General features: G+C 38.7%; 2 protein-coding genes across 6 annotated transcripts; both read right to left on the reverse strand.

The window, feature by feature from the left end:
* Nucleotides 1-4,526: 4,526 nt before the first annotated feature.
* Nucleotides 4,527-50,748, reverse strand: Pggt1b (protein geranylgeranyltransferase type I subunit beta). Of its 4 annotated transcripts, none has more exons than XM_074056983.1 (9): nt 46,342-46,385; nt 36,672-36,739; nt 35,745-35,861; nt 34,363-34,514; nt 32,927-33,059; nt 27,799-27,844; nt 20,567-20,751; nt 17,601-17,709; nt 4,527-14,421 (listed from the first exon to the last, which is right to left on the reverse strand). In XM_074056983.1, exons 4-9 carry the CDS (start codon nt 34,470-34,472, stop codon nt 14,240-14,242), a joined length of 765 nt encoding a protein of 254 aa, XP_073913084.1. In that variant the 5' UTR covers nt 34,473-34,514; nt 35,745-35,861; nt 36,672-36,739; nt 46,342-46,385; the 3' UTR covers nt 4,527-14,239. The 4 variants fall into 4 exon arrangements, with proteins under 4 accessions (XP_073913084.1, XP_073913082.1, XP_073913083.1 ...); XM_074056980.1 differs by lacking the exon at nt 35,745-35,861 and adding an exon at nt 50,585-50,747 and having other exon boundaries at nt 4,529-14,421; nt 46,342-46,460; XM_074056981.1 differs by lacking the exons at nt 35,745-35,861; nt 46,342-46,385 and adding an exon at nt 50,585-50,748.
* Nucleotides 50,749-53,230: 2,482 nt separating this feature from the next.
* On the reverse strand, nt 53,231-79,178 carry Ccdc112 (coiled-coil domain containing 112). Of its 2 annotated transcripts, XM_020180842.2 has the most exons (10): nt 78,840-79,178; nt 69,563-69,681; nt 65,636-65,757; nt 62,936-63,025; nt 61,743-61,818; nt 60,910-61,300; nt 57,271-57,684; nt 55,315-55,410; nt 54,171-54,289; nt 53,231-53,948 (listed from the first exon to the last, which is right to left on the reverse strand). In XM_020180842.2, exons 1-10 carry the CDS (start codon nt 78,954-78,956, stop codon nt 53,918-53,920), a joined length of 1,575 nt encoding a protein of 524 aa, XP_020036431.2. In that variant the 5' UTR covers nt 78,957-79,178; the 3' UTR covers nt 53,231-53,917. The 2 variants fall into 2 exon arrangements, with proteins under 2 accessions (XP_020036431.2, XP_073913080.1); XM_074056979.1 differs by lacking the exon at nt 55,315-55,410.
* Between the last annotated feature and the right edge of the window lie 65,001 nt (nt 79,179-144,179).

Consider the following 144,179-nt stretch of genomic DNA (forward strand, 5'->3'; position numbering starts at 1 on the left):
TCTGGCGCCAGATGTGGCCTAGTGTGGCACTGGGCTTTATTTTTAAAAAATCTTCAGTCTTCCTACTACTGATGAACCTCCCAGGAAAAGATTATTTTACAAGAAACGTAACTGCCTCCTAAAGACACAGTAAATTAATTAATCTGAGGACACCTTAAGACCACATACTCTCTCTCCACTTTGGGAGTTATTTAACATAGTGGTTTCTAAACCCGGTTTCCCATCACAGCGACCCATGAAGTTAGGGGGAGAAAAGCCTTTTCCACCATGGTCTTCTGAATAAAAATAAATATAAATAAATAAAAATAAAAATAAATCTTCTGAGGGGAGACCATGGCATATACATGTTTTATAGGTTTACTATGTGACTGTAATGGAACACACCTTCTAGTGTGTGGATACGTTTAGAAATAACTCGAGCAGAACTGCATTAACTATTATGCAAACTTAAACACCTCCAGGGGTCAGCCAGGAAGCAGTCCCTATAAAAAAATCAAAGAAGTGGTACGACTGGGAGTTGATGGGAGCTCACAGTCTGAAACATCCAAATTGGCATTTTAAAAGACTTTGTAATAACATTTTCAATCAAAGATAATACTGTAACAACAGGTCACTAACCTAGACTTTAGCATGAGCAATGCTGGCCACTCTTGCTTCACCTGTTCTTTCTCCTTTCAATCCTATGGTCTTTTTAAAAGATACCTTCACTAGGTATAAAATTCTCTGTTGACAGCCTATTTCTGCCAGCTCTATAAAGATCCTGCATCACTGTTCACATTGCAGTTTCTGATGAGAACTCTGTGGTCATACTCACCACCTGTGTTCTGTACTTAAGGTTGTTTTTCTTTGGCTGTTGGTCTTCAGCAATGTTTTTTTTTTTTTTTTTTCCTTTTTCTGGAAGCACTGGAGTTTGAACTCAGGACCTTGAGCTTGCTAGGTAAGCATTCCACCTCTTGAGTCACAATCCCAGCTCAGCAGTTTGTTTCTTGTACTTAGAGTTTGTTGAAATTCTTGGATCTGTGGACTTAAACTTTTTTTTAAAAAAATCAAATCTGGAAATATTTGGACATTTCAAATATTCTTACCTGCATTCCCTTCTGCCCATTTTTTGGGGGCAGGGGGTGGGCGCAGCACTGAGATTTGAATGTAGGGCCTCATGCTTCCTAGGTAGAAACTCTTACTCCTTGAACCACTTCTCCAGCCGCCCCCCACCCCTTTATTGTGATGAGTATTTTGAGATAGGTTCTCTTAAACTATTTCCCTGGGGCTGGCTTCGAACCATAATCCTGCTGATCTGCCTCCTGAGTAGCTAGGATTATAGGCATAAGCCACCAGTGCCTGGCTCCTTCTACCCACTTTTGAGACTCCTACTATTATGTACATTAAGCTACTTGAAGTTGTCCCATAGCCCATTGGACCTTTTCATTTTCAAAAATAATTTTTTTTCTGCATTTCATTTTGCAGTTTCTATTGTGTCTTCAATCCCACTAATCTTTTTACTGTAATGTTAATTTGCTGCTAATATCATCCAGTGTATTCTCATCTCAGATACCATAGTTTTCATATCTAAAAACTGATTTCAATCTTTTTTGTATTTTCCTTGTCTCTATTTTACATGTTTAATCTTCTGGTTTTGAATTTATGGAATATAAGGAAATTAATGCTAAAACCCATGTCTTTTTTTTTTCCTGCCCATTTCTATTGATTGACTTCTTTATAGTTGGGGTTATGTTTTGTTTGTCTAATAATTTTTTATTAAATGTCAGACACTGCTTTACCTTGTTGGGTCCTGGATACTTTTTGTGTTTCTACAACTATTCTTGAGCTTTGTTCTGGGGAGTTACGTTACTTGGAATCAGCTTGATCCTGTGGAGTCTTACTTTTAAGATTAGTTAGGTGGATCCAGTCCAGCACCTAGTAAAAGGCTAACTACTGTGGCCACTGAGGCTAACTACTGTAAGCACTGAGGTCTACTCAGTGCTCTGTGACATAGGCTGGTTGAAAGAGAAGCTATTTCTGGACCTTGATGAACTTCAGGTAATGTTCCAGCTCATTCTTCAGTGTGTTTTCCCTTTTGGCCTTCAGTAGCTTCCTTCACACATGCACTGAATACGCAAGGATCTCCTACAGAAATCCAGACACACTCTGCAGCTCACTCCTGACACTTTGCCTTATGAATTCTAGCCTACTTGATCTCCCACAAACTGCCTTCACTTTCTCCCCTGGGTCCCTCCTCCCTGGATCGTGGCCTAGAATTCCCAAGGGAGTAATCCAGGTCAGTTGCTTGCCTCATTTGTCCCTTGTCTCAGAGAGATCACTTTCCATTGTCTGATGGCCAATGTCTTGATAACCATTGGCCCATGCATTTCATCAAGTTTTAGTTTCTTCAGGAGGAACATAAGTCTAGTCCCTGCTGATCTATCTTGGTGGGAAGTGGAAGTTCTCTTTAAAGCAAAGCTTTGACATTGTGTTATTCCAAATTCTGAATGAATCTTTAATACATGAGGACATTTTCTTATCTAATACAAACCATTATCATGGAATAACAAAAATAATTCTTTAATATTATCTAATAGCAAATATATATCCCAATTTTCCTAATTATCTCAAAAGGTCATCAAAGTTTAGAGCCCACATTGCATTTGATTGCCAGAGTCCACCTCATTCTTCTCCATCTTCTTTATGACTGACTTGTCATACTCGCTGAGTACTGGTGGCTCACGCCTGTAATCCTAGCTACTCAGGAGGCAGAGGAGGATTGGGGTTTGAAGCCAGCCCAGGCAAATAGTTCACGAGACTCTATCTCGAAAATCCCTTAACAAAAATAGGGTTGTTGGAGTGGCTCAAGGTGAAGGCTCTGAGTTCAAGCCCCAGTACAACAAAAACAGCAGCAGATATCTCTGAATATGGCTGATGGCTTCCTGTGGTGTCATTTGACTTGTTCCCTGTTTACTTCCAAGATCTATAAATTAAGTCTAGCAGACTGATTAGTTTCAGTCTCAACTGTTTTTGGGAGGGATACTTCATAGCTGCTATTTTGTACCTCACTGCATTGTATCAGGAGGCATGCAATGTCTGACTGCTCCTAGCATCTTTTAGAGACTAGAATTGACCAGTGGACTCAGAAAATGGCAGCTTGAGTCTTCCACTTTTAAGTTCTCCAACAACCTTTCTCCTTGCAGTTTCTTATTTATAATTATTATATAGAATATATTAGCATCTGCAAAAGTTTTTTTTAATTGCTGCACTGGGTGGGAGTGCATTGTGGCATTTATAAAAGTTCTTACAATGTACCAAATTATCATACCTCTAACTCATACATAACCCATAAATCATACGCCATCATTGCTTCTACATAATATGAACTCAGACTTTCTGAAAAAGAGAAGTCTCCACTGTCAACTAGAAAATGTTTGCTCTGAAGATGTAGTTTATTTGGAATGGGCGATAGAAATTAATTAATTCTTTAAATGGCTCCTGAGGTGGGTCCAGCTCCAGCCTGCAGCCTTGTGATCTTTTTTGCTCCTTGGGTGGAGGTTCAACCACAGAGCAGCAGAGAATTCACTAAGACTACCCACTCCAGCCTCAGGGAGCTCCAGTATTACAAAGATCTTTAGAGTTCTCAAATATTCTTGGACTTATTAATTCATTTAGTCAACAAAGAACTATTTGCTGTGCATGCTAAAAGTTTTAAGAAGTCCAGTTATGGGTGGAGCCAAAGCATGGCTAAGCAAGGATGTGCAATTAAGATTAGCCTGTAATCTTCACCTGTTTCTGGAGAGCTACCTCATGTAAATGCACCAGAGTGCAGTGGTATACAGGTCACATTCACATCAAGTCCTCTAGGTCTTACCTTCTTGCTGATGACCTCTGAGCCATGCCTAACCAGAAATGCTAGAGTTGCTCCTGAGCCAAATCTTCAACAGAACAGCCCTTTATATGCCAGAATATGAAATAATGGTTCATTTCTCCTGACTTCCGGACAGCCTGATTCTCCTACCTCTGACCTTCTTAACATGTGGCACTCTGAGCCTATGATGGTGTCCTTACAGTACAGATGACAATGGTGTTGTATTCTCATTTTAGATAACCTAATTTTTTAGTATTTAATTGTACAGGATTTCATCATGACATTTCCATACACGTATAGAATGTACTTTGATCATAATACCCTCCTACCACTCTTTATCTCTCCTCCCCCTTTCCCTTCCACATCCTTAGTTGTTATATTTTCATGTACTTTTCTCCCCTTGATTCCATGAGAGAAAACATGTGATACTTGTCTTTGTGGAACTTATTTCACTTAACATGATGATCTCCAGTTCCATCTACTTTTCTGTAAATGACCTAATTTCATTCTTCTTTATGCAGAGTAAAAATCCTTTGTGTATATATACAACGCATTTTCTTTATTCAATCATCCATGTGGCTCAAGCAGTAAGAACACCTGCCTAGCAAGAGTCAGGCCCTGAGTTCAAACCCCAATGCCACAAAAAAAAAAAAAAAAAAAAAAAACCAAAACAATCATCCGTGACGGGCACCTAGGCTATTCTATAATTTGACTACTATGGATAGTGCTGTGGTAAACATGGCTACTCTACTTCCATTAATTTGTCAGGGATACTAAATTTGAAATTCTTAAATGTGTTTTTTGCTTTTGCCTTTCCTATTATGCAAGAGGTGTTTATTTCCTTTGATGGGCTTGGACTATTACAGCAAGGATGAAGGGAAGAAATATGTAACTTTTGAATTTGCAGCAAAATAAGAGTCATAGAGAGAGGATGTTTAATTTTGTTAAGCACCAATTAACTGAAACTCACTAGTAAGACTGGAGGTATGGCTCAAGTAATAGAGCACCTGTTTTGTGAGCACAAAGCCAAGTTCAAACCCCAGTCCCACCAAACCAACTCCAAAAAGTCAGTAGTAGAGAAAACTCAGAAAATGAAATCACTACGACAAATGAAGTAGGGCAACCCATTACTTCCAGCCCTGGGAAAGTGGAGAAAGGATGGGGTGGAGGAGAGGTGTGTGGTAGTGATGTTCAGGTATCAGAGGCTGGTGGCCTGCTGGTGATCTGGACAAGGGGGCCTCAACACATTAGAGGACCCTATTCTGCTTCTCCCACAAGGTACCAATGAGGCCACTTTGTAGGCCATAGCCCAGGTACCAGAGATTCTGGAATTCCCTGCCCCAGCCACTCACAGGGCCTGTTCAGTCTTCTTCCTTGGTCCTTTTTGGACTGTGTTCCCAGGGTGCACAACTATAGTTCAAGGTGTGATGGAAGAGCAGCTGTCTGGTGGCATTAGGGTTCGTATGGGGCTTGAAGAAAGGAGCTGGGACTCCATGGGGTAAGACGCTCCTCAAGGTGTGGGAAGAGAAAGGCTGGCTGTGGGCTGGGAACCCTAAGGCTGAGATTCTAAATCTGAACCTGGCCTTCCAGCTTCAGGTTCCTTTGGGGCAAATCAAAGGGTGATATTGGTGAGGAGACTCGGCACATGTTGTGAACAAAGATTGCCTAATTTAGGCTGGGTGGAGTAAAAAGAAACTCTGTGCTTGAGTGGAAGGGGTACATGCAGTGGGCAGAGAGCAGCTGAGGCAGAGGTAAGAGAAAACCCCTCCCCCCAAAACAGAGCGGCTGTTTTTCTGAGGATATCCCTAGTGGTTTCAGGGAGTCAGGGCTGACTAGCAAGCGAGTCAGGGAGAAGTCTTTTCCCTTCATTCTGCTCTAGCCCAGCAGCAAACACTGCCAACTCATGATCTGTAGTAGAAAATGCAATTAACTTTGGATTTCTGCTATCCAGTTATTTGATAGGACTTTTTTTTTTAGTTCTGTTATTATGAAGATGTAGTTGTCAACCTAAGAAAACAGAACATAATCATTTGCTAATTTGATTGGTAACTTAAATGTTTAGACATGAGGTGTATGCATGGTAGCCTGGTAACCTGCTTCTCCAGGTAGAGCCTACAGAGGCTATAGGTCTAAAAGAAACATACTTGAGGCTTACCTCCTGACCATGGTTCAGTGGTACTGAAGAGGAGGTAGCCAGATATATGAAAAAGAACATCTAAGAGTAGCCAATGTGTGTGAGGGGCAGTGAGAGTACAGAGCTAGGATCACTTAACAGCAGTTGGACTGGGATTGGAACAGAGAGGCCACAGTGTTGGGGCTGTGAAACCAGAAATAAACAGCTAGCAGCCCACCTCAAAAAGCCACATTAGACCAGCAGCAGATACTGTAGAAGGCACCAGTACAGGGCCAAGACCAGAGCAGCAATCTGTATCAGAGCACATATACTAGACAGCAAGGAACAAGGCAAAAAAAAACCTGGAAACCAGAAGAGACTGAGATTGTTAGTTGACAATTCAAAACGCCCTAGCCTCCTGCATCCCTTGCTATCCAAAGGGATGAGTAAATCAAGATGATATACTACCTGAGAAAATGTTACATTTTCTTTGCCTGTCTGAGCACTCATGAAACCTTCTACTCTACCATCATAGACTAAGATCACATTAGTTTTTGGGGGGATGGAAGTAAAGATCACATTCTTGAATTATACTGCACTTACTAATGAGTAAAGGCCCCTACCCTTTAAGAGGTAAATTTGCAAATTATTATAGGACTCTCACTGCTTTCCCTTACTCATGTTTCCCCCTCCTCCCCTCAGTACTGAGGATTGAATCCGGGGCCTCACATGTGCTAGGCAAGTGCTTTACCACTTGAGCTACACTTCCAGTCCTTTTGGTTTTAGAGAGACAGGCTGCTACCTTTTGCCCAGGATGGCCTTGAAGTGCGATCCTCTTGCCTGCCTCCTGAGCAGCTGGGTTACTGCAGTCTCTGATTCAATAGGTCTTAGGTGGAATTGGGGAATGTGCACACCCTAAGTTCCCGGGTATGCTGATGCTCTCGTTTGCAGACCACACTGTGAAAATTAGTGTTAAAGTCCTAGTTTGTGGAGAGAATGTATTCTGATTTTACTCCCACAAGCATACAACATTAGTGTTCCCTCCTCTAACATACAAAAAATGAGTATCCTCCCTGATTTAGAACTTGATTTCTAGGGTTTGTCAATAAAAGAATACCATTTTCCCCTACTCAGAACAAAGACTTTTAAGACTGATGAAATCCAGTGCTGCAGAGGCTATGAAGAAACAGGCACTACCCTCTCATGCCCTGCTGGTGAGCTAACAAATGGCTGTCCTTTTTCTGGAGAGCAACCTAAGACCTCGTTCATCCAGACCTCTTTCAGAAACCCCACAGAAGTGAGTATGAATCATGTTCACAGCAACACCTTTGAGTTAGAAATAACCTGTGTCCTGTGATAAAAGAAATAACAAAATGAGCACCAAATCATGACAGGTACTTGCTTGAGCAAGCGCATGGGTATTTCTACGATTTAACCACTGAACAGCCTTCTACAGTATGCGCCGTAACAACAAAAAGATATTCTGCAATGAAATTTGAGTGTTACTCAATTGCTGAAATTTAAATGACAACATGAAAATCCACTAACATTCTAGGAAACTACTTATGCACTTACCAAACTGTCATTATTTTTCTTCACTCCTTAGAGACTTCATAAAGCTCTACCCAATTCCCCTCACTTGCTCATGTAGGATTAAATGAGAGGAAATTGGCTTTGAGCCTATGCTTCCACTGAATCTCGTTTACTTTCACTTGAGTTTCTCCAGTGTTTTGCATGCCTTTCATGTCCCCACATACCGTTTGCTTTTTTTGTTTTGTTGGTGCTAGGGATCAAACCCAGAGCCTTGTGCTTAAGTACATGTTGTACTACTGAGATGCACCCCTAGCCTCCCCTGACCCATGCAGTTTAAAAACTTTAATTTGAAACAGTAGTTACAGACTCACAAGCAGTTGCAAATGTACCTCTCACCAGCTTCTCCAATGAAGACATCTTACATAACTGTAGTCCATTATCAATCAGTTAAGAAAATCCTACATGTGCTTCTAACAGCAACCCATAATTTAGATGCAGTTTTAATACAAAGTTAGTACTAAACATGAGGAAAAATGTGAAAAAAGAGGCACGAGGATGGAGTATAACCCTGTCTTGGAGATAGAAAACGCATCCTCTAGTTGTAACACTGCTGTAACAATGCAAGTAGGACTAGTGAGTCACTTCATGTTTGGGGTTCAGATTTATAAGCTGAAAGATGAGGGGAGGAGCTAAGCCACTAGTCTTTCCCAAAGTCTAAATTCTGAGTGACATTTTATGATAGGAGGCTGTTTTACCATATTTAAAATCTTAGTATCAAGACAGACTGTGCATTAACAGAACTATCTTAGAAAGCAGTTTAGCAAAAGCTGCCACAATTCAAAATGTTCACACTTTTGCCCTAGCAATTCCATATTTATAAATCTAGCTTAAAGAAACATGCCAACAAGGCAATGATACATTTTCAAAGATCTTACAGCAAGGTGGAGAGGCTCAAGGTGTAGGCCCTGGGTTCATACCCCAGTACTGTAAGCAAATAAATAAATAAATCAAAAAGATCCAGAAAAAAAAAAGATCTTATAGCAAGTTGTAATTGTGAAAAACAAGGCACTGATAATGATACATTTAGACAATACTACACAAATGTACAAAGTATGGATATTGAAGGCATTCATAATATACTGTGAATGGAAAAAGTTACATTAGTTACATGCAGTATCTAGTGTATACATAATGTAAAAAGATCTGTATACATCTGAATAATTAAGCACTGATCACCCAACACACATTTAAAAGTTCAGTTTCTCAGATTTCAGATGTACCTGTATTGGATTCTGGTATGCCATGGAGAGTATTTCTGACTTTTCTGTCTCACTGGACTACTTGTCAATACAAACCTTTTAGTTCATGCAGCAACATGTCATGCATGCCTTTGTGTCCTACTTTATACAGTTAGTATAGACAAATCGGTGCCTTATTTTTCAAAATTTACAAAACTATAGATGTAAGAACTATGGAAGTGTCTCATTGCTTATTCACTCAGTTAAGCTAAATCAATAGATATGGAATTGATAAAATAAGAAATGCACATGTTAAAATTCTGACAGCTTTTCCCAAGGACAATTTAGAGTATGTTTTAATTTCTGGTAGGTCTGCCTCCCCTCAGCCCCACTTTTTGTTAAACAATATGGTGTGCCTTCCATTTCTTCGTCAATTTTGTCTTTCAAGAGTTTCCTTTTTTTAAAAACAGAAATTTCTCATAGGTTTTAGGCATGACTTATTAACTTTATACCTAAGTTTTATTTTGTAATAAAAAATGGGTCTTTCCTTGAACTGTATCTTCTAGTTAATTTAGGGTTGTATGTTTATATCTGTATCTATATATATATATATATATATATGAACACTTTTATTTTTACTAAACATTTTTATTGAACTATAACTATACATACAGAACAGTGCACAAATCCTGAATGTACAGCTTGATAAATATTCATAAAATGAATGCACCTATGTAACCAGCACCTGGATCAGGATCAGAACATTACTAGCACCACAGAACCCCTTGTATTCTCTCCCAGAGCCAAAGAAGCCAGGTAAAAAATGATGCACACTATGGTTCCACTCACACAAAGCTCAAAAACAAACATACCTAAGCGATGATGAATCAAGTCATTATAGCAGAAACTTGTGGGAAGGAAGTGACTGAAAGGGAGTGATCTGAGACAACATGCATGAACTCTGCCTGTTTCAAACTTCATCTAAATGAAATCAGAGTATGCATTTATTTGTGTCTAGTGAAGGCTGCCAATAGCTAGATGTTAACTGTATTTGATTGCTACTTTACTAAGTTCTTTTATAGTTTTTCAATAAATTCATTCGGGTTTTCCAGATATACAATGCCTACAAATAGTTTTACCTCTTCCTAATTCACATTTGTTTTTCTAACTAACTCCTGAAACAGTCCAATGTTAAGCAGCAGAGGAAACAGTAGGCATGTGTCTTACTACTGACTTGAGTTAGAAAAACTGTCTCAATGTTAAGATGCTGGCTTTTGGGAAGAGGTAAATGTTAGTGAATTATTCATGTACTAAATGAGTTTAACAGGAGCACCTAATTCTAGCAAATGTCTTTTAACTTGTAACATGATGAATTGAACATTATGATTGTCTAATATATGTTGAATTATCTTACATTCCTATAATAAACTCAACTTAGCCATAATTTACTACCTTTAGAAAGTGCTATTATATGATAACTTTTGCATTGGTATTTGGCCTACAACTTTCATTTTGGTACAACCTTTATCAGGTTTTTTAATCAATACAAATTTGGAAGTTTTTTATTTTGGCAATTTAAGGTTTGTTTTTCTAGTCTCTGAAATTATTTAATCTTAAATGTCTGATAAAGGGTCCTTTATTACTCCAGTTTTGAAGACAACTGGCATCATAGTAAATACACATATGCTATTATAATTGCTTTTTTAGGTTCTCCAGTATTTGGTTTTTGTCTTAGTCATGTCTCACTGGTATGTTTTTGTTGTCTGTGGGGACACTTACCTGTTTATTTTCTTACTTCTTATACTAACTGCAATCTGCTCAATTTCATTTTTTTAAAAAAATGTGAAATGAGTTTTCTTGTGCTTTTAGAAGGAATGTTCTAAAGTGACTTTTCCAGATTCATGGACCTAGAGATCCCATTTATTGTCACAGTGATTTAAATGATCATGTATGTTGTATTTGTGTCTACTGACCTTCCTCATTTATCCTGCCTCTTTCATCTTGTCCAATTTGCATTTTAATTCTAGCTGTTTTTCCCCAGTGCTGGGTTTTGTCTCATCAATTTCAAGAAGTACACAGTATAAGGTGCAGTCTGCTCCAGTACAACCATCAGGCAGACCTTATCATGCTGCTTTAACTCTTGCCTGCAGAGGGACTGTTGTTTTTTGTTTTCCAGAAGGGACTCTGTAAACTCTTCCCAGTTTCAGCTCTGTTCTCATATTGGCTCACTGCATTTTGCAGTGACAAACTGTTCTCCAATTTGCATGAGTCCGGAAACCAGCTGCCTGCCTTTTTCTTCCTCCCACACCAAAAAACTGCTGAAGCTAAGTGGTCAGTGTTGGTTCTCATTTACCTGTTTTCTGAGGTTCACAAGTTTTGTAGACATTGTCTGTGTCTATCGTAGTTACTCTGCATCCTTGTGGAGATTCAAAGCCCACTCTTGCTGCCATCATCTTCCCTGAGTTTAAACTGTTAAGACCTCAATTATAAAGAGGCTTTAAAAATAATTTTTGATTATGAAAGATTCCTATAATTAGGAATTTTCTATACCCAGGCACTGTGCTGCATGCTTTATATGTCTTAGGTCATTCAATCCTTCATCAGCCCTGTGAGTTAAGTTTTACTATTTTCCTCATTTTTCCAATGGGGAAACAGGTTCAAGATCGCGCTGCTGAACCGCAGACTACAATTTAAACCTAAATTATCTGACTCCAGAGCATCTTTTTAACAGCTGTCAACTGAGTATCATCAGGTCCAGTGGTTTTCAAATTATATACCACTGTCAGCAAAATTTCCATATGAATTTCATTACTTATAAATAACTACATAAGAATCTAATAAAAACAAACACATTTGATAGCTCAAATCTAAAATCACCGTAGATGATAAATAGGTTAGTAACAGCTTTTCCTACTAACTTCTAAAAAAATATTGCAAGGGGAAGAAGATAACGGAATAGTTATCTGAGACTTCAATCTTTGTACTTCTTGTTACACTACAGCTGAAGAATAGAGTATGTATGTGAAATACTGCTTAAATTTACTTTATTAATATATACTTTTCTTCAAAGTAAGTATTTAGAAAAGTTAGGAATCATTTTCTGCAATTTGATGACCCAATCTTTTTTGGTCAATATGTTTCCATGAATAGTGAACATTCACTGGTCCATAAAGTTTCTTGGAAACTTTGCCTCTCAAAGTGTTATCAGTTAGAATTAGTCTATCATTAACATTCTTTTGCTATTAAATTATTGAAGGAGTTACAAAATATTTATGAATTATTTTATGTTAGAATTTTGCTCTTTCACTTATGAATATAGATAGATCCTACCATTCTTACCTTCTAACCACTGGTTCAGAAAAACAATGGGCTTTTTACATACATAATATTTTAACTCTCAAAGTCTAAGAGATAACGTAGTTCGAGATAGGGATGTCTTAATTTGCCAGGATTTAAACAGAAGCAACTGGAGTAAACCACAGAATAATATCTGTGATTTTCCATCATTGGAAGATTTATTCCTAATCAGGTCTCCCCCCACCCCCATCTCAGTGCTGGGGATCAAACCTTGGATTTACAACACATACTAGGCAAGTGTTCTACTACTGTGCCACACCCTTAACACTGTTTTCTTTTTAATTAAAAAAAAATTTGTAAGCTCAGGTTTAAAATTAAGTATGTTAATCATAAATGAACCATTCTTCTGAGTATACACCAGGTTTCCCTTGGGAAGGATTATTATTTTAGGATATTTTCCTTCTAATTTAGGAAAGAAATTGAGATAAATTTGAGTGATGTCAACAATTTACTTTTTATACTGTCTACAGAGCTAATAATTCAATTTTCATTATTACCGAGACTAACCTGAAGCTAGCTCTTTACTGAGGAAAGCTCCTTTCCATTTCAGCGCTAGACTCGTATCTCCGAATGTCACTAAGTGATGGATGTGATTTAGGATAAGCTGATCCTAATGAGGAATTTTTATGCCATGTCCTTTATGATTAGCTAGCTCACAAAAGACAATGAACACCACCAACAACAAATAATCTGGTTTTCCCTCTAAATGATTATATTTCCCTCCCACTTACCTGTAAATATAAAGTAGAAGTGATTTGTTTGGAGCTGCACCACAGGGTTTACTTGAAGTGGGTCTATGGTTGTACTTAAATTTTACTTCATTAAAAAAATTTAGAAAATTACAGGCTGAGTATCCCTATCCAAAATGCATGAGACCAGAAGAAGCATTTCAGATTCTGAATTCTGTCTAGACTTTGGAATATTTGCATATGTATAAGATATTATGAATATCTTATGGATGGCATCCAAGTCTAAACACAAAATGAAGTTATGTTTCATATACACTTCATACAAATTGCTAATAGTTTTATACAATTTTTTTGTGCCTACATTTTGTGTGTCATCCGTCATGTGAGGCCAGATGTGGAATTTTCCACTTGGGTGTCATGTTGGCACTCAAAAAGTTTGGATTTCAGAACATTTCAGGTTTCGGATTTGGGAATTAAGGAACCTCAGCCTGGTAGTGTGAAATTGGAGCAGATAACACACTGGCAGCTACAAACTGGAAAAAAAAAAATCTCCAAATACTAAAATAACTCAATTATAAAAGCACAATTTATAGTATCGCAAATCTCAGAAAATTAAACAAAAACATCAAATGTCTTTCCTTCTAGATGAGGAAGATTTTCTCCTCCCCTGCTCCTCCAAAAAGCAACTAATGATTTGAAATAAAAAAATAAACCAGTATTCACCCCAACAATGTTTAAGTAATCATGTAGCACAATGCTTTCACGCTTATAATCACACAGTTAAAAAGACTTTCCCGTAGTCACACGTGCTCTTAACACAATTGCTTTTTAGAAAACTACTGTATTAGTTAAGCTTGTTTACTCTTGCTAAGCAGTTATCAGTTTCATTTATATAGGCCACACAAATCTCATTGGCACACTTAAGAATAAGACAAAATAAGGTATTCTTTGTCTAAAAAAAATTATGGGATCATCTGTTTTCAAATAATCCCAGATACCTAATTCTTTAAAGCAATTTTTTTTTTTTTTTTTTACTATCAGCAGTCAAAATTTTTAAATGATCACTAAGGGCTCACCTGAAGATTATCAATGCTATATAAGTGTAAATCTGTTTTAAAAGATTTGTGTCCATTTTATAAGATTCAGCTGGTACTGAAGTGCTTTAAGGAAAATAAAGATAGCCTATATACATACAGTTAATTTGCCTCAAAGAACTTCTTAGAAATACAGTATAAACATTTAAGGACCAAACCGGTCCACTGTTGTGGCTCAAACCTTAGCAAAGATTTTCTCGAAACCTAGTACAGAGATTACTGGCTCAAGACCATATCCCAGCGATTCCAGTACAAGCTCTAATCCTAAGACTCTACCACTTAAAAAAGAGCACACCTGGTTATTCATGGCTTTTAACCTCGAGCTACAATTTTGCTACAAGTCCCCCAGCTCAATCTAAGGTCAGTCATGTGGAGATGTGCACATTCTCTGAGCACTGTTTAGAGTCCTTGGCTTTCCAGCTTTGATGGAGATCTCGAAGGCGCTCAGAAGTCCGTGTGCTCACGTTCAGAGCAGGGTGAACTTTACAAATTCCACTCTCCTCCATTAGTGACAGGCCACAGATCCCGAAGTATGCATGCAACGCATCTGCAAAGAAGGCACTTTTAACATCATGATGGCACTCCTCCTCATACATGCTACAGAATATTTCAGCTATTTATTTAGCAGCCCATCATACATTAAAAATAGAAAAATATCAAATAATAGTTTCTGAAATATTTAAGTCTTAAGATATTTTTTTCAAAAAACCGGATGATCAAAATCAAGTATTTATTTAATCATTAACAAAGGAAAACTGCTCCCAACCGAGACGATTCTGCCCACATTCTCCAAGGATAAAGACAAGCAGCAGTAATGAAAAAGACTTCTCAGCTAAGTGGCTTTCCTTTTTGCTTAATGAAAAAAAAAAATGTGGGAACAAGTGGCTTTAACTCTAGATCGTAAGATTTTTTCTTAAAATTTTTTTATTTTTGGTTCAGAAAACTGAACCCAGGTCCTTTCTCATGCTATGCAAATGCTCTACCACTGAGCTACATCCCCAGCCCTAGAGAACTTTTTTCTAAAAAATGAAAACAAGCCTACTTTTGAATCTATGGAGCAATATACTGTGCCCTCTAACTCCCAAATTCTATTTGTGACAGTACCTAACTCATATACTACCACTGCACTAAATGAAAGGGGTAAAAATAGTTCATCCTGGAATGCTGTCCCTTATTTAGTCCCTCTTTAGGAAATGTCAGCCATTCTAAAAAGAGCTGACCTGACAGAAACACAAACTCGCACTCCACTTGGTTATAATGACAATTCTTCTGCCTTGGCCTCATTGCACTTTCCATCTTTCAGGGTGCAGCAACCCTCTTCTGTTAAAGTGGGCACTGACATCACTTGGCCCCAGCCTGCCCAAGAACCTTATATAGACTTCTGAAGAGCCCAGAGCTCTGCAGTTATGGGAACACTGCAAAAAACTGTTCTGTAGCAGTCAAGAATTTTTTTCTATTTTTGAACTGGCCAGCATTTATGACCTCAAAAGCTGTTAAGCTTCAAAACATCTTACCAAGTCTAACTTTGTCAAAAGAGTTAATTGGTTCATTTTCCTCTAATTTTCAGACTACATGAAATAAATTTAATTTCTCCTACACAATTACCTAGTTCCTTATGGTTATTCTAAAATTATAAACCGTGCAAAGCAACACTAAGCTTTATTTTTACAAACTAGAAAACTTTCCCAGGAAAAAATGGCAACAGAAAGGAGTACATTACACATCCAGAATAATACTTTTATAGGACCTTGTATAAAACTTACATCAATCTGGACTTTTGTAAAAGCCAAAGAGACCAAAACTTATTTCAAAACCCCAAATAGTTAAAAAACAACACTCATTATGTGTAAGTGGTTATATACTAAGGCTAGATAGTGAAATGTATTTATAAAAAATCATTTTTTAAAGTTTCTTCCATAAATGTATATAAGAATCTTTGCATCAAATCTGCTACTAAACTTACTAGAACCAAGAATAAGGTAATTTTAAAGAATTTTGTTAAAATGTTGTTTTCTAAAGGCTCCACGTAAGTTCAATTTATCATACAAAGACTTTCTATGGTCTCTAGTGTATAGGCTCCAAAGACATAATAATGTAGCTGCAAAAAGTCAGTATTACATCCAAGTATTTACACAAACATTAAAATGAGCAACTGACCTGGATAGCACAGAAAGTCTCAGGATTTTTTTCTTTTTTAAATGTTAATGGAGGGCTGGAGGTGGGCAGCAGAGCACCTGCCTGACAAGCTCAGAGCACTGAGTTCATACCCCAGTGCAGCTAAAAACCAAGAAAAGTTACTGGAAATACCTGATGTATTTGAAGTAGGTTTACATAAGAAATGCCTTCCAGGAGATTGTAACTACCATTTTCTTTATTCATTAAAATAGTACATTATTTGTTAAAATAGGACCACATGCTTGATTGAAAAAATGGTGAGAAGACCAAAATAACTATTAGATTTCTTGAGTACATTGAAAACATACTTAGTTATGTGTTATATGTATCAAAATATTTTTTTCTAAAAAATAATTTGTAAAGCATATTTTGGCTTACAACTTTAAAAGTATTGTGTACTTCTTTTAAGGAAGAGTGGTCTACACGAAAATGCAGTGAGGAAGGACAGGTGTGAGTAAATATTCCTGCTCATCGCATGATTCAAGTGTACATCCAGCCACAGTTCTATGAGATGAACTGAAGAGGTATCTTCCAAACCAATGATAATAAAAACCTTGATACTATTGCAACACTATAACATCAGTTATTTCTTAAGTCTAGTTTCATATATTTATCTGTAATTCCTTGACAGCTTGCTTATCAAAAATGTTAGTGTTCTGAGCTGGGCATGGTAGCACATGTCTGTAATTGCAGCTACTTGAGAGGCCAGTCCAGGATACCAGCTAGGCAAAGTTAATGAGACCTACCTCAAAAACAAAATGCAAAACAAAAGGAGTGGGGCGTGGCTCAAGTAGTAGACCTATAGTACCTGTCTACCATGTTTGAGGCCCTGGGTTCAATCCCCAGTACTACACACACACACACAATTAGCATTCTGAGTTGTTTTAGCAAGCTTTTACAAGCTACAAATAGACTCATTTCGTAAACTAAGAGGGAGGATATGGGCTGCAGAATGATGCTAAAGGTGGGAGAAGAGCAAAATAACAGGTGTCTTCCGTACTGTCTGAGACTGCTTGACTCTTGAATCTTAGTGAATGGTTGAAATATTAGGGTTTTGTCTGAAAAAGTTATCTGACGCCATGAGAACAAGAACATGGACAGCAAGAGACACCCGTAGTTAGCACTGGAGAATTTTTTTAAATTTAAGGCCTTCTGAAAAGAGTAAGAACTTGTTCCATTAAGGACTTAAATTAATTTATTCTACTTAGCTCAAGTCACAGTCAATAATCCTAATGACTGTGGGTGGGCCAAACAATTCTCTATTTTGGAAAAGAACCCATTCAGATCATCTGCCTTACTGTCACAAATAAAACAAAACATTGCTAAATATTTGGGGAAAACGCATGCCATGCAGGCACATCTTGGTAATCTCCCCTCCTTCCCATATACTGCCCACTACCCAAAATCCTTCTCAAACATAAATAATGAACTTTTAAAAACATATTAGTTAACTTCACAACTGTAGCAACATTATTGATATTACACCCTTTCTGATAAGCTCTACTTAAGAAATAACAATTATTATTTTGGACTCATATAGAAAATAATTACCTGGATGACTGTCTGGCCATTTCGCAAATCCCCCCACTAGGCGATCTTGAGTTGATAAGATGTAATTTCTATTTTTCTCAAAGTTAGTGTATTGGAAAATTTTCAGAAGCTGAAATGACAAAAATTAATTGACACAGAACTTTTATTTCAGATGTGCATTGTTCAGGTATGCTTCTCTCCAGCTAAGGCTGTCAGAGCATATCTCTGGGGCCTTAAGATCAGTCAAGTACCTTATCTGTTTTATTTTCTTACCAGCTCAGTTCTCCTTTTCTTGACTATTTTCTTTTTCTGAACCAGGCCAAACTCTGGTCTTTGTATTACGGTAAGCTAGATTCAGAACAGAACTCCAATAGATTCAACATAATCAGGCATTTTAAAAAGTGCCACACTAACATAACTATAATCCTAGCTACTCAATAGGCAGAGATCAGGAGGACTGCAGTTTGAGGCCAGTCTTGGCAAAAAGTTTGTGAGACCCTATCTCAACCAAAATGTCTGGTTATGGCAATGTGCACATGCCATCCCAGCTACATGGGGAAGCACAAATAGGATTTCAGTCCAGGCTGGCCTGGGCATAAATCAAGACCCTTTCTAAAAAATAACCAACACAAAAAGGGCTGGTGGAGTGGCTCAAGTGGGCCTGCCTAGCAAGTGCACCACCCTGAGTTCCACTCCTAGTACTGCTAAAAATAAAACTGCCATTTTATCTACTCATATTTTAACTTTTATGATAGTTTCTTCATCTATTTGGTACAAAATGGTAGTGAGTAGATCCGAAAATATTTTAAAAAACAGAAAGAAAAAACTATTAACCAGATACAAAAGACAATTTTTAATGGGAATGGTAAAAAAAAAAATTATAGCTCTTTAAGTTGAGACAAACATGATTAAACATAAAAAACTATAAAACTTATTGTTTTAGGACATGTATTTATATTTTCTCTCAAGATACTATAAAGAAAAAAACCAAAAACATGAATGGAACAGGGATAGGATGAACAAGAGAAGAAAGTTCAAGAAATTTCTGAAGGCACAAAGTGATTTAAAGTGTGTTAACGAATCAGACACAGCAGGGAATATATTAGTGATTAATGAACAAATGTTAATTTTTGGGAAAAAAAAGTTAAAACTGTTAGACAATTATGATACAACTAAAAAATAAATTTATTAGTTTATTAATTAACAAAACATAAGAAAAGAAACTTTTTGGAATCCTGATGTTAAGAACATTTCCATCAAGTGCCACATGCCATTACAGAAAAAGAAGGAATTGTAATCGTAATACTGTCCTTGGCTCAACAGAGAACAGTATTACACCATCACAGTAAATACTGATTACTGATTTTCAAATTTAAATCAACTTACAGGCAAAGCATAAAAGATTTGATTATTATTATTGAATAATGGCATTTACTGTGACATAAAAACATAAGTAAGCTTACAGCTTGGGAAGGTAGAAAAAAACGGGGGGGGCAAAATTTTAATTTTCCAAAGTTGAGAATAGAAGATAATGTCTAAAGCTGTTTAGTCAAGGAACCAACACTGAGTATGGTGGTGGATGCCTGTAATACCAGCACTCAGGAGGCTGAGGTGGGAGAATTACAAGTTTGAGGCAAGTCTGAAATACATGAGGACCCTGTCTTAAAAAAAAGGAAGAAAAAATAACTCAGCATATTATTTAAATGTTTAAAAGTAGTTGCCTTCAGAAAGTTGTCAAATGTAACTGATTTTTTTTTCCAAAAAAAATCAAGAACCAACATAAAAGGGCTCAGCTGGTACAATCTGAGCACTGCACAGTATAATGGACTAAACATGAAATGTTAAAAACCTAAGTTCACAATGACACTCCAAACTAAAACCTCTAACATTTTCCAGAAAACTTGAAAGGATGCTAAAGGAATCTGCTTGTTGTGCTGAACGCCGTTATAATTAAGGGAGAAATGAGCACCTGCCCACCCCACACAATCTGCACCTCAGGGTAAGGCCACACGCCTTTTAAAGTAATGCTGGAAGAGGTATACTCTGCAGCCTTTGATGACACAAGGGATCTCAGCAACACTATTCAATGGCTGCCAAGCTTCATTCCATAAAAGCTGATGGGTCTCTAAACATTAGCAATTTAAATGGAAATTAAGAAATTATACACATTTTCATCATTCCCTGTGCAAACTCTGTCCCATTACACAGTAACTTCCTATTTGCCTCTCCCCCAACCTCTGGTAACCTCTGCTCTACTCTGTCTCTTATGAATTTGTCTATTCCAGATATCTTATGCAAGTGGAATCATACAATGTTTATACTTGTATATTGCCTTATTTTACTAAGTGGGGTATCCCTAACTTTTTGTCCAGGTTGACCTCGAATCATAATCCTCCCAGTCTCTGCCTCCCCAGAAGCTGGGATTGCAGGCATGTGCAACCATGCCCAACTAGGTGATAGTTCTTAAAAGTGAAAAGATATTTTTAAGGCAGAGAAAACTTGTGTTTACTGGTTCAATAACTTTATGGAATTAGTGTATTAAAGGTAGTAAACATGGGGGAAATGTCAGTCAATGAGTTTTAGAAGGTTTAGACAAAAACAAGTAATGGAAGAATGTTAAATTATTTTTCAAGTGACCTATGGTTTACCTTTTAAGATTAATAACTTTGCACAGAATCTTCATTGGCATCACTTCCAGACAGACCCCTACTCTACATGGACTACTCGTTAGTTTCAGTAGTAAGTATTTTACGACCTTACAGCTATAAAAAAGGAGGTATGTAACATGTTCTAGGTAAGGTGTAAGTAGGCATAAAACTCAAGTTCTGGATCCTGAGTTTTATAAGGATGGAAACTTTCAAGTAACACAACAGAAGAAACTCAAAAGCCAACACCTAACACCTTTCACCACATAATACAAAAAGCCAAGCTTTCAGCAGTTTGTATTAACATGGAGGACAGGCTTCTCATTTCATTATTTTTCTTACCTTTAGAGTTGCTCCTACCCAAAAAGAGTAGCAGGTGTCTACAGGCTTGTTAGGTCTTCCGTGATAACCATTTTGCTGCCTCATTATACACCACCTCTTTATCCTATTCAATTCTTTTTCTGAAAAAACTTCTTCTAGTTTACCCATCAGACACAGTGATGCAATGCCACAAAAAGTAGATCCTCCTGTTAATCAACAATACACAATGCTATAGATTTCAAATTAGATGCCCATGAAAACAGAACAAAATAGCTGGGGGAAAAGTGGCTAAGTAATCCTAGAAAACAGTGAAATAAGATTTAAGTGTCAATGTCAAAATACCCACTGAACACTGAAGACTTCCATGTTAAATTGACCAAATATAATAGAACTTAAAATGCTTTGAAGCTATAAGAAACATTACACTTAAAAAAAAAAAGTAAGACTTGGAACAAGATTAAGGAAATTGTACAAAATTGCAGAACTAATGGCAGATTTGGAACCAGAGTCTAGGACTACAAGGCCTGGCCAGGACTTGATCACCCAGGTCTTAAATCTGCTGAAGACAGTACAGTTGGCCTCTGTATGGTAGGCTCTGCATCCATGCATTGAACCAAAAGTCAAAGCATTTGAAAGCTGAAGTATTCTGAACAGACCTTTTTATGTCATTATTCCCTACATAATACTGTAAAACAATGATTTACACATTTACATTGTATTAGGTACTATTACAACGTAGGGTGATTCAAAGTATATTTGAGGACACACAAGTTATATACAAGTACCACACTGTGTCATGGAAGAGATGTGAGTGTTTGCATTTGTGGGGTTCTGGAATCAGCCAATCCCCGCAGGTAGGGTGGGGAAAACGAGTCAGTATTTCTATAAATAAAATCTCATTTGTATTTATAAAAATAAGAATTTTATGAGTAAAAGGAATCAACTGTATTTCCTTGTCGATGACTCACTAGTTTTGATTCTCGTTCATGATAACGTGACCATGACTTCAGGTGTTGTTCTATCACTAAAGCCTCTAGTATGTAAATTTTAAAACAAATTACTGAAATGTAAAAGAGAAACATGCAAATATTAATCTCTAAACTACTTGCCAGAATTCTCTAAAGCAAACTGACACAACTGAAAAGTAAAAACACTCTACTTTGCTCAAATCATCTGATTTTGAAAATATAACTCCAGAAGTAAGTTTGGGCTCTGAGTGCCAGAGATAATTATTACAAAGCCTATGCGTTAAGCTGAAACTCATTTACCAACAGGTAAGTCCCCTGGCCCCTATGGAATCCTTTGCCTTACACAGAATTCTAAAGAACTTGTTCTAAAGACCTGTACTATGTTATAAGGGTGTTAGAAACTAACACAAAAACAGCAAGGAAAAACAAGCAACAACTTGACATTAAGTAAACTAAAAATGCTATTAAAAAAAAAAGCATAAAAACTCAAATAGATCAAGGAACTCTGAATACTTCAAAATACTTTAAGATTATATCATTAAAGTATCATACTAGAATTGCTTGCCATAAAAATAATCTGAATTCATAAAGGAAAAGTTAAACTGTGGTCATTTATGCCTTAGTTGAAGAATGTATATTTAAAAAAAAGCACCCTCTTTCTCTAAAGCATATAACAGTAAGTTTTGGTTTTTTTTTTTTAAGTTTATATTTATTTATTTATTTATTTATTTATTAATTACAGTACTGCAATCCTCCTGATCCTCTGCCTCCTGAGTAGCTACGATTACAGGTATGAGCCATCGGCAGCCAGCAAGAATATTAAGATGAATAACAAAATAACAAGAAAAAGAGACTTCCACCTGAAATGATTGAAAGCTTGTCACCTAAAGTAACAAGCTGCAGTTATATGGGAAATCAAGGTTTGCAGAACATGTCAGTAGTAAAACATCACAGCTGGAAGGGAGCATAGAAGTTCTCTCTTAACAACCCTTCCCAGCTCTTCCAGCTGTAGGGTAAAAGGGAGTATTCCTGACGTGGGTTCTGTACACTATGGTCTACTTATATTTTAGTAGTTTAAGTTACAAGTTAAAAGTATTGTGCATATAAGGCTTTACAGCTCGGTTTTACACATTCTCTTAGCATTTGTATGCATCAAATTATCTAAAAGAAAGCATGTCTTCTGAAATGTGTAACTTCAGATAGTCAACAATCATACAGTTAGAGATAAAAGTAGAAAGCTAAGCAAAAAGGTAATAAGTAAGTACATCACTTTGTACTTAAACACCACATGAGAAAGACGGTCTAGAAAGTTACAATATGGCTGTTTAGTTTTTCTGACAAACTACAGGTGAACCAACAGTTGGAGAACAGTATCTGAGTTCGAAAGAAGAGAAAACAACCCAAGCCAAAAACCAGACAATATATTAAATATTTCGATTGGGGAATTAGGAAGGAAGGAATACGATAGACTGTAGCAGACATGTTTCAAATTCAATTTTCCAGAAAAGGGAAGCAAAGTGGAATACAGGATAGCCAATCCATCAAATACTAATGAAGGAGTAGAATGTAGGGGGCATGTGGAGTAAGATGTGAACAGAGAACACAAGGTAAACAGAGATAATACCATAAAATTAGTATGATATTTTGTAGCCAGTGCTACAAAACAGAGAAACTGCACAGGGCTAACTGTGACAAATAACAAAAGTTTTAACAAAGAAGGTGACAATGGATCAAGGCACAGAGATAGGTAGAACTATGAAAGAGAAACAAGGAGAAGGAGATGGAGAAGCAGCACTTCAGGTACAGGAAAAAGAGTATGAGCAAAGTTCAGAGGGGAAAAGGCAGTACAAATGCTTAGACTATGTTTTCTCTACAGCCCAGAGCAGGTGGAAGGGATCACTCATACGTGGGAGCAGAAAGTCCAGCTGGAACTGGCTTATGGAGATGAACTAAGATAAAACTTGAACCCAGGCAGGATGATGGTATTGCGCAAACACAGGATTTAGGTGGGTCATGATTTAGGTGGGTAGTTAAGGCAAGCTACTTAACTTCTCTAACTAAAATGACAGCAATTATCATGGTGGTTTTATACTGTGTCAATGTGGTGATGACAGAATTCTGTTCCCCAGAATCCCCTTCCCCATATGACCTGAAGAGAAATCTGCACAGTCTTCCACAGTGGAAGTAAAGTAGAAGTCATCACCTGGTTGTGGTCAGAGGGGACAAGTGACAAAGGCAGTGCTGCTGGCTTTTCTTTCTCATACACTGGGCACCCACATTCTTCTTACTCTTGCCCTAGTGATGCCAGGCCCACAATGGCAGGAGGAACCACCCTCCACAGAGCTCCCCACTATAGTCTGACACTGGCAGCTGGATGTGCCTGGCCTGCAATTTCCCTGCAAGATCTGGCTAGTCCACCACCGCTAGTGCTTCAGGATGCTTTATCAGTCACTTCTCTCTGATCCTTTAACTCTTCCTTTTGGACTCTTCCCCATCTTCTACCATAATTGTATAAAATCATCTTCCTGTAACAAATCCTTTATTCTTTAATACTCATAGTGGTTTTGCCTCTCTGATTGAACCCAACTAATACAAAGATGACTACTCTCAGAGCTGGTATGAAGATTAAATGAAACCATATGCAAACTATCAAACAGTAGCTGGCACACAATTCCTGTTTAATAAATAACTACATTATTTTCCCCTTAATCTACAAACCCGGGACTATAAATTGATGACCTATAGGGAACAACTGGTCTAACTGGAAAATTAAAAACAAAACCAAAAACAGAACAAGAGAATAAATCCACAAAACTCTGGGTTTCTGGCATCTCTGAAAAATCAGTAGATCTGACAGTAAGTTACTCCACATTCCCACACAGCACTGACAGGTGGGAAAGGTGAGAACCGTGGTGGGTGATCCTAAGAGGGCATCACCCACAGGAGATGTGCTCAGCAAGTAGATGGAGGCAACAATGTACATTTGGAGGCATGGTTGTAGGTGCCACAGACACAGAGATGGTCAAGAATATTAGTTCCTTCAACTACATGCCACGTATGTTTTAGGTATGGCAGACAGACCAGTGGATAAACCAGGCAAAACAACCCCCTTTCTCATAAGGCTTAATTAAATTAAGTGGAAGAGATGATAAACAAATAGATGAAATACAGACCACTTACAAAATATAAATGAAATGGAGAAAAATAAAGCTGGGAAAGGGATTAGAGAATGGTTTGCAATTCTAAATAGAGGGCATATATGCACATGTGAGTGTTTTGAAATTTTAAATAAGGGGTTTATAAAGAATTATCATTTAAGCTGGGTGTGGTGGTACATACCTGTAATCTCAGTACTAGGGAGGCAGAGGCAAGAGGAACATGAGTTCAAGGTTAGCCTGAGATACATAACAGGTTTGAGGCCAGCCTGAGCTATATAGGAAGACCATATCTCCAAAAATTTTTTAAAAAAATCAACTGAACAATGTGAAAGACGTGTAAGAAAACCAGGTGTATGCTGGGTGAGGATGAGGGTATGGGATGGTATATGGCAGACAGAAAGTACAAAGGCACTGCAACAAGAAAGAGAGCAGAAGTAAATCTCATGAAGGAGCTGAAACAATCAGAGAGCTGCATAAGAGGAACTCAACATTTCAATGAAAAAGCAGGAAGCTTCAATAAATACAAGATGAGGAGCGAAAAAAGGACAGTGAACTCAAAATGTAAATTACTCACAACTTTAAAAGAGAACTGTAAGTTGCTGAAGGCTTACATGGAAAATTAAGCCATTTTTGAAGAAGGACAAATGGTACATGGGACCACTTTTCCCACAAGATTAATACTTGGGATGGTCAAATTACAGGACTTCACTGTGGTATAGATAGTGCTGAGGCTCAGGTACACTATAACTGAGACCTCTAGGGTAATACTGCTCAGCCTACCCTCCTCATAGCACATAAGCAAAGTTAAACTACCTGGTATTTGCAGGGAATACTGTGTGAGGACAGAACTCCTGGCCAGAAGCAAACTTACCTGGTGCCCCAAACTCCAGGTTACCTCCAAGGCTGAGGGAGCTATATTCTGGCATAGCTATAAGCCATTTGAGGCACCTGAGTATTCTGTGGTGCACTGGGCTTTGGAACCCAAGGCTACCAAGCCAAATTTACAGATAAAAAGAGACACTTTTTGGTGTGAACTGCAGTCCATCACTGAGAATACTTGAAATATGACTAGTGTGACTCAGGAAGATTTTCCTCCTGACAGGACCCTTTATGAAGTTTTGAGCAGCCCTATATATCTCAAGAATATAATTCTAACTTTTTGGGAACAACAGTGCCTGTTCCACAGGTGTCTTGTGCTACAACACTGAGCACCAGACCCTATCTTTTCAGAAATTCTTAAGAGTGATTACATTTCCTCTTTGTGCAACTACAACCACTCCTCTGACCATGTGGATAGCCAGTAACATAATTGCTACTGGAATCAGTTAAAGCCTCAACACAGCTGTACATAAATTCCTTAAATAAAAAGTACTTGAGCTGTTTTTCAGGAAGTGCCTCCAGAATCCACCCAAGGACATTTTGAAACCAGCTTTCAAGAATGGACATGAGCAGAAGCCAGGTGCTAATCCATGACCTTTCAGTGTTACAAACTCAAAATTCCCCAAGCACAACACAACTCTCCCCTCACTCTGGAAAAGAAACATGTGACCTGTGAAGAAGAGGCATGATGACCATGTATGCCTGTGCAAAAGAACTCTAAAATGTTTTTTTGTCCTCTAATCAGTAAGCAGCTTCTCCCCATTTTTGGTCCTGTAAATTTCCAATACTAACCTATCAGTGAGGCAGACCTGAGTTTACAGCTGCTGACTTCCTTGCTGGTTGATCATGAAATAAAGCTCTTCTTGAAACAATCAGTGGCATACATACTGTTGGTTTCTATGCATGGTGACGTGAGCCCTTGCTCGATGCCTCTATTGCCTGTTCTTCCTACATCCCATCTCATATAACTCACACACTAGAATCATGGTGCCATGGTATGGTTTCAGAGGAGAATTTTAGACAGTGTTTTATATACTCCTTAGTGGCACATAATCTACAAATATCTAAATTAAAGGAGGGAATGAAGAGTATCTAATAGACAAGGACACAGGGATATTCAAGGATATGAGGTTAAAGAATAATTGCTAAAAATAATTTTATACAATTTTTAGTGTGCAAATCTCATACCCATTATCTCTTACAGGCAATTTCTTAAAGACAATTTCTACTCTTTTGATGAAGAAACCCTTGGAAAGCTTAAGTGAGGAGCCAAGGTGACATAGCTGGTATATCAGGGCCAAAGCCCAAACACTGATCTCCTTCGGATTACTCTATCATGCTTGCAGGAGACAGAGATGACAAATGAGCACATAAAAAACTGCCATCAGAACTGGATGCCAGGGGCTCATGGCTGTAATCCTAGCTACCTGGGAAGCTGAAAATGAGGTTCCAAGCCAGCCTGGGAAAATAGTTTGTGAGATCCCATCTCCAAAAAATAACCAGAGAAAAAATGGAATAGAGGTGTGGCTCAAGCTGCAGAACACAAGCATGAAGCTCTCAGTTCAAACACCAGTAGTGCCAAACAAAAGAACACACACACAAAACCCCATGCTGTGATAAAAAGGAAACTGAAGTTCACTCTGAAGTCCCCCAGGGTCTGGCTCTTTCTTTTTAGAAAAGGAGAATGGAAACTTATTTATATCTGAATGGAAATTTCAATTTGAGGGAAGTCAGGCTATTGTGCTGACAAACTTAATAACTGTCATCTCACTATTCTGGTTCTGCCAAAAGTAAGGAAAAAAATGAGAGAGAAGAGACTGTGTTAATGTTTATACAGATCATAAGCTAAGCAGCAAAAATGTTTATGACCATTACTAAGGATGTATTATATTAAGGAAGGCAAAAGTTTTCATCTCTTCACACATTTATTGATTCAAGTTTAATACAGTATATCTCTTGGGTCTAGTCTTTTAGTGTTAAACCAAAGAAAATAAGCTGCTGCTGAATTGTACCCAGGGCTCATGAGCTACACCCCTAGTCCTAAGTAAAAAAGTCCTAACGGTTACTGATCTAAGTCCTAATGGTTACTGATCTAAGAGGCTTCAAATGGTACAAAAGTGTGAAAGAGAGAAGTAGGAAAGTGACAAGATAATCAGGCTACCCCAAGGGTTGAGACAAGCTTGAGAGGTCTTCCATACTGAAGATATTGTGATGTTAAAGAAACTACACATCCATTAAGAAGTCTTACCATGAGATTCAAGTCCAGCTCCCTGGGCCAGCCCATTGTCATAAGACTGAAAAAAAAAACAAAAAAAAAAAACACTGCTTAGTTTAACAGAGAAAAAGTAACAAATGAAAAAGTTGCCATAGCATTAAATAATTCTCTTACTCTATCTACTAAAACATATACTTTTCTTTACGGAGAGGTAGAATAAGGCATTTTCAAGTACCCCATTTTGTCTTACTCACCAAGCCAAATCACAAGAGGCACATTCTGAGAATCAATTATTCAGGTAATACATACATGTTCAATTTCTACGCAGTAAAAAATCTGAGCCCTTACTTCTCTTGCATTTCCAAGGATGTAAGAGTTGAGTGAAAATGTAAGAGCTTTACACTCAAACAAGTCTATAAACACAAAACTTATTGTGAGAGTTTTGGCTTGCTAAGGATAATAGAGCCTGCCTAAATTTCAATCTCCCCACATTTCCTCCAAAATCAAGAATAAGAACAATAAAACTTACAAAACTCAAACCTTTACAAAGACAACATGCTCAAGCGTCATACTGCCTGTCTATGGAAAAAGAAACATCAAATCCCCATAAGTCATCTCTGACACATGTTTACGGAGAGCAGTGGGGCTTTGTGAAAAACTATGAGGGAAAAGGAGGAGGGGATGAATGGTAGAGCTGATCGTAATCTAAAATCACTTTCTAAAAGACAAAGCCCACTTTAAGAGTGGACTTGCTTGGCACAGGTCCAATTATAGTTACCATGATTTTAAGTAATAAAAATGGCTCAAATTTCAGTAACCTTAGTGTATTAACTGGAAGCAACAATCTTAAAAGTATAAAGGTATAAAACTTTTAAAGGTATAATACTTTTAAAAAGCATAAAGTATAAGTTCTTCAGTCCATAAATCATTACATTAAATGGGCACAATGATCAGAGACCAATTACTTCATCCTTTTCCAAGTCTCTTAATAATTTGCTTCTGCATGTTATTCAGTTGAACAAAGGATGTGGCTATGCAGTCTGTCTCTCAGTGAGGCTTCATGAATTAGCCACCGAAGATGAAAAGTACAGTAAAGAAATCAAAAACATTGACCATGGAAGTGAGAACTAGCTAGCACGGGAATGTAGCAGTATCTCTGCGCAAGAGACACGATGACATATCCAGTCAGAAAAAGTAAGCAAAGAGAGACAGCTATGTGAGCGAGGGCAAAGACGATGTTCCAGACATGGGCTGCCAGACAAAAGCTTCACACAAAAGAAGTTCTCAAAGACATCCCACAACTCTGAAAATGTGAAGGAAAGCAGGCACGGTGGCACACGTTTGTATTCCTACTACCTGGAAGACAGAGGGAGGTAGGAGGATTGTGAGTTAAGAGGCCAGACTGGGCTACATAGTGAGACCCTGTATCAAAAAGCTGAAACCAAAAGTAACAAAGGAAAAAAACACAAAGGAGAATATGCTGCGATGGATATAAACTTAAGAGTATGACCACAGGAACTTACATCCTAAGTTACATCAAAAGACTTTAAAGAACCATTTAAAGATAGCACTTTAGTTCTCAGTATTTTTAATGTTTAAAGTGTATTAAATATTTTTACTATTAAAAAATCCCTGTACTTTTGTAATGTACAGTAAAAGAGTTTTTAATGTAGTGAAAAATGTTGAGGATATGTAACGATCAGCATTCTCCCACTACTGATTAAAATCACTATGCATCACTTCAGCTTGCCTGGCTATCACTGTGGCCTGGCACTACCATGCAAAGCAAGGGAAGCCTTTACTGAAAGAGGTCTTGAAAACAAGAGCGTGTAAGTATGGTAGTGCTCAAATAACATGGCTTCTGGAGAAGAAAGTTAAGAAGAGAAGAGAGACAGGCCCTCTGAAGATCAAGTCATCAAGGAAAACGCAAGAGTAAAATTTAGAGACCTGAGAAACAAATGAGAACTTTTCTACTAGACAATTATAGAACATACAAGCCTTTCCCCACCTCTAAAAAGAATCATTCTTTAAAGAAGTCACACTTTATTGCACTGAAAAGAGGGCAACCTTATGCTATAAATTCTTGTAAGAAAAAAGAATCCATGGAATCACTAAACAGAAAGCGAAAAAGTTATCTACACATTAACTCTTAGATGAAAATATGCCCTTATCAAGAAACAGCCATGGAGCAGAAACTTAATTTAGCACTCCAAACTCAACTGTACATTCTCAAACAAGTATTTGGGAATATGAAAGGGGTATTAAAAATTAAAAATGGAAACAGAGCCAGGTGCGAGTGGCTCACTCCTGTAATCCTAGTTATTCAGGAGGATCGCGGTTTGCAGCCAGCAAAGGCAAATAGTTTGTGAGACCCTACCTCAAAAATACTCAACACAAAAAAGGGCTGGAGGAGGGGCTCAAGAGATAGAGCACCTTGCCTACTAGCTCTGAGTTCAAAACCCCAAGAGCACCAAAAAAAACCAAACAAACCAGAAGTGGACAAACAATAGTAAGAAATAATGAGTTAAATGATTTCAGAGCAAAAAAAAAAAAGAAGAAGAAAAAATAAGATATAAGAACTAAACTATGAGATGCCTAAGGAATAATTGTTTAGAATGAAAACACAGTAAAGGAAAAGGCAGAAAACAGTCAAAAATATAAAAGTGAGATAAAGAAATAAAAATGTAAGATAAAGTGGTTGAAATAAAGACATGCAAAAAAGAAAGTACATAAAATCAAAATACCTAAAAGTGACAAAATAAAATATGGCTGGGGATGAGGCTCTGTGGCAGAGTACTTACCTGAGTTCAGTGTCCCCAGCCCCCACCATTCTCCCAATGGACAAGAACAAATGGCCCAAAGGCTGAATCTGGCCAGCTGCCTGGTGTTGTACAGATCTTGAGTTAAGAAAATGGTCAATCTCATTCATAATAAAAGAAATGTAAATTTAAAACATACTGAAATATCATTTTTCAGCCACCAGGGGAAAAGATGAAAATAAATTCTACCTGTGAGGCTCTGTGGCACCCTCCTATGGGTGGTGGGAATATAAACTGGTCCATCTTTTCTGAAGAGAAAATGGGATTCAGCTAATAAAATTACATATACATTTAGATTTTCTTTTTCTTTTTTTTTTGTAGGACTGGGGTTTGCACTCATTGCCTTGCACTTGCAAAGCAGGTGCTCTACTATCTGAGCCACACCTTCATTACATGCTCTGGTTATTCTGTAGACAGGGGTCCCAGGAACTATTTGCCAGGGCTGGCCTCAAACTTGAATCCTCGCGATCTCACCTCCCAAGTATCTAGGATTATAGGTGTGAACCACCAGTGCCTGGCTTGCATTCAGATTTTGATCAACCAAATGTAAGAAAAATAATGAGAAAAATCTCCATGGACTTATAAGTGACTTTCAAGGTATATTGCTCAGTGGGGGAAAAAAAAAGGCAAACTAAAAAAACTACCCGTGATATGGTATCTTTTGCATAAGAAGTAAGATTCACGTATCTTCCCATCAAACAGAAAAATAGGAAAGATCATCCCAAAACTAGAGAATGCTACCTACAAAATGAATATGAACAAAATGGTGTATCTGAGGGTTGAGAAGGGGGTGAAAGACAGAAAGGGGACACTCCTCTTTGAACATATCTTTTTGCACAGTTCTTACATTCAGAACCAGGTTAATCGTTCATCTATTAAGTAAATAAAAATCAACAAAGTTGAGGACATATCTAAATGGAGCAAAATGGGAATCAAAATGATCCTCCAAACAAATAAACAAATCCAAATAAATAAACCTAGTTGTACTTCAAATAAATAACACAGAATAAATAGCATTCTCCATAAGGAAAACAAGTCTCGTGTAAAGACTGAAATGTGAGGCATTTGTATAGACTGAAGATTTTCAATACCTAAACTGATCTATGCATACATACATATAGACATTTTCTAGTTCTGCATGTTGAGATAGGGCCTGAAAGCAAAGGTATTCCAGGACCGATGAGCACACTTAGACCCAGATTTTAGATTCTAAATATCATCCTCCAGTAAGAACAGACTCCCTGAAAAAATAGCTGCTCTCAGTCCTGAGGCTGGGAAAGAAAACATGAACCTTGTGCCAAAAAGCAAGGAGGGTCTAAAAATGAAGGGAACATGTCAAAAGGGCAGTGAGCCTGCCTAAAAGGTCCTCCATGCCCAAATCTGGGACAACCTAAGGGTCAAAATAAATAATGATGGTAAAAGTTTATAATCCACTAAATAAAAACAAGTAAGTAAAGAAATGAAGGCAGAGAAAGCTTTTCCTAACAGCAGAATTTCAACTGATATTTATAGGATGGATGTAGAGCTGGGAAACCATCAGTGAATGGGTAAGAGTTTGATGACAGACATTTATAGTTTCTAGATAATGTACCATGAGATTCTAAATAATCACAAAAAGAAAAATGCTAGCTTTACAGAGAAAACTGGCATACATCACACTGGCCGAATGGGCAAGTCAATGAACCGGGCAGATCAATGTGCATCACCCACTCTCCTACATAAACCATTCTTCTGCTCATGACTCCTTTACAGCCTCTTCTTTCTGCATCCACAGCTTTTTAAAATTTGTGCTACAGTACATTCTACAAAATCTCACCTAGAGTTACATATTCAGTTAAATCCTATTTCATTCCTCTGAGAACTCACAGACATTTTCACTCTGAAACATTCTATTGGTGAAAGACTGGATTAACAGCCTTAAATAGTCTAATCTACAGAACTAAAAACCATGTAACAAACCTGAAAGGCAGCACTTTTATTTCTCAGTTTTATATATATGAGATGAAACAGAGTAAAGGATAATTCTGGCTGAGACTAAGCTTTCCTTACTATTGCCAATAAAAAAAGTAAGCTGTACTGTGTGAAAGAATGACATTTCTACTTGTTGTCCTTAAAATAAATGTTAGAATAAAAAAAAAATTCATGTAAGTACTACATTTCAATGGTTTTTTAGTTTTACATGGGGTTCTTATACACCCCATATAAAGCAACACCAAGAAAGCAACCTTAGTGTCCTTACTTCCAAATTCTTGATGGTAGAACTGAGGTATGCACTGTATTACTGCAGTTCTCACGTACCAGCAATCATAACTAAACCTGTTAATTTTATTGACATAACTCACCATACTTCTTCTAATGTAGCTGATGGCTTTCTTCATATCCATGCCTGACCAGTTGTTGAGCATATAGCAAATACAGGAAGCACAGTAAACAAATCGCATGTCGTTTTCACTGCCTTCAGGTACTGCACAAAAGCTGAAAATCACGATATGGTTTTCTATTAACACTGGACTATAATCTTTTTACAAGGTGGTCTGAAACACCTACTTTGTGTCTTTACTCACAGAAAAACATCTATCACTGATTTTAAAACCATATTCTATTTGTATTGCACTCTGGGATTATAAGCTTGAATAATACAAAACAATTCTCTACATCACCACTCAACTTCACAGTTCTGATTCTAGGGAGTACTGCAAATGAATGTGCTACTCCTTTGTACTCATGGCTTAAGAATCAATGGCAGAAAAGTAACAGGTAGAAGCTCGGACCTACTGCCAAGCCCATGTTTTGCTTTGGTAAAATTCTTGTGTGTGTGTGTGTGTATGTGTGTGTGTGTAAAGACAGACAGAGAGAGAGAGGGGAGAGATAACTATTAATTGATCAATCACATTGTTTTGCCGCATACTCAGTTTTCATGTAAAAGTCTGAGTCACAAATGTACTTATTTATAAACAAAGATAAGGTGACAGTAACCAAGGACAACATAAATTTTTTCCTCAAGAGCAGTATTTTGCAAACACTGACAGGATATAAATATATTAACAGATGAAACACAAAGATATACTGTGTGGTTACACAATAGGATTTGTATGCAAAGTCTTTCCCTTAAGACAGCATCACTACTGTTTATCACTTACCAGGTTTACAGCTGTTTTGAACTTAAAACCTTTGAAAACTCTTTAGACACAACAAGCAAATAATCAACTATTAGTGAGCATACTAATTCTTTTTTGCTATTAGAAAATGTCACAGAGGACTGAAGGTGTGACTCAAGTAGTAGAGTGCCTGCTTTATTAAGCATGAAGCCTGGAGTTCCAACCCCAGACCCACCAAAAAGAAAATAATAAAAATAAAAGATTAAAAGAAAAAAGAAAATGTCACAGAAATTGCCAATACTCATTCCTTTCTCCCCCAATGGGACTTTTAAAGAACAAAAGTTAGAACTAAACATACATTTCCTTCAAAAAACCCATTTTTTTTACCTAGAAGGTAGATGAAAAATGGAAACAGGAGTTCTGCTATTGTAAAATAATTTTTATTTTCATTTACACAAAAAGTGTCAAGATTACTTTTTCGATTAAATGCTTAACTATGTATACAACAACTTTACATGGCTCTTTTTGTTTTTTGCACTGCTGGGTTGAACCCAGGGCCTTGTGCATGCGAGGCAATCACAACCCTGAAAGTTATGTCCTCAGCTTTGAATGGTTCTAATAAGAGCCTTTAACAATCTCCTACAGTGGTGTGTCAGCTTCTTAGTTCCAATGATTCATACCTCCCATCTTCCAGCTGAAGGGCTCTCAAGCCAGCTAGGCAAGCTTCTTTATTTACTCGGCTCAAGTCGTCTCCAAGGATAACTAAACATGAAAGTCCAGTGTAGGTCATTGCTATGTGTCCACTATCATAAGGATGAGCTGTTCCAAGACTCTAAATTCAAAATTAATTGTATGTCAATTAATGAACTGAAAACATTTATTATTAGTTTAACATCAGATTTCAGTAAATAATACAGTTAAATGTTGCTTATCCCAAGGTGCATACACATCCAAGTGAGAAAAACAAACCTCCATTTTTCTCAATGTAAATATGATCACATACATTGCAGGCTACATAATTTTTATACTTATCTTAGATACCTCAAGCTTTATAGAATTATGATATTATAATAAACCAAATTATTTGAACTTCATAACTAATCAACGCTATCATTTATAGTTCAAGTCTTACAAAGTTAGAAAAGAACTTAAGCCTTTTAAACAAAAAAGACTTAAAAAAAATTCTTTTATATAGGAGCGCTCTAAATTAATCACTACATTAAAAAAAAAGAATACTGAAGAATCTATCATTCTCTCGGAGAGGCGCTAATAAATACTAGCACTATGAATAGCAAAAACCAAATAAGGAATACAAATAAAAGCTTGAAATATTAAGTAAGCACCACCATCCTTCCTATTAGCATAGAGAATTCAGATAAAGGCAATACAGCCTGGAGCATGAAACCCTCTTCCCCAAAAGACTACAGGATTCAGGTGACTCAGGCCCAAAGTGGGTTTCATGAGAACGTATGAACCAAAGGGAAAACTGGCTGCTTCCTCAATTTTCGTTCTTGTTATTTTTGCAGTGTCTTGGGAGTCAGGTGCTATGGTTTACCTCTTAGTCTCAGACGGCTGAGGCAGGAGCCTGGGCAACATGAGACCCCATCACACAAATAAATAAATGAAAAGTAAAAATGTCTCCGGAGTAGAGAAAATCAGCTTTTAAAGAGAACACTGTTAAAGCACTGCTGTATCCCAGCAAGTGTGGGTGTGCATCTGCATGTGGACTTAAAATATGTAACAGTCGTCACTGCAATGTCAGGACACCCAGATGTTGTTTATATGACTAACTGGAGAGACCACCTTTATTCAGGACTAGCTTAAGTTGGGAAATATCACATATGTGAAAAAAAGAAATACATCTTATTAATCCTGTTTTTACATTCCCAGCTAAGAGCACATGGCACCCATGACTGAGACATCTTGGTGAATTCATATGACCTTGATGCATGGAAACCAGCATAGAGGAAGAAAGTTAAAGCAAATAATCCCTCCAAAATATGGGCTATTTATTCCAAAGTTTTGAAGCAGACTACGGAAGAACTGGCAGCACTTCATTTACCTTCAGCTTGCAACTGGATACAAATATTGATATATTCAATGCAATCAGATACTGGCTTGTTCCCTCTATGTAAACAGATCGACCCCATCAAGGAAAGTTTCCATTCTGTGAGGCCTCCTTTTAAAAAAAGTTAAAAGAGCTGGAGATGTGCTTCAGTGGTAGAGCACTTGCCTGACATGCATGAAACCATGAATTCAATCCCCAGTATTGAGAAAAGGAGAGGAAAGCAGTAAGAGAGGGAAGGAGGAAGGGAACTGAAGGTAGGAGAGGGAAAGCAGGGAGAGAGGAGAGGAGGATTCTGAGCACAAATGGAAAATCTACAAAGTTTGTTCTGGGTCTGCTTCTTTATAAAAGCAAAGAGCTCTTCACTTTGTTAGGGCTCACTGCTTGTTATACTGGCAAAGGCTGATTCCAAAGCATCTGGTTACAATGCAGAGGCAGTTGTGCCTATTGCCATAAAAAGTTATCAAATTAATCACTACCCAAGTCATCAAATTAATACTTAACTACCTTGAGAACTTTTTTTTCCTCACTTCTAAGAAATTAGAGCTGAATGCAGTGCTTCTACAACACAGGAAGTTTACTGGCTTCTTAGAAAGCAAGTATCAAAGTACTTGAGTGCTTTCTATTTGTTTTCTTCAGAAAAATCCCTAATAATTTTTATACACATACACATGCAGGCAATAGAGACAAAAATTTTAAAATAATTAGTAGAAATTTCTGCATGTATATGTACTATAAATCATCCAGGAAAGGGGGACAGGGCGACAGGTTTCCCTTAAGAATTTTCATTTTATAATACACACTACTCAATAGACCTTAGTATACTGAAACCTGGAAGCCTTGTTTTACTGAATAATTTTTCTTGGTCTCCTTTTTCACTAAAATCTGATTACCCTTCTATCCTCTGACCCACAGAGAACTAACCTTTGATGGATTGAATGGAATACCCAGGTATGAAGAGCCTCTGAAACCACAGCGACTTAGATTTGATCCTAGAAAACAAAACACGTGCTTATTTAAAGTACACATTACTTTTGTACAGATTCTAAAGCATTTTAGTTGTACTATCTTCCAGAAATTTTAGTAGAAAAGCTTTCTCACTGTTTCCATTTTCATGCTAGCTAATGTTGAATGCTTGCCTTGTATCACATCCATTCTTGTGCTTTACAGGAATCCCTTCATTGAATCTCTGTGGTAGTCATACAAAAGAGGGATTTCTTACTATACCTTTTATTGATAGCTTACCCCTCTGCATACAAAATACCTGCACAATTCTCCTAGATGATCATTTTTTATGTGACCTACATGGTCTCTGTATTTACATAACAGAAAACAGAAGCCCAGGGATTAAGTGACATCTTAGCATTACAAGGTCTAGAATCCTAATTTCTCATCCAAAGTCTTTTACTTTAACTCACTGCTTCTTTATTCACAAGCTAAAGATATAAACTGCTCTATAGCCACAGACTTCATGTCTCAGTATTAGACAGACTTTTATTCAAAGTTCTTAAAATGAAATACATAGAATACTGTAAGTTAGCACTTATTTCTACTCAAGGTATATTTAATCACACATCTTTTCCTAGCTAATGCTTTTCATGTTTCAAATATCAATGAAATGTAAGCTAAAGACAATAAAACAATTACAGGCACAGTAATTATGGTTTTGATAGCTATTAAAGTCAGCATTTTAGATGCAGAAGGTAAGAACGTAAAGACACTGCTTAAAAAAAGGCTCTGATGTAAGGAGTCATTTTCTTATATCTCTTATGACAGGTGCATGATTAAAGTATAACAACTTTTTCACTCTTTTTCAAATCACAAGCTGTACTTTATTCACCTTTTAATAAGTATTTCCTTGAAATACTTAGATTAGCAGTATATACATTAATTCTTTGAACAAACTAAGAACCACTAAATTTAAAACCCATCAATCATCATCTCTTTGTTGGCAAAAAAATTTACTAAACAAGGTACTAATGGCAAGAATGATCTCAATGAACATGGTTCTCCATCTTTACTACGAACTTTTAAATTGGTAAGTCATTTAAGACTTGTCAATGTATATAACAAAGTCATAAATACACTCACGACCTTCAAGTAATGATACATCTGAAAGTCTATTCCAATAACTTCAAATATGCCATATGCACAGACATACTCAATTTAGTGTAATAATGGAACATTATACTGCTTTATTAAAGGTACTTGTTAATAAAGCCATGCAGCAATATGGAGAAATGCATATGGCCATGTTAAGAGGAAAAAGCAGGATACAAAGATACATATGTATCATGCTTATAATTAAGCAAACAGCACATCATGATAAAGCCTGGAAGGGAATAAAAACAATCATTCCATAGAATGATATGAACAAGGGTTCATATCATATTTTGTCCTGTGTCACTCGCTGCTGCACAATAAATTGCACAAACTTAGGACTGAAGACATTTATGTATTATCTCACATCTGTGGAAGGCAGAAGTCCAACAGGTCTTACCAGCCCAAATCAAGCACTGGGAGGGTGACATTAGTCCAGTGCTGACTGGAGGCTCTGCAGGAGCAATCAGCCTCCAAGCTTATTTAGGGTGTTGCACAATGAAGTTCCTTGCAGCTGTGGGCCTGAGGTCTCGGTTTCTTTGCTGGCTACTGGCTAGGGGCTCCCCCTTGCTCCTAGATCTTCCCTTTCATTTCTGGCACAAGGGACTCTTGCATGAGAGCAGTAATGGCATTCGAATCCTTTCCATGGTTAGCCTCCCTCTGGCATTCTCTTTCATTACATTTCCTACATGTGGCCCTTCTGCTGCTCATATGACTATACTGAGGCCACCTGTATATGTACCACCTATGGAGAATCTTCCACATTTCAAGATCAGCTGTTCAGTTTAACTCTAACTCTCACTTGCAAAGTCCCTTCACCGCCGTCCCCAGTGTCTGACTGAATAACCAGGGAATGGGTGCATCTTTAGAATTCTATCTCCCCATTAGGAATTTTTGTTACAACTTTTATCACCACTGTGTTTTAGTCACTGTCAAGTTGGCTAAGAGGCACTGCCAAAAGTTGTCTTTTCCTAGAGGATTTAAAAGCTTTTTTCCCTCCTTAGGCTTGCCTTTTTAAGGTTATCCTTTCAAGATACCTACTTGCTGATAGCCCTCCATAAAAGTCCTTCTCCACAGATGGAAGAAGGCTCCATTCCATCTCTGGGGGTCTGAGTTTACACTCTCATTTGGAGGCTTTTATCAGGTCCCCTGCTAACTTACACAATTCTGTTAGGTGTTTTACACCATAGAGTAAGGATTTAATAAATTATCTGTTTCTGAATAAAATACTATTTCCTTACAGGCAAGTGAATAATGGTATATCCTTTGCTTATTTCTGAGTTTTGGCTTGGTTAAATTAATCTGAGCACTGGTACTCAAAAAATACCATTAGGGTTAGGAGACTGAACTAGAGACAGTAGCACATTGTTAAGGAGTATCTCCCAGGGTTCTTGTACAGGTGTTAAACCTGCATGCACTTGCCAGGCTGTCAGCCTCTCCACGATTACTAAACATCGCCATCTAGTGCCACTGTTCAGCAGAACCAATCGCAGGACTGGAAAAAACACAGAGGCAGCAGCTTCCGTCCTCTACCAGGCCTGCATGAAACCCATGAGTTTGGGGTCTGGATGATTATATTTAAAAAAGAAAAACAATCAAGAATCACTGCTTGGTGAATGCATCCTCTGCTTTTGTAGACATAAAGACAAACTACTTCATTAAAAGGAAGCAGTTTAGATGTCAACAGCTCATGAAAAAGTCCAAGTTACCTAGGAGAAAAGAAAATGGGTAACGAGAGAGGGGCAAAAACGAGAATGTGCACATGGATGTAATGTGTGTGGGTGTGTTTACGTGTAAGTATGAAGATGGGCGAGTAATTAAGACAATGCGTTTAGCTATGTCTGTACATGAAAGATAATTTTTAAACAGACTCTTACCTGATCATTAGGTCATATCTCACTTTAAAACTTAGGGTTTTAGCTGGGCACAGTGGCTCGTACCTATAATCCCAGCTATGCAAGAGACACAGATAGGAGGAGTGCAGTTTAAGGTTATTGAAAAAGGTGGTGAGATTCTATCTCAAAAAACAAGTCAGGCATGGTGGTATACACCTGTAATCTCAACCACAAGGGAGGCAGAGGTAGGAGGATCATGGTCTGAGGCTGGTCCCCAGGCAAAAGCATGAGACCCTATGTGAAAAATAACTAAAACAAAAAGGGCTGAGATGTGGCTCAAATGGTAGAGCACTTGCCTAGCAAGTGTGTGGTCCTGAGTTCAAACCCTATTACCACCAAACAAACAACAAAGACAAAATTAGGATTTTCCTACTAAGCTCAATAAATACCAACTACATGTCAAACATTAAGAAATAATACTTTTGGGCTGGGATGTAGCTCGGTGGTACAGTGCTTTCCTTGCATGTGTGAGGCCCTGGGTTCGATACCAGCACCAAAAAAAAAAAAAAAAAAAAAAGAAACAATACTTTTAAAAAAGGGTTATAAACTTACAGAATATACAAGTTTAGTGTAGTTAAGAAAGACTTATTTGGGTTGGGATTTAGGTCAGTGGTAAAGCATTTGCTTGGTAAGTTGGAGGCCCTGGGTTGGATCCCTAGCACCTCCCCCCTGAGGAAAAAAAAATTACCCAAAGTTACACTTTGGTGCTTCTGATAAAGGCAACTCCTAGACTAGAGCATCACCACACAATTACAGTGGACACAAGTACTATCACTCAAAACAAGATTAGATCATGTCCTTAACTTCTAATTTCCATTATAAAAGTCAGGTGTTTGCAGTAAGCAACTAGAACTCAAGAGAGGAAGGTGGCAATTTTATTTAAAAATGAACATTTATATTTTATGAATACAGAAATAATTCTTTACAGGTCTCAAGAAGAACAAGGTTTCCTAGTAAGAGGATTTATGGCCAAATTCCTGTCAAGACAGACCCAGTGCAGTAAAAAATTCAACAGCTAAAAAATGCTTTTCCACATCTATTTTCTAAATAAATATTAGTTTTAGAATCAGACGTAGGACAATTAAAGAAAAGGCAGGTGGAAGACTTTGTTTCATAGAGATTAGAAATTTAAAAGTATTTCTTTCAACACACTGGCAAGTCAAGAATGTAGACTGTACCTGGTCTGAGACAGGTCTGTGGGATGTCCTACCAGACATGTGGGTGGGGACATAGATGAACACTGTGGGAATATCTTTGCAAAACTTTCTTGATCTTTTATGTTTCTAAAACCGATGTACTATACAATTTTAAAATTGCAACATGTCTGATTTAGCCACATGAAAGCATTCTATTAAAAAAAAGCAGCAATGTGAAAAAAATTACTAAAAAAAATAAATCACTGAAGATTTTACCTTTTAATATTCAACTTTATCTTCATTAATTCTAATACTTAATAAGATCTACTAAGGAAAAGATAGATTTTCCTTTAAAATCATAAGACAGCTTCAGTTCCCATGATAAAATTTGTACCTTACAGAAAAACACATATGATAAACAGAAGCTATTGCACTTAATCAACATTATGTAATAAAAATACCAAAGGACTAGAAAGTCTTGCCTCTTGCATAAACTAGCTGTATTACTGTGACAAATTATTAGTCCCTCTGGTCCTTTTGACTCTATGTATAAAATGCAGATGCTAATGTTCCTCACTGGTGATCAGAAGAGGGAAGGCACAGTCTTCAGCCTGATTCCTCCTGGATGCGAGAAGAGGGCCCAGTGCTCCAATGCTCTAACCACACTCCCATACTAGGATGCCACTAGGCCCTTCTGATTCTGGAGCTCACTGGAGGCCGGGGTTAATCTTGATGAAATAGTCATAATGTCCTAAATGCCTGCATGAAAAGTCTCCATTGGGACCCACACACTTAATTAGTAAAGCAGCACTGAGGCTTGAGTCTAACTCCATCTCTAACCTCTGTGTGAAGTCTCAGGCATGCACCTTAGTCACTGCCCTCAATGTCCTCTTTTGGGTCAGGAGAACAACAAATCTGATAATGTATTTGGCAATGTTTTGAAAATGATAAAATATTAAATATACTCAGTATTATTCCTGCATTAGCAAAATAAGTTGCATTTGTACATAACCATATAGCTTTTAGTTTTCAATTGTTTATTTTTTGTTTTGAAGAGCTGTTAAAGCATTATCTAATTCATAAATTTAAATCAGAAACATTTTTATTGTACACACTAAAATAATGAAGATATACAGAAAACAAATTAAAGTATCTTATTGTGCCATCTGCATCTGCCTCCATCTACTCCCCCACCACAAGTATTTTCTATGTATCCTTTCAGTTACCCCTATACAATTACATGTACAGATTGCTAAAACATCTCTGTGTTTTTGAGATGGGTTTTATTATACTGCCTAGACTGGCCTTGAACTCCTGAGCTCAAGAGATCCTCCTACCTAGGCCTCTCAAGTAAGTGAGACTACAGCCATGTACCACCATGCCTAGCTCTCACTATATCCTTTAACCATATACAATAGATAGAGTTTCAGGTCAGCACATGTAAAGGACGACCTCAATGGCTTTACTCCTGCATAGTATTCTTTACTTGTCATAGTTTATTTAACTGTTTCATTTCTGATGAACATTTATTTTGCTTTTAACTTGCTACTGTAACAAAACAGAACACTCTTCTAGTTAGTTTCCTGATAGATGTAAATCACCACAAACTTGGTGATTTACAACAATTTTCTGAAGCTCAGAAGTCTAAGATCCAGGTGTTACAAGTACTGCTTCCAAGTAGAGGCTCTGGGGAAGCATTTGTTCCATGACTTCTCCAGTTCCCAGTATGCACCAATCCCTGGCATTCCAAGGATTCCCATCCTTACCTGTCTTAACACAGCCTCCTTCTCAGTCTCATCACCTTAATTATATCTACAAAGTCTTTTATTCCAAATAAGGTCACACTGTGAGTTTCTGGGTAAACATATCCTTATGGAGCCACTATTTAACCCACTACAGTATACAGGAAAATATATCAGATAGGGTAAAAAAAAAATTACACTGCTAAATTATAGTTCAAAGGTTTTAAATGAGTTGTGTATTGTGATGCACACCTGTAATCCCAGCACTTGGGAGGCCGGAAAATCTGGAGTTTGAGGACAACCTGGCAAACATCAACCAAAGGTTTTAATCATTTTACTTCGATCAACAGAACACTGAAGAGTGCACTCTGTATTCTTGCCAATTTTTAACTACCTGTGTATAAGATGTAATTTTTTTGGTGGTACTGGGATTTGAACTGAAGGCTTTGTACTTGGTAGGCAGGCACTTTACAGCTAAATCCACACCTCCAACCCCTAAATTCTGTCATTTAAAAATAACAATGTGTCTTTTCTTTCTCAATTTTAAAGAATTCCTCATAGTCTAGATATTAATATTTTATTATATGTGTAACCACAATTTTCTCCAAATATGTCACTTATCTATCTTTGTTATCATTCACGATGCAACAATTTTTAATATTTGTTTATGGTCCCCAGATTTTGTTTAACATTTAGATTTTTAATTCTCTTTATTTTGTGACAAGACAAAGTGGGACAAATATAGACCTATGAGATGCACAGGCATATTATACTCAGTCTGCAAATGTTTTATAAATGAGAAACAACTGAAGAGCCAGAGAGGCTAACTATGGAAATACAACAAAGAGGAAAAACTGGAGAAGGCTCAGAGGATCCAACAACTACTGATGTATAACCATGTCTTAGGCACCCAGAGGGAAAAGGAAAGTAGGACACATTTTCTACCCATCAGAAATTTACATTTAGGTAGAAGTAAAAAATATTTTAAGAGACCATGACTGAAGGGAAAACAAACAAACCAAAAAAACCCAAAAAACCCAAAAATTTAGCAAAAGGCTTCAAACCACTGAAGTGCATGGAATTGACAGCCCAACAGGAGAGAATTCTGATAAACCTCAAAGACATGGTGAGCTGCAACTTAAACCCCCAAAAGTTTTCAAGCTTTCATCAAAGTATAAGAAACAAAAGAAAAGCACTCTTCAAAATTAAACAGCTCCATAAGCTTTTGCAAAGTTCATTCCTATAAGCAGCACTCGGCTCAAGAAGTCCTCCCTCCTCTTCTAACCATACTCCAAAACCTTGTTCAATTTAAACTATGTTTGTATTCTGTATAAATAGAATACACGGTGTATTTCTTTCTCCCAAAATATGTTACGACATTCATCCAAATTGCACCCAGCTGCAGACAGTCCATTCTCACTGCTGCAGAGAATGCAAATATGCCCATTTATCATTCCTTGATTCCACTAAGGATGGGCTCTTATGAAAAATACTGCCATGAACATTCTAGTGCACACCCTTTTGGTAAACACACGCTTTCATTTCTGTTGGGAATATCCTAAGAGTGGAAGTGCTAGATTATGGAATACACATATATTCAGCCTTAGTAAATACTGTCAAACAGTTTTACAAAGTAGTTGTGTAACTCCTAGGCAATGTAAGAGCTCTAGTTTGCTATGTTCTTGTCAACAATTATTTTTCATTTTTAGCCATTCTGGTGGTACAGAGCAAACAAAATTATTATGAATAACGTGAAATTTCAGAAACAGGTAGCAACTCTTACAAAAAAAGATTAAATAATGAGAAAGTATGCAGAGTTGGGTATTAAAGTGTTACAAAGAACTAATTTCGCTAATGAAATGAGAAGGGGCAGTAAATACACACTAAAGAGCAGAATGAAAGCCAGTTCAACCATGGAGTCACCAAAGAGTCTATACAAGCAGGGGACAATATTACACAGGAAGTAGAAGCGCAGTGAGGAAGTGACTCTGCCCTGGAAACTGTATGCTGTAACAGGAGCTCTCTGGATAAATGTCCATACTTCTACAGAGACAAGGACTATTTTCATCCAGAAAAATGATTATCAACTAAATTTTAAATGTTATTTTATGTTAAAATATATTTCATCACAAAGTTACAAAAGAGCTTTTCGGTGTGCTACCATGTGTATAAATGCCTGTCTAAACTATGGAAGATACATTTCTTTAACAAGCTGCAGCATATAATTTGATGAGGGCACATATTTTCAGTAACAAAGAAAAAGAAAAAACCCAAATGGAATCTAATCATAGTACCTTACACCTGCCTAAAAGTTAACTTTGAACAAAAGTCCAGACTTTTGCTTAAAACCATTTTAAAATAAAACTGACAAAAAGGGAAAATGTTCCTTCTATTTTTCAAGTTAGTAAGAATATAACCTGGCCTCACTACAAGCTCCTAAGAATGAGGACTTTATCTTGTAACTTATCACAGCACTTCTCCACAGGTTTAGATGGTACTCTCAGCAGGAAATACAGCAAATCCTACTTACTGACATATTAGAATCTGTAATTACTGACCAAATTATCACACACTCCTCTTTGTATGGCTGGAAGGTGGTTTACATAATAAATTCTTACAGATCTAGTTCAAAATGCTCAATCATTTTTAAACACAAATTTGTGAAAATGTACAGACTAAAAAAAATGCATAAAAACAAAAAACACAAACTTTAAGAATAAACTAGAAGACCACAAACTATGTCCAAGATCATCTGTTAACAGATAAAATTTCTTTCTAAATAAACTTTTAGCTAATTATTTCTCCAAAGTTCTCTCGCTGAGATTTAGATAATTACTCCAACCAATGAACCATATTGCTAATCTATTTTTATTTATTTTTTTGGTGATACTAGGATGTGAACTCAGGGCCTCATGCTTGCTAGGCAGGTACTCTACCACTTGAGCCACTCTGCCAGCCCGTATTGCTAATTTATAAATGCTGATTCTTTTAAGACAATTAGTGGCAGTCTCTGATAAAAACTGCATGATTTCCTAACATTTTATTTACCTGACAACTTCCTCACCCATACCCCACCCCCCATGGTGGAAATCAAATCCAGATCTTTTTGCGTTTTTCCACTTAGTCACATCCCCAGCTTGCGAGATCTTTTCAAGGTTAGAGTCACTGACATCTATGCTAGCTATTTACATGTAAGAGAGTACCCAACAGAGTTTAAAATGTGTATATAATCCATGAATCACATTATCCATGAATTTTGGAAATTTAATTAATCAAAGTTTTAGGGAATATAAAAATGACTGGAGTGAAAGCTCTAAGAAAGCATTAAAATGTGAATTAAATATGACCAGGAGAAAATGACCAACAGATTGAAATGAAACTTCCTGAGGGCAAAGAGTTTTTCAACTGAAGAGACAAAAACAACAGCTGGGAATGAAAGACAGTGACTGTTGCAGGGTTGATTGTGCATAAGCATCAATACAATCAATCAATAAGCAGTCATAATGTGAGGGTGCTCCACTCAGCGTGGTGCACTGTCAATCTCTAATCCCTATGACTCTATATTGTTCTCGAGATTAATGATGACTTGTGAAATGTTGAATCACAACAGAATGGGAGTACTCAGATACAGCTGAGTAAATACTAAGATTTGCTAGTCCAACTCTTGCCATGCGGGGTATAGCTGGTTGTACTAAAAATAAAATGCTAAAAACTCACTCACTGTCTTCTGTGGGAAGCACCTGCAGGGAGTAAATCCACTCTATTATGTCATCTTTGTTCACCACATCTAAGGAGTCCAACATATCCAGTCCAGAGAGTGCAAAAAATGCAATTGTCAACCTACAAGAAACAAACGTAAAATACCACCTTATGTATCAAACTACTGAAATTCTGCATAGAAAAGTAGCAAGCTCACTCTACATTTCGAACAATTTAAATAATATTCCCACCTTGTCAAAGTCCACCCCCCTCCAAAAAAAAAAACCACTCCCACAAATTATTCTTTAATAGATCAGGCAAACCTTTGTTTTAATTTTTTAAAAAGGAACATTTAGGGGCTAGGAAACCAATCCTAAGCAACTTAAGCATACATGCATGTAATGAAAACAGTATATAAGCATCTCAAAGGCTAACAGTAGATTTAAAAGAGAGAATTCCCTGCACCTAATCAGTGCAAATAAGGCAAAAAGGCTGGGAAATACATGAAAGTCAATTCTCCCTAACTTACCAAAAGCAATTATGCTTATTTAGAGCTTATGCTTACTTCTTGAAGAATGTTAGAACCAACTTATCTTTTTTGTTTAAAAAAAATCAATTAATAATACATTTTGGGATATAAGGAATACTTTTAAAAAAATAAATTATTATGCATTTCAACTCCATTTTCCCAGAAGGGAACATTCTTTGATGGAAAAAAGAAAATATTAAGGCATATCCTCTCTATCCAAGAATGCACTAAATCAGAATTCTACATCTTAATGTTTTCATATAAAAATCAACATCTCAGTGGTTGATTTTAACACAGTTTAAGTATAATTCTTTTTATGTTGAAAAACATTTTTTAATGTTCCTTGATTGAGTACTGACCTCATTTCTGTAGTCTTGTAATTACCATGAGTACCAATTATAAGTACAAATTACCTGGTCTAAAATCTTGGAATAGAGCCTGACGCATGCTGCAAACTTTTCAAGGTTTCAAGAAAAAATTAAGCCTTAATGTCCTGAAGCATCCCTTGTGTGTAATAAATTAATGATGCACCTAGAACAGCATGACCTAGCATGGTATTACCAACTTTAGGAGAAATGAGAAAATAGTTTTGTTTCATTTTTTTCAGGGAGTAATTTTCAATCTGATCCCTGATGAAAAAAGGCAGCCCCAACCCATTAGGTAACAAGCAAAAATATCAGAGCATAATTTAATTCTGGCCAAACCTTAAAGGCAAAAACTAGAAGATATTTTTTGATATATGTAAGAATAATAAATATTTGGGAAACTTATATTATTGAGAGACTATCACCATGTATTAACACTGAGCTAGGAAACTGCTCATGTATTATCCCAATTTAATTCTAACAACCCACTGACACTAAGACTTGTCTAATTAGGGAGATTTATAACATCAGGATTAAAAACCCCTTTATGTGGGAAATAGTATTGTGCAGCAATCCAGAATTCAAACTCTTGCAGTCAGATGAGCTACCTTCAAATTCTTCTTTGGCCAATTTCTTGCCCCATGACTGGCAGGACACTTAAAACTTTTTTAAGTCTTAGTTTCCAATGATGTAAAGTATCACTATACATCACATAGTGACTGCGATTACCTGCCCACGACAAGTACACAATAAATGGAAACCATTATTACTGGTGTTTGCTCTCATTTGTAAACCACATGAGTAATAGTGACCTGAGAATCTTCTAGTCATACCCTAACACTACAGGCCTTCTCTTTGTTTGTCAACATTTCCCCAAAATAAGATGATCCTTTAAGACACTGGAAAAGACCTCTATTTGATAGCAGCCAAATCTGAAAGTCACTGCTCTTGGTGATAATTGTTTCTCATGAGAAAAGAACTACTTTGTTCATGGTACATGCTCAAATATTTGTTAAATTAGCTAACAAATAAATCTTTCGTAATACTACATCTAACCTTCTTGGAGTGCTTTAATGAGGTTTTCAGTTTGGTATAATCTATAAAGTGAGTATTTATGGTTAGATTAAATTAAGCACCTAATAATTTAGTTTATTAAAGCATTATTATAGTGACCATTTCCTATTATGTAACTTTTAAAGATCTGGCTGTTCTAGAAGTTTAGGCAATTAGTTTTTATTTTATAAGGCATTTACAGTCTCCCTAGTCTTTCTGTTCTCATGTTCATTTTCCCCTATGTATCCTGTGTTAAAGTCTATCTTGGCCTACCATTCTACACTTTCTCTGCTCTTTTAATGCCTCCTTTATCTCTACTGCATCACAATCTAGCAGTGAATAATTAGTAGCATGGGGTGCTTATAAAGATGCACATTCCTGGAGCCCTCCTCCTGGGGTGGGCCTGGGAGTATGCATCATAAGAAGCACCGTAGGTGGTTCTGGTGCAAGCTGAAGTCCATGACTTTTGCCTGAGAGGAGAACCAAATATGCAAAGAGATTATTACAACAGTGCTTCTCAACGCTAAGGTACACAACTAGCCTGGGATCTTGTTGAAACACAGACTCTGATTTCGAAGGTCGGTGGACTCTGAGATGCCATGTTGCTAATAAGCTCTAGGTGATGCTGATGCTGTTCATGCCCTGACCACACTCTGTTGGTACTTACAATGATGATATTCAAGGGCATTAAGGAAATAGCTAACTAGCTCAGGAAGGCTTCTCGAAAGAAGTAACATGCTCTAAGTACTGTTAGAGCATGTTCTCAGTGTTTTGTAAAGCAGGTGAGTGTTAAGCAGAGAACTTTATTTAATCAGTTCTCTAATACTGGTTCAAAATGTCAAGGAGGTGTGGTACAAAGAAGTAAACATGAAGAGGTAAACATAGGCCAGATCGTGGAAGGCTTTGTGTGCCCTGTCAAGAAACTTTAATATGGTATCAGGTTAAGTGATGAAAAGTCACCAGTGGATCTTTAAGGTGTGATACAGATTTCAAAGTGATCACTGAATTTGTAAGTGAGTAACTGTATTGGTTTAGACAGGATCAGAAGCAGAAAGACTCATTAGGAAGCTGTTGCAGTAGTTCAGAAAAGAGGGGCTGGAGTAGTGGAAGTAGGGACAGAAAAGGCACATGCCTGAAATTCCAGCACTTGGGAGGCTGAGGCAGGAGGGTTCTAGGCCAGCCTGGTGTACAAAGTGAGACCCTGTTTCAAAAAAAGATGCAGTAGTCATCTCACGATTCCAGGACTGGAGCTACTCATGTGCTCTGGCGAACAAGAGGCAAAAGAGCAGGTTTAGAAAAGACAATGATGGTTTCTACAACAGCACTTACATAACCTAACCATCTAGCTCTTCACTAGATGTTCAGTAAATGTTTCTTAAGTACTTATGATAGTAGAAAAACTATTTTCCATGTTAAAGAAGTCTAAAAAAACGCATGACTATGCTTAAAAATATTTACAGATAAGCCGGCCATTGAAAAAGTATGAATAAATAATGCTTAAAATTCCAGCATACACGCGCTACTTCAGCCATTCATTAAAAGTATTTATTTGTGCATCTGTATGCCAGGATCCAGATTATACGCAAGGTCCTAGTGCAAAACTGCCCAGTAGAACTTTGTGAGATCATGCAAACGCCGGGAAAGAAGCAATAAGTACTGACCAACATGGTGAGTGAGCACTTGGAATGTGGTGGCTGTTCAACAGAGGAACTGAATTTTAAATGCGATTTACTTAATTCAAACCAAAATAGCCAGATGTGTCTAGTGGCTACACTGGTGAGGGCAGCCCAGTGTGACAGAGGTAAAGAAGATCGCACTCCTGGCCCACCCGGCCGCACGGACGTCCTTGGCGACGGCTAGCGAACCCGGCTTCCAGCGCAACCCCACGTCCGCCCCTCCGCCGGGTGGTCTGCCATTCCCGGAAAGTAAGTGTCTGCTAGGACCCCACACACCCAACACCGCACTGACTCGCAAATTACCAGCGACTACGGAAAAGGGGGAGCCCGGGGACTGCTATTTACCTAAAATACGACTTTCTTTTTATACTAACAGACCAAAGTGACTCCCAGACGGGGGGCGGGGAGGTGAAAAGGAAGCTCAGAGCGAACAGGAAAAATAGTTGGCAAGTAGAAGAAGGCGGAAACTGGACATTCCTAAATCCCCCAGCTTACAGCGTTCCCCGCCCTTCTGCGGAGGCGGAGGGGAACGCGGGGACCGCGGCCGGAGCCGGGAGGGCGCCCCGTTAGCAGTCTCGTCCCGCCGCGCCCGCCCAAGGGTGCCGGGTCCCCGGCTGCTCGCGGACAGTGGCCTCGACTCACCTGCTGGTCTCCAGCGAAGAGTAGCGCTCGGGCAAGACCTGGAGGCAGCGCTGGAAAAACCGTACGTGCCGGTCCCGCAGGAAATCCAGGCGCTCTCCCTCCCCACTCGCCGCCAGCAGCTCGTCCTCCATGGCCGCCATACTGCTGCGGAAGTCACTTCTGGTGCGACCCGGAAGCAGTTAGCGTCGGGCATGCCGGAGCCTCGCCGACGACCCGGAGGTGCGAAGGAAGCGACGGAAGGGTCAACTGGAGATCCCCGGCCTGTACCTTTTCTCTCTTATTTCTCCCTAAGAACTGCGCGATCCAGCCGTGCCTATTCTAAAGCCCCAACGATCAGGAAGCACTCTGCAGGTTTTGAAACCCAGCTCATAAATGCCTCCTTCGGAACGTTTGTCTTTGCTGGGTACTGGGGAAGAAACTCCAGTACAGGGGCCATAATTCCGTTTTGAGAAACTCCTGGCCCAAAAGAACCTAAGAGTGTCGATCCGAAATCGGGCAAGGGCCAAGGCTCATTTTTGGAGGGCCACAGTTTGAAGCTGAATGGAGAGGGAAACTAAACCTACAAATTAAATAGCTAATAACACTACGAAAACTCAGGGGTTTTCCTGATCCTCTCTAGAGTACCAGGAATCGCAGAAAAGCGTATGTACAGACAGCCCTCTACTACTTACGATGGCTGGCCCTAAAGATCTTAGTAGAATCCACGCCTTGATTTTGGATCTTCCGCAGGCTTGACCAGCCTGTCCTCCGGGGTATCAAGTGCCTGGTATGCCACGAGGAGTCGCCTCGTGGTGCAGGCTAGGTGCAGGCTAGGTGTACTAAATGCGTTTTAACGTACAATGTTTTTAACTTCGTAAGGGTTTATTGGGTTGTAACCCCATCATAGGCGAAATATCGTCTGTTTTCATGTGGTACGCATACCTGAGGCAATGCAATGTGTGGTGTTGCTTGCATCATTTTCTTCTACAAATCCTACAGATTCCCTTGAATCCAAGTGTCACCATACAACAGCAAAATAACATTTTTCCAATTACCTGTGCACTTAAAAAGAAAAATGAAATAATAGGCTTACAGTTGTTATTTTTAAAGTCGGATTTAAGTTGCCTCGGGAGGTTCATGAAGCATTCTTAGGGAAGAGGGGTCCGTTAAGGATCAAATCAACTGAGTTACTGTATACTCGTTAGCTTTCTCTAAAAATGTACCCTATGGGTTGGTGTTATACTTAACTATCCAAAGCTGCTTGAATGATTTATGGTACTAGTTACTACTTTTTCACATTTTGCATTTAATAAATACTACATTAATAAACATCCTACCGGTCAGAGCTGTCTTTGGTGCCTAGTCTAGAGGAGTTTTCATCCTTACTACAATTAAGATCCATCTCTCACCCCTCCCTCCAGTGCCCACAGATGATCAAAATGGAGTCATACCACAATTTACTAGGATCAAGTATGCATTCGCTATACATGCCTGGGCAATTCTCATCAACCTCAGCTCAAGACCAGCAATATGATCCAAAGCTTGAGAAAAACCTGCTCTGTTGGACTCATTGATTGAGAGATAGATGATAGCCCCCTAGGCAAGGAATAGGGTTGCATGAAGGACTGTGCCCATAAGATGTCTGACTTGTGCCTGACAGAATCACATCTAACTCCCATGAAAGGTCATGCCACGTTACTAGTTAAGCAATGTAAAAGCAGGATGACACAGCATACATATAAATGAATACTATTCAGCCATTAATTAGGTAGAAACACATGAAAATATGTGTAATGCAACATTAAGTGAATATTATTCTGTGTAATGTAATCTTAAATGAGTATGTATTCTATGACTGATGCTATTATAAAATATGTAGATTTGGGGATTATAGGTGCTTTAGAAGATTTATTCTTTAGTACTTTAAAAAAAATTTTCTTATTAATGAACCATTAAAACCAGTACAAGAAATATTTATTTGGAATCTCTTCTGTGTACCTTAACTGTGCAACAAAAAGCAGCATGTAAAAAAAGCAACACAAGATACACTTCGTATCTCCTAGCTACTCAGTTCTGTTGGAAATTCCCTTGTCTTAAGTATTTTATTTCTAAACAGCTTGAGATCACTTAAAAAGAGTTTTAGAGAATAACAAAATCAAAAGAATTCTTAGGATCTTTTTGATCAGTTTTCTCATTCTGCACCAATAATTGTACTATTAGAATTCAAATCCCAAAGTTTGGAATCTACACACTTGGAATATTAACTGTTACATAAGGAGAAGTTTTTGACTACTACTCAGAAAATTTCCGAGTCATTTAGCTTACATGTATTCAGTTATAAAGGTACTCTAAGATAAAATATATAAGAAATTCCTATACTTTTCTGAATATGGTACCTTTCATACAAAGATGAGAACTAATTAAAGTTAGGGCCTAAGATTTTTATTATATGAAGAGTTGAATTGTGTTTTCATGTATAAAAGTTCAGAAATTTAAAATGAACCCTTCTGACCAAGTGTTTGTCTAGAAATTTAAGAAATTTAAAATGTCACCAAGAAAAATCAGTATTCTGAAGTAGTCTAAGTCAGATGATATTTCAGAACAAAGAACTTCCCTATTTTGAGGTAAACAGAAGGACAAAGGAAAACTGCATTAGTCAGTAAGAAGTAAAAGCCACAAAAATTTTATAAATTTGTCCACAAAGTCCAGAAAGGCAGAGAGGGAACTTGGAATAGCTGAAGGAAACCAAAAGGATGGTATCAATCATACAATTAATAGGATATATGAGATGAGAGGCATATTGTTTAAATAAATTTATATTCCCTATATAAAACAAAGCATGCATCAAACAAATACAAAGTATTGATTACACAAAAATGTAAAAACTGACAAACTACCAATTTGTTAAACTTAGAAAAAATATTAAGTTGATTTCATAACTCTTAAAAAAAGACACTTTACATGTTACTCAAGCTAACTTACTCCAAGTTACAAAAGTTACAAAATTTGGTTTAAAAAAAGTCTATGATTGTCCCAAGTTATTTTGTTGTGCCATGACAAAAACAAAGTATCTTTGAAATGTTTTTGAGTATTTAATGGAGGAAAGTTTTTAACATAAACTTATTTAAGTAACTTACATTAGTAAGAGGGCAATGTACACCTTAAATACTTAGTAGAAACAAATATTGACAATGGTACACAAAACTTAATACCTCTTAATTCACCTATAACACAATAACCAATCTGACTAGGCTAGTGATATTTAAAGAACAAAGTTAACACTCTTTCCTTCTTTAACAAACATGCTAGCATTCTCATCAACTGAGTAACAATTCCATTATCTCATATTGTTCCTTATATTCCTTGTCTCCAGGTTGGAATAGCCCTAAGGAGAAAAAGAGAAAAGCAATCATAAAATAATAGGAAAATTAAAACAACAACAAAAACCTATTTGATTAAATGGTAACTTAAAAATACAGAGATACTTGCTTTATAAACCTGTTGAACTAATAATGGTCGATGCATATAGAAAATTACATGAAATATTAAACATGCAGTTATTGAATTTCCATAAAGTGAATGAACACCCCTTCTAAATCCTTTTTACCGATGTGGGATATGTAGAAGTGGCCCAGAGCCTGTTGGTCCTATCTTTTTGGTTCGTTCTTCCCAACCTTTTGTAGGCTTGTAAAGCCTAGAGGGATCTCGACTAACATTATTTTCAACCTGTAATCAGAAGTAAAATAGTATTAGTTAACTAATGTAAATGAGTAAGATCCTTAGTAAGAGAAACAGTTTTTAAAAAAACATACTTGATACCAGCTAAACAGTAACAAAACTGTTAACTTATTCACAATAAAGTTCTAATTGTGCTCATATAGGTAAAATAAAATTTGGACTACATCTATGTATTAATAAACTATTAGTTTATTTTCTAGCTATTATTCTGTTTCTATTTTAATTCTAAGGGAAATGAAATGCACCTAGGTCTAACAGTTATATAGCTAGACAAATCTAGGATGAGTAACCATCAGTGAGTCCTGTTATTCCATGAAGACTTCAACTGATCTTTAGTTCTGAGTACTGCCAGTGAGATTACACAATACCCGCACCTGCCTTTGGGATAGAGCACAAGTTCATAGAGAAAGAATGAAAAGAATGACAAGTAGACTAGAGAAAGAAGTCAGGGTGCTTATAAAATGCTAGAAATCAAACGAGAGTTGCTTAACATGTACTGTTATGCTTTCTGATATGTAAATAAATACGACATTTAAAGTCAATACAGAAATGGGATATAAAGAAAGTAGGTTTGATGAATCAGGATAATTGGTAGAAAGATGGTGAAAGATTGATAAATGGGCACTAAGTTATTGCTAGATAGGAACAAGTTCTGGTGTGCTATTGTACAACAGGGTGACTACAGAGAGCAATTATGTACTTTTTATTTCAAAAAGCTAAAAGGAAGGATTTTAAACTTTTTAGTCAAAAAGAAATGTTTGAGATCAGTTTAATCTCATTTAAACATGACTCAATGTACACATCTATTATAATACTACATCACCGTATTAATATGTATGATTTTTACGAATTGGTTAACAAAATTAAAAGCAATATAATTGGGTATGGTGGTACATGCCTGTAATCCAGGCAACTAGGAGATCAAGACAGAAGGATCAGGAGTTCAAGGCCCAACTGGACTACAAAGCAAGACCCCTGTCTCAAAAATGACCAAAAATCTCAGCACAGATTACCTTTTCTTTTAATTTTACAAGTTTTCTTTGTTTTTCTGCCTTTTCATCTTCCTTTGCCTGTCTATCTAGTATTTTCAATTCAAGTTTATGCAAATCCTAAAAGATACCAATAAAAAAGGTTACATTAATAAAACAAAATTAACTAGAATTTTCTTCAAAGTTGAGTTGTTTGCAAATAAAATTACCTTTCAATATTGACTTTTTCCAACAAATATTTAACACATGCACATCCTTCTGGGTCACTTTCTTTTAGTGTCACTTGCTTTACTTAAAGGCTCAATGAAAAACTTTTAATAGGTAAGGTAAGCCCATTTTCACTTATCAATACAAATACAGCTAGTTTTAGATCTCTCATTTTGCATTTTCTGTCTCACTGATTTTTTTTAAGTCTTTTATTATATAGCCTGCTTACCTTTTGGGGAGAGGAGGCATGGGATCTTTTGTTATTCAGTAACACTTTTATATAGGAACTGAAATAAATGATCTAAAATTTCCCCTCTTAATGTATTTTTGCCTACTAGTTTTCTTCATAGCTCCTTTGTTTTATGAATTTTGCTGCTGTGTAATTTGGTGTACATAACAATTCATAACACATATCCATAGCAGTCTTCTTATGTGACTCATTTTGCATTTTCAAGTACCCTTTGTTCTCTCATATGTGTGGAAGCTAGACCTATAAGTTAGATGTATATATAGAAATATATGATCACATTTATACACACACACACATATATATATAGTGAGAGAGAGAGAACAAAATTGTATTAGTGAATCTGTCTTAGGGGCCAATGGAAGGTGAGAGAGAGAAAGAAAATGTTACAGAATGAAAAATATTGAAAAAACCTGTTTATATATGAATATAATATAATGTATTGTATAGTAAGCTCTCAAATGAGGAGCATGGTGATAGAGAATGAATAAGTAATGGGGGGGTTTAATTTGATTAAAGCACAATACACACAGACCTGAAGTACTAAGGTGATACCCACTTGATTATCAATATGCATTTAATCCAAAAACAATGAAGGGCAGTAGGGAAAAATAAATCTTTTCTGGGGGTGTATGCCAGTAGAAGGGAGTGGGCACAAGGAAAGGGTGAAGGAGGGTATATATGGTGGATATATTTTATATCTCTCTATGAAAATAGAAGAATGAAACCCATTACAACTGTTCTAAAAAGGGGAGGAGGGGGGAAGAGGGAGAACAATGGAAGTTACATAAGTTCAACTAAGATGCATTGTGAGCACATATGTAATTATCACAATGTATCCCGCATATGAGTATTATATGCTAATAAAATCATTTAAAAACAAAGTCAATACATCAGTAATAAAAAAAAAGTAGCTTTTGTCTTTTTAGACCTTTCCAGCCTCATCTCCTGCCCATTCCCATTTCATCTCCCCCTAGATTCCCTAAGAATATTGAAGTGTTTATAGTTTTTCCCACAAACCATGCTGTTATACTCCTCCACACCACTATTCATGCTGTTCCTTCTACCAGGAAAGAACTCTCCTTTCCCTCCCCTTTCTCCCATCAAGACTCAACTCAAGCATCACCTTCCCTCCAACACTCAAGGATGTCGCAACATCTGCTCTTTATCTCTACCTCCTAAAATCCATTGCATCCACACTTGAGTCACTACAGTACTCACCACTTCATACTGAAATCTCCTACTTGCACACATCCTTGCCACTGGATTATAACCTACTAGAAATAAGGGAGCGAGGCTTACTCATTTTGATATTAATACTATGCACAGGTCTGATATATAAGATACTCTCAGTTAACTTTTGCTGAACCGAATCTGGAAGTAATACCTCCACGTACAGCATTTAGAAATTATTCAGGGGGTTGGGTGTGTGACTCATGTGGTAGAGCACCTGCCCAACAAGCACAAGGCCCTGAGTTCAAACCATAGTACCACAAAAAAATTCTTCAGGAAGTACATTTACTCACTCTTTCTTGAAACCTGGAAATTTCGTCAGCAGCAGTTTTCCTTTTTTCTGCCTTTTCTGCTTTTTCTCTCATCTCCTTTTCAAGCCTCAAATATTCTTCCTGTTCTTTCTTCTGCTGGGTGTAACTTTCTAGTAGTAATTTTAGTTTAAACTGGCGCTGGCGTTCCTTTTGCTGCTTTTTCTCTTTTTCTTCGTCGTCTTTTAACTGGGAAGCATATTTCATTGATATTTCTATACTTTTCTGTTTTTTCCAAGCTTCAACTGCCAATTTCTGCTTTCTTCTTTGTTCCTCTTTTTGCTTCTGCTTATCTTCTGGCTTATTATGAGAAATGGTAGGTATACTGTCTGCCTTTTCTTTTGACTTGAAAATTTCCTCTTTTTTTTGGAGTTTCTTTGTTTTCCAATTCTGGATAGACTAAATGATTATGAAAAAAGATAGCAAGACAAAAGTGTTTTTAAATAACCTGAATATTTTAAAATCCAACCTCAACTCTATCTTTCTGGAAAGAATAGTATTGCAAGATGCTTGATGCTTAGGTTTTTGTTTTGTTTTGAACCAATGTAATTTTTAAAAATTACTGTATCTTTTAAAACTCTGAATAATGTGTTATTCTTTTGGCCTTCTTCTTCCTCTCTCATTCCTCAAGCTCACAAGGACTGCACCATATGAAGTATCCTCCTCCTGTTACCTGCTTTGTTTTCACAGGCAATGTCCCTTTCCTCTAATCATCTCACTTTTGCTTCCAAATTCTAAGTCTAGAATCTAGGTTTCTGAATAACCTTTCTCTGGTCAAGTATTAGAAGAGGACTTAAAAGTGGAGTGGTTAAGAGCATGAGTCCTGAAACCAGACTATTTGGGACAAAACCCTGGCTTTGCCATTTGTTAGGTGTGACCTTGGATGAGTCACTAAATTTTTCTCTCTTCATTTGCTCATCTCTGAAGTGGTAGATAGTCTTTCATCCACAGGGCTGTCATGAAGACTAGATGAGTCAGTGTGTGGCACACAGTACTTCGTAAGTGTAAAAACAAACATAAAGAATGACGGCTCAATAACTGTAGTGTGGGCGTGTAAAGATTATTTAAAATCCTAGCAGCCTTCTCTGTACCACTGTGGATGTATCTACTGCTTTACTTTCCCCCAAGTCAGGAAACTGTTTCCTCATCTTTCCTTATGGTCTATTATTCATTCCTTCAATAAATCTACATGGAACATATATTACATGGAAGGTAGTATGATGGGTTCCCTAAGAGAATAAGCAATACCAAATGCCATCTAGTACAGTGCTACTCAAAGTGCCAGTCCTCAAAAGCCTCAGAAACTCATGCTTCCTTTAATGAGAACGTTTTCTATGGAAAAAGTCAACAGAGGTGAACTGCACTTTCTGGGTTGTTGATGCTCAAGCAGTCACCTTATCTTACTGCAGATCAATAGCAGACTGCAAACCAATATTCAGTCTACAGACCAGTGTAAGCAACACTGTTCTAGGTGAGATGTGACATAGGCAAGTCATAGCACATGGTAAAAAGGAAATAAACAGTGTTAGTGGAAGCCTGAGAGTGGCTACTTATATTTGGGTGGCAAGAAAAGGGAGCATCTGATCTGATCAGACTTTTATAACTGTGAAGTAGAAGGGGAAAGAAAGAAAGAGGCACATAAACTAAGAGCAAGATGCTCACGGGTACTTAGAAAGTTCACGGCATATCTGAGGTTAATATGAAATATACCTTTGTTTATATGAAATGCAGGATATATTAAAGGAAGTGGGGGGATAAAAACTTCTTAATCTCCATAGATTTAAACTGCATTCCTGACACTTGCCCAGGACTTCCCTCTCCCCCTCCAACATGTCCTACTTCAAATAAATTGTACCTCTGCTTCACACTCTTGTCTGCCTCAGTGCTACATTCAATCAACTGTCAAATACCAGGAAACAGAGTGGTTGGCACAAGAGAAATAGGGAATGGGGTGGTTTTATTATAAGAACACTCTTTTCTTAGAGAGGAAGTCTCAAATGTTAGCTTGTAACAAAAACCCAAGAAGGTTTGGTAAAGCAAGGATTATGGGTCCCACCCCAGAGTTCTGTTAGGTCTGAGGTTGGGGCCTGGTGAATTATCACCAGTTCCCAGGTGATGCTGACTTTGTTGCTTTTCAGACCACTCTGAGAATGACTCCATGTTTTCAGTATCCTACAATAAAAGCCCAAATAATTCTTAATAATTTATTCTTTAAAAATGACTTATATTTCAACAAGGCAGAGCAGCTCATGCTTGCAATCCTGGTTATTTAGAAGGCAGAGATCAGGAGGCTTAAGGTGTAAGGCCTGCCTGGCAAAAAGTTAGCAAGACCCTCCCCCCATCTCAATTAATAAAAAGTTGGGTGCAGTGGCATATGCCTATGATCCCAGACACAAGGGAGGTGTAACTAGGAGGATCGTGCTCCAGGCAAGCTGGGCATAAATGCAAGACCCTATTTAAAAAATAGTTAAAGCACAAAGGGCTGGAGGGGCATGGCTCAAGTGGTAAAGCACCTGCCTAGCACTTGCAAGGCCCTAAGTTCAACACCTAGTACCAGAAACAAAACAAAACAAAAACATGCATGCTTCAAAAATATTTTTAGAACTCCCCAAATCTCTGTACATTCAACTTATTTGGGGAGGGCCCACGAGAACAACAAAACCCTGCTACTTCTCTAGAACTTTAAAAATGGAATCTTTAAAGGTTTCTTTAATGCCCCCTAGGCACGTTGCCTATTGAACAGACATGTATTTCTTGTTAAACCATGCAAATTAAAGTTCATCACAGCTTAAATATAAAAAAAAAAAAAAAAAAAACAAAAAACCTCAAGACTTTTGGGTAATCTGTTATCCCATGATTCTCAAGCTGGGTAGATTAGGTAATGTCACAGATATTTTTTAATGGGTCAGGGGAGACACTGGAGAGTGAACCCAGAGCCTTGTGCATGGTAGGTAAGCACTCACCTGCTAAGCTACATTCCCAGACACTGGAGACATTTTTAATGATCACAGTTAAGAGAGTGCTACAAGCTGGATGACAGAGATGCTTCTAACTGTTCCACAATGCAGAGGACTACCCACATAAACAAAGAACCACTCAGCCCCAAAACATCATGGTGCCACGGTTGAGAAACCAAAGCCAGATTAATATTTTGGGAAAACAGAACTTTGGGATATTTGCTATAATCAAGGATTACTTTTTTCTTCTGGGGCAGGCAAATTTTTCAGTCTTTAAAATAAGCAATGAGGTTAAAGTTGAAAAATCTCAAAGACACTTTTAATAATTGAAGTGATTTCTTCTATTGCCTCTTGATCTTTACATCCAAAATAATGTGGTCTTTGCTGTAAGGTGATGTCTGTTAAGTCTGAGTGGATCTGAATTCCCCACGGTTCTGGGAGGTAGACACAGAGGGTCTGCTCACACAGTCAAAAGCTCTATGGCCCATTGTGTAGAAACAATTGACCTGGAGGGCATCAACTACAGATCCATTACTTGGGTAAAATTACTTAACTTCCCAACCCTCAGTTCCATATTCTCTGAGATGGGGTTGCTGCAAAGGCCATCAACTGTTAGGAGTGTAGCACAGTGCCTACGACACAAAAACATATAATGAATAATTATTACCTCTTTTTTTCTTTCTTCTAGAGCCAGAAATTTCTGATACCATTTCTCATGTTGTTGAACTTCATCCTGTGTCCTTCCTGGAAGGTGTTCTAGAAGTTCTCCAACAAATGCTGGCTTCCCTTTGTGTTTGTTTCGCACTTTTACGAAGTTCTGGTGATCGTAATCATCCCAGCCCCCTTGCCGCCCTCCTGTTTGCTGAAGGAATTTTTCAAATTCTACCACTTCCTCAGGAAGAGAACTCGGGGTGACTGTGCCTACAAGAACTTTGCTTGAGACTGCTCTGAAAGCTTTCTCTGTTTCTGAGTTACCCAAAGCCCAAGTGTCGATTTTTCTTGAGATGGCATTCAACTCATTATTAGTTGTTTTCTCTTCTTTAATAAGCTCTTCATATCTAAAATTAAGAAAAATAAAATCTGAATAAGAACAGACCAACCAACCCATATTTTCTCAAATTTTATTATTCTTGACTCTTCACATTGTCTCCCCTGCTGACATTACTAACATTTATAAATCCAAGCCTGAAAGAGGTTTACTTCCTCAGAGATAAAAAACAATCTTTCGGATTCTTATTTAGGATTTTTCTAGTATCCAAATATGAATGAAAATTCACAGGGGGAGAAATGACCCAAGCATTGTATGCACATATGAATAATAAAACAATAAAAATTAAAAAAAAAAAAAAAAAAAGAAAATTCACTTTAAAGCCATCCAACCCTAAGACAAAAGACAGGTGTTATATTGCTTTTGTGTAAGATTCATAATAAGGTTGAACGCAATAGCCTGTTAGTGAGTTGTTAAAAAATAAGGGTCAATGATCTTATTTTAAAACATACATCAGTCTCTGCTCTTCTTTAAAAGTATTGATTGCATTTTCAATTTCTTCCATCGTTTCTCTGAGCTTTTCAACAACTGTAAGAAAAAAAGGCCAAGAAAAAATTATTTTTCTGTCATATTTTAGTATGGCTAAATTAAAATTAAGAAAAAAACCACAGAATGTTCCCCTAACTTAAAAACATTTCTTAGCCTAAGGAATCAGAAAAACTCTGCCTAAATTTTTATGATGGCATTTTTTTCTGATTACAGATTTTTTTCTATGTACCCATATCATTAAATATCATAACTAGTATTACTTTTAACAGCAACAAAAACATGATTTCATCCTTAACATACTTCTGTTTGACTGACAATTCTTATCTATAAAAAAACTATCACTACCACTCTTTTCCAATGGTTCCATATGGTATTCCATGGTTTAAAACAATCCTAATTCATTTAATCAATTCTGCAACTGATAAACCTTTAAATATGCAGATTACTATAATAAAAATCTTTGCATATATATTGTAGCATGCTAACTTAAGTTTTTTTAGAGAATAACTGACAAAACTTGAAATGTCTACATTAAAAAAGTATGTCCATTTACAGTATGCTGGATACATCATATTGTTCTTCAAGGAGGTGCTACCAACTCACAGCTCCTGAGCGCTCCTGCCCATATACTTTTAACCATTTCCAAAAGGAAAAGAGAAAATTTACCATAGGTCTAATTGACATTTGTGTGATCATTAGTAAGCTCGAGCATTTTTCATACATTTTGTATTTCTTTTGCTACACTGTGCACCTTATAATGTTTGCCCATTTTTTATTAGGTTGTTTATCTTGATTGCTCTAATTTGTAGGCATTCTACATATTTTATGGACATTAGCTTTTTAAATTTTTTGGTGGTACTGGGGTTTGAACTCACAGCCTCATGCTTGCTAGGCAGGTGCTCTATTGATTGTAGTTTCTAAAGATTTGGTAGCAGTTTAAAGGTTGAAGAAAAAAAAAAAAAAACCCTACATCAATATTAGGTTCTACAGTTCTCCAATATTTTCTTATTAATCCCTGATCAATAAAGTAGGGTTTAGCTCTATTAACACCAAGTTAAAAAACAGACATATTTCTTCTTAGAAAAGTGTAAATTTTTTTAACAGACCATAGAAAACAGTAACAGTGAGAAAGCATCTAGTACTTCACTTTACTCACAACCAGGTGTAGGCTTCACATCTTTTAACTGATGCTGAAGTTTCTTTACATTGTTATGTATTTTGGCCAATTGTTGCTGGATTTTTGCTCCTGTGAGGAGGAAGTATATACTTTAACACTATAACAAATTTGGTTATAGTTAGCATTTACACATAAGACAGATCACAATGTCTTAGTAAAAGAAACCAAGAATAGTTTAAGCACAAAAAATAGTCATTTATGTCAAGACAATAGAAAACTTTTGGTTTAAATAAAGCAGCTCTCAATTTCCTCCACTATTTAAAAGAACAGTGGGTTAAATCTTATTATAAACCTGTATCCAGGAAATGTATGGAGATTTTGAGTTACTTGACATTGTTTTAAGTGTATGATTAGTAACTTAAGCTTACCATGTTTTATACCTTAAAAGCATTTTATTTTTAATTTCTTATAGTTTAAGCAAATAGAATTTGATCTGAACTCTACTGTGGGAATATTAAGTCTATCTAACCAGTAACTCCAGGTTGGGAGTTACTTTGATTTAAACACATCCTCTAAGTGGGTGGATTACCAGGTGGTGGTACCTGCTGAGGTCACTGTCATGGCCCTGAGGAGGTACCTCCAGGACCCTTCAGTGGCATCTATGTCACAGCTTAACGAAAGGACCAGCCTGGAGTCAAATGTCAGGCCCAGAATAACAGCATCGAAACAAGCAAGGTTCTCGGTCATTTTTAGACGGTCTTTATCAGCAGCAGAAAGACTGGATTTGTCTTCCATATTTTTTTCAGAAGTAATAATCCTAGTTTTTTTATTTATTTAAATTAGTATGCTTATATCATGAATATTTGACTCATACATCTATGTTCACATAATAGTAACACTGTTATTTCATCATTATGCACTTTATATGCACCCTCCTTTTCTGTTTTTGAAAGTTTTCACAAATGAGCATGAAATACCAAAGGCTCTGTCCAAAAGTCCTCTATTTTTTTGCAGTGCTGGGGATCAACCTAGGTCTTTCTATATGCAAGGAAAGTGCCACATCACTGAGCTGTGTCCCCAGCCAGCCCTGGCAAATTTTTTTAACATTTACCTACAGGTTTAGAGCCAAGGCTAGTATCCAAATATAAGCCTCAAAATATGCATATATGATTTTGGCTGGTTCTACTTTTTAAATTAAAATGCAGGAGTTCCATAAAATCAGAAATTTTATCCAATTTACATTAGAGTCTTGCTTACTGTTGGAACTGTAAGTCAGAAACTTCTCTAAAGCCAGGTGTGGTAGGACATACCTGTAATCCCAGCACTTGGAAGGCTGAGGCAGGAGAACCTCAATTTCAAGTCTAGCCTGTGCGAAAACAACCAACTGCTCCAGTAAAGTTGTAGTTTTCTTGATCAGCTATGGCAATATCACTACAGGACAAACAATCTTATTCCATTTATTAACTGGAACTGACATTCTGTACAGCCAAACCACATAAGGGCAACAGATACAAATGAAGGCGAAACTTAAGGCCCAATATTTGAGGTTAGGAATTTACTACTTGAGTGCTGTAATAAATGAGGCAGAAGCTTCTATATTGTTATAATAAGACAATGCTTTCCTTCCCCTCTCAGATAAGCAAAAAGTGTAACTAATGAAAACAACCGGAAAACAACGGGAGATAACAAGGTAAAAGTGCACAACTGGGATGCTCTGCTTAAAGGTATAAACAGGAGATGAAAGATCAGCCTACCAGTTGTCTGCAAAAGAACCAAGGGAAATTAGCAAATATTAAATCATCAATGTGCAGATTTATGTCTGAATTAAAGAGTAAAAAAAAAAAAAAAAAAAGAGAAGCGTGAACTGGAAACACAGTATTTATGTTAGGCCGTATTGTCACTCTACCAGAAGAGAAAGAATGGCTGCTGCCACTACCTGACAAAAGATGACTTTAAAACAGTGAATTCTTATATTCTGAAAGAAAAAACTTATTAGGAACTTCTTTCAACTGGTGATAAGAGTACCATAAAGAGTGTAATGTCTGCATAATAAGTCAGTATGTTATAAAGCTTAGTTGATAACTATTACTTTTCCTGAAAACAGTACCAAGTAGTTTTTTTATTATAACATACAGAATATAATTCTACAAGGTGTTGTCATAGATTTCCTTAAGGCTAGCATTTATATACTATTGATAGTGGTGAACTCTCATAACAAACATTCTGATCTGTACGGTACTTTCTTGTCTGTTCTCTCATGTCAGATGCCCAGAACAGCTCCCCTGAGGTAGGAAGAGTAGAATTCAGAGTGCAGACGAGGAAACCAAGTTGAAGCAATTATATGACTTACTCACTTCAGACAACTAAGTATAGTTTCTAAACCTGCTGAAGTTTACTGAGGCCAGGGAGATGAGCTAAGATCAGATAGCCCAGGAACTGAGCCACTCGTATTTTAAGAAGTTTTAATAGTATTTGCTGGTTTCTCAATTAAAAAAAAACCAAAAAACTCCAAAACCCCAAATTTTCTTTCCTGTTAAATTGGAATATACTTAGAAAACAATCCAGTTAGAATGACTAAACAGTGACCTGAAAGAATAAATACATGTCCATAAAAGACAAACTTATTACCAATTAAAATGTCTTGACAAAAAATGTAACACAGCCGATGCACAAAGACAAAGGCAGGGCAAGACTACTTCATGTCATGACAGTCTTTAGTTCATTATGAACTCAACTTACTTTCTGTTTTCCTGCTGTTAATCAGTTTATTTTCCAATTCTTCCAGCATACTATGCTCAGTTCTGAAGTCACTTTTTTGGTTGTAGAAATGACTGTGTTTATCCTTTTCTATGGTAATAACTCTTTAGAAAAAGAAACAAATGATATAAATATGATTTAATATATTTAACTGTTTTGAGTATGAAGACATACAAAATAATCAGGACCTCATATTCAGATCAATTCACTTCACAAGTAAGACTATAATCATTTTGATTAATAAAAATATTAGTCAAAATAAATAGAGTTAAGTTCAATTAAAATCAAATGTAACATGAATTGTTACTTAAATTATAAAATGTTAACAAAATGTGGATGTAGGCTTTCTTTGAAGAGTCACAAGTTTTTGCTATGGATTACACTCAGTCTTCTGGAGCTTTCAGTGGTAAATACTATGAATTCTGTAACCTTAGCTGAGATTGTAACCTCTCCTGGTGTGACCCTCGTCCCTAACAGGTGAATAGCTCTCTGCTACCTAACAGGACTGTGATTAAAAGCAAATGAGATGCTGGATGGGAGGGGACTTTGTACACACACGTACACGTAAGAGGGAAATACAACTTACTGATATTGTTAACACTAAAACTTCAAGGGGCAACCTGTCTACAAAACAGGAGCTTTGGTACATGAAGGAGATTAGAAATACTAGTCTTGGAAGACATTCTGAATGTGCTAATGGAAACAAACTTCCAAACATGAAAAGATGTTCAATCTCACTTGTAACAGGAGAAATGCACATTAAAACTATACCACAGAAACTGTATCTGTCAGATTAGCAAAAAAAAAAATCAGGGCTGAGGATGTAGCTCAGTGGTAGAGTGCTTGTTTAGCATACACAGGGCTCTGGGTTTGATCCACAGCACTATAAAAAAATAAGTATGTTTTTAATCAATAGCTTAAATAATGTATCCTGTTGATAAACTGTGGAGAAACACATCCTCTCATACATTGTTGATGGGACTGTGAATTGCCTGTGGAGGTCAACTCAACAATATTGACAAATTCCCATGCCTTTGACTCAGTGTTTTCCTCTGGAAATTTTTCCTGAATATTCATTGTGCAAAATAACATAAACCTATGTGCATACTGCAATTAACAGCAACATTATTTATTAAAATTAAAGACTGAATACAACCTAAATGTCTATCAGTATGGGACAGGGTAAATGAACCACGTTGCAGTCACTTACTAGAATACAGTGCAGTGGTGACTGCTTCATGTTCTGATAGGGAATGACCTCCAAGATGACACTTTTTTTTTTCTTTTTTGGTGGTACTGGGGTTTGAACTCAGGGCTCACAATTACTAGACAGGTGTTCTACCATTTAAGCCATGCCCCTAGCACTGGTAACACTCTTTTAAACAAAGTTTTTGTATGAAAATGTCAGACAAGCCTAAAAATAGAGAATGGCCTCTCACATCACTCTGACTTGCTCATTTTCTCTCTCCTTTCACCCATGCTTTCCTTTCTTTGCTTAAGTACTTTACCTGCGTAACTTCACTCCGACACACTTTGTACCATGTACTTGCATACTTTTAGAGATAACAGACATTTGACTCATGTCACTACAATGCCATTACAGTACCTGATAAAATCAGTTCTTTGGTCTCTAAGATATACTCTTTAAGTTAAAAAAACAAACAAAAAAAGCAAGATGTAGAGCAGTGTGTACAGTATGTTCCAATTTACATAAAAGGAAAACTCTAAATATACACATTTGTATTTCCTTACAAACATAAAACACCTGTGCACAGACACACAAGAAACCATTACCATTTCTAGTGGCTGTCTGAGGGAAAGGAGCTAGGTGGCTGGGACAGGGTGAAATGAGACCTCCCACCAGGTTCCCTTTGATACATTTACATTTTGAGCACTGTGAATGTTGTTCTCCAAAAGTGAAACAGAATGAAATTGCTCCTTGTGTTTTTCCTCACAATTCAATGAGAATCGAAACATTCTCCTACTGAGTTTTTCTCCTACTGAGTTGCTGATTTTGTGGGGTTTTTTGTTGTTTGTTTGTTTTGCAGTACTGGGGCTTGAACTTGCTTGCTAGGCAATTTTTCTAGCACTTGAGCCATATCCCCAGCCCAATTTGCTTTTAGTTATTTTTCACATAGGGTCTCACATGTTTTTCCCAGGAACTGTCTCAGACCATGATCCTCTGACCTATGGCCTTCAACACAGCTAGGGATACAGGAGCCCACCAACATGCCTCGCTTATGGATTGAGAAGGGTGGGGGGGTCTCGCTAACCTTTTGCCTGGGCTATCTTGGTCTCCACCTCCCAAGTAGCTAGGATTATAGACACAAGCCATCACACCCAGCCCTGAATTGACACATCTGTGGATCTTAACCATTTAGTGGGCGTTGTGCCATCTAGACTGAAATGTAAGCCAAACCCCTAACCTAGTCCAATTCTATCTAGGGTGTTGCATTTTGGAAATAAAAAATAATACTTTCTCAAATTCTAGATATTGAAGAGGTAAGTACTGGCAAATTTCAAGTACACAATACATTGTTATTACCTGTAGTTGCCATCCTGTCCATTAGTGTCCAGAATTTATAGCCTTTATCAACATTCCCATTATGCAGCCCCTTACCCTCACCCACCCCCACTAACCACCTTCTTCTCTGTTTTTATGAATTCAAGTTCTTTAGATTCCACATGTAAGATCATGCAGTGTTTGTCTTTCTGCACCTGGCTTATTTCACTTAGTGTACTGAAAATCCTTTGCTAAGAGAGTAGATCTTAAGTATTCACAACACACACACAAATAGGTAACTATGTCAGGTGATGGATTGTTAATTAGCTTGATAGTGGTAATCATTTCTATGTGTATCTATCAAAAATCACATTGCATACTGCAAACATATGTAATTTTTGTCATTTATACTTCAATAAAGCTGGGGAAAACTATAAAGCATTACATAAATGCAATGAAAATTCAAGCTCCAAAAATGACAATGTGGCATCACTTTTCAAAATTAAAACAATATATTTGTTCCTTGGCAGGACTTCTAAAGAGAACTGCAACTAGTTTTGTTCCAAGGCCATTCCTTACCATAGCCTCCTTTACTAAAGTTCTTTTGGAAAACTGATAGTATGTAAGTTCAAAGACATATTTTACTAGGATAGAGTGGGGTGTTTTAAGTTCTAGTTATTACCATTCCTCATGATTTGTCATACCACGCTGCTACTGACAACAGTGAACACTCAGCATATACCAGTGGTTACTTAGGGAAAAAGCACATGTACTGCACACTCGTCATAATGTACAAAACTGATCTGAGAAGAGCAGAGGCAAGGGAGGGAAACTAATTAAAAGATAATTTGTATAAAAAAATAATTGGAGGATACACTGCTTTCTTTAGTGGTCTCATCCACTTGGCCCAACACGGTCTCCCACTGGAGACCAGCACGGGTCAGAATGAGTAACACAGCTCTCCGTGGCCTAGAGCCCTCCACCAACTGTTCACAAGCACAGAACCTGACCAAGTGTTTCTTCCCTATAATCCTCAACATTCTCACTTGGCAAATAAAATCAATAGCAAGTTATGATGTTCACTGATAAGTCACTTTTATACACATACATAACTATTCATTCACTCAAAAATATTTACCAAGGTGAAAAATGAAAATGCTCAATCTGTTACTTGTTATTCAAAACCTAAAGAAACAGCTATCTTGTTTTCCTTGAAAATGCACTAATCAAATGGTGAGGATACATTACATGGCCTGTACCATTTGTCAATTTCATGCCTCTCACCTTTCTCTTGTTATATTTCACAGGGTAGTGATTAGAATTTTCTAACACTATGGGGTTGGATAAGGTGAAGTCTTTTATAAAATAGCTAGTAATGTTATTTGAAGGTAATATATCATACTTACTGATTTTTAAATTTTTCTGCCGTGCGTATGAATTCTGCTTTCTTTATCCGACTAGCTTTCTGCCTCCAGTTCTGAAGCTGAGGACGAATTCCACCTGAGGAACTAAGACAGCCATCGCTCTGCACAAAAAACAAAATGTTATCATCAATAATGAAAATGGTAAGAGATGAATGTGCAGGTTTTTTTTTTTTTTTTTTCAGAGAGGCAAAACACCAACAGAATTTCTTGGGAGATATTTATGGTCAATCTAGTTTTTAAAAAATACACTTTGTAGAAAAAGGAATTTCTATCTTAAGGTGTGAGATTGAGTTGTAAATGCTGTGCCCAGGGATTATTTATCGTAGACTCTAATTCATTTGTCAGTCACTCCTCATTTATGGATTGAACACTGTAATGTGACAGGTACAGTGTTAGAGGTTAGAGAAGCAATGATGATCTACACTGATCTGGACCCTGCCTTAAAGTCTAGTGAGGAAAACGAAATTTACTGAGAGAAGTGCAAACAATAAAACCCACATCACCCATGGTAAGTGTTGTGGGGGAAATAAAAGAGTGCCGAGATGTAGTAAATGGGTCTCAGCTTGTGTTTTCAGTTACAACAGCTACAGGGGGACTATTTGAGAGGTGCTGTTTTGGAAGAACGGATACAGCCACAGCAGAAGCAGCAGGGAAGATGTCCAGGCCAAGCCACCAGCTGTGCAAGGTCCCCATGGCAGGAAAGACTTTGGCTTGTTCAAGCAAAGCAAATGACTGTAGCATGAGATACGCACAGACTGAGTGGCAGAAGAAGTAGGTATCAGGTGCCAGATACACAGATGTTTTAGGTTTTTGAGCAGAGAGATGCCATAGAATATTTAATTCTTTAAGAAAGTCTTTCTGGGTTTTATGTTTTTTTTTTAAAAGAATAAACTGGCATGACTGGAAGTAGGAGGAATAATGAGGTAGCTGATGCAGCAATACAGGCGAGGGCTGATGGGAACTGAAAGAAGACTAATGCATTTTGGAGGAAAACAAGAATTGCTGAACGATGGGATGTGAGCAATAAGGGATAAAGGAATAAGGCTTTGTGTGTCCAGAAGCAGGAACAAAGTAATTGATTTAGGAAATATTTTCAAACTGACATGTAATTCATATACCATAAAATGTTATCTGTGGTTTTAAGTGTACAATTCAGTGGTTTTTCACAAGGTTGGGTGACTATCACCACTATCTGATTCCAGAATATTTTTGCCAGGCCAAAAAAGAAACCCCATTAGCAGTCCCACACACCCTTCTTTTAGTTCCTGGCAACCTTCTCATCCTATGGATTTGCTGATTCTGGATAACTGGGCTCAACATGCAGCCTTCTCTGGCTGGCTTCTTTTACTTAGCAGGATGCTTTCAAGATTCATTCAGGTTGTACCATGAATCCTTCCTTCCTTATTTGGCTGAATAATACTGTACCATATGGATCTACCATATTGTGTTTCTCCCTCATCAGTCACTGCCTGACAGACAACTGGGCTGTTTCCACCATTTGGCCAGTAGGAATAATGCAACTGTGAATACTTGCATTCAAGTTGTAGTGAGTATATTTTCTGTTTGGGTACATCTAGCAGTAGAATTTATGGGTCATTTTAACAACTGGATTGCCCATTTATGAGTTGGAAGTATTCTTTATACACTCTGAATATAAGCCTCTTATCATATCTAGGATTGGCAGACACTTCCCCCATTCTGAGTTTTCTTATCACTTCCTTGACAATGCAATTGAAATACAAGTTTTTAACTTTTTGAGGAACTACCAAACTGTTTTCCACAGCAGCTGCTCCATTTTTCATTCCCCCCTAGCAACAAACAAGGGTTCCAATTTCTCTACACCCTTGACTATACTTGCTATTGTCTGAGGTTTTTTAAGGCAGCCATCTTAATAAGTGTGGAGTGGTATCTCACAGTGATCTTGATTAGTCCACAATGACTAATCTTTTCAGGTCCTAATTGGTCGCTTCTTTGAGGAAAGTCTAATTAAAGCATTTCTTATTCTATTTTTGGAAGAAAATCACTTTATTCTAAGCTGGTTTTAAGGAGGCCAAACATTTGCCCAATTCCCAACTCTATACCATCTCCATGAATCCTGCACAGTAGGAACACCATTTCCATTCTGAAGCAAAGACTCTATTAACAATGGGAGAGATTTAACTGGTGAGCTTACCAGTTGTACTTTTACTACCAGTTATATTTTTATGCTAAAGTAACTTGGTCAGCAGACCTGGTTTTCCATTTCTTCAATTTGAACTTCACTAGACTAATCCACTTGCAAGTCTAAACTTGCAAGGACCTCACTGAAACCCTCAGAGTTTAAGGTTACCCTGGTTCAGGGTAAACCTCAAAAACCATTTTATGTTGAAGACTATTTACAGGGATAGGAACCAGAGAAGAAAACAAAGGACAGTGATGGGGGGTGAATAAGATCAAAGTACATTATATGCATGTGTGGAAATGTCACAGTGAAACCCATTTTGTACAATAAATTAAAATGAAAATCGTTTATCTCATAAAAACAAGGGACACCAAACTGTTGCATGGGCTGGGTTCCCTAAGGATCCTGGTAAGTGACGTCAGGCTTTGAAGATCAGCATTACTTCCCTCACTGAGGCTGCCAGTGACAGCACAACCCAGTGAGTGCCCAACAGCAGAGCCAGAGCCACACCACGGCAGTGGTTGCTACCCGGGCCACCACATCTGGCTGTAGGGCACAGCAGGTGAGCCAACTGCAGACAGTGTGGCTGAGCACAGCTCTCTGCTGGGGACCCGGCTGGCTGCAAGACTCATGACACACGTGGCATCAGCTGGCATGTAGCAGCCTAAGTGCACAGCTACTAGCCATCCATGGGCTGCTCCTGCAGTTGCCTTTTTATTGTTGAGTTGTAAGATATATATTAATTTTTATGGGAGGCCATTATTTTAGACTGAGTGTTAGGTCCCCACAGAGCAGATCAAACCAAAATGGAGTTACTTATGCTAAGTGCTACAGAATCAAATAGAAATTTTAAGGAAGCTGGTAGACTCCCAAACAGATTTAGTTTTTCACTCAGCCAATCAGAAAAGGCCCATCAGCCTGAGTCAGTAGAATAAGTAAGTCCTTTTTCCTTTAACTCTTACAAGTTATTCTGGTTCCTTCTTGTCACCTTACAAAACCCACTGCTTTGTTATACCCTGTGGGAATTATTTTATTTTAGTAGAATGGAGTACTTTCATGTTGTGACAGCCAGAGGGGCCCTCCCAAGATGCTGCCCTTAGACTTTCAGCCTCCAAAATCCTGAGCTAAACAAAAATCTTTTGCTTTTCAAGTTCTCAGCCTCATAAAATCTGAGGCTGGGAACAGAAAACAGAAAAACAGATTAATACAGTGCCAACGGTTAACACAAGGACCATGGCTTCTGATGGATTAGTATTACTGAGGACTCCTTGTATGTAATGAATTGCTCCTTGGTGCTTCCAAGATTTTCCATGTTGTCTTTTCTTTTGAAAGTTCCATTATGATCTGTCTAGGAATGGATTTCTTTGAGTTTATTCTACCTGTAGTTCACTGGGCTCCAACAAAGATTAAGTTAATGTTTTCCTTTAAACATGGTAAGTTTACTGACATTCAAACATCCATTTTTCCCAGCCACTTTCTCTTCTCTTTCTGGAATTATCAGTATTTATATGTTAGTAAGTTTAATGTTGCCTCAAGGTTTCTGACCTTCTGTTTATTTGTCTTTGTTCTTTTTTTTCTTCCTGTTCCTCAGTTTGGAGAATCTGAGTGGACCTACCTTCAAGTTTTCTGACTTTTTCTGCCAGCTAGCCCTGGTTTTGAGTCTCTCTAGAGAAGTTTTCATTGACTTTTATACTTTTTAACCCCAAGATTTCTACTTGATATTTTAATAATGTTTATCTTTGTGTAGATATTTTCTGTTTGGTGAAACATCATTCTCATGTTTTCTTTTAGCTCCTTAGGCTTCGTTCCCTTTAGCACATTAAATATATTTAGATAGCTGATTTGGGCTGGGCATGCTGGCACACATGAGCTGAAGTCCCAGCTATCAGAAGAACAAGGCAAGAGGATCACTTGAGCCCACAAGTTTGAGTCCAGCCTGGGTAACAGAGCAAGACTTCACTTCAAGGCAAAAACAAAACAAAACACCCCAAAACCTAAATACGAAAAACCCCACAAAATAATTGACTTAAAGTCTTTGCCTAGTACGTCCAGTAACTTCTCTTCCTCTTTACCATTTTCCCAGTGTGTGAACCATACTTAGTTTCTTTGTATCTTGTAATTTCTTTTTGTTAAAACTGACATTGAATCTAATGTGGTAACTCTGAAAATGAGATTCTCAGGTTTGGTTTGTTGCTGTTGGTTTGTTGGCTTAGTGACTTTCCTAAACTAATTCTGTAACATCTGTATTCTTAATCTTGGATGGCACTGAAATTTCTGCTTGGCTAGCTTAGCTGTCAACTCAATCAGTCAGAGATGTCCTTAGATGCTTTGAACCTGCAAGTTGCCTAGCCTCTGGGAGAGGGGGCCGTGTGGCATGGTAGAGCACACCTTCAACACAGAGGTAAGACATTTTCAACTCTACCTCAGCCTTCACTCTCTGCCTGCGTAGAGCTCCAAGGTCAGCCAAAGATGAGGACTTAGGACCTCCTCAGGTCTTTCCTGGCATTTTCTGTTGTTATTGTAACAAATTAGTTTGCCACAAACTAAATCACAAATGTATTCTTTTGGGCTTCTGGCAGTCAAATCTATAATCAAGTTGTGAACCTAGGGGACATTATGCTATGTCCTCTTACTTACATATAGAATCTTTTTTTAAAGGTGATCTCACATAAGAAGAGAGTACAATGATGGTTACCAGAGACTGGAGGGAAGTAGGAGGAAGGAAGTGAGAAGGAGTTGGTCAAATGGAAATGGTACACTTCCAAATAGGAGGAATAACTTCTGAGATTTTGAGATCTATTGCATAGCAAGTTGACTATAGTCAGTAAAAATGTATATTTCAAAATAACTGTGAGAATAAAATTTCAAATGTCTGACCACAAAAAAATGGTCAGGGAATGGATGAGTTAATTATCTTGATTTAATCATTCTATTCTGTATATGTATAGCAAAACAGCATTACACTCCATAAACATAAATAATGATGAATTGCTCATTAAAATAATATTAGTAAAAATAAATAAAATCCTGTCAGGCACCGGTGGCTTGTGCCTGTAATTGTAGCTTCTCGGGAGGCAGAGGTCAAGAAGATCCCTGTTCAAAGCCAGCCCCAGGCAAATAGTTTGCAAGATCCTATTTCAAAAATACCCAACACAAAAACAGGGCTGGTGGAGTGGTTCAAGTGGTAAAGCTCCTGCCTGGCAAGTGTGAGGCCCTGAGTTTGAACCCAAGTACCACACACATGCAAAAAAAAAAATTAAAGTAAATAAATAAAATCCAGGTGTTAGCAGGGCTGCACTCCTTCTAGAGGTTCCAGGAAGAATTCATTTCCTTATCTTTTTTTCTTGAGACTGCCTTCACTTCTTGGCTCATGTCACTCCATCCACACTTCTGTCATCCTGTCTTCTACAACTGACCCATTTCCTTGCCTCTGTCTTAGAAGAACCTTTGTGATCACACTCGTCCACACACATAATCCAGGAAAATCTCCCCAGTTTAAGATCTACAAAGTCCCTTTTATGATGTAAGGTTACATACTCATAGGTGCTGGGCGTTAGGACATAAGTAGCCTTGGGGGTAAGGGGGCCTTATTCAGCCTACCACACTGGTCCTACACACAGTCCTGTGCATGTGTGCATACCTTTTAGAGGAAGACCATAACAAAAGATCATTTAAGTCAAACAAGAATTAGTTCTTACTGAAGGGCTACTCTAGACAGCCAAGGGGCATAATGTTTATACCACTAGAGGGTAGGTCACTAAAAACAAAAATAAGACACCACACTATCCTGGTGCAAAACCTGGCACACAAACAATAGTGTGATGCTGTTAGACGTACTTTAAGAAAGTCCCAATTCAATAAGCAGAATGATCAAGAGAAGAGTTCCTAGGAACAAGCAGCAAACAGTACTTGAGAGCAGGGTAAAGAAATTTGTGGTCTTTAGTCTTAAAAGGCAATGGCTGAGAGGATATGAACAAATAATATACAAATATTACAATATATAAATATTACTTTTCATAATAGATGAGAAATATATGACAGTCTATATCCTAAGAAGACTATAAAATATAATATAGTTCCAGAACATCAAAGAAAATTACTCCAAAATAACTTAAGAGAAGTGTAACAGACTAAACTCTGTACACCCAAAATTTATGTCGAAAGTCCTAACCCCCAAAGTGACTATATTTGGAGAGAGAGCCTTATGGAAGGTACTTAAATAAGGGGTGGAGTCCTAACCTTACAGGATTTCTGTACTTATAACAAAAGAGGAGATGTCATAGATCTCTCCTTTCACGAACATGGAGAAAAGCCATGTGAGGACACAGCAAGAAAGTGGCCATCTACAAGCCAGGAAGAGAGGCCTCACTAGAAACTACCCCTAACAGTGCACTGCTCTCTTGGATTTTTTATCCTCTAGAGTTAGGAGAAAATAAATTTCCGTTGTCTTAGTTACCCAGCTGTGGTATTTATGGAAACTCTAGCTGACAGAAATTTTAGATATTTTGGTAGATACTTCTAATATCATGGGATTGTCATCACAAAAGCTTTCTGTTCTCAAGAAAACATTTGTTGGCTGAATTATACTACAGCAGGGATAGTAAGATGCTCTGGGGGTGTACTGTATACTTTCCAGTTTTCTTCATTTCTAATTTTTCATTTCTTGGAGTTGGTTTCCATTTCACCTCAAGGATTAGACTTGTGAAGGAACACATGTGATGGGGATAGTAGTCTTGAAAGGAGACATATGGTACACATTCAGAAAGGGGAGGGAAGAAGGACTTCCATTTTGATATTTTGCTGGAGGTGGCCAGTTTTGTTTCTCCTGGTGAAATCTGACCCACTTGCCACAGTGGCTCCCAAGGAACTGCTGTTGGGGGTGGCTCACCAAAAGTTGAACTTCGTGTGACCTTGTAGGGAATATGGAAATGAAAGCCACAAGACTGAGGGAGGACTGACTGCTCCTTCCATCTTGGGAAGACCCAGATGGTTCTGCACAAGCAAAAATCACTGGAAATTCCTATAAAGACACACCTCTACCAACCCATCTCCAGACAACTGAATGGTAGATGACAGCCCTTCTCCAAAGCACCAGTAGGATGTTCTGCTTTCACCACAGATTTTATAAACTCATTTCATTTTTGGAACCAGCATTAAGAGTCCAGGTCCCTTTTGCATAGAACCTATATTCTTCTGTTTTTTAAAATATAATTTTGTTTCATATTTAAGGCCCTTGGATTAGTCAATGATTCAGGTTCAGCCTTACTTGAACCATTTGGCATTACAAAAAGAAAAATGTTTATTTGTGTTTTAAATAAAACTAGTGTAGGAAAGAAAACAAATCATTTGTTGGTTTTAGTGTTGGTAGGAATCAGTTAATCACACGGCAAATATTCAAGTTCAGTAGTAGGCTGCAGTAGTTGTGTGTATAAATGTGTCTGCGTATGGTGTATAGGGGAGTACAAAGACAGATAACACGTAAACTCCCCAAAAATAGCACAACACAGTATAGCAGTGATTCTAACTTTTTTTTTAAGTGCCAATACATTTGAGGACTTTGACTTCATTGCTTCTGTGATTCTCAGCTGTGGGCTCTGCTTTCCCTACTAAAGTGGTAAGTAGGTATTTAAAGCAGGGTTTCTCAACCTCAGCATTCCTGACATTCTTCTTTGTAATTCTTTGTGGTGGTGGTGGGGGGGGCCATCCTCTGGTCTCTACCTATTACGTGTTAGTAGTAGGTGTTCACATCCCTTCCCCTTTGTGACAACTAAAAACGTCTCCGGACATTGCTAAATGTCCCCCAAGGATTAATACCATATTTGATTTAGCTCCACAGGTGATTCTGATCCAACCCTGGGAAGGCAAACACCACTTCAGAGAATCACTGTAATGCAGTGATGAAAGTGTACACCAATAACACTATTAGGCAGGAAATGCAAATCAGAGTGAAAGAATTTAGAGAACAAACTCCATCAGACCACAGTAAGCCAGAGAGTTTTCACCAATGTGGCTAAACCACTGAGAGTCATACATTTTTACTGTTACTTTTTTTTTTGAGAAGTGTCTTACAATGCAGCCCAGGCTGGCCTCAAACTCGGGATCCTCCTGCCTCAGCCTCCAGAGTGCTGGAATTACAGCACTGTGAATACAGGACTACACCACACGCCCACTTGTTCATACATTTTTAAAGTACATATTTAAAATATTTCACATACTATGTATGTATGTATTTATACATATATGCATTATATTTCTCCTGATACACTTGGGCCAGAGTTAGAATAATGAAGAGAAAAACAAAGGGTATGTGAGAGAATTTGCCTAAGGTGGAATTTCCTGAACTGCACATTTGTGCAGAGGAGCCTGTCCTCTGCTCAGACAGCTTTCCTTCAAGTTTGGAGCTATCCACAAATATTTCTAGTATTCCTAGGCACACAAGAGGCACAATTCTTGGTGCTGGTAATACAATAATGAATAAAGCTTCCCAAAATTTCTACCTTGATGTAAGCTTACATTCTCACTGAGACAGAAAGGCAATTTAAAAATAGGAAATCATACGGAAATAGTGCTATGGAGAAAAATAAAAGCAGAAAAGGGGGCTGGGTGTGGTGAGTAAGGAGATTCGGTTTAGAAAGATCGGGGTTGGTCTCCCCCAGCTAAAAGCAGAAAAGGAAGCTGGGTGTGGTGGGTTGGGGGTTCGCTTTACAGAGATCCGGAGAGTCTCTCCGAGCTGAGCTGATGGCTTCCCGGGCGGGTCTTGGAGGACATCTCAGCCTCGCCCCCGCCCTCCTCTTATTCCTCCTGGGGATGCTAGCACCGGTTCAGTAGCAGCGCTGGGTCTCCTCTGTGCCCGGGGATCCGGACACGATACCCACAGCTCGGCAAGTGCACAGCAGCTCCGACTGTTAGAGGAGAAACCGAGTGGCCGAGCCGTGTCCCCATCAACACCCGCGCGCAGGTGGCCCTGTGACAGCTGTGAAACCACAAACCAGCAGCGCAGCTCGGTGCACAGGTCGAGGGCCGGGGCGGCCCACACGGCGTCCCCCCCCCACAACCCCGAGCCTGCAGCCCCCGCGGCCCCCGGCCTCCTCCATTTACCTGTTGCGGCGCGGGCGGTGCTCCCACGCTGCTCCCGGTGGCCGCGCCCGCCCCCGCCACAGCCCCGGCTACCGCAGTGGCCGCCGCCGCCACCACGACCGTCGTCAGAGCGGCCATGTTTTGTCGCCGAGCCGCCGGGCCTGGGGCTTCGCACCCCGCGAACTCCCCCTCGGTTGCTGCAGACGCTCCCAGAGCCAAGGGGTTGGGATGCAGAGCGTGGCCGACGAGGGGGCGGAGCGGAGACGCGGGGGCGTGGCCAGCACGTTGGGCGTGACCTTGAAGGTGTGGTGGGGCCGGCGTGCCAGGAGAGGCGGAAGTTCCAGGCCTTGGAGAGGCGGGGCCAGGGCGCAAGGAGGCGCTAAGGCGCGGGGCGTGGCAGGGCGGAGACGCGGGGGCGGGGCCGAAACGCAGGGCGTGGCCGCGGAGAGGAGGGGCGGGGCTATAGCGCGAGGCGGGGGTGAAGTGGAGTCTCGATTGGGCGTGGCCCTGTTGTTTGGGGTCTGCTTAACCTTTTTGCGGAATTGATAGCTGACCTGTTCTCCCACCCCCATAGCTGCCAAGGCAATTCATCGTCTTACGTTGTCTTCCTTAAATTTTATTCGTGTCATACCCAATGTCTATATTTTTTACATGATACAACTGTTCTCTAGTTTCTCTATAGTAAGTGCAGGTGAACCTGAGTATATGATAAACCATTGTCAATGAGTTCTAACATAAATTTCGTATTTTCAAAGAAAAAAAGCATGCCTAGCAGAAAGCAGATATCAGAGGCAGGAATGCCATAGTTGCATTCCTAGAACTTGGGCAATTAAAAAAGATCCCAAAGACAACTGTGTTCGGAAGTTGAAAACAGAAAAAAGAAGAATGACTCCTGCAGCCAGGCAATGTAGCAATGGAGCTAGAAGTCTCTAGGTTCTACCCTCTCCTTAAATAGATCCATTCATTTGCTCTTTCTAGCTTCTGTTACATGCCAGGTACTGTTCTAGGCTTGGGACTTCATTGTTGAATACCATACACTAGGTTCCTTGTCTCATGACTCTAGGGAATTTAAACAAGTAAAGAAATTGGTTTTTACTGAGCAATTACCATGTGTCGGCCCTGTCCTAGGTGTTTTGTGTACACATTCCCATATAATTCTTGCAAATAGCATAATGGTGCAGGTGCAGTTGTCATGTCCACTGCATGAATAAAGTCAAAGAAGACAGGAAGATGCTAAGATACAAACCCAGGTCCTTGACTTAGAGAATCCCAGTGCAGACATCAAACAGGCATTTGGATAAGTGCTTCTGGATCACAGGAGCATTCTTGAAGCCAAGGATGTGAATTTGGATTTCATCTCCATACAGAAGATGTTTAAAGTAAGATTATATGAGAATACTACGGGGGATGCAAACTAAACTTGATAACTAAGTCTGGAACTTTGCAATGTAGCTGATTGCAGACCAAAAAGAGACTAAGGAGAAGTCTGTGAGGAGGGAGGAAAGCCAGAAGTCTAAGAAAGAAAGGGTTTCAAGGAGAGACTGGTTAACCTTGTGATCCACTGCCCAGCAACAGAGGAACGGTGGTTGGATTTCCATTAAGGGGACTGTGAGCCACCTGGCAAGAGCAGGTGTAAGAAAAATAATCTTTTCTATCAAAGTAATTGTTACCCTTTCAGATTACGTAAAAATTTCTCAGGTCGCCATCTTAGGTGACTTTCATGTTTAAATGGTCTTGCTTCTTCTTCTGGATTCCTGTACAACTCCATTGCCCACCAAACTGCATGCCCTAACCCATCCCCCAAGCCTTTTAGCCAATTGGAAAGATTGTGAACCTTTGACCTGGACAATCCCAGGTGAGGGGCAGGTACGACTGTGTCAAGGATATAAGGAGGAGCCACTGTCAGCTATTTTGTGCTTGTGTGTTTGCTCAGCTGGAGTGAGCACATGCTCGCACCCTTTTGATCAAAAGAAATTGCCTTGTCAAGATTTTCTGTCTCTTGTGTGTCTGTTTTCGGCACTGGAGGGTTATCAATTCCAACACAGGTGGGTGGTGAGACCATGCCTGCTTGAGTGGGTTGAGGAGATGATCAACTGAGGCAAGGAGGTAGAGATGGAAGGTTTTGACTATTTTGTCTGTGATCAGAAAAATGAGGTAGTAGCTGGAGGAAGATGTGTGATGGGGGAGACTTTGTTGTGTTGTGCTTCAAGGTGGAGACTAGGAAAAGGTGTTTGTGTGCTGCCGGGAATGACCATCGGAGAGCAAAACTTTGATGCTGCAGAAAAGGGAGGCAACCAAGCCCTCTTGAAGGCAAGATGGAGTCCAGAGCACAAGCCAAAGGTATAGTCTTATAGGGCACAGACTCTTCCTGATGGGGGAAGCCAGGGCTGGAGAGACCCTCACAAATGGGTTGTAGCAGGAGGAAGTCACTTGGTATAATGAGAAGGTAAAATCTTTCTAATTCACAGAAAATGTAGCCTGTTGCTAGCACCATACAAATTCCTGAAACTGTTAGTCCAGAATAATCTTGCAGCCTTAGGCAATAATAAGTCGATCAACAATTTGAATTGTGTAGTCTCTGTAAGAAACAACACTATACCAGATACTGTAAGGGAAAATCAGAACAACCACCAAACTGCCCACTGAGTTTAAGGTTTTTAATGACTTAGGGGGATGGAAAATTAAAAAAGAAAAGAAAAATCTGACAAGCAGAAAGCCAAAGCAGACCTTTGTGACCTGTGAACTAAGCATCTGTCTGTGTCCTTACTTCTAGGCCCTCTTAGTGATGAGAGCCATGAATACATTTCTATTGCACAGTTTCACTTTTTATGTTTTGTTCTGATTCTAACTCAACATGACAGTTTTGTCTTTCTCTAACTTTTTAATATTTGCATTTTTTTCTTGCACTGAAAATCTTTGTTATCTTGCAATGATCATGTAATTTCAAATTATAATTGAATCACCATTAACAATAAATCTACTGAAAGAAATTTAAGAACCTTCTGTAGTTTTTTTGTTTGTAGTAGTTTGTTTTTTAGTTTGTGGGGAGCTTTGTCCCTAGGCTATGTCCTGCACAGGACATGCAATTAGGCTGTGTCCAAAAGTCTTCTGCCATCACCTCTTTACCTCTTCTCCATGGGGCTATGGAATCGAGTTGATTCAGTTAATTCAATTTCAGTTCTTTCGGTTATACTTACACTCAACTTCATCATCACATTTTTTGTTGTTTTGCTTTTGATTTACTTTTTAAAATACATGTAATATGTATAACATATATAAAGTCAAAACCACATGACAACATATGTTTAAAGAACTCTTGATTCTGAACCAGGGATGTGGCTCAAGTGGTAGAGTACCTACCTAGCAAGTATGAGGCTCTGAGTTCAAACCCCAGTCCCAGAAAAATAATTATGTAAAGAAGTCTTGCTCCTAAACAAATCCTCTCCTTGCTATTTCAATTGATCATCTATGAGTAACATTTTTGTTAATTTTTGGCTTGTTCTTTTGTGGTTTTTTTCTTGCAAAAAAAATAAGTGTACATATAAATTCTTGTTTTTCCTTTCTTCTTACAAAAACATGTGGCATATTGTATTAATTTCCTAGGGCTATCATAACAAAGTACTATAAAGTGGGTGGCTTAAAACAACAGAAACTTACTCTCTCATAGTTCAAGAAGTACAAAGCCAAGGTAGCAGGTTTGGTTCTTGGAGACTTTCAGAGAAAATCCACACCTAGCTTCTGGTGGCTGCCAACATCCTCTGTGTCCCTTGGCTTGTGGAAGCATTCCTACAATCTCCATTTTTACATGACCTTCTTCCTGTCTGTCTTTGTCCCCAAATTTCCCTCCTTCTAAGGACAGCAGTCATTATCCCATAGTGATTTTAACTTGATTACAACTGCAAAGACCGTATTTCAAAATAAGACCAAATACACAGGTGTCAGGGCCAGAATTTCAGCATAACACTTTTGGGGACACAATTCATATCATTTGTAATACTCCACACCTTACATTTTTTTCATTTGACAATGTATTCTGGAACTCACTTTGTATCAGTTCACAGAAAGTTTTCAACTTTTTAATGGAAAGGTAATATTTCATCATTTTATTCAAACAGTATTCTACTGGTAGATATTTGGATTATTGTCAATCTTTTGCTATTGCAAATAATGAGTCATAAGTATTTCATACTTGGGAAAGTGAATCCTCAGTGTATTTGCTAGGTCACAGGACGCCTGCACATCACCTAGTTACATATTGCTAAATTCCTCTGCAGTTACATATTTTGCAGTACCACTAATGACCTGTGGGGGCGCCTGCTTCCCCTTCCATCACAGTACTTGTTTAAGGTTTGGGATTTTTGACAATTGAAATAGGTACTAAATGGTATCTCTGATAATTTTAGTATGCCTTTTCCATATTATGAGTGCAGGTCAGCTCTTTTTGTAAGTTGAAGAACATCTGGGTTTTTTTTTTAATTGTTGACATCTTTTTCTTATTGGCACTTGGTAATTTTACCCATTTTTAAGAGTTCTTTATGAATGAAGAGATGAAGATATAATTTTGTGATATAAATTGCAAATACTTTTTCTAGATTTTTTTAATCTATAGTGGGACTTTTTCCCTTTCTTTCCTTTGGAAAATTCTTTTTTATGTAGTCAGATTTGCCGATTTTTGTTATTTTCTTTGATTCTTCTGGATTTGTAATTGTCCCCAGAAAGGAAAGGCCTTTCTTACTCTCAGTTTATTGTAAGATGAGTTCTTGTTTTCTTATGTGGTTTCACTTTTGCATTTAAAAAAAAAAAGAAAGCTAGATTATCGGATTTCATTCTGGTATCCAGTACGAGGTATGGGTCTAATTTTACTTTTTCCCAAATGGTTGTCTAGATATGCCCACATTTATGAAAAAGAGTATATATTCACTCATGGTGTTTGGTGTCATTTGTCATATGTAACTGTTCTGTTTCTGAGTTTTCTATTCTATCCTTCAATGTGTTTATGTGTTGATGAGCAGACACTATAAAATTATAGTAACATCGTAATAATAATTTATAGGACTAGCTCCTCTATGTGTTCTTTTTATTCCAAAGTTTCACTACCTGCTTGATGACGTTCATAAGAACTTTAGAAATCAGTACTCTACTTGGTGGAAAACAGAGGACATTTTTATTGGGCTCACAATAAATTAATTTAACTTGGAATGAATTAACATACAGATAGATAGAGCTGGCCTATTCATGAATAAGACATGCCTTTACATTTGTTTAAATCTTTTTTCATTTTTGAAAAGTAACCATTTTCTTTTATTGTTAAGTTTTAAAAATTTTTATTGTGCCTGTAAGTGGGCTTTTTTCCTTCATTTATGTCTTCTAGCTGGCTATTCTTTGAATATGTGAAGAAAATTGCTTTACTTATTAATTTTTATATTATTACTTTTATTATTTCCCTTAATTTTGGTATTACTTTTAGAATGAGTCTCTTAGGATTTCTACTTACCCTATATATTATCTGCAAATGGAGATCATATTATTTTTCTATCTGAGTCTCACTCTTACACTCTAAACGGGAAGAAGGCTGTCAGATCTTGAGTTACCCTGAAGTTAGGTCACAAGATAAGAATTTGATTAGAGAGGATAAATTATTTGGGAGGTGTTATCAGGAAGCCAAGTGACAGAGAATGAAAGTGAGACAAGGAAGGAGATGAGTTGACAATGTATGTTGTGGGAATCTAGGTCTCATTCCAACCAAGGACCTTCTGAGCAGTCTTACTGAGTTTTCGTCATAATTGTCTCACTAAAGAATGGGGAAGCTGAGGGATTTACCTACCAAAGCCCAAGCCCCAGTGGCTGAGAGTCACTATGGGGCATTAGCCACCAGCATTTATAAGCTGCCAGAGAAAGCTGTTAGGTCAAGAAGCAGCGAGAGGACCGGAGGTGTGGCTCAAGCAGTTGAGCACCTGTTTTGCAAGCACAAAGTCCTGAATTCAAACCCTAGTCCCACCAAAAAAGAAAAAAACAGAGAGAGAGAGAGGACTGGGCACAGGTAGGGGCTGGGTGTGGATGGGTGAATTCAGAGGCAGGACACCTACAGTGTCAGCGATGAAGGCAGAGAGCAAAAGGAGTGTGATAGATAATCTGACCCCTTCTGAAAAGCTTCCCGGGAGTCCTCCCAGTGTATCCACGTACACACCACTAACCACACTGAGGCACCTGCCTCAAGATGGGGTCTCCCAAGTTTTTTTGCCTAGGCTGACCTGGAACCTTGATCCTCCCAATCTCAGCCTTCCGAGTAACTTCGAATAACAAGTGCACACCACTGGTACGTGGCTCAATTGAGCTCCTTCTATCAACCTTTCACCGACTGGATTCATACAAGATGTTCTATTGTTTAAGCAGGATTAAGGACACTCAAAAGAGAAACAGATTTAGTGAGTTCCTGTTCTTTCAGCCATTATTTTAATTTCTTGGTCAATTAGAATCCTCTAACCAGACAATCTAACAGTCTGTGTTTCCTCCAGGATGAACCAAAGAGATTTATTGTTCAACAACCAACCACAGCAGTTGTAGCAACTTAGAATCTTCACTTCAAATGTAGGCAACAAGTCACTGTGGAGGCAGTCTAGATGAAAGGCACAAATGTAAATATTTATTAGAAAAATAATAATACCTTATTTTAAATTTTTCATTTTTAGTTGGCATTGACAGTACAAAAGGGTTGCATTGTGGCCACTTCATTAATGTAGACAGAGTGTTCTGAACAAGGTCACCCTCTCCATTACATTCCCTGGGTTCCTCCTCCCCAGCCCCTACTACCAAGGTTATGACAAACATTCTTATCAACACTCATAATTTCTCTTTGCCAGAAACAAGTAAGTTAAGTTGGAGAGCCTTCGCTGATAAACTTTTAAAGATTATATCACCAGCAGAGCCATGCATCAAGCCTGAATGTGACTTTACACTTAATACTTATTTTCTTAAACCACAAAACCTCCAACTCCATTTTTCTTCTTTGGAAAAACAATTGTCCATTGGAAGCAAGCAAAACTGAAAGAAGACAGTCAATTGTGTCTGAATGGCTGTTGATTATTCTTTTGCTGTTAGTTCCAGGTGTACATCCCTCCAATAAACCTCAGGGGAATGAGGATTCTTCGTGTGGATGACAGTTTTATGGCTACATCACTTGATCTCGATGGAGTACTTTTTCCCTGCGAATCCAGCCCACATGATGAACTTGAGTCTGTCATTTCAAAATTAATTCCAGACAGTTATTGTAGGGTCATTTATTTTACAGCTAGATAGGATATTAAACTCATATATCATCTATATAGTTCCTTAGGTTTAGAGGAAATTTGTCAGAAACTTCTAGTTCGTTGATACAAAACAAGTTTCCAATTAAATATTTGTTCTTCTTTGAGACTTTTCATCAAAACCAAATCTCTATATATTAACACAGGAGAAATTGAACATCAAAAAAAAAATAACACCAGTGAGTGGTGGGGACTTCAGGAATGTTGGAAATTTTAAAAAATACTGTATATTAAAATAGGTGCTCTACTGATGCCTCTGAGCTACGTTGATTCTTCTTTTTAGAAGCTGGTATTTATTTTCAGTCGGCCTTTTTTCCATCTTGCTTAAGCCCTGTGGAAGAACGTGGTAGTTCCTACACACTCAGTGGCATGAGCAGTGGTGGCTGTGGACAGTGTTGAGCAGGGACCTGCTGAATAGACACAGAGGACCCCTGCTGCCTTCAGATAGCTCTGTGACCTCAGGTTGCACGGCAGTGAACCCAGGCGCTGGTGCAGTCACCCACCCTTAAACTCCTCGCTCTGAGCTGCTTTTTGACAGGAGAAAATCAATCAACTGTTTTTAAAAACCACTGCTTTTGAATTCTTGCTCTGTATTCCCTGAGATAATCTTAACCAGTACTGCCGGTTTAGTATGAACTAGGCCTCTGAGCTATGACAAAAAGCAACCATCTAGTGACAGCCATAATTTTGGAGCACAGAAATATTTTACAGCTCACTCTTAACAGCATATATATTAGGGCTGTGATCAAGGAAGGCTGCATTACCAAACCAGGCTGTATGGAACAGAGAAACTGCCTCTATATCCAAAGGACTATGTAGATGATAGATGAGTTTAATATGCTATCTTACTAAAATAAATGACCTTATCAGAAAGTGGGTATCCCATCCCAACTGGGACATGAAAGTAGGCACTGTAGATAGACTGCTTAGTCTGAGGAAAGTTCCAAGGAGAAGTCTTAGAGGAATCAACAGAGTAGAAAAGAGGAAGGCTTGTATATAAACACATCAACCCACGTGTGTGCTGCACCTGGCTGTGACAGTGCAAATGAAGGTGATAATATCTGCTCCTGTTGGTTTATTCCCTATCAACATTTCTGTGAGGACCGAGTCTTAATGAGGCAGGCAGGAGTGTTCTACGTCTTGGTGGAGGGTGGAGTTGAGGCTACCTACGGCAGAATTGGTGTTTTTCTCCTTTAAGGCTGTCAAACAAGAAAGATGTAGGAGAGGTTGCCTTCAACACTGAATAGATTCAATGTAACATCCCTAATCTGAAAACCCAAAATCTGAAATGCTCCAAAATCCTAAACTCATGTCTGTGCTCAAAAAAACTTCAGATTTCTGAAGTTTTTGGACTTGGGGTTTTCAGACAGGAATGATCAGTCGGCAAGAGTATGCAAAGATTCCAAAATCTGAACAATTCTGAAATCCGGGACACTTCTGTCCCCAAGCATGTTGCACCTGTGTTTTGAAAGGTTAACATGTACTGACACTTCACCCAAACTGGATCCTGACATCTTGTTAACACTCCTGAGACAGTCATAGAAACTGAACATCTATTTAACCCAAAATCCTTGATAAATGCAAAAACTCAGAAATCATGCAAATAGCCTGTAATCCTAGCTACTCAGGAGGCAGAGATCAGGAGGATTGCAGTTCAAAGCCAGCCCAGGCAAATAGTTTGTAAGACCCTATCTCAAAAAACCCATCACAGAAAAGGGCTGGTGGAGTGGCTCAAGGTGTAAACTCTGAGTTCAAACCCCAGTACTGCAAAGAAAAAAAAAAGAAATCAGGCAGATATCAACTGACACTCATTGTGATATCATTCTGTGACTCAGAATGTTAAAAGTCTCTTAAGACTCTATGGTTAAAAGACATCAAAACTAAAATTACACTTTAATTATGAACAACGAATACACTACATACCAGTATCTGTGGAACACAGCTAAACTCACCCTCAGAAGAAATTAATCTATTTTCAATAATATGCTAATAAATACAGAAGAATAAGAGGAAGTGAATTAACTACTTAACTCAAAAATATTGAGGAAAAATGAGGCAGATGTTGAAAGGATTATGATTTGAGACCAGTGTGGGCAAAAAGTTAGTGAGAGCCCCACCTCAACAGTAAGCTGGGTGTGGTGAAGCATGTCTATAGAATCACAGCTAGACAGGAGGCAGAGATAGGAGGATCCTGGTCAGAGGCTGGCCCTAGCCAAAATGTGACACCTTATCAGAAAAAGAAAGCAAGAAAAGGCTGTGGATGTGACTCAAGTGATAGAAAGTCTACCTAGCAGTACAAGGCCCTGAGTTCAAACCCCAGTATCACCAGGAAAAAAATTAGGAAAGAAAACAATAAAATAAAAAACTGAAAAATGAGAAGTTCAATGAAAAAATTTAACAAATTATTATTATTATTTGAGGTACTGGAGATTGAACTCAGAGTCTCCTAGGAAGTGCTCTACCACTGGAGCGACACCCCAATCCTACTTTAAACAATGAGAATAAACTACTAGCTAACCTGATCAGGAATTAAATTCAAACAGCACAAATACACACAGTAAAAATACAAAGGGCAATGAAAGAATCGGAGGAGACTATTTTGTTCAAACATCTCTAAATAAATCTAATATGCAGATGGACCATTTTTCTAAGAAAGTACAATTTATTAAAATAGGTAAAATAAAAATCTAAATATTAAACATTAAATATTAAAAACCCAAGAAAAAGAAAAAGTTGTGACAGAAGTAGTCTCTCAAAGAGCATTTGGCTCAAAGGGTTTCACAGGCTAATAATATAAAATCTTTATGGAATAAATAAGTAAGCTTTAATCCTTTTTTTTGGCTCAGTGATACTGGGGTTTGAACCCAGAGCCTCATGCTCACTAGGCAGGTGCTCTAACGCTTGAACCACATCCCCAGCCCATTTTGGATTTTGGTATTTTTTGGAAAGGTCCTGGCACTTTTGTGCAGGGGGGGCCAAGGACTGTGGTCCTCTTACCTACATTTTCTACCTAGTTGGGACCACAGGCACACATCACTACACCCAGTTTATTTGTCAAGATGGGGTCTTGCTAACTTTTTACATGGGGTGGTCTCAAGCTAGGCCCCTTCTGATCTTCATCTCCCAAGTAGCTGGGATTACAGCTGTGAGTGACCACACCTGGGCCTCTAATACTTTTTAAATTGTTCCAGAGCACAGGAGAAAGAGGAAAGCTTCCAAGTTGTGACTATAAAAGGAACATATACTTGGCAAACACTGACAGAAACAGCAAAAAATACAACTACACAAAACAATAACAAAACGGAAAGAAAGAGAAAATTGCTAACAAAATCACTTAACAAATAACAATTAAAAACTGCTCACTGCAGTTTTGGCAAACTAAATCCAGCTGTATTTTAAATACTTAAGAAGGGAATATTTTCTCTAAGATCTTAAGAATGATTCAATATCTGCTGTGCTTTCTTTTTTTTAGTATTCTGGTAGGGATGGATTTTTTTATTTAGATTTTTGACATACAGTAATTGTACAAATTAGTGTACAATTCACTGTGATTTTTCCATACATCAGTCCATTCACCCTTCTTCTACACAGGCCCCTCCAACACTTCTCTCTGTCCCTCTAGTGTCCACTGTTCGAACCCCAAACTTCCACAAGACTGACCTTCTGGTTTCAGGAACAGGTTGGTATCTTTTTCTTTTTGTGCCTGTCTTGTTTAACTCAACATAATATTGTCCATGTCTACCCATGTTGCTGCAAATAACAGCATTTCTTTCTTTGCTTCCTTTTTTTCTTGACTTTTTGAGACAGGATCTTGCTATGCAGCCTAGCCTGGCCTCAAACTCAGGATTCTCCTGCCTCTACCTCTGGAACGCTGAGATTACAGGCATGTGCCAACATGTCTGGCCAGGATTTCATTCTTTTTATGGTTGAGTAGTATCCTGTTGTGTAAACACACATTTTATTTATTCATTCACCTTGTGAGGGGCACCTGGTTGGTTCCATGTTTTGATTATTGTGACTAGTATGCCATAAGCATGGGGATGGGGATACCTTTTTTTGGTGTGGATCCTTTGGGGCTATAACTGGCACTGTTGAGGCAGGAATGCCCAGAACCTTTACCTCCCAGGATCCTTTGCAGCCAGGAGCTTTCATGGGAACTGTGAATGCACTGTGTAAGAGCTGATTTTGGAACTCAGCTAAGCAAGGTAAGAGGTGTCACCTGGGGTATTGGTTTCACTGGGTGGCTTGTGGCTGACAGGTGTGCATCAGTCTCCTGACTCAGAGGTGATAGATAAGAAGGTATGGACAGGAGTCCAGCTTGCTGACTGTCACAGAGGGAGCAGGGCCTGGGCCCAGGCCACTCTGCAGTGTGTTCTCAGCCACCCCTCGCCAGCTCACTGTTCATCCACAGGCATTTGGGTCCCTGTCTTAAATCTCTTTCTGCTTCCTGAAGCTGAATCTGCCTGATAAAGTTGATTAATAGAGAAAAAATATATTTTCCGAATATGCTAAAAAGGCATTCGATAAGTTTCAACATTTATATTTGAGTTTTAAAAAAATCTTAACAAAGTAGAGAAAATCAGTATTTATCAAAAGCCAGTATCTTTTGTTTGTTTGTTTTGGCAGCACTGGGGTTTGAACTCAGGGCCTTATACTTGCTAGGCAGGCGCTCTAACACTTGAGCCACTCTGTCAGCCCAAAAGACAGCATTTTGCTCAATGAAGAAAGTCAAAAAGCATTTCTATGAAAATCAACAGCAAGACAATTACATCTACAATCTCCACTTTTTCTTAGCCTAGTTCTGGGGATTTAGCCAGTGCAATCAGACAAGACAGGTACAATGATCACTATTTACCAATAACTGTGTATCTGGAAAACTCAAAAAACTCAATTATAAATCTATTGCAGATGAATACAAAATTAGTGTGCAAAAGCCAATTGTCTGAAAGACAGTGTAGCTGGGATTACAGTGCTCACCACACCTGGTTTGTTGATTGACGTGGGGGATATCTTGATAACTTTTTTCCAGCCAGTGATCCTCCCGATCTCTGCCTTCCAAGTAGCTGGGATTACAGGCAAGAACCACTGTGCCTGGCAAGTATGTTGTTTTTTATTAGCTCGTGGTAATTGCACAAAATAATGGGATTCATGTGACATTTTGTACATGCATGTAACACACTCTGGTCATATTCATTCCCCTTTCTCCCCCACTGCCCATTACCCTCTCTTATGCCTTCCTTCCTGTGGTCCCTTTCCTCATCTTTTTTTCTCCCTACATTCCACATATGACAAAATTGTTTCATTTTTTCTATTGAGAAGTCCAGCATGAATGTGACTTTTGTCCCTCTTCAGCTAAAGTGTTTCTTCACTGTGGAAGCTCTTTAAAAAAAAAACACAAATCAAGACATCTTACTGCCAGGGGTTTTAGCAGGATGGAAATCCAGCCAAACCTACTCTAGCACTAGCTGCTTTCTCCATCAGATCTCAGCCTACACTGCCTCCTTACCATGGATATCATAATGCCAAAACTATGAACAAAGTTAATCTTCAGCCAATTAGGCTCAAAGTCGGTAAAGACATCCCACCTGTGCAATGAGAGAACTCCTCTCCTAAACTATATAAAACTGCATTTCAGTTTTTGCCCACCAGAGGGTACCCAAGAACAGTTTTTGAAAGTACAGTCTATTTGAGTCTTTGCAAGCGGGGAAAAAAAATTTCATCCCTTATGCATGAAAATTTGAATGTTCTTGTTATGATAAGTCAGTGACAGGAGTAGGAGGAAGCATAGCAGTTAAAATGCTGGCAGTAAATAGAAACGTTTACTCCGGTATCCATACTCTCACACAGTCGACTGACATTTAGTCCCTTTAATAGGTTTGGTTTCCAAAATTTTATACTATATCTAAGATTTCCTTTTCATGAAACTGTTACAATAATTTTTTCGAGACACCGTCTTGCTATGTAGCCTCAACTGGCCTTGAACGCATGATCCTCCTACTTCTACCTCTTTGTAATAATTTTAACACTACCAATTTTATATGATAGTTAAAAAAAAAACCTCAATTACTTATATTGCAATGTAATAAAAAGAGTAGAGACAAACAGCTTCAGTCTTCTGCAATCAAGTGTTCCCTAATCTGTTTGAATACCATGAAACCCTGCAAGACCTGGTACCTGACCCCCCACCTGTCCTGCTTCCTTCTTTTCTGGTTCTCCAGCTACCCTGGGTTTCTTGCAGCTATCAGAACATGCCAGTGTCCCTTTGCCTATGCTAACAGCTCTATCAGGACTGAGTCTCCTGCCCTTCCCTTATGTTATTAGTCACGAGCCTTCTGGACAGAGTTCAAAGGTCAGTTCCCAGGGAAACCTGCTCTGGCCACTTCCACACCCACATAGATTTGGATCACTTTGAATGTGCTTTTCTCCCCCATAGCATTTGTCACCATCATCTGTCAGTGTGAAGACCTCATTCACGTCCTTTCCTTTCTAGAGAGCAACCTCCATGGAGCTCTCATGGACTCTGCTTCCCAGCACTGAGTCCACAGTACTGCCTAAAAAAGCTTGTGGAAGCTGAATTACTGAACGTAGACTATAATATTTCTACTCCTTCCTCTGTTAGGAAGCCAGCTCAGGTGATCTTTGCCTCATCCACTATTGCATCCCTATGCCTGAGCCACGCCCATCATAGGCCTGTCATATTTGTTAGATCTATAAGTAAATAAATGAAACCAGAAATTAGCACATAATGGACAAGTTAGAGGACTAACTTTAGATATGTGAGATAAAGGATAGGTACATACGGGAGCAGTAAAATGTTTTTTCTTCTCTTTTTAAATTTTGGCAGTACTGGGGATTGAACTCTGGGCCTGACGCTTGCTAGGTAAGCACTTTACTATTAGAGCCATGCTCCTATACCTTATATGTGTTTTTGGCTTTTGAGACAGGGTTTTGTTTTTGAGGTAGGTTTGCTGCTGACCTTGAACTTGAATTCCTCCTGCCTCACTGCCTGAATAGCTGGGATTCAGGTGCATGTGCCACCATGTGGGGTCTTAAAGTTCCTTTAATTATGTTTGTTGAACTTGGGGAAGTAAGATGGGGTAACTTTTTTTTTTTTAGTAGTATTAGGGTTTGAACTCTAGGTCTTCTGCTTGCTAAGAAAGTGCTCTACCACTTGAACCGTGCCACAGTGCACTTATTATTTCCTTTTAAGCAGCAATTGAGTTTCTCATCATCCTTACTCACTCAGGAAATAACCCCAAAACACCATGGAACCCTTTCATAGGGTATTCATCCTTTTTAGGAACATTATAGGGATTTTACCTGGGATGACAAGTACAGTTGTTGATGGTCTCTTCCAGGTGGTACAGCTCTTCCATTCAGGGAAGGTTTTGGAGGTGGGATTTATAACATGGCCCAGGAACCAGGACTGGAAGGGTCTGATGGTTATTCCACATTGTTCATTCATCTATTCACCCATCCACCCATCCATCCATCCATTTACCCATGCATTTACTCATCCATCCATCCATCTATCCATCTACTCATCCATCCATCCATTTATCCATCCATCCACTCATCCATCCATCCATTTATCCATCCATCCACTCATCCATCCATCCATTTATCCATCCATCCACTCATCCATCCATCCATCCATTTATCCATCCATCCACTCATCCATCGATCCATCCATCCATCTACTCATCCATCCATCCATTTATCCATGCATTCACTCATCCATCCATCCACTCATCCATCCATCCATCTGTGGGGAGTGGATTATGATAAGCCTATGAGAACTGGACATAAGCAAGGCAAGATGCAGCTCAACTTCTTTTTCCTAAGATACTTATCTGTAGGCTGAGATTGGCACAGCCCCCAGCCACAGAAGAGGAAGATGCAGAACAGCTGCTTCTAAGTTGCTTACTTTCAGAGAGGTAGGAACACAGGTTTCTCCTGTTACAATGTCACGCCCCACCCCAAGAACTTCTGCTCCACCCTGTTTACCACTGGGTATAAAAGACTCACTGAGGAGGACACGTGAGGCTTTTTGCCTTGGGGCTTTTTGCTTTGAGGTTTTGCCTTTGGTTTGAGGCTTTTTGGCTTTTGATGGGGAAGGCTTTTGCCTTTAGGGCTTTTGGTTTTTTGATGTGGGAGGCTTTAGAAGGAAAAGAATTGTTGAAGGGAAAAGAATTTCTAAAGGGAAATGAATTGCTGAAGGGAAAGTGCTGGAGGGAGATTGCTGAAGAGAAAAGAATTGCTAAAGAGGGGCTGATAGAAAGTCTGTACCAAGAACTTTATATATAGGCTTTAGAAAAGCTAAGCTAGACAAAAGATACAGAGAACATGGTACAGTGCAAGTCTGAGCACCGAGGCTGTACGAAAGCTAAAGAGAGAACACAGGACAGTGCAAACCTGGAGGCAAAGACTTTAAGAGAGATTATGCTAAAGAAGAGCTAAGAGAAAACATGGGACAGAGCAAGTCTAAGGAAAGAGACTTTAAAGAACAGAAAAGAAGACTTCAAAAGCAAGGTTTTAAGGAAAGACTTTAGAAGCAAGGTTTTAAAGAATTGTAAAGGAGTAAGGCCTTAAAGAATAAAGATAGAGATAAGAAGCAAAGTAAATGAATAGAATAATAGAGAAAAGAAGCAATGAGGGTTATGTGTCTCCACCCGAGCACCCAACACACTTGATTGCACTTTCTGTCTGTCTATCCTGCGTCCTTTCAGCATCTCCTGACACCTTCCAGTTAGGCTCAGTTAATTTGGTAATAACAAGGGAGCGAGAGGAAAAAGCTCGCTCCAGCTATCCATCTATCCATTAAACAGATTTTTATTGAATGATTCTTCTGTGCCAGTTTAGTGCTTAATGCTAGGTCTACAATGTCAAATGTGACATAGTCCTTGATCTTCAGATATGTACTCTCTTGTTGAGGGAAAACTGGCCAACAGTTGAAGCCCAAAAGACATGATGCCAGGGCATCACAGGAGGGTACAGCTTGGCATAGGAGTGTGGTAGAAGGTCCTCAGGATTGCTTTCTTAGCTTTCAAGGACCAGAAGCAGTTTGTCCTAGTAACAAGGGAATAGAAAGCATCTTCTTAGAAGAGACAGGGATCTGGGGGAGAGCACAGAGAAAGTAGACAGGGTGGCTTATTTAGGGAGCCGGAGGAAATTCAGCATGGCTGTGGCAAAGCATGAAGCCATTTGCCATGGAAGCTGGAGACCCACAGTGAGTCTGAGAGTGCTGACAAGTTAATTTGTCCACCCCGCTCTCACAATCCAGTCCCCTAATGAATAATTCCTTTTTTACCCATAAGGCAAACATAAATTAGAGCTTGTAGAAAAGAAGTTTCCGGCATGAGTGACAGTTATGTCATATGTAAGCTCACAGATCAGTATGAGCTTCTATGACTAGTTCCCAAGAGAAAATAAGCAAAGCTGGTGGTGGAGACCAGGCAGAGACTCCAGTGAGAAAACCTTGGTCTATGATTCGATGCCTTTGTTGCTTGGATTCCCTTAGAAACCAGAGTCCAAGAGAAAAGAACATGTGCTTCCATCCCAGGAAAGCAAGAGTGAGGGAAAAGGCCAGTGAGGCAGGCTGGAGCTGGCCTCTTGTTGGGAACAAGTATAAGTGCCATATTGCATCTCATGGGTATGTCCAGTAAGGCCAAATAAACAATTACATGTCAAGGCAGCCCATCAGGAGAAATGAAGGGAAAATAATTTATCTGCCCTCCCCCTCCCATTCTCTATATCCCACTGTCAAGGATCTTCCTATGGGGCATTCACTCCCCTGGAAAGATGTGACCCAAACTGTCCATGGCCTCTAGGGGAAGATGAAGTCATACCACTTCACTGAAGTGGACATTGTCTTCTTTGTTGGCTACTCAGTACCTCTGATTTGGAGAATGTTCTGATTTCTCAGTCTCATCTCCAAAGAGGAAGTCAAAAACTCTTAACATCATAGACTGCAGGATCTAGGGTCCAGGTTGTGCCAATAAGCCCCATCTGATTTAGACTCCCACAAGCTTGTATGTGAGGTCTCTCACAGAATCCATTACAGCAGATAGAGGGAGAGGCAGCACCTTCCAGAAGCCATCGTCAAAGTATCTAGCTGGGGTGTCTAGCATCCACTGGGAGCAAAAGCTGGTTTGCCTGTGCCCAGGGACGGCAGCAACAGGAGTGCCCTGGATCCACCCTGTTGTGTCACAGTGGCTCCTGGTTTAAGAGCATCCATGGGTGGTTCTTTGGCCCTACTGAAACTCTGAGAACAACTTAAAGCCTTTACTACAATTACTTTTATGCTTAAACTAGCCAGAATGCATTTTGTTCTATGAAATCATGTCTTCTAAAAGACTCAGTATAAAAGTAAAATTTGAATTGTGTTCAAGTTATAACATCTTCTAATGCTAGCTCTGCTTGCTTATGTGAAGCCTGTCTATATATTTATTCTATACATATCTTAGAATCCTAGGGTTCTGAAACCTTAGAGAAGTATTCCTTTTAAAACCCATCTTATCACTCACTTTTGACTCTGAGCAAATTTTCATATTATACCCATTTGAGGGACTCAAGATTCTAATGAACCCAGGAAAAAATGATTTATATGGGCTGAAATGTCTTTGTGATGATCATTCAATGGGTAGGGCTGGACGGGCTCTCTTGGGAAATTTTATTTATGTGAAAGGCAAGTGAAGGACCTGCAGGTGCTAACCTAATTTAGTCAGATGCTTCTGGTACAAAAAACAGTGACCTATAAAGCAGTAATTTCCTTAATTTCTAGGGAAACCAGGTCACTATTTCCAGCTCTTATTTTGTTCCCTGATCTCTTAGCTTTTAGGTATGCCACAAATTTCCTTTTAATAATGTTGATTAGTGAATTTGTAGGAAAAAACAGAAACCTAAGTAAAACCCCACAGGAAGCTTTGGAAAGTGCCACCACAAAGGGTCCCCTTATGTCCCTGGTATGTTCCGGCTATGTTACACTAAGGTCAAAAGTTACTAGAATTGGTACAGTAATTTCAGCACATTAAAAACAACTGGTGAAACTTTCCTTTGACTTGGTGTAATGTCTCTCTTGAGCAGAAGGCTGTAATGGCCAATGGACCACAGTTTGATCTTTGATTCGGAATTCTTTATTCACCAAGGATGGCTTAATTGGTGAGTGAGTGAGTGAATAAGTGTGGGTGTAGTGAGGTTTGGTATCAGAATCAGCAAAGGTTAATATTACTATTCTCACCCCCAAAAGTTCTCATGTGCTACTCTTTATAGGTGAGGATGGCAAAGTAACAGAGCTGAGTATTGGGTGTAACTGAAGCTGGCCAGAAACATAACGCAAAATGATTTGCTGACAAGATGGCCCTATGGAGCCCAGAGAACTCTGCCCCAAACTGGGTACATAGAAATATGTATTTCAAAAGTAATCTATCCTCATGGGAACACAAGCCAATCATGTTTGTAAAAGCATCTTAATAGTCTTAAAAGGATATGTTTCTCTAAAGTTAACCATGCTCTGAATAATTTCTGAGATATTCTGTTCCTCCCATCACTGTCTGTCAGTGGCCACTTGAACAAGGTCAAGGCCATTTTTTCTGTTTCTATAGGGATGTGCCCCCACTTGAGAAGCACCTTCAGGAGGCATGGTTATTCTTTAACAAGATAGGTCGTATTCCTGACGGGCACTGGTGGCTCACTCCTGTAATCCTAGTACTCAGAAGGCAGAGATCAGGAGGACTGTAGTTCGAAGCCAGCCCCAGGAATATAGTCCATGGACCCTATCTCAAAAATGCCAAACACAAAAAAGAGCTGGTGGAGTGGCTCAAGTGGTAGAGCGCCTGCCTAGCAAGCATGAGGCCCTGAGTTCAAACCCCAGTACTGCCAAAGGAAAAAAAAAAGATAGGTCATATTCCTCAATGTGTTAGGCCAATACATAACAAAGAATTAGTAATGGAAAATAGTAATCAAAATAGAATAGAAACAATAATAAAAGCAGAGAAAATAATAGACAAAATGGAAGATAGGTCTTACAATAATCTGGCTCTCCTTTTTCTTTAATTTCAAATGATAATGGCCAGGTCTCCCTTCACTGGCGTCTCATCCTCTGTGTGAAACTCCGGTCACAGTGACAGGACAGCTACTGTGTCTTTCTGTCCCTCACACTCAGACATAGACAATTCACACACATGCATGCATTCATGAGCAAATTCATGGCGATGAGTTTTTCTGCATCTTGCCCCCAATTCCTCATTCCCCCTCTGTAGAAGCAATTATCATAACTATTGTTACCTGTTTCTTGTTTGTAATTCTAGATATATTTTTTCCTATATAAGCAAGTATGTATGTGTGCAAATATCCTCTTTTTACACAAATATTTACATATTGCATATAACAAATGTAATATATTTTTAAAAATTCAACATATATCTAAAAGACAATTACATATCAGCACACATGGTTATTCTTTTGATGGGTGTGTACTATTTAACTTAACGGAGAAACTTACAGTCTCTTAACTAAATTCTAATTGCTGTACCTCCCTACTCTCATGAAATCATAAGTGAAAGGATTTTATAGAATATGGCAACACTTGATACCTTTTTATAGAGAATTCTACTTAGGTGATTGAAGGGTACTTTACTAAAAGTATGTGTAGGGTTGGTTCATGTTATTCCCAAATCCTTATGATGGAATTCTGTTTTGTATTTTTCAGCCAAGTTTAGGTGACCAGAGGGGACACGAGGATCTGAAGCCCCAAGTTCAAACCCCAATTCTGCCAAAAAAAAAAAATATATATATATATAAAAGAAGAGGCAGATCTCCTCAAGCCTAGGTCTCTAAAAGGCTCTGTGGAACACAGCTTTCTCCTTCCCTCCCCACTACCTCACATATCTACTTAGACTTTACATAAATGAGGATTAAATTCTCATTATGTTAACCACTGAGATTTCAGGATTTATCTGTCATGTGAACTAGCATTCGTTAACTCACCTAGATAGCTACTATAAAATCCCTGGAATATAGGGATATAAAAAAGAAAATCAATTATAGTATTGTTCATTCTGAGGAAAAATGGAATGTGGCTTATTCACAACATGAAATATTATACAGGAGTAAAAATGAGTAGGTCTACATATGTATCAATATGGAAAAAAAATCTCCAAAACTATATTGAGTGGTGGGTTACAAAAGAATGTACACAGGATGATACTATTTAAAAATTTTTTTTAAATACTCAATACAATATAATATTATTTATAAACTTATACCTATAAAGTAAAATTGCCAAAACCTATATGGGAAGGATACATTTGGAATGGTGATTACCATTAGGGAAAGAAGAAAATGAAATAGGGGATTGGATGGGGGAGTTTTAGTGATAATTGTAACTTTCATTCTTTTTTGGTGGGACTGAGGTTTGAACTCAGGGCTTCACACTTGCAAAAGCAGGTTCTCTATCACTTGAGCCACACCTCCAGTCCTTTCATCTATTTTTAAGAGGAAGACTCTGGCATTTTCTAGTGCTGGGATTTGAGGAGTCTTTCCAAATAGCACCCCTCTCACCACTTAAGCTCTGGATCAAATGAGCAAAGTCAGAATCAGACAGATGGACAACAAAAGTAAATGTGAATTTACTACTAGTTACATAGCTGATGAAAATGTCACTAAGACATGGAGTTCCAATACTAGATGCACAGAAATAGACAAATGTGCTCATCTGTCACCATGAGGGCTGGACATCTTTTGGCCTCTCATATGGGAATTGTAGAAACTTAACTCATCCCATGGCAGAGAGTAATGTGGTCCTGTGAGCCCTCGTACTCTCAGAGGAAGAAAAGAGCAAGGGACCACCATCAGTATGAGTAGACCTTGTTCCCATCCTTGCTGATGAGGGATGACCCTGTATTCCCATGAGCAGAAGTGTCTGAGACATCAGCAAGGGGCCAGGACTGTATCAATACATCATGTATGAGTGGAAATGCCAAGCTCTCACAGAACTTATGTACTAGTCACAGGAGATAGATAGTTATCAAGCAAGCAAACAAAGAAGCAAGACCACTTCAGTTAGTGATGAAAGCTATGAATGTAATAGACCAGGAAGATGGATGGAGAACTGAGTCAGTGGTGACCTTGAGGAAAAGTTGCTGAGAGCCAGCATGTATGAGCAAGAACCACCTCTGTGAAGATGTATGACAGACTGTGTGTCCCAGGCAGAGAAAAAAGCAGCACAAACACTCTCAGGCAGGAGCACTCGGCACAGGGCTGGCAAGGAAAAACGGCATATGTGTGGTCCAAGTGACAGAGGGGAAGAAAGGCAGCAAGGTAAGGTCAGAGAAGCAGATAGGACAGGATTATGTTATTTTATGCTAAAATGAGAAGCTGTTGGAAGATTTTAGTCAAGGGAAAACACAATCTGATTTGTGCCTCAAAGATTACTTTGTGTTTCAAACATTGGATCCATTTAGCCTTGTGCTTCAGGTCATCATTGATTAATCCAGGAAGAAGTTCTACCTGGGTTAGGGAAAGGATTGTTTTCCTTTCATTTTCTATTTTTTGCAAATCCAGATTAGTGCATAATCTCTCCCACTATGTCTCCTTTAGATTTGACTTCCAGAAATAGCAGGGCCTTTTGGTAATAGTCATTCTATCCCTAGAGAACATGCCTGTAATAACCTGGACTAGGGTGAAAATCAGACCTCCTGCTGTCCTGGCAAACACATTTGTTTGTCTGACCTGGAAAGGTCATGCTGCAACTATGCCAAGAAACAAAATTTTTGATAGGTAAGCTATTCATGATTAATTACAGTGCTCTGTAGTTTTCTCTGAAAGTAGAAACCTTATTCTACCAGGCTATTGACCTTATGATACAAGCCTCAAATGGCCAGTTGTATGGGATTTTTAAGTTAGAAGCTTCAGAATTATGATTGAAGAACAACTCTTTTAAGTATGAACTGTATTAGGTCCTTAATGACTGGACAGGTCTGTTCTTCAAGATGTCAGAGTGAACATTAATGACAGTAATAGCAAGAGTCAACACTCGCTGAGTATTTAGGTTTTGTCAGTCACCTAAATCAGGTGTCAGAACACTTTTCCTACAAAGGACCAGAGAGTAAATATTTTCAGTGCTGTAGGACATATAGTGTCTGCAAAAGTGCTCAACCTTGTTCTTGGAGTGGGAAAACAGCCACTGTGTTCCAATAAAATGTATTTCCCAAACACAAAGTGGGCTGGATTAGGCCCACAGGACATGGGCTGGTGACTCTTGCTCTATATAACTGACAAATGTTAACTTCTTTGATTCTCCAATTAGTTTGCCCTGAACTTATAGGTGAGGAAACTGCAGCAGAGAGAAGTCATATAACAGACTTCCACTGGCCTATCTCAGACATTGTGGATCTGAGGTCCCAGCCTTGCAGTGTGGCTTTGGGAGCTGATCACCTACCTATGTGCCTGGGCTAGGGCCAGCCCCATGCTGGGTGATCTGTAGAGTTCGGTGACAAATTTACAACTTATCCGTTTTCTTTATCCATAAAAATGTCTACCTCCCAGTGTTGTTGGAGAATAAAATATTAGGGAATGAAACAAACCAACAACACGATGCTTGTATCAGCGTGGTGCCTTGGGGGGAGTTGTCACATTACTCTGCATTTTTGAGTCCTTTTGGTGTATTTGAGGGATGCCTGGTGTTTCTGGGCTATTGGGGCCACCTGTGACTGACTGGGCATGTCTAATGGCCTTTGTGGTTCACAGAAGAATGGTAAGTTTATCAGCCTAAGATTTTTCTTCTTCTGTTTTTCCTGTACATTCTTCATGCAATTATACTGGGAGAAGCAAATGGAAAGGAGAGAAATAAAGAGAGGTGTGGGGACTTAAGGATTTCAAGGATAACAGAAATTCTGTAGCATATATTATGTGGATAGTGAGAAATTATTCATTGCTTCTTTCTCTAAAAACACATGTGCTCTTTACCAGCCATGCAAGGGAACTATTTTTAACTTAAAATCAACCCAAGGCTGGAAGAGAACGTAATCCTTCTTGTGTTCCTTTACCATTGGACATACTTTATGTAGCTTATCTTCACTGATGCTTACTTCCTTAATTTTATCGAAACAAGATGGTCTCCACAGCCCTCCAAGGTGCTCACAATATGCTTCTTCTCTTTTCATAGAGAATAGAGAGCAAAGTGAACCCAAAATGTTCTTCCAGTGTCTTAGACGTTAAGAGCAGAAAACATAAACTCTTACTAGGTGGTCTGAATAGTCAATTGGAAAACGAACTTAGTGTTTGACCCTTCTTTTCCTTCACATTTTTATGTAGGTAGATAAAAAGATCAAATCACAGAAACTTCTTTTTGAAAAAAAAAATCAAAAAGTGCTTAGACGTAAAGGAAGTTTCTCTATATAAAGAGCAAATAGAAATGAGGACAATGAATGACACAATTTCATGGACTGCAGAAGGAAAGAGTCCACAATCAGAGGCAATATTTATAACACAATTAATAAGTCTTTATTGAGAATTCATAGATGCCAGACACTGGAGTGGGTGCTGGAAGGGGGCTTTAACCGTTTAGGATGAGGCATATAATGTCTTCTAGACGCTCGTCCAGATAGGAGACAAGTGGAGCATGCATGAAGAGACTGGAAAGTGACACAGAAGGACATGTACTTAATGGTAATCCTGGCATTTACATTGACTGTGAGCCAAACACCAGGCAGAGAACTTGCACACGTTACTTACTCAATGCTCACAGCAGCCCTGTGAGGTCACCATCACTATTTCCATTTTATAGATGAGGACACTGAGGCTTAGTTAAAATACACCATGTCATTTGCAACAGTCACTATTCCACATTCACTGAAAAAGTCACTCTTGTCTACACTATCTTTCTTGGCCTGAGGATGGGAAGGGACAAAGGTACAGCCCAAGTCCAGAGGCACTGGAGGACAGAATCTTCTCTGGCCAGGTGTGGCCCCGAGACTTTGGCTCTGAAAGTTATGCAAGCTGTTGCCTATTGAGTTACCTGAGTTCCAGGAAGCAGAAATTAGAACCCAAATCTTGTCCACACCAGAAAAACTTCCTCCCTCACCATTGCTTTCCACCTCAGTTTTGGCCACAAACTCTTTTTTTTTTTTTTTCTCAAACATCTCACACTGAAAAACAGATAGAAAAGAGCAAGGAACTGTTTTGATTGAAGAATGGGATGGGGGAGGGAGCAGTTCCAGCTCTTCTCTCCCCTTCCTTTCCTGGAGGTCTCTGAGGGGGCTCATATTTAAGCAGTCCCTACAAAAACCCCTCTTGACCCTGGTCTCTTCTTTACACCTAAGAGATACAATCACTATACTGTGCAAGTGGTGCTCCAGTGAGCCACAAAGGAGGCTACACTTGGGTACAACCCTTGGGAGGTCCAGGTGCCTGAAAAGTCCCATTACACCTGCTCCCCACCTGCTTGCTAACACCAGGACTCCACAGTGAGATCATCCATAGTAAAATATGGATATTCTTAAAGGAGCAAAAGTCCAAGCTGCTGTCAATCATTTGTCCCTAAATCAAAGCAAAGATTCTGAAAGATTTTAATAGCTGGGAGAAATATGAAAGTAGAGAGAAAAGAAGGAAAATTTTGCCCAATATAGACAACAGGAATAAAAATAAATCCACTAATTAAATACATAAAATAAAAATAAAATAGAAAATCTCTTGATTTCACAATGTCACGGAGATCCAGCCTCAAATACAGAGTTTGTGGCCAGAAATCTTCCTTCCTGATTCAAGCAGGTGAAACCCTGTCAGAGCAGAAGAAGCTCAAAGGCACACGCCAGCTGGGTGAAGCCCTTGGCTGGCCTCCTGTAAAGGACTTTAAATAGAAAACACAACGGGTGTTCAGATCCGAGACTTTGATATGGAACACCAGGACATTTAGCCACTTTTAAAACAGGCAAATCTTTTAAAGTAGATTTTACTGCTTCCAAGATCATTTTGTATTCTTTAGAGGCTTCCTTTCTTATTTTGGCACCATGTGGTTTTATTTTGGCTTCTTAGATTAAAGGAATATGATGAATGTATTCAATATTTTTAAAAAACCCACAGTTATACATTTCAAGAGAGGGAACTTTTACCCTTGTGTTTCTGATGTGAGTCTTTGATATCTCGGCAGGATTTAATTTTGAGTCTTTAATCCATTAAAATTATGTAAAAATCTATGTCCTCTGTGCCCTATGACCCACAACTGGAGACATTCAGCAGAAAAACTAACATCACAGATGATGCTTCACAGAGTACACTGGCAGATTTCAGGGTTAGTGACCCCCAAACAGAAAAATTTCCTAGAGAGCCTCTAATAAAGATCCTTAGCAAGTGCCTTTCTTTGGACAATTCTGACCCACTCATTTTCCATTTTATAGAGCCAAGAGAGATTTAAACAAGCTGTTTGACTGAACACGCATGCCTTCCTCTCCAAGTCCTGTCAATTACCCTGGTACATATTTCTTCTTTTCTCTTTTTCTTTCTCTCTTTCTCTTTCCTTCCTTCCTTCCTTATTCTTTCTCTCTCTATTTTTCTTTCCTCCTCTTTCTTTTTTCTCCTCCTCTCCTCTCTTCTCCTCCCCTCCCATCCCATCCCCTCCCTTCCTGTCCCCTACTCGTGAGGTCTGCATTGTATTACCAAGCCTAGTCTCCAACTCTTGGGCTCAAGGAACCCTCACACTTCATTTTCCCTAGCAGCTGGGGATGACAGGTGTGTGCCATCATTCCTGGCTTAAGACACATTTTTTAAAAATGTAAATGTAGTAAACTACATTGCTACATTGCTGGAAAGCAAGAATGACAGCTTTGAACAAGTTAGAAAGTTTGAAAATTCTCTGAAAGACAGAAATAGGGTGGGTATGGGTCAGTAGAACAAACCATGCCCAGGACACTGCTGGAGAGGACAGCTTTAGGGATGGGAGCAGTTGTCGCAAGTGGTCCAGGCTTACAGACATTGGCTTGCAGGTGCCGGGAAATGAGGCACACACTGGGAGTTTCTGATGTATTTGAGTCAATGCAACAAAAACTTAAATGTGCATAGGTCTCAACCAAGAATTCCATTTCCTTGTATTCCCCTAGAAAATACAGGTGTAAATGCACAGTATATAAGCTAGATATTTGTTATGAGTGATTAAGTTATGATATAATCATGTGATACGTTTATATCTGTGGAAAAAACCTGTATTGATATGTGAAGCATGAAAAGATTGCCATGGTATTGTGTTTTATTGGAACAATCAAAATCCCTGGTTTTGCTAATGTTAAAAAAAAGTTCCAATGGCATAAAGAAAATTTGGCAAGTACACACAATGGGATACAATTTAGCCATAAAAAGGATGAAATCCTGTCATTTGTGACAACTGCAGATTATTATTAAGTGAAATACCAAATTATCTCATTCTTAGATGGAGTCTAAAACAGTTGATCTCACAAAAGTTGGGGGTAGACTTGTGGTTACAGGGGCTGGTGAGAGCAGGGAGGAGGAGGGGATGGGGACTAATTTATAGTTAGGAGTAAGAAGTCATGGTGTGCTTTTGCACAATCGGGTGACAACAGATCACAATTAGATGTGAATGTTCTCACCATAGTGGTGACAGATGTGTGAGGAGATAACTGTGTTTACCCTGATTTGAATACAGTACCCAATAATATATGCATAATTTTTATGCCTTTATATGTCAAATGAAAGTAATTAAAAATTCCAATGGCTATTTTTCTACATGTAGATCTGTAAACATATGCATATATTAATGTAAGTAGATATAAAATTGTCTGGAAGGATGATGCATATCAAACTGTTAACCTTGACTACCTTCTTCCTCTACTTACTTCCATATATTTTGAACTTAAGAAAATTAGGATATTTTTATATATTGTGTAATTTTTTTTAATTAAAGTTTTTAGGACATAGAGGAAATCAGACATCTCAGACATCTAAGATGATAGATTTACTGAACTTCTAATTAACAGAGTTCAGGTAAATACATTACTTCCTACTGTGCTGATTCTGAGTCTCATCATACAGGTTTTAAAAACTGTGTGACAGAAGTTACTCTGACTTAAGAATCATTTGGAACAGATTGGTTTAGAACTGAGGAGGGTCAGAATACGTTAACAAAGCCATGTGACGAGCCTCATGAAAAAGAGTGAGAAAATAAGAATGACTTGGCTTTTTGCCTGGTCGTTGTTTGTTATCCTGACCAAGGTGGTTCTGTGCTGGAGATTTTTATAGAGATTATACATGTATATAAATGTATGTGCAAATTTAGAGACAAGGCCCCAATTCTCAGAATTTGGTTTAAGTTCATCCCAATATTTCGGTGTTACACTTTTCTTCATTTTTCTAAACTAGTGTCTCTTTTCTAAACTAGTGTCTCTATTTCTAAAAGCTAAGCAATGTGTGTTCATTATATACCTTCATTATTTCATTCCTTCTGTTGCTTTGGGTCTTTTTACTCTTCTTTTTCTAGGTCCAGAGGTAGGAATTTAGATTATTGATTTGATATCTTTTCTCTTTTTGAAGAACTGCAATTTCCCACTCAGAATTGCTTTAGCTATGTCCTACAAATTCTTGTATGTTGTATTTTCACTTTCATTGAGATCAATATATTTCTAAATTACTTTTGAGATTTCTCTTTGACCTATGGATTATCTGCAAGAATGTTGCTTTGTTTTCAAGTGTTTGGAATTTTTCTGTGATCCTCTGTACTGACTTCTTCTTTGATGCCATTATGGACAAAGAATATATTCTGTATTCAATTCTTTTAAACTGAAGAGGTCTGTAGTAGGATGTGCTTTAGCTAATATGTGTTCTGAGAGCACTTGAAAAGATGTGTATTCTGTTGTTAGAGGATTCTACAAATGCTGATTAGATCCTATTGAGTGATGATGTTCAGTTTTCTATCCTTGTTGATTTTTCTAGTGGTTCTATCAACTGTTGAGAGAGGGGAGTTGAAGTCTCCAACCATAATTGGAATTTTTCTTTTTTCAGTTCTATTAGTTCTTGCTTCAGATATTTTGTAGCTCTGTGTTTTTAGTGTATACGCATGTAGGATTAGACTTTTATCATTATTGGAAACTGTCCTTCTCTGTCTCTGATAATTTTCTTTGCTCTAAAATCTACTTTAGGGGAGGAGGAAGAGAGAGAATAATGCAGGGGATGAACCAAACTGGGGTATGTTGTAAGCATATGTGGACATGTCACAACAAACCTGCTGAACAACTATTATATAATAAAAATTTAAAAAATAAAATCTACTTTATCTGATATTAACATATTAATTTCTACTTTATTCTGACTAATGTTTAAGTGGTATATTCTTTTCAATGGCAGATCATTTTACTTTCAACCTGTCTTTATTACTTTATTGTTATATTTGAGAATAGCTTCTTGTAGACAGCATATTGTTCGGCTATGTTTTTAAATACATTCTCCTGCCTCTTTTAGTTGTTCTGTTTAGACCATTTATATTTAATATAATTATGGATGCATTAAAGCTTAATTCTGCCATTTTATATTGTGTTTTCTCTTTGTTCTCTGCATTTTTTGTTTTTGATTTTTTTCTGCTTTGTTTTTTAATGGGTTACTTGTACATTGTTCAGAATTCCATTTTAATATATGTGTTGTGCATTTGAGTATACCTCTTTATACAGTATTTTTACTGTATAAAGTATTGCTCTAGGTATCAATAGTTATCTATCACAAGCTACTGGTGGTGTCATTTTACCAGATCAAGTGACATACAAGCATCTCACATTATTTTACTCTCCTCATTTATAATAGAATTATTTTAAGTATTTCCTCTAGATACATTCTAGAGAGAATATCAGAGAACATCATAATTCTTGCTTCAACCCTCGAACCTAATTTAAAAAACTCGAGAGAAGACTTTGTTCACTTTTTAAATATGTTTTTCTCTCCATTGGCTAATTTGCATTCTTCTTCTTTCCAGTCCATTGATTCTTTTTTCTTTCCCCTCCACTCTTCTGTTGAACCCATTCACTGAGTTTGTTTTAAACTTAAGTTGTAATTTTCTATTCTAAGAGTTTCATTTGGCTTTCCTTTATATGGTCTATTTCTTTGCTGAGATTTTCTAAGTTTTTATCTGTTTCAAACATGCTTGTTGAAACACTTCTATAGTGGCTGATTTAAAAACATTATCTGCTAATTCTAATATCTGTGCTATCCCAGTGTTGGCTCTTTTCATTCAGTTTGAGATCTACCTGCTCAACAGAGACTTTAATATTTGAGGGGTTTTATTATGAGGGATCTCTGTTAAACTACACCCTTCTGCCACTATCATTCTCCTTTCTAAGCTCAGGAAATTTCATGCTCAGGAAATGAGGTGTATTCCTTTTCTCTTTCCTTTTTATGTTAATATGAACATATAGATACAAATATGCATCTTCTGTTTGGTATTATTTTTGCAGAATTGGTTTCTAAATTGACAAAGATAGGCAAACTTTATACTGTAAGTTTAGAAATTATGAGAAACCCTATTATTACAACACTGAGGAGGGAAACAAGCAAGTAAATTGCCATCTCAAACAGCAAAAGCTACCCTGAGTGCTACCCTGAGCTTTAATTGTGTGGTATTAAAAAAGTGATTAAAACAGTTATAGCCTATCATGCCTCTCTACATGTGGAACCTTATCCTGGGATAGATTAAAGAAAGGAACCTGTGGTCCAGGAGGTGCCCAATATGCAGGAAATATGACCAGGAGTGTCCCAGGTGAGTGCCCATGAGTTCTATGGATCAACTCCTGACAAAGGGATCTTCTTTCTCCATATTGAGAATCTCCCTTTACCCCACCTAGAGCCCTGAGTGCACTACCAGCTCACAGAAAAAGAATCCCTCCACCTGCAACAACTCCTCACAGCTCAGCAGGAGTACTGCCCAACCAGAAGGCTGATGAGGGGGAAGCTCTGGCACCTCTACTTTGGGGTCCTGAAGTTGAGCAGGCTCAAGATCCAGAGTCAGGACAGAAGGTAGTGAGTCCTGCTCCCCAGGGATAGACAGGGTGGGTGTCTTTACACCTAAAGGGAAATGAAGCTTTTCTCTTTTTTCAGAAGCAGTTCTGCTTTAGCACAATGACAGTTCTTTTAGAGACCCATGGTCTCAGGAGAGAATGAGGCTAATTTTGCAGAGTTCAAATCTGAAGGGACTCATATAACACTATTGTCAGCCTCCTCTGAAGGGTCTCAGGTGGAGGTGAGGTTTGAGGCTGGTCCTTAGGACTAATAACCACCAATGGGCTCTCTTTTTCACTTTTACTCAAGTCAGTTGGTCCATGTAAAGTCTGGTTAGGAGGATGGGGATACAGCACATGCTCTTGGTTAATCTTCTTGTTGTAATAGTGGCTAGCAATGTGGATTTTATACCTGCTGCTTAAGTCTCAGCTTAGAGCCTTGGGAAAGTTACATATCCATGGGTATAATAAATATAGGCCTGACTTGAAGTTTAAATAAGTTAGAATAAGGTCAGGTACATGATAAGGTACACTCCTTAAAAATTATATCATTATTACTGCCAGGTTTTCCCAAACTCAATGTTTTTCACCAGTGCACAGAGAAATTATGGTGCATAGAAGAAGCAGTCACAATTTGCTGAATTTCATCATTTTCCTTTGAATATTTTTGTGCAGAGGGGATAGGAAACTAGATGTGCAAGCAACCTCAGTGGGAAGGATTGGACAAATGATCTCTGAATAATGAGTCTGAGAGTGTGAGGGAGGAGATGGACAAATAGCTGGACAACTATATCTAAGATTTGGGGAAGGAGAAGTATGTATGGAAATTCACAGTTATTTCATAGATTGAAAAGGATTGGCAAACAATGTCTGCTTCATTTAAAAACATTGTAGGAAACTTTGAATCAGCCTCTCATTCAAATTGTCCTCCCTGATGGAATTTGGGCAGACTGTGGAGGAAGGCTGCTCTCCTCTTGGAAGGCATGGGAAGCTCCAGTGTTATGCACTTCAGATCAGCTTCCTTCCTCCTGGTCCAGGAAGTTATCCATTCTCTAATTTAGGATGCTCTGTGGACTAGAGCCATCCAGATCACTTCTTTCAGAAGCTGATTCCAGAAAGAATAACACTGCATTCAGCGTTGTGTTTCTGAGTGTTGCCTTCTTTGATTTGATGCTGCCCCCTTCTTTAAATACAGCCAGGTTAATTGGGTGTGTTGTTTGAAGCTAGGCTCAAAATAGGAGCAATTAAATTGATTAAACCTTTGTGGGGTAAATTAGTTAAAAGAAGTATACTGTTTTCTTCTTTGAAATGGTACAACAGCTTGAAACCTGATTCACGGTCACATTCCAACATTGTCAATATTGTGAGGTGATCAGGGAATTCAACCTTCCAAAGCTATTTGTACCTCACAGCACCAGGACATCTGTTGCTGAACCTGTTCCAGGGATGTGCATGGGTCTGCACAATGAACAGGAACTCCCTACAAGAACACAGAATCAATCTCTCTCTCTCTCTCTCTCTCTCTCTCTCTCTCTCTCTCTCTCTCTGAATTATCTATAATGGTTACCTAAATCCTCCCTAATCCCATTATAGATTATATTCTTTTTATTTGTTTAAAAATCCTTCTCATTATTCATTGACAACTTTTTTCTCTATGTTTTGGGGCTCTTTGAATGAGAAAATTCCTCCCCTAACAGAGTCTCCTAATCACTGCAGGATCATTTGGTAGTGCCATCTCTGGGTCAAGTAACTAAGAATCTTGAAGAGAAAATAAAATGGCTGCCCTCCTTCCCATGGCCCTGATCCTTTCCATCATCGTTCTACATCTGATTTTGGAAAGCAAATTTTATTGTGTCAAAGGCTAAAAATGAAACAGAAATTAGTAATATTAACTAGATAGTTGGAAGAAAAAGAGTTTGGTACATTTGAGTCAGCATTGCTCAAAGTGTGGTCCCTGCATCTTCTACACCAAAAGACTCCCTGCAGAGCTGGTTAAGTTACAGATTAATGGGCACCAAACCACATTTACTTATTCAAAAATTGTGTGGGCTGAGCTTGGCACTCCTGAGTGATTCAGTAAGCCTCCTGAGTGATTCTTGTGTTCAAGGAAGTTTAAGGAATTTAAAATTTGTTGAAATAAGTGACAGCTTAATAGTCACTTGGAGAAGAAATGAAGGCTAGGCGTGGTACAGCAGACCTGCAATCCCAGCTATGTGGAAGGTGTTGGTAAGAGGCATATGGGGTCCAAGGCCATCCCTGGGGAAAAAAAACACAATACTATATCCAGAAAATAACTAAAGCAAAAAAAGGGCTAGGGCATGGTTCATGTAGTAGAGTGCTGGCCTAGCAAACTTGAGGCCCTGAGTTCAAACCCCAATACTGAAAAAAGAAAAAAGAAAAGGTCTAATTACTGTAAGATGTGCCATAAGTTGTGCTAATTAGGAAATCTATATACATCTTTCCTAAATGTTACAACTCTTTGTTGAGATGTTGGTGAGATGTAGAGTTAACCTCCTAAGGGGTAAACCCAGGGTAAATATCCAACTTTCTATAATTTGATTCGTGTATCTGATCATTTCCTGGAGCTGGAGACTAGCTCTGTGCTGCACAGAGTCCAGCAAACAGATAGACACATGAATCTTCTGGAGGCACCGAGGTGGTGGTTAGTGCTGAGGATCACTCATCGTCTGATGACCAGTCTAAGCTAGCACATATCATTAACACTATCATCTCCAAAGCTTTTAAAACAAGTATGTCAGCTACCAATTATTGATACTATGTACTATACGCTATGCTAAGTAGTCTTTAGAGTTTGCTCTTCATAGTGACCCTCTGAGGTAATGCTCTTATTTCTATCTTCAGGAACCAATACATTGTGAAATACACACATGCCATGCAGCCAGGAAGAGGCTGGAAGTCTTCTTAGCTCTGAAGTCCACTGGAGTCCTGCTCACTGGACTTAATGAAGCAAGGTTCATTTTATGCCGTGATACTTGGGTAGAGATCCAAAGCTGTCATACGTCTAGAGAAAACTTTATATATCCTTGTTGTTAAATAGATGTCTCTCCTCTTGTTATATATTCTCTTTCTGTCTCTTCCTGGACACCTCCCCCTCAATCCTCCTTTCTTCATATTTCTTCAAACCCTTAAATGTCCATTTAGTTTATAGGCGAGGAGTCATGATCTTGTTGTGGTTGAGAGCAGTACTGGTTTTACATGTCTAGAACAGAATCTATACTAACCTGTGTCACACTTAAGGCGGTCCAGCTAGAACTGTCCCAGTTAACAGAGGGCATTTAACTATAAGTGGGGTAAGGATAATGACTATTCATAATAAATTTTATGTGCTCCATTCAGACTTCAGATATGTGAGCCTGAAAACCCCCCACCCTCATCATAAACACTCTAATCTTATTACAACAGAGGCTTAGTCAAAGGTTCCAAGTAAAAAAGCTAAACTTGCCTGCTATCTTGGTACATTTGGGCTACTAAAACAGAAGACTGTCAACTATGGGGCTTATAAACAACAGAATTTAATTTCTCACAGTTTCTGAGTCTGGGAAGTTTAAGACCAATGCATTCGCAGACTGAGCGTCTAGTGAGCCCTGATTCCTCCTAGATACTGTCTTCTCACTGTAACCTCACATGGCAGAAGGGGTAAGGGAGCACTCTGGGATCTCTTTTTTGGGCACACTAGTCCCATTCAAAAGGGACTTGTTCTCATGACCTAGTCACCTCCCAAAGGCCTACATCACTACTGTTACCTTGGGGGTTAACATTTTGGCATATGAATTTAGGAGGCATATAAACTCAATAAATTGCAGGGTTCCTCTCTTATAATGCAACTTACTGCATATGCAGTGGTCACAGGACCCCTCTTTGGGTGTTTTTTTTGGTGGTACTGGGGGTTTGAACTCAGGCCTTGTGCTTGCTAGGCTGGGACTCTACTGCTTAAGCCACTCTGCCAGTCCAATCATTCTGAATTATTGGTACAAGATGCTGGTGAGAAAACGCTAATACTCTGACTATCACAAGCTGGGATAGTCAGATGCTGGGAAGTATACTAGGGACTTTAGGGGAAGAAGTTTTCTTGCTCCTTTATAAAGCCATAGGGAATGATAGGCTTTCTTCCCCCAAATATTGGTGTCAGCAGGGTGACAGTGATAATATTCAATTGATATGCACTTACCAGAATGAATGCTGGACATAATACTGAACCAGAGTCTACAATAACCTCTTTGATGCTGGATTGCATGGCGGTCCTGGGAGGCACAATGCTACAGTGGTTGGAATTGGAGACATTCAGTGGGTTCAGAAGAATGGCTATTTAACAACTGATATCAATGCACTTAGTATGTTAATAAGTGGTACAGCCACACCAGTGAGTGCAGGTGAGATGCCTGCAAAGGCTGATTCCATGTCTCCACCATCAGAGAGAGAAGCTCATGTACACAGGAGAGCAGAGCCAAGACAGTCCAGAAAGATGGTGAGATGCGTTGGGTTATAGTGACCTGACAGCTGCCCTTGCTCTGGGCTTTTCTAATAATCGACTACAAATTATCTTTTCAGTTAAGCTAGTTTGAATCAGGACTTCAGTTATAGGCAAAAGCATCCTCTGAAGTGAAGCATAAACTAGTCTGAGGACTGAGCAAATAAATAGCCACAGTAGAATTGAACGTCAGGTCTGTCTGACTTAAAGTCCTTGGTTTTTCTAAAGCATTATTGTGCTCTCAAGTGCCAAAAAATATGAAAAAAAACTACAAACTGTAAAAAACTGCATTCTATTTTTGGTCATTGTTTTATCAGAAATAATAAATAAGGAGGCTAAGGGGTTGGTGTTACTTTTTTCTAGAGAATTAGAGTTCTTTCCAGTCCTACTAAAACTTATTCATCTAGCTTCATGATATTAATGTAGAGAAATAAAAATATAATGGGAGCTATCTGATGCTCAAATTGTTTACAGATAATGTGTCAGCTGAAATCAGGTTAGATGGTCAGCAATCTGCTCCAGGAAAGGAATCCTCATATTTACACTTTCCTGAAAGCACACACGACCAAGTTCTAGATTCACTCCAGGAATTTTTGGACCTAGTCATCAGCATTTTCACATTATCACAGTACCTCCTGGATGCCTGCACAGGGAAAGTTTTCATCCTACAGCTGTCCCAAACTCCAAGCATCAGCAACTGTTTCAGACGAAAATGACTTGAACTCTTCATATTTTTTTTGCTCAACCAAGATGAATGTAAATGAAGGCTGCACATTTGCATCTACTTTAATTAATGATCGTTACAGAGTTTTCTGGTAATCTTTTATACATGCTTATTAAGTAAAATGTTTATCCATATTCAGAACTCACTTATTCATAAAACACTAAGACTTGGAAAGTCCTCAGAGACTTCCAACTCAATCCCTTTTATTTTATGAGAACACTGAGGCACAGGGAGGCCAAGTGGGAAAAGCAGATCAATTAAAAAATATCTGGAATGTTAGCAAGCCATCATTTTTTAAGTGCATATTTTGAATTTTGGAACTACACAAAAATTACTTAGTGTCAAATATTGGGAATAAGGGACATGGATGGGGTACAGATCTGGTTAAAAAATGTAACTAACAAGTAATGGATAACGAGTCTGTGTTTTTGGTATGGCTAAATCCATTCATAGATACAAAGATAACTAAAAGGGAAATATTTTAAACAACGAACAAAAGCAACATCTTTAGAATAAATCTGAAACCTGAAAGGCTATGCACCTAATTTGGAAGTATACTCCTGATTTTAAAAATATTTGAAGACTTTCTTATAGCCTTTTCTTTTTGGTGGGACTGGGGTTTGAATTCAAGTCTTCATGCATTCAAAGCAGGCACTCTACATCTTGAGCTACACCTCCAGTTCATTTTTCTCTGGTTATTTTGGAGATGGGGGTGGTTCTCACAAACTATTTGCCTAGGCTGTCCTTGAACTGTGATCCTCCGGATCTCAGACTCCCAAGTAGATAGAATTACAGGCATGATCTTAATTCCACTATGGTCAGAGAACAAACTCTGTGACTTCGTTCTTTCAATTTTGTCAAAGTGTCCTTTACAGCCTCTCATACAGTCAAACTTGATACATGTTCATGGGTCCTGGACAGGAATGTTATTCTGTTGTTCTTAAGTGGCTGTCACTTAGGACAATGTGTTAGTCATGTGGTTCAGATCTTCTATGTCCTTAGTGATACTACTTCCTGCTTATTTTATCAATTATTGAGAGATATTTTGTATCTCCCACTGTGACTATAGATTAATTTCTTTTTTTAGTTCTGTCAATTTTTGCTTTAAGTCGAGGCTATGCTAACAGCTGAATATAAACTTAGAATTGCTACATCTACTGTTTTGACAAGCCATCTGTATTATTATGAGTCCAGTCAATGGGTTAAACAATAGAACTTCAATAAAGCTAATAGACTTAAAGAACTGTTATACGCTAATAAGAATTAATATAAGATATAAGGAAATCTAGATGGTACCCCAGGACTGAGAAAGTACCAAGAAGAAGCAAACTTGGAAGGAGTTCAGACCTTAGTGGGGAAGAAATGATTTGGCCTGTGGACAGGGGAGCTCACTGGTTCTCCCCAAATGGAGCTGGCATGCAGTGCCTGGGTATGCAGGAAACAAACCCCAGAATACAGGTCTGGGTTGGATGGTATGGATTTACACAGAGAGTCTCCAGGTCCCAGGAGAATTTCCTAGTGATTTGCAAAAGAGTGCCACTACGGCCAGGAGGCCTTGGAGGTGCTAGTTTCCACATTAAGAGGGCAATGGGAAGGTTTTCTGCAGGCCAGGCTGAGGCTGCAAGGTCAACAAGAGACTGTGTATCCTGGGCACAGGACTGGGCAGAGTTCCATGGATGCTCTCATCCTGAAACCACTGACCCACCATGGAGCAGCAGTAGCCAGAAAAGTCCTTCCATCTGCCTGTCTACTGAAAAAAAATTAGCAGCATGCTCATTATAAAGGAGAGATGGTTAAAGGAATTCTGTCCATTATGCAAAACAGAATAGGACAGATAGATTGATAGATAAATAGATACACAGGCAGACATAGATAGGTAGATAGGTAATAGGTAGGAGGTAGATAGATAGAGGTTAGCTAGCTAGCTAGCTAGATATAGATAGATAGGTAATAGGTAGATAGAAAGACAGACAGACAGGTAGATAGATAGGTAATAGGCAGGAGTTAGATAAGTTGATAATAAATAGATAGATAGATGATAGATAGATAGACAGATAGACAGACAGACATAGATAATAGGTAGATAGATAGCCAGATGATAGCTAGCTAGCTAAATGGGTAGATAAGTAATAGGTAGGTCGATAAATAGATGGGTAGATAGATAGGTAATAGAAAGATAGACAGATAGATAAGTAGATGGATGATAGATGAATTTGGAGTTGAGAGGCAGTAAGTTGAGATGTAACACACCTTTATGTCAAGTAATAATTTTGCCTTAATGTCTACTTTGTCTGATGATAACATAGCAACATCAGCTTTTGGTTAATATGTGCATGATAAATCCTTTTTTCATTCTTTGATTTCCAACCTTTCTGGTTCTTTATGTTTAAGAAATGCCTTTTGTAAGTACCATGTTACTGATTTAATATTTAATATAATTATTTAGATGTTTTTATCAGATGTGTCTTATCCCTTTCTTATGTGTAAGTTGTCCTACCTCTCCAATGTTTCATTTTCTTTCCTTTCCTGCCTTACTTTGGATTGAGGAAAATTTTATCTATTTTTCCCTTCTATGCAATGGCTTGTGTGTATGTACTTTTTAGTATTAGTAGTCTAGAGTTTTCTGGTGCATATAATATTCATCCATGACTTACTACAGTCCAGTACAGATTTACTCTTCTATTGCTTCTCAGATGTTGACCTTAGAACCTGATAATTCTGTTTATTCTCCTCCTGACTTTTGTGCTATAATTGCTATGCATTCTATCCTTTCATGTATTTCATATTTCACAGGACATTGTTCTTTTTCTTTCAGAGACAATATTCATTTATCCATACTCTTCCCATTGTCTGTCTTCCATTTCTACATGTCTGTCACTTTATCTGAAATAATTTTTCCTTTGTCTGAATTATTTACAGATTTGTCATAGTGCAGGTCTGTTGGTGACAGGTTCTCTCTTATTGTAATTGTCTGGAAATTGCTCTCTTTTGCCTTCATTGTTGAAGAATGTGCTTGCTAGGTATAGATTTGTAGGTTGGTAATTTTTATTTTCTTTCAGCATGGTAAAGGGGCCATGACTTTCAGTGTAGCCATGGAAAATTAATCTTTTAAATTTACACCCACAATGTTCTTTCTTTTTATTTTTCTGTATTGGGGTTTGAACTCAGGGCCTTGCACTTGTTAGGCAAGTGCTCTACCACGTGAGCCATGCCTCCAATCCTTTTTTGCTTTAGTTGTTTTTTTGACAGGGTCTTGTGCTTTTTGCCCAGGCCCAACCTCAGACCATGATCATCCTACCTACTGCCGTCCTCCTTCCTAAGGCCTCCCGCATAGCTGGGACCACAGGTGTGCCTCACCACACCCTCTGTGTTGAGATGGAGTCTCACTAACTTTTTCTTTGGAATGGCCTCAACCTCAGTCCTCCTGATCCCTACTTAGAGGAATAGCTGGGGTTACAGAGGTGAGTCACCACACCCACCCATTGTTGTGTAGTGTCTTTAGTTTCCTTCCTCCCCCCTCTTCTCTCTCTCTCTCTCTCTCTCTCTCTCTCTCTCTCACACACACACACACACACACACACTTACTCTTGGTCATTTTTAGCATTGTCACTGGGATATGCCCAGTGGTGGTTTTCTTTATATTTTTCCACTTTGGATTGGAAGAGCTTGTTATACTTGTGGTACCATCAGCAGTAGCAATTTGGTCAAGAAAGTTCTACCTGTTGTCATACTATTCTGGCTTTTCTTATATTTTCCTCTTTAGCTACATTTTTTTCCCTTTAAGTAAAATCTAAGGCTCCAGGAAAGGATGCAAGTGTAGGGGAAGAGACTGTTTCCCACCTGACTGATGATGTTATTTGACTGAATTTCAAATTGCCCTTTGAGTTTACATTGTGATGAAGCAAGTATCTTATGTTGCTGCCAAAGAATGGGAGGTAAATTTTATCTTTTCCTTGGCCAGGGCTACATGAAATAGGCCACTTTACTTTTAATTTAAAAGGAAAGAGAAGAATTGAATAAATATTTTAACTCTAGGATGTTTGAACAGTTTTTATTAAATAAAATCTACCTCCTCCCCAGCCCAACCCAGAAGCCAGACCTTAGGACTGGGAACATGATTCCGTTTATCAGGATAATGGTTCTAGACCTATTTGCTGTCATGAATACAAAAGTGAGACAGAGTCTGCTGGCAGCTGCCACCGAGCAAGCTATGGTCCCTCTGGATGACTCACTGTTTGATTTAGCAGCTGTAATCCATATTCTGCCAGTTTGTTTTGTTCCCACTTAATTCCCAACTTCCCCTCTTCTTTCTAATGAAAAATCAGCCTTGAAAAATTTCTCTAGTCTCCACTGAGTCAAATCTCACAATGTAGCCCTGATTGATTAAATCCTTTGAATGCTGGATTTTGCTAAATTACCTCTGGGAAGCAGTCAGTCTAGAGAGGAGGAAAAAGTGCACACACTTCTCAGTGTGTTATGAAATCAAAGTGAGGCTGCAGAATGAAGCTCTGAATTTTCCCCCAGTTCTCTGACTCTTCTTTTTTGGAAATTCTCTTCAAAGAAGTATTTTGAGGTATCCAGATAAAAAGCCTATGCAAATGCAAAGTGTCCACCCCAGCTCTGGTCTGTGCACAGGGGAACAGAAGTGTTATTCTATGGATTCATGGACTAGCAAGGGTCCTTCTAACCTTACCTCACATGTATATCTGACTGGAGTTGTGGCATATCTGACTTTTATATAGTCTCTGCTGATTGGAACCATAGCCAAACACAGAGAAGTCACCATCAGTAGCTCTGACACCTCCTGTAACTTGGTCAAGAGATTCCAATCAACTCCAGAGTTCTTCCAAGGCATTCAAGACAGACAAATGAAGGAATCATAACCAAGGGCAAGAAAGCAGCAGTGACAAAGCCATTCTTCATGCTTAACCTTCTGTAGAATGGAGGAGGGCCTGGGGGTCTGGCATCTGTGGAAGCCTCTGCCTTGGTAGCACAGGAGTCCAAAGTGGGGAGAGGGCCTGAGGCTAAAGCTGACTCCACTGTCAGTGTCTGCTCACTCTATGCTGCTGTGATGCTCCTTACTCCATGGCACTGAGGAAAGTTTCTCTCTCCTTCACACTTGAGAGGCTGCACTGCTTGTTTTTTTTCCTGAAGTTAAAATATTGTGTACATGTGTATGTTTATATATGTATGTATATATGTTGTCACACACATGCATACATATATATTCATACACACATATATTGAAGGATATAGTAGATATTGAGAATTGACTATATTTCAATTTATATATAGATATGTACATATAGAGAGAGAGGAAAAAAGAGAGTGCAAGATCATAATGTGTGTGTGTGTGTGCACACATTTGGTGGATCCTGGTTTGCATTCCTGTGCATGTCCACAGAAGTCATCAGCCTTTTCTTCAGCAATCATAAGGCATTCAAATCAGATAAGATGGTGACACATCCATGTCTGACTAAGCCTTTCTCAATTGAGGCTCTGCGAATTATTCCCTAATACTCAATTGTATGGAATGACTTAACTCTGCACCACACGTGCACAATGATAGGGTTATGGAGTTAACTTGTATCTATGTACTCAGGAGAGGTAACAGTCAGGTGACATTTTTAGCACCTCATCCAGAAAGCATGGCCTCTGTACTGCTGAAGCTGACTTGATAGTTTCCTGCCCTGTGCCCTGGCCCCTCCCCACTGCCCCCCACCCCAGGAGCAGAGGGCTTCCTGCTTAGCCAGTGCAGCTCAAGCAGGGAGGTGGACGGAGGTGCATCTCAGCATCTGAAAGTGCATTTTGGAAGCATTCCAATTCAGCTGAAGGTGAAGGGTGTCAGATTGGCTCACTGTGGGAGACACTTATTTTTTTTTTCTTTTATTATTCATATGTGCATACAAGGCTTGGTTCATTTCTCCCCCCTGCCCCCACCCCCTCCCTTACCACCCACTCCACCCCCTCCCGCTCCCCCCCCCTCAATACCCAGCAGAAACTATTTTCCCCTTATCTCTAATTTTGTTGTAGAGACAGTATAAGCAATAATAGGAAGGAACAAGGGGTTTTGCTGGTTGAGATAAGGATAGCTATACAGGGCATTGACTCACATTGATTTCCTGTGCGTGGGTGTTACCTTCTAGGTTAATTCTTTTTGATCTAACCTTTTCTCTAGTACCTGTTCCCCTTTTCCTATTGGCCTCAGTTGCTTTTAAGGTATCTGCTTTAGTTTCTCTGCATTAAGGGCAACAAATGCTAGCTAGTTTTTTAGGTGTCTTACCTATCCTCACCCCTCCCTTGTGTGCTCTCGCGTTTATCATGTGCTCATAGTCCAATCCACTTGTTGTGTTTGCCCTTGATCTAATGTCCACATATGAGGGAGAACATACGATTTTTGGTCTTTTGGGCCAGGCTAACCTCACTCAGAATGATGTTCTCCAGTTCCATCCATTTACCAGCGAATGATAACATTTCGTTCTTCTTCATGGCTGCATAGAATTCCATTGTGTATAGATACCACATTTTCTTAATCCATTCGTCTGTGCTGGGGCATCTTGGCTGTTTCCATAACTTGGCTATTGTGAATAGTGCCGCAATAAACATGGATGTGCAGGTGCCTCTGGAGTAACAGTCTTTTGGGTATATCCCCAAGAGTGGTATTGCTGGATCAAATGGTAGATCAATGTCCAGCTTTTTAAGTAGCCTCCAAATTTTTTTCCAGAGTGGTTGTACTAGTTTACATTCCCACCAACAGTGTAAGAGGGTTCCTTTTTCCCCGCATCCTCGCCAACACCTGTTGTTGGCGGTGTTGCTGATGATGGCTATTCTAACAGGGGTGAGGTGGAATCTTAGTGTAGTTTTAATTTGCATTTCCTTTATTGCTAGAGATGGTGAGCATTTTTTCATGTGTTTTCTGGCCATTTGAATTTCTTGTTTTGAGAAAGTTCTGTTCAGTTCACTTGCCCATTTCTTTATTGGTTCATTAGTTTTGGGAGAATTTAGTTTTTTAAGTTCCCTGTATATTCTGGTTATCAGTCCTTTGTCTGATGTATAATTGGCAAATATTTTCTCCCACTCTGTGGGTGTTCTCTTCAGTTTAGAGACCATTTCTTTTGATGAACAGAAGCTTTTTAGTTTTATGAGGTCCCATTTATCTATGCTATCTCTTAGTTGCTGTGCTGCTGGGGTTTCATTGAGAAAGTTCTTACCTATACCTACTAACTCCAGAGTATTTCCTACTCTTTCTTGTATCAACTTAAGAGTTTGGGGTCTGATATTAAGATCCTTGATCCATTTTGAGTTAATCTTGGTATAGGGTGATATACATGGATCTAGTTTCAGTTTTTTGCAGACTGCTAACCAGTTTTCCCAGCAGTTTTTGTTGAAGAGGCTGCTATTTCTCCATTGTGTATTTTTAGCTCCTTTGTCAAAGATAAGTTGCTCATAGTTGTGTGGCTTCATATCTGGATCCTCTATTCTGTTCCACTGGTCTTCACGTCTGTTTTTGTGCCAGTACCATGCTGTTTTTATTGTTATTGCTTTGTAATATAGTTTGAAGTCAGGTATTGTGATACCTCCTGCATTGTTCTTTTGACTGAGTATTGCCTTGGCTATTCGTGGCCTCTTGTGTTTCCATATAAATTTAACAGTAGATTTTTCAATCTCTTTAATGAATGTCATTGGAATTTTGATGGGAATTGCATTAAACATGTAGATTACTTTGGGGAGTATCGACATTTTTACTATGTTGATTCTACCAATCCATGAGCATGGGAGATCTCTCCACTTTCTATAGTCTTCCTCAATCTCTTTCTTCAGAAGTGTATAGTTTTCCTTGTAGAGGTCTTTCACATCTTTTGTTAGGTTTACACCTAGGTATTTGATTTTGTTTGAGGCTATTGTAAATGGAATTGTTTTCATACATTCTTTTTCCGTTTGCTCATTGTTAGTGTATAGAAATGCTAATGATTTTTCTATGTTGATTTTATATCCTGCTACCTTGCTATAGCTATTGATGATGTCTAGAAGCTTCTGAGTAGAGTTTTTTGGGTCTTTAAGGTATAGGATCATGTCGTCTGCAAATAGGGATATTTTGAGTTTCTTTACCTATTTGTATTCCTTTTATTCCTTCTTCTTGCCTAATTGCTCTGGCTAGGAATTCCAGTACTATGTTGAATAGGAGTGGAGATAGTGGGCATCCTTGTCTCGTTCCTGATTTTAGAGGGAATGGTTTTAATTTTTCTCCGTTAAGTATAATGCTGGCTGTAGGTTTGTCATATATAGCTTTTATAATGTTGAGGAACTTTCCTTCTATTCCTAGTTTTCTTAGAGCTTTTATCATGAAATGATGTTGGATCTTATCAAAGGCTTTTTCTGCATCTATTGAGATGATCAAGTGGTTTTTGTCTTTGCTTCTGTTAATGTGGTTTATTACGTTTATTGATTTTCGTATGTTGAACCACCCCTGCATCCCTGGGATGAAGCCTACCTGGTCGTGGTGAATAATCTTTTTGATGTGTTGCTGAATTCGATTTGCCATTATTTTGTTGAGGATTTTTGCATCAATGTTCATTAGGGAGATTGGCCTATAGTTCTCCTTTTTGGAGGTGTCTTTGCCTGGTTTTGGGATAAGTGTAATACTGGCTTCATAAAATGTGTTTGGCAGTTTTCCTTCCCTTTCTATTTCGTGGAACAGTTTAAGGAGGGTTGGTATCAGTTCTTCTTTAAAGGTCTGATAGAATTCAGCAGAGAATCCATCAGGTCCTGGACTTTTCTTTTTGGGGAGACTCTTGATTGCTACTTCAATTTCATTCTGTGTTATAGGTCTATTCAGGTGATTAATTTCCTCTTGGTTCAGTTTTGGATGATCATATGTATCTAGAAATCTGTCCATTTCTTTTAGATTTTCAAATTTATTTGAATATAGGTTCTCAAAGTAGTCTTTGATGATTTCCTGGACTTCCATGGTGTTTGTTGTTATCTCCCCTTTTGCATTCCTGATTCTACTAATTTGGGTTTTTTCTCTCCTCATTTTAGTCAGGTTTGCCAGGGGTCTATCGATCTTGTTTATTTTTTCAAAGAACCAACTTTTTGTTTCATTAATTCTTTGTATGGTTTTTTTGGTTTCTATTTCGTTGATTTCAGCTCTTATTTTTATTATTTCTCTCCTTCTATTTGTTTTGGGATTTGCTTGTTCTTGTTTTTCTAGGAGTTTGAGATGTATCATTAGGTCATTGATTTGGGATCTTTCAAACTTTTTAATATATGCACTCATGGCTATAAACTTTCCTCTCAAGACTGCCTTAGCTGTGTCCCATAGGTTCCGGTAGGTTGTGTTTTCATTTTCATTGACTTCCAGGAACATTTTAATTTCCTCTTTTATTGCATCGATGATCCATTCTTCATTAAGTAATGAGTTATTTAGTTTCCAGCTGTTTGCATGTTTTTTGTCTTTACTTTTGTTGTTGAGTTCTACTTTTACTGCATTGTGGTCAGATAGTATGCATGGTATTATTTCTATTTTCTTATATTTGCTGAGGCTTGCTTTGTGCCCTAGGATATGATCTATTTTGGAGAAGGTTCCATGGGCTGCTGAGAAGAATGTATATTGTGTAGAGGTTGGATGAAATGTTCTGTAGACATCTACTAGGTCCATTTGATCTATTGCATATTTTAGATCTTGGATTTCTTTATTGAGTTTTTGTTTGGATGACCTATCTATTGATGCTAATGGAGTGTTAAAGTCTCCCACAACCACTGTGTTGGTGTTTATATATGCTTTTAGGTCTTTCAGGGTATGTTTGATGAAATTGGGTGCCTTGACATTGGGTGCATACCGATTGATGATTATTATTTCCTTTTGGTCTATTTCCCCTTTTATTAGTATGGAATGTCCTTCTTTATCTCGTTTGATCAATGTAGGTTTGAAGTCTACTTTGTCAGAGATAAGTATTGCTACTCCTGCTTGTTTTCGGGGGCCATTGTCTTGGTAAATCTTCTTCCAGCCTTTCATCCTAAGCATATGCTTATTTCTGTCAGTGAGATGAGTCTCCTGTAAGCAACAAATTGTTGGATCTTCTTTTTTAATCCATTTTGTCAAACGGTGTCTTTTGATGGGTGAATTAAGTCCATTAACATTAAGTGTTAGTACTGATAGGTATGTGGTGATTCCTGCCATTTAGTTATCTTAGTTGTTTGGAGGTTTGATTGTGTGTACCTAACTTGATGTTACTCTCTACTGTCTTGCTTTTTCTTATCCTGTGGTTTGGTGCTGCCTGCCTTTTCATGGTTAAGTTGGGTGTCACTTTCTGTGTGCAGGATCCCTTGCAGAATCTTTTGTAATGGTGGCTTTGTGGTCACATATTGTTTTAGTTTCTGCTTATCATGGAAGACTTTTATTGCTCCATCTATTTTGAATGATAGCTTTGCTGGGTAGAGTATCCTGGGGTTGAAGTTATTTTCATTCAGTGCCCGGAAGATCTCACCCCACACTCTTCTTGCTTTTAATGTTTCTGTTGAGAAGTCTGCTGTGATTTTGATGGGTTTACCTTTGTATGTTACTTGTTTTTTCTCTCTTACAGCCTTCAATATTCTTTCCTTAGTTTCTGAACTTGTTGTTTTAATGATGATATGTCGTGGAGTAGTTCTATTTTGATCTGGTCTGTTTGGTGTCCTGGAGGCCTCTTGCATGTGTATGGGAATATCTTTCTCTAGATTTGGGAAATTTTCCGTTATTATTTTGTTGAATATATTACGCATTCCCTTCGCTTGCACCTCTTCTCCTTCTTCGATGCCCATGATTCTCAAGTTTGGTCTTTTGATGGAGTCAGTGAGTTCTTGCATTTTCTTTTCACAGGTCTTGAGTTGTTTAATTAATAGTTCTTCAGTTTTTCCTTTAATTACCATTTCATCTTCAAGTTCTGAGATTCTGTCTTCTGTTTGTTCTATTCCGCTGGATTGGCCTTCCGTTTTGTTTTGCAGTTCTGTTTCATTCTTTTTTCTGAGGTTTTCCATATCCTGGCTGTTTTCTTCTTTATTGTTGTCTATTTTTGTCCTGAGTTCATTTATCCATTTATTCATTGTGTTCTCTCTTTCACTTTGGTGTTTATACAGTGCTTCTATGGTTTCCTTTATTTCTTCTTTTGCTTTTTCAAATTCTCTATTTTTATTGTCTTGGAATTTCTTGAGTGTCTCCTGTACATTTTGGTTGACCCTATCCAGTATCATCTCTATAAAATTCTCATTGAGTATTTGTAGTATGTATTCTTTTAAATTATTCTTGTGGGCTTCATTGGGTCCTTTGGCATAGTTTATCTTCATTTTGTTGGAGTCTGGATCTGAGTTTCTGTTCTCTTCATTCCCCTCTGGTTCCTGTACTAATTTTTTGCTGTGGGGAGACTGGTTTCCTTGTTTTTTCTGTCTTCCTGTCATTGTCCTTGGTGTTGTTACTGTCCCTGTACTGTGTGCAATTAAGTATTTTCTAGCTTGTAATAATAACAATGGTAATATTGAGAATGGAAGAGTGAGCTGAGATGGAAAGCAAGAAGTTAAAGAAAAGGGGAAAACAAATATACAGACAAGAGGGAGAAAGCAGAAGAAGGTATCAGACAAGAGAGTTTCAAAGGTATAAACAGGGAGTGTTAGTGTACTAATCGACAGTAAGCTGAACAGACAATAGAGAGACAGAGAGAGGATTGAAAATCAAAGATAAAAAAATAAAAAATAAGTATATGAAAGTAATATCTATTTATAAAAATGAATTAAAATAAAATGGAAAATAGAAAATTTAAAAAAACAAAAAACAAAAAACAAAAAACTTCCAAGTTTATATGCAATGCAGTTTCAGTCTTAATAATTTGGATGTCCGTCTCAATCTCCAGTCCTGGAGTTGGTGCCTCAGATGTTGTTCTGTAGTTGTCTCATCAAAGGGGATGCATAAAGTAGAACAAAACTACACACTCACACACACACAGAGGATAAAAAAAAAAAAAAAACCCACCAAGTGTCCCCAGTTCAAATGCAATACAGTTTCAGTAAGTTTTTCGGCTTGCAGGTGTAATTCGGTTGTTCTCTCATCAAAGGTAGGGAGAAAAAGAAAAAAAAAAAGCGTCTGGAGGCAGTTCTGAGAGTGGTATCTGCAACTGTGGCTTGCCTGCCTGCTGCTCTCAGCCTGTAGCTGGCGGCGTTATTTATGCAGATCTCTGGGGTGAGCTTAGCACTCACCTGGTCCCACAGGCTTTGTTTGCTCAGAGTTCTCCTGTGTGGGAGCCTCTGCTACAGGCTTTCCCCTTTCCAAGCACTGGGAAAGGTGACACTGCCCAGCGTTGTCAGGCCTGCGTGTTTATTTACAGTTCACGTGGGAAGTGGGTCTTCCCTCCTCTCACAAGCGTCCCCGCTCCTGGTTGCTGGGCGCGCCCCGCTCCCGCCAGAGCCTCTCCGGCCCGCCCGGCTTGTTTATTTCCAGTCCCGGGAAGGGTTCCCTTCCCCCAATGTTCAGCGCTCAGGGCGCCCCACCCTCTTTCCAGCGTGTCTTAACTGTTCTTACTGCTTAGTACTCAGTTTCTCTTTTTTTCCCGGGTGGACGTCAGTCTGTCCAGGGGGCTATGCTGCTCTGGCCCAGGCTTGTCTGTGGGGGAACCGCGGTACCGCGAAGCTCACCTGGTCCGCGTCTTCCCAAGCCGTATGGGCGCCGGCCACTGGCGGCCCCGGGGGCCTCCTCGGTTCTCCGTTTAACGTGAAGTGGAGATTCTCTGTGCCGGCTGGAGGTGTGGAGGAGTCAAAGTTATGCCTTTTCTCGGTGATTATGCCTGCAAAGTGTGTCTCCAGCGTCTCTCCAAGATTTCACTATAGGAGGGTCGCTTTCTGCTTCCTACCTCTAGCCGCCATCTTGGAATTCCCCTGGGAGACACTTAAAACCATCCATTTCTTCAGCCATATGAAATGTACTTCACTCTGTCACATGTATAAATGCTGATCAGGTAATCAAAATGATGTGATAATAAAGGTCTGTAGAACTGCTTTACAATCTGCCGTATTATTTATGTTTTCATTTTGTTATACACTGATTGACAGTTTACAAGACCAAATTAATGTCACTCAGCAGGAAGAAGTCTTATGCAGTTGCTATTACCAGTGCTACTAGGGATTAAATGGAAACATGTATGCAATATGACATAATTATCAAAAATAATTCTGATAGCGGTGACAGGACAGTTGCCTCCTTGCATTACCTTCCTCCTCTCCAACAAGGGCTCCTGATTCTCACTGCAGAATTGTCACCTGACCCCCAGGGTTCCCTCCCTTGGTTCTAAGGACAGAATACTGACTCAGTCCTCAGCCATTGAATGTGTTGCCTATTCCTCTGTCTACAACGATTGGCTCGGAGACGGGCACATAGCTTACACCAATCAAATCATAACTCATTTCGGGACTTGTTCACAAGCTACAGGAAAGATTCCGTCTTTTGAGCTGAGCTGTAACCCAAGAAAATGTAGGTCTAGGGCTGCCCCACCAATCTTGTCACTGTGAGCTTTAGAGGGACTAACTGGAGACTGAAAATAAAGTCGAAACTATAGGCAGAAAAATAGAGTGCTAATGACATAGTTTAAGCTCTAAATCCAACCATATTTGAAGCCAGTCCAGCCCTCGGCCTTTCAGCTTTCTTAGCTAATAAATTCACTTTTGGTCTTAAGCAAATTTGAGTTTGGTTTCTTGCCACATGAAGCTAAGACAGAACTAATTCATGCAACAGATCATAATAGTAGCGCCAAGATTTTATTTGTGTGTTGGGGGAAGCCAATGAAAACTTTATGAGAAGGAAAATAATATTAGGTATTAAGACCTTATAGATTTTATAGGTGCCTTGACACAGCAAGGCAGAAACAAATGATCTAGGACTCAGAGAAATGTCATTTATAACTTATGGCTCACTGTTCACTAAATGAAATTAACCTTGATGTCAATGGGGCTCACGAAACAAAAGTCACACATAAAACATTAATTCCCCTTGGGCTCCAGAACAGGAGGCCACTTCCCTGGTCGATGTTGGAGGAGCCCCAGGATGAGCAGACTTTAAAAAGAAAGCTTGATTCAGATTAGTTTTGTGCAACAGTAGAGGTATTTCTGTCAGGTACTTGCTATGCAGAGGGCATGCATCCTTGAAGCTATAATGTCAAGATGATAAATAAGAAAGACAGTTTTTGAGAGTCTGAGGTATTACATATCAAAGACGAAATTACATTTTCTTGCATCCCTGAAGTACAGCCAAAGAAAAGATTGCTTAATGTGGAGGCAAACAGACCATTATTTGGGCAGCCGTTGTGTTCAATCAAGTTGTGTTCAGACATATTTTCAGCTTCTAACCACTAAAATGAAATTCACAAATGCTGTCCTCCTTCTCAGATGGCCCTCTCCTGTATCACACCACTTGGGGAATGGCCTGGAGCTCCAGAGTTCATTTATTTTTTATTTCCTTACTTTTAAAACACTCAATTGAAAAATGTAGCTAGCTGGTAGACTGCTTATCAATTTTCTCACTGGGTTGATTTTTTTCCAAGTAATGAAAAAGGCCAATAGCTGGGAGAGAATTGTCCTTTCAGAATCTAAAACTCTTAGGGACCCCAAACTGTACTGCATTATTTGCTACCAAATAAAGATGAGGACCAGAGCTAAGGCGGGGGTTGTGTCTCCACTGAGAACTTAATGGCTGCCTTTCACACCGTGCCACTGAAGTCTGTGTATTATTCCATGGATGTCTGGACACTTTGCCTTTTAAAACCTCTACTGGGCTGGTGGAGTGGCTCAAGTAGAAGAGCACATGCTTAGCAAGCAATGAAGCCCTGAGTTCAAACCCCAGTACCACCAAAAAAGAAAGAAAGAAATAGCACATAAAATCATTATTGTTGAATGTTTTCTCTTTAATTGTCTGGATGGTACCTATCCCCTTAAGGACAGTGTGGCAGACTGTGTTTTTCAAAGACAGTCACAAAATTATCTCTGGTAGTGGCAGCTTGACCTTGCTACTCCCTCTCCAAGGATGAAAGACTATTTCTCTATCCACCCCCTTAAACTCACAAAGTCCTGTGGCTGCTTTGACCCAAGGAATATGGAAGTTACACCATGTCACTTCCAGACATATCCCTAAGTGTTCATTTCCTGTGTGCTGAAACCCAGCTGTCCTATGTGACTACTCTCAGGTCATCATGCTGTGAAAAGTCTCAAGCCATGTGGAGAGGCCTGGGAAGATGAGACATCCTGTGGAGAGAGAGAGAGAGAGAGGACCAGGACAGTATTTTAAGGAACCATCTTGGATGACTAGCCCCACTAGATTTCAAATGATTCCAGAGCCAGTTACTGTCCACAGCTGGATGAGGGATCCTGAGAGGGAAATGCCCAGCTGGGCCCACTCAACTGCAGAACCATGAAATATAATAATAAATTGTTGTTTTAAGCCTCTAAGATTTGGGGGTGGCATTGCTCACTGCATCAGTGGATGCTTGGAACATATCGGTAATTTGCCAGTCTGAGTGTCCCTTAAAGTAGAGCAGATATGGTAGACTTCAAAGAAATTACTGAATTTACTATAATTGTAGCTACCATATTAGCCAGGGTCTTTCGTAGCAAGTAACTGGGGCTAATTTAACAGAGCTAAACAGGAAGGTTTTTTTTAAAGGACAGAGTAGCCCATGAGTCAATGGAAGGCCTGAAGATTGAGCTCTAGGAAGGAAGGAACCCTAGAACATAAAACCATCACCACAGAAATGACAGTGAGCTGCTGACCCTTTGGTTTTGGAGTCATCAGCTCCCAGTGTGGCATGGGTACCTCTGACAGACAGAGCCTGTGGCATAGGCCTCTGCCCTGACCAAGGGAAGGGGGGCTGGGGAAATGAGCACCCAACACTTTTAGACTTCATGTTGAGAAGCAGTCTTTGTCATCATCAAGGTCATAAGAGGTGGGGGAACTCCTCCAAAGACAAAGATTTAGAAGTTCAGAAGCTAAAATGAATGATGACTTCCTACTACTAAGGGATCAAAGCCTTATTATACATTTATGCATATGTGTGTGTGTGTAAATATATATATATATATGACATAGTATTATGCCATGTCTGAATTATCACAAAGTCTTTGCAATAAATCTAGCATTCTACAAAATTAATATTCACAATAAAATTAATAGGGCTTATGGGAAAGATATTAGGAGCATATTTCTTAAACTCTCTGCAAATTTGTAACTAGGGTGTCAACAAAAATAGTAACAAAAAAAATAGTAACAAAAAAAATAGTAACAGCTAATAAAAATATTAGCACAATAAAAAAGTTAAGTTCCTAATAAAAAGAAACATCAAAGTAAATCTAAAATTTTACTTAGAAATTTAAAAAGTGAACCTAACTTGAGGGAAAGGGATTGCAAGAGTATTAAGGCTGGCTGAGTTTTGGTGGTAAGGGAAAAACAGGCAAAGTTTGGGGAAAAACACATGTAATGAAAAAAATTTCTGGATAGAGAAGTGGATCAAATTGGGCTAGAAAGAAAACTAAGAGGTGGATGGACAACTATGGATGCCCAGTCCACACTCTTCCTGACCACCATGATCTGCTGAGGGGGGGAGGTTACCTGGAGATAGCTGTTGTGGCCATGGAGGGAAACCACGAATAGCCTGGCAAAGTCCAATGGGACTTCCAAATTATATTGCCATTATTCCATTATTTACCAGTTACATAGAAGCTAACTAATAGCCACAAAAATAGAATTGTGGCAGAACACAGTGTATGTCTATCTGTGTGTGTTATTTCATACAACTTTGGCAAATGAGGTGCTCTTATTCTTATTTCAGAAATGAGGAAAGGGAACTCAGAGAACAAGAAACTGGCCTCCTTTGAATGGGAAGGAAGTGTTGCCCTAAGGACTGATGCTCACACAGTTGGATTTTAAGATCAAGATGAATCTCTCTGTATAGCTATCTGAATCACAAACTAGCAAAAATGCTGTTTTTCTTATTATCTCTTAAGTTTTCTCTTCAACAAAATCAGAGAAGAAGAGAGCAGAATGGGGTGGGGGGAGGTGGCACAATGTATACACATGTAAGTAAATGTAAAAGTGATAAAATAAAAGGAGAGAAATAAAATTAAAAAGATCAAGATTATGAATAAAGAAAAAAAAAGATCAAGATTTTCTCCACCTTGTATCATGAAGCCAACTTCTACTTTGAGAAATTCAGACTTACATCTCCAAGTTGATTAGCAGATGCGATCCTAGTACGATGGACTTGCACAGTCAACAATGTATTTCCAACTAAAGATTGATCCAAACTGATTTTTCTTCAAGATGTAGACTTGATTCCTTGGACCATCCAGTGACCAGCTTTGGCCCTTTCATGAAGAGTTGACTTCATGAGTCAGTAAAGCCATCAGGTAGGTAATGCTTCTTTTTCCCACGTTGCCTTAGAAGTTAACATTCAAATGTTGCTTCAGAAGTACAACTGTAGTTTTCAAGGGGAAGTTTCTAATCTCTTTACACAGTATGATATTTTTTTTCTTGTAGAATGAAAGAGAAAACATTCTTCCATAGTTAAGCACAGACTTCATCTAATTTTTTTGCCTCTGATTCTAACTTTTACATGAATCAACTCACTGAATAAATGAAATGCCTAAGTTGGGGCCTGCCAAGAAATGGATTAAACTCAGTCTCCTGAGGCCGGAGGAAGCTGTCAAACACTCTGCAGCTGACACACTTAATCACATTCCGAGGATGATGTTGTCAGCCCAGAGGGTCAGATCGGGGCTGTGATGTGCAGCATGACAAAGATGGCTCCGTGTTAGTCGACACAAGTTGGTGACCAGATTAAAACCCTTGGAGAACATTGACTTCTGTTTAGCTCTGGGTTAAAAGATAATTGCTAACCATACTTACCCCAAAAGCTATGCCACTGAGATACTCTCACAGGGAGAGATGAGAGACACCTCCCCTGGAAAAGCCCCTACCAGGTGGCGAACAAGAACAGTGTCACTTGCACACTTCTGCACGGCGCTAAATGATCTCTCAGAGGGCTGCAGAATTGATGCATCTTAACATTGAACTTGCCTGTGTTTGGAAGAGTAGCTCTCATCCTGCATGTGCACAGAATCACATGGAGGGCTTGTTAAAACAAGACGGCTGCTCCCGTATCCCAAGAGCTTCTGGTTCTGTAGGGCTGGGGTAGGAATGGGCAGTTATTGTCTTAGGAAAGCCTGGGGACCAAGAGGAATCTGACCCCACTTGGTTCCATGTGCAAACCTGAGGCCAACAGCCTTTAGCCTTCTTCAAAGTCAGTGAATTTTCAAAGAAATGTTTTTCAAAAGCCATATATATTTCTTTGTGTGTGAATTGTCTGTCCCTGTCCTAAAGTTGTTTTGGTTTTGATTATTTTGAAATATGGAGGAAAACCAGATCTATTTCCAGTTACTTAGAAAAAACACTCCGCTTCTATTGAGTGCTAGCAGGCCCAACCTGTTTTCAATTGTGTGTATGTATGGTGTGTGTGGTGTGTGGTATGTGTGTGTATGTGGTGTGTGTGTGTTTGGGGTATGTGATATGTGTGTGCTGTGTGGTATGTGTGTGGTGTGTGGTGTATATGTGATGTGTGGTGTGTGTGGTGTGTGTGTGTTGTGTGGTATGTGTGTGTTGTGTGTTGTATGTGTGATGTGTGGTATGTGTGTGGTGTGTGTTGTATGTGTGATGTGTGGTGTGTGTGTATTGTGTGGTATGTGTGTGGTGTATGTTGTACGTGTGGTGTGTGGTGTGTGTGTGTGTGGTGTGTGGTATGTGGCGTGTGTGTGCATGGTTGTGGTGTGTGTGTGTGGTGTGTGTGTGTTTCTCAGAGCACATTTCTTTTACTGGTGCTCAATGTATATTCATGTACATAAAATCGTTAACAATCTGTCTTATAGAAATTCCCAACACTACTCTAGCATTTTTTCTAAAGTATTTTAAAAGCAAACACCAGGCAGGCATCTTGTTGTTTAACCTCTACAAACTGCAGCGTCTGTCTTTACAACACATAGGCATTTTCTAACCTGACTGCAATGCCAACATCACAATCACAAAGCTGACAGTTTTCTGTGGCATCACTCAGGGCAGTCCATGCGTAAGTTCCCCCAGTCGCTGCAGTCCATCCCCTGCCCATGCACAGCCTTTGGTTCCTGTATGTCGCTTATATACCTTTGAATATAGGAAAGATCCTTCTCTTTCATCTTTTTCTCCTCCCCTTTCTTTCCTTCCCCTTCCTCTCCCTCTTCCTCTTTCTTTTGTTTAAGGTCAATTAAGTGTTGCAGAGACAAGTCCCATGGTCTCACTGAATGTTTCATTGTCTGGTTTTGTTTGTTTTGCTTCCTGGTGGGATTGTTAAACTTTGTCCCTTACCCATGCTTTCCCATAAACTGGAAATTAGATCCACAGGATAGATTAAATTTAGGGTGAGCTCTTTTGGCAAGAAAATGTGGTAGGTGACACTGTCTAATCATACTTATCTTGGAGGTGCTGTGTTCCCTCAATGGGTTCCTTTGTGCAATTTTTGACTCCTTTGTACAATTTTTTGTCAACTTTTGTCTCGTGGTTTCATCTACTGATGATTACTCAGGTGGGGCTCTTACATTCTTGGGTAGACACCCCAGGGCTGAAACCAGGTTTTTTTTTCCTCATTGTTTCTGTCACCCTCTTTCCTCTCCTGAGCCTCCGCAGAGTGCAGTGTGGGGAAGAGGATATCAAACAGCTAAGGGCAGTGGGAATGGGTGCTCTGGGGCTGGGAGCTCCCATTTTGGAAGGTGGCTATCCAACTCATTCTAAACGCCCCACAGGCATTGCTGTTCAGTGTTCTCAGACATGGACAGAGTCACTGAAGGGCAGTGCCTAAGTACAGAATGCTATCTTATAGTATTTCCTAGAATAATGGTAATGGGTTCACCTCAATCTCATACTTTGTCTTCTATGCCTTGTATGACTAAACAGGAAATAGCCTCAAAGCAGGTTATGAGACAGGAGAAATTGCCAGTTAAGCCATAAAAAGAGTCCAAAACCAAGAAAAAAGGCCCCATGTGGAGATAAACACACACCTATTCCTGCCTTTCCTTTGTCTTCTTCTGCAAACAGACTTCCCGCTATAGATCCCCTGCTGCTCCTACATAAACAACCCGGGTCCCTAACCCCACTGGGAGCCCAACTATTAGCAACTAGCATGTAACCTGTAACCTGATCCCCTGCATGGCCCTTTAAGAATCCAGTGGTTTCACTGCTGGGGGCCCAGAATTTTGAGTACTAGCTCATCTGGGACCACTGGCATAAAATAAAATAAAGTACAAATCCAAGTTCTCCTAGTTCTCTGAGTGTCGCTTTGTTTCTCGTCTGACAATATTTCCACAACATGACAAGAATATGATTCTGTGTAGAGCATGGGGCCATCTTCATCTGTGTTCAGAGACAGAGCCTCACACTTTCCAGTATATATTTGAAGGCTCTACAGTTTCTTTTTCAATGCATACTGGCTCTTTTTTTCCCATTTATTTTGTTACCTGAACAAAGGCTTATATTTCTGTTTTTGTGTTTAATTTCAGGAAATTCCAAACTATTGTATTTTTTGTGGTGGCAATTCTTCTTTGAAAAAAAAAATACAGCTTCTGCAGAGATTACTCAGGCTACAGGACAAATTTTACAGCTCATTAAAGAACAACCCTATTTGCTTATAGTACTTTTCATATGTGGGTCACTGCAACTGTTTCTGCAGGACACAACAAGATGTCAAGGAACCTGGCCAGCCCAGGCCACATTCTGAGGTGAAGAAGCAGGTCTTGGTCATGGGATTTTAGGCCCTATCTCCTTCCTCCTTTCCTTTCTTCCCTCACCAATTAATGTTTGTTAGCTGCATACATTTCGCTTGTGATTCTCTGCAGAGGACTGGGGGTTTTTTGTTTCATTTTCTCTTTCCATCTGCACTACAGACATCGAAGTACAGCAGTTTCCAATGAAAGAATTATGCATAGAAATTCTCTCCTCCAGATTAGTGGGTGATCATTGCCTGGATAGGAGTGATACATAGGAGGTTTGTCATCAGAAGAAAAATACTATCTTACAGGGAAGACTGTTGATCTGTTAGTAAAGAAAATGGAAAAGGGAAGATTTTGTCATTTTAGGTGGACCAAAGGTAAACACCTCTGCATCAAGGGTATCATCTCCTCTACCTTTCCTGTCCAGTGGCCCATTCTCTTTTCTTTACAAGAGTCTTAAATTTACAACTCACCAGGCCTGACCTCAGCCTCTAGTGATGGTGGACAAGGCAATGGGGGTGGTTGGGTCAGAGAGGATGATTTTACTCTCAGGATCTTGGACTCCCCTCCCTAACCTCATGCCTGGAACTCTCCATTGAAGGTCTGACCTCCCAATGGACTGGATTCTTGCTCTCTGAGTCTTGGAAGGATCTATCTAGGTCCAAACAAATGCTAAAGGTTTACCTTTACCTCTTCACTGGGCTGGGGAATCCCCCTTCTTCTCCCCTGAGTCATGGGAGAGTTTTGGTTGTTTTGGTTATGAGCATTTAGTTGTTGCCTCAGGAATAGCAGTCATCCCTTTATTTAAGACCTAAGGGACCATTCTACATTTGCAAGAGCCCAAGGGAGTCTAGGGTCAGGCAGTTGGCAGTGAGAGCCACTCCCTTGCCCTGGGTCTGTTCTGCAGAGTGGTAGGTGCTCTAGAGAAGTGATTCATCCCCATGTAGGGTCCCAGACCTGATCGCTTCCTCTTCCCAATCTGGACTCCTCTCTTTTGATTATTTTTTGCCTTTGTTCCCATAAGAGGAAAAAGCAAAACAACAACAATCTCCTCCAAGGGAAGCTAGTCAATGGCTGATGAGGCCTCCCCAGGCATCCTGAGCTGAGCATCATCCTTGAGAGACAAGTCAGACTGAGTGGCTTCCCTGGGGATGACAATGGACCTTGGACCCATCTCATCTGCTGGAATCCAAATGGCACCGAAGAGCTTGCTGGGCCTGAACTCAAAATTGCATGGAGCATAAGGTACCTCACACAGAGCCTGCAGCCTGGCAACTGAAGGTGTGAGGACCACTGGAGTCTTGCCTTACTGTGGCAAATGGATTTGTGGTGATGGCAAAGTTGAACTGTTTTTTTTCCTATTAATTGATAGTCTATATGAGCCTATCATGAAATGCCAAACTGTTTCCAGTGATCAGGTCTCCCTTTTTCTGTCCTGGTACCTGGAGGAGATTAAAAAAACCTTGGCATCTGTGAAGTATGACAGATGAAGTACAGATGTGTAGTATATCACCTCTGTGTAGTATATCCTATTCTCTGTGGGCGCAGGACTAGAAAGCAACTTAGTACAAAATGAGGATGGCCTGGGATGAGGACCACAGATGATGTCCCATGACTGAAATGGGTGGATGACTTCAGTGCTAGGATGCTTAGTTTTACTTTTAAAAGAGAACAACATTGATTTTGTAAGAAGTAAAAGTTCTACTCACCTCTACCGTTTTCTCACCATGGCTGAGAAGATGAGGGGCACGGAGGGCAGCGAGTGAAAGAATATCATGTGGAAGACAGAAAAGGTGCATTTCATGTTGTTACAAAAGCCAGAAGCAAGGAGGAAAATGACCAAGGGAAAATTCACCCTAGTATACACAACTGTTTTGTATTATGATAAAATATACATATAAAACATACAGCTTGCCATTTTCATCAAGTGCACAATTCAGTAGCATTAATTACACTCCTGCTGTTGTACCATTATCCTCATCATCCCCCTCCAGATGGATTTCAGCTTTCCAAACTGAAGCTCTGAGTACCTTAAATAATAATTCCCCAGCTCCCTACCCCCAGGCTCTGCTACTCACCGTTCTATTAATTTGTCTTTTCTTGGGTACCTCATATAAGCAGGATCACATAGGATACAGCCTTTCTGTCTGGTCTGCTCACTTAAGAACATCAAATATTATGGTATTTTTATGATCCATTCATATGTTAGCACGTCAGGCCCTCAGATTATGTTGGGTTATAAACCATGTATGTTCATCTGTTCTTGCATCCGTGGACACTCAGTTGACTTCACTTTTTGGCAATTGTGGATAGTGCTGCAATGAGTATTGTGTACAAATAGCTTCTTCAGACCCTGCTTTTAATTATTTTCTTGTAGTGTTGAGAATGTTTTTTTAATGAATTAAACTAGGTAGGAATCTTTCTAGTCTTGAAGACTGTAAGTCCCTCTTTCCTAGGCTAACCAAGTTCCTGAAAAAATGCCCAGTCTTAAAAGGCACTGTAGGATCACATGGTAATCATATCTGAACATCACAGATACCTAGAAATGTGGTGAATCCCACATAAAACCAAGTAATTAAATTTGTAAAATTTAATTATTTTTTGATGGAACTGAGGTTTGAACTCAGGGCTTTGCACTTGCAAAGCAGGCACTCTACTGCTTGAGCCACACCTCCAGTCCAATTTGCTCTGATTATTTTGGAGATGGGGGTCTGGAAAACTTTTTGCCTGGGCTGGCCTTAAACCACAATCGTCCTGAACACAGCTTCCCAAATAACCAGGACTACAGGAATGAGCCACCAGCGCCTGGCCCGAGTGATTAAATTTAACATCACTGATGACAAGGCAAACTGACATCCTGTGTCTCCTGTGGGGTGCCTGGTGTTATCTACAGCATTCCTGCTAAACATACTTAGCTTAAATTTAATCACGAGAAAACAAATTCAAATTGAGAATCATTCTTCTAAACAACAAAAATGTCCAGGTAAATAAAGTCAGAAAAGCAAGGCAAAGTTAGAATCCATCCTAGGTTAGAGGAGACTAAAGAGGAATGAAAATTCCTAAATACATTGTGTGTTCTTCATTGAGTCCTGGATGAAATACTCACTCCAAAGGATATTATTGGGACAACAGGAAAAGTTCAGATGTAGACTGTTAATTCTACCTCCCATGTAGCTAGGATTACAGGTGTGCATATGGTTGTTTATGATGAGCTGAAAATTTAAAATGAAACAGCTCAGGAAAGAAAGGCAGGTACTTGAATCCTGGTTAGGGCCTTCAGAAGATCCTGGGTCAGGGACCTGTATTTTTTGTGAGACCCTCAAGAGATTCTGAAGTAACCCACAGAGCACTGGTCTGCAAACCAACAAGTGGGAACCATCAGCACAATCATGCCTCCTAAGGGACTTTTCCATTGCAAATTCCATTATTTCTTTGAAAGCAGCATTTCCAAGCAATAGAAAAAAAGATGGATTATTCAATATTTGGAAAGAGGTTTTGTTTTTTTTGGCAGCACTGGGGTTTGAACTCAGGACTTCATGCTTTCTAGGCAGTTGTTCAACCACTTGAGCCACACCCCCAGGTCATTATTCAATATTTGGTAGGCTAACAATTGGAACAGAAAAGAAACTGGATGCCTTCTTTGTACCAAAAAAAGTTGCAGGTAGGTCTGACATTTAAATATGAAAAAATGCAACCATGAGAGCACATGAAGAATATATGAAATATGTTTTTGGTGCTGGAGATCAAACCCAGGGCCACATGTATACAAAGCCAAAGTAATTCTTTAAATTAAATCTTAGAATAAGAAAAGTCTTTCTGCCAGGCATTGGTGGCTCACACCTGTAATCCTAGCTACTTAGGAGGCAGAGATCAAGAGGATCACAGTTCAAAGCCAGCCCAGGCAAATAGTTCTCGAGACCCTGTCTCAAAAAACCCATCACAAAAAAGGGCTGGTGGAGTGGCTCAAGATGTAGGCCCTGAGTTCAAACCCCAATACTGAAAAAAAAAAGGCTTTTGTAAGAAAGACATAAAGCCAGAAATATAGGGTGCCAATACATTTGTCTGTGGAAATTTTTTTTTTAGTTTCTTCATGATCAAAAAAGACAAAGACAAACTGCAAGTGGAAATGGATATTAAGAAAGCAGATGAGAAAGGTGAATTTACTCAATATCTAAATAAGTTTTGCAAATCAAAAAGAATCAGTTACTAGAAACTAACAGGAAAATGGTAAAGGATATTTAAAACAGAGTTCACAGGAAAAAGACATGACAAAGCTTGCTCATTTTTATCCATGATAAAAACGAGTAAACATTAAAGTTAAACTGAGCTATTATTTTCTAGAACATTGGCAGTGCTCTGGATGGCAATGTTCCAAGAGCTGACAGCCCTGTTTCATAGAGGCTCTGGGGACAGGAGTTTTCATGAGCTGCTAGCTGGGCAGCCTCTCTGGAGACTGTTTCAGTAACATGAATCAACATGCCCAATGCACATCCATCTCTACCTGGAAATCTCACTTCTAGGAATTAGCTCAATATTTACATGTGTGCAAAGATGAAGCTAAAAGGAATAAACCAGCATTGTCTTGAGTTACAGTGTGGAGAAAACTACACAAATCCATTAGAAGAACCTTAAATAAATACTGGAGCATCTACATACTGCACAGCTTTTAAAAATCAGATGGGGGAATGTGCCAGAACCTCCTGCTGCAAACCTTGACATCTGCATACAAGAGATAGAAGGCGTCTTCCATTCACTTGAATGGGCTTCTTTTGCCAAAGATGGTATTCCTCAAACTTTAAAACCCTGAAAGGAGATACACTGCTTTTCCTTTCACTTGAACGGGGCTATTTTGCACACAGATAATGTTCTTCACACTTTAAAAGCCTGAGAGATAGGCAGTATTCCTTTTAAAACTGAACTCAAGGAGATTCCAAGATGGTGGCTAGAGGGAGGAAGCAGAAAGCAAGCCTCCTATAGTGAAATCTTGGAGACACACTAGAGACACACTTTGGAGGCATAATCACTGAGAAAAGGCATAACTTTGACCCCTCCACACCTCCATCCCTCGCAGAGAATCTCCACTTCACGTTAAATGGAGAAACAAGGAGGGCTCCCTGGCCGCCAGTTGCTGGCACACAGACGGCTTGGGAAGACGCGGACCAGGTCTGACAATGCGGGTGCAGTGTCACCTTTCCCAGTGCTTGGAAAGGGGAAAGCCTGTACCAGAGGCTCCCACACAGGAGAACTCTGAACAAACAAAGCCTATGGGACCAGTTGAGTGCTAAGCTCACCCCAGAGATCTGCATAAATAATGCCTCCAGCAACAGCAGGTTGACAGCAGCAGGCAGGCAAGCCACAGTTGCAGATACCATTCTCAGAACTGTCTCCAGACTCTTTTTTTTCTTTTTCTCCCTACCTTTGATGAGAGAACAACCAAATTACACCTGCAAGTGGAAAAACTTACTGAAACTGTATTGCATTTGAACTGGGGACACTAGGTAGGGTTTTTTTTTGTTTTGTTTTGTGTGTGTGTGTGTAGTTTTGTTCTACTTTATGTGTCCCCTTCGATGAGACAACTACAGAACAACATCTGAGGCACCATCTCCAACATTGGAGACTGAGACGGACACCCAAATTATTAAGATGGAAACTTCATTGCATTTGAACTTGGAGGGTTTTTTTTTTTTAATTTTCTATTTTCCATTTTATTTTAATTCATTTTTAATATATAGATATTTCTTTCATTTACTTATTTTTTATTTTTATTCCTATCTTAATTTTTTTTTTATTTTTGATTTTCAATCCTATCTCTGTCCCTCTAATGTCTGTTCAGCTTACTGTCAATTAGTACACTAACGGTCCTTGTTTATACCTTTGAAACTTTCTTGTCTGAAACCTTGTTCTGCTTTCTCCCTCTTGTCTGTGTATTTGTTTTCCCCTTTTCTTTAACTTCTTGCTTTCCATCTCAGCTCACCCTTCCATTCTAAATATTACTATTCCATTCTAAATATTACCATTGTTATTATTACAAGCTAGAAAATACTTAATTGCACATAGTACAGAGACAGTAACAACACCAAAAACAATGACAGGAAGACAGAAAAAACAGGGAAACCAGTTTCCCCACAGCAAAAAATTAGTACAGGAACCAGAGGGGGATAAAGAAAACAGAAACTCAGATCCAGTTTCCAACAAAATGAAGATAAACTATGCCAAAGGACCCAATGAAGCCCACAAGAATAATTTAAAAGAAGACATACTACAGGTATTCAATGAGAATTTTATAGAGATGATACTGGATAGGGTCAACCAAAATATACAGGAGACAGGCAAGACAACAAAAATAGAGAATTTGAAAAACCAAAAGAAGAAATAAAGGAAACCACAGAAGCACTGTATAAACACCAAAGTGAAAGAGAGAACACGATGAATAAATGGATAAATGAACTTAGGACAAAAATAGAGAACATTAAAGAGGAAAACAGCCAGGATATGGAAAACCTCAGAAAAAAGAATGAAACAGAACTGCAAAACAAAATGGAAGGCCAATCCAGCAGAATAGAACAAACAGAAGACAGAATCTCAGAACTTGAAGATGAAATGGTAATCAAAGGAAAAACTGAAGAACTATTAATTAAACAACTCAAGACTGGTGAAAGAAAAAGGAAGAACTCACTGACTCCATCAAAAGGCCAAACTTGAGAATCATGGGCATCGAAGAAGGAGAAGAGGTGCAAGTGAAGGGAATGTGTAATCTATTCAACAAAATTATAATGGAAAATTTCCCAAATCTAGAGAAAGATATTCCCATACAGATGCAAGAGGCCTCCAGGACACCAAACAGACCAGATAATAACAGAACTACTCCACGAATAATCATCATTAAAACAACAAGTTCAGAAACTAAGGAAAGAATATTGAAGGCTGTAAGAGAGAAAAAACAAGTAACATACAAAGGTAAACCCATCAAAATCACAGCAGACTTCTCAACAGAAACATTAAAAGCAAGAAGAGTGTGGGGTGAGATCTTCCGGGCACTGAATGAAAATAACTTCAATCCCAGGATACTCTACCCAGCAAAACTATCATTCAAAATAGATGTAGCAATAAAAGTCTTCCATGATAAGCAGAAACTAAAACAATATGTGACCACAAAGCCACCACTACAAAAGATTCTTCAAGGGATTCTGCACACAGAAAGTGAAACCCAACTTAACCATGAAAAGACAGACAGCACCAAACCACAGGAAAAGAAAAAGCAAAACAGTAGAGAGTAACCTCAACTTACGTACACACAATCAAACCTTCAAACAACTAAGACAACTAAATGACAGGAATCACCACATACCTATCAGTACTAATGCTTAATGTTAACGGACTTAATTCACCCATCAAAAGGCACTGCCTGATGAAATGGATTAAAAAGAAAGATCCAACAATTTGTTGCTTATAGGAGACCCAGCTCACCGACAGAAATAAGCATAGGCTTAGGATGAAAGGCTGGAAGAAGATTTACCAAGCCAATGGCCCCCGAAAACAGGCAGGAGTAGCAATACTTATCTCTGACAAAGTAGACTTCAAACCTACATTGATCAAACGAGATAAAGAAGGACATTCCATACTAATAAAAGGGGAAATAGACCAAAAGGAAATAATAATCATCAATCTGTATGCACCCAATGTCAACACACCCAATTTCATCAAATATACCATGAAAGACCTAAAAGCATATATAAATGCCAACACAGTGGTTGTGGGAGACTTTAACACCCCATTATCATCAATAGATAGGTCATCCAAACAAAAAATCAATAAAGAAATCCAAGATCTAAAATATGCAATAGATCAAATGGACCTACTTGATGTCTACAGAACATTTCATCCAACCTCTACACAATATATATTCTTCTCAGCAGCCCATGGAACCTTCTCCAAAATAGATCATATCCTAGGGCACAAAGCAAGTCTCAGAAAATATAAGAAAATAGAAATTATACTGTGCATACTATCTGATCACAATGCAGTAAAAGTAGAACTCAACAACAAAAATAAAGACAAAAAACATGCAAACAGATGGAAACTAAATAACTCATTACTTAATGAAGAATGGATCATCAATGAAATAAAAGAGGAAATTAAAAAGTTCCTGGAAGTCAATGAAAATGAAAACACAACCTACCGGAACCTATGGGACATAACTAAGGCAGTCCTGAGAGGAAAGTTTATAGCCATGAGTGCATATATTAAAAAGATTAAAAGATCCCGAATCAATGACCTAATGATACATCTCAAACTCCTAGAAAAACAAGAACAAGCAAATCCCAAAACAAATAGAAGGAGAGAAATAATAAAAATAAGAGCTGAAATCAATGAAATAGAAACCAAAAAAACCATACAAAGAATTAACAAAACAAAAAGTTGGTTCTTTGAAAAAATAAACAAGATCAATAGACCCCTGGCAAACGTGACTAAAATGAGAGAAAAAAACCCAAATTAGTAGAATCAGGAATGCAAAAGGGGAGATAACAAACAGCATGGAAGTCCAGGAAATCATCAGAGACTACTTTGAGAACCTATATTCAAATAAATTTGAAAATCTTAAAGAAATGGACAGATTTCTAGATACATATGACCATCCAAAACTGAACCAAGAGGAAATTAATCACCTGAATAGATCTATAACACAAAATGAAATTTAAGCAGCAATCAAGAGTCTCCCCAAAAAGAAAAGTCCAGGACCTGATGGATTCTCTGCTGAATTCTATCAGACCTTTAAAGAAGAACTGATACCAACCCTCCTTAAACTGTTCCATGAAATAGAAAGGGAAGGAAAACTGCCAAACACATTTTATGAAGCCAGTATTACACTTATCCCAAAACCAGGCAAAGACACCTCCAAAAAGGAGAACTATAGGCCAATCTCCTTAATGAACACTGACGCAAAAATCCTCAACAAAATAATGGCAAACCGAATTCAACAACACATCAAAAAGATTATTCACCACGACTAAGTAGGCTTCATCACAGGGATGCAGGGGTGGTTCAACATACGAAAATCAATAA

This window comes from Castor canadensis, chromosome 16, assembly GCF_047511655.1.
Source record: "Castor canadensis chromosome 16, mCasCan1.hap1v2, whole genome shotgun sequence".
Taxonomy (NCBI): Eukaryota; Metazoa; Chordata; class Mammalia; order Rodentia; family Castoridae; genus Castor; species Castor canadensis.

Excerpts from the sequence above, each read along its gene's own strand:
- Pggt1b (XM_074056980.1), bottom strand. The coding sequence starts at position 50,724 with ATGGCGGCCATGGAGGACGAGCTGCTGGCGGCGAGTGGGGAGGGAGAG. Across the intron at positions 36,740-46,341 it reads GGTGCTTCCCACAGAAGACA|GATCAAATCTAAGTCGCTGT; the intron begins GTGAGTGAGTTT and ends TTTGTTTTCTAG. Across the intron at positions 33,060-34,362 it reads CTTCAGCTGGAAGATGGGAG|CTTTTGTGCAGTACCTGAAG; the intron begins GTATGAATCATT and ends CGTGATTTTCAG.
- Ccdc112 (XM_020180842.2), bottom strand. The coding sequence starts at position 78,956 with ATGGCCGCTCTGACGACGGTCGTGGTGGCGGCGGCGGCCACTGCGGTA. Across the intron at positions 65,758-69,562 it reads GCAGAAAAATTTAAAAATCA|AGTTATTACCATAGAAAAGG; the intron begins GTAAGTATGATA and ends CTTTTTCTAAAG. Across the intron at positions 61,819-62,935 it reads TGTGAAGCCTACACCTGGTT|TTGTTGAAAAGCTCAGAGAA; the intron begins GTGAGTAAAGTG and ends TTTTTCTTACAG.